This window comes from Episyrphus balteatus, chromosome 4 (assembly GCF_945859705.1).
Source record: "Episyrphus balteatus chromosome 4, idEpiBalt1.1, whole genome shotgun sequence".
Taxonomy (NCBI): domain Eukaryota; kingdom Metazoa; phylum Arthropoda; class Insecta; order Diptera; family Syrphidae; genus Episyrphus; species Episyrphus balteatus.
The window spans coordinates 37,977,679-38,090,692 of record NC_079137.1 but is presented as its reverse complement, the minus strand read 5'-3'; the positions used below and the strand labels follow the sequence as shown (position 1 = coordinate 38,090,692).

The window sequence follows — 113,014 nt, the reverse complement described above, 5'->3', positions numbered from 1 at the left end:
TCTAAAGCTAAGTAAATTTTTTCTACCTACTACAACACCTACCTATGTTATGACTTGTGATATTAGGTATTATTTAACAGTTTATAAAAAGATATTTAAAAGAACCTATATTACAGGATTACATACATTTATATCATAATAAAGATAAGTACAAGAACATTAATATTTGTATGTGTATACATGTATTTAAAATGAAAGTTTTTACATACCGGAAAGCTATAGAATTGAGATTTTAAACAAACTTTTGCTATCAAATTGTTAGTAATTTGTTTTTTGGAGTTAATGTAATAAAATTCGCAAAATTCGTCCTTTTTGAGCATTTAACAAGCATTTGTGTAGAAAATTATCGATTTATCGGCTATATAATACACACTATACATACATGCTTATAAGTTGTAGAAAATTAGAGATTTTTTTTTTTTTTTTTTTTTTGACGGGAGGAAATCTTCAAAAGACACTTGGCAGTATTCGACACCAAGTAGTGTGGGACTCTTAACCACTAAAACCACCTCTTTATCATTACCAATCTTGAGAGATCCACATCAGATTTTTCTTTCTTAACTTTGTAAAATCACTTTGGGGGAAGTTTAAACTTTTAATACTTTCCCATGTTTTTTTAGACCATAAGCTCATGAGGCTTGGTTCTTCTTAATCTCCGAACATGGTTTCTAGTATTCAAGACGGACACCATTTCAGAATTGGTATGACATTGCAGTCTCTGATTATGGGATACAGCGTATTTTTTAACAACTTCTGTAACCGTTTCTATTTGTAAGTCACGATGTAGATCGCTATTTCTTATGTACCAAGGTGCATTTATTATTAGAGATTTTAAAAACAAATCAAAGTCGAACTAAAAATTCGACTGGGCATCACAATGATAGTGAACACGACAAAAACGATTCAAATTGAACATTTAAAGTTTTAGGCGATTCCCTAGAAGGCAAATTGAATTTTATTTAAGACCAAAACTAAACTTACCAATACTTTTTTTCCTGAAATAACGACGATATATGTATAATCCGACTGGTGGTCTCTGTATTGTTTCATCTCTATCTGTAAATCGAACGATATATGTAGGTACTACAGGGCATGTTAAGAATTCAAAAAAATAAATCTCGAGATAACAACATGACATTATGGTGATAGAGAATGCGAAAAACTGGGTCTCGAAATTTTGCCTTTCCACATCCCAAGGCGCATTCCATTTATCATTAAAATGCATCACCAGCAGAGATGCTAATGACATGTTTCCACATTTACAAACATTAGGTACACTGGTAAACAAGGGTTCTGTTGCCGGAACCAAAATATACTTTTCTGAAGGTTTTCGGTGTGCTGAGCTCGAATCCGAAGTCAAAAAAATTCTAGCAGCTCCCGTTTTTGAAATATTACCGTTAGAAAACGCCAAAAAAACGTTTTTTTGACTACTTCGGACGTTTTTTTTTTCATGTAAGAAAATTTTTTAAAATTAAAATTCTAACGGTTTCTAAAAGACCTCTTTTTATTCTTTCAAAATCTGTTTAAATTTTTCCGATATCTTTCGTATAGGTATAGATTAGGGTGGGACAAAAAAATCGAAATTCTTTTTTTTGATTTGGTACTCCGAAAAATCGATTGCTAGACACCTCTAGAATATACACACCAAATATGAGCTCTTTATATTAATGGGAAGGTCCTCCGCTTTTAAATTTTCCATTTTTGCATCAAGCTTCTACAAAAAAAAATTATTTTTTTTATAAATCGACTTTTTTGCAAATTTCTTTGCTTATTCTTGTAGGAAATTGAACGCTCTACAAAAAAGACTTCATACTCTTTTTTCGTTTATCTAACCGTTTAGTAGATATTTGAGGTCCAAAAATCGAGAAAATCTTTAAAAATTCGTTTTTTGTTCTTAATTTTGTAACAAATTGAAAAATTATAATAATCAAATGCGCATAACATATTCTTGTAGGAAACAGATTGCTCCACAAAAAAGGTCTTAATAATTTTTTTCAATAATCTAACCATTCTAAAGATATTCGAGGTCAAAGTTAAAAAAAAATATGAAAACATTTTTTACTTTTCAAAATTTTCTAATTCACTGAAAATTCAATGTTTTCAAATTAGCAAGATGTTTTCTTGTAGGGACTTAAACGTTCTATAAAAAGTTTCTTGGCAGCAAAATAATTGCTTTAACCGTTAAGAAGATATTCGTATCCAAACCAATGCCCACTGATTTCAATAGTTTTCTTATGACAAGTATGCATTGCGATTTGAATACGATTATCTTCTACACGGTTAAAGCAATTAATTTGCTGCCAAGGAACTTTTTATAGAACGTTTAAGTCCCTACAAGAAAACATCTTGCTAATTTGAAAATATTGAATTTTCAGTGAATTAGAACATTTTGAAAAATAAAAAATGTTTTCATATTTTTTTTTAACTTTGACCTCGAATATCTTTAGAATGGTTAGATTATTGAAAAAAATTATTAAGACCTTTCTTGTGGAACAATCTGTTTCCTACAAGAATATGTCATGCGCATTTGATTATTATAATTTTTCAATTTGTTACAAAATTAAGAATAAAAAACGAATTTTTAATGATTTTCTCGATTTTTGGACCTCAAATATCTACTAAACGGTTAGATAATTCAAAAAAGTGTATTTAACCTTTTTTGTAGAGCGTTCAATTTTCTACAAGAATATGTAAAAAAAATTGGCTAAAATGTCAATTAATAAAAAAATTATTTTTTTTTGGTAGAAGCTTGATGTAAAAATGGAAAATTGAAAAGCGGAGGACCTTCCCATTAAGCAATCGAGTTTTCGAAGTACCAAATCAAAAAAACGAATTTCCATTTTTTTGACCCACCCTAGTATAGAAATCTTAAGATGAACTAAGTGTGTTTTGCTCAAAAATCATAGAGGATGTAATAACTTTATAATACATTGGTAAGCCAAGCAGCACATGTGTTGTCGAACATATTTTAGCTGTTACTGACTACATATTTAATACCCTTTTCAAAAATGTAATTAAAAGACTTTCATCAGCTCTAGTTTCTTAGTTTCAGCAAAGTACATACAGTGGTACTTAGAAACACGCTCTTTCTTTTCAAAATGTTTGTATGTTCTTAATATGAATAAAAAATATTAGAAATATTTTTTAACAGAGGTATTTGAAGAGCTTGATGTTTTACTAAGGATCTCCTCTTTATTGCACCTTCTTTTTCTAAAAAAATAAGGGGTTGGTGTGTCAGGAATATTGTTAAGGACGTTTTATTATTTTTTTGGAACATGTGGCATTTTTCGAGGACTGCAACCACATTAACCAACTAATAGAAATTAGTTGGTGATAGTCCTTCTTATTATTCGTACGTTTAATTAATTGACCAAGTTTGGCAAGTGTAAATGCTAAAAATCAAAAACAGGATATTTCTTAGTAATTTTTCCTCAGTGTTTCTAATTATATTTCCACACAAAATTGGACTATATTTTAGATTTTTTTGCAATATTTTTCTTTTGTTGGATAAATTCTAAAATTTTTTTCTTAAAATGTTACAAGCATTATATCATCACTTGTGTTTGCTAAAAATTTGTTAAATATTTTGTATTTATAGTAAGAAAAAAATAACATTTTGTAAACAAAGCAGGATGTTTCTAATTATTTTGCCACCACTGTACATATAAAACAGAAAAAAACATGTATTTACTTAGAAAAACTTTATTTAAAAAAATAAATTAACCATTAGTTTCTAAAAAAACTTCGTTTTAAGGCTCTCCTCTGGTGTGCTGACTTTGGAAAATGACATCCAACAATAGTCGGACATCATATTCGTATCCCAGAAACCCTGGTATAAAGTTATTACATCCTCTATGATTTTTGAGCAAAACACACTTACTTCATCTTAAGATATATCGAGCTATACGAAAGATATCAAAAAGATTTAAACAGATTTTGAAAGAAGAAAAATAGGTCTTTTAGAAACCGTTACAATTTTAATTTAAAAAAAATTTCTTTCATGAAAAAAAATCGTCCAAAGTAGTCAAAAAAAACGTTTTTTGCATTTTCTAACGGTAATATTTCAAAAACGGGAGCTGCTAGAATTTTTTTGACTTCGGATTCGAGTTCAGCACACCGAAAACCTTCAGAAAAAAAGTATATTTTGGTTCCGGCAACAAAGAAAAAGTTTAATTTTGTAAACCAGTGTTAGTATCCATTACAGATATTATTGCTACCAAATTACAAGCAAATCCGTACAGCCTTTTAAGATTCAGCTCTATCTTAAGACGCAATGGTTACACCAATAACTTATTTTCCTGAGAAATTAATCCAATTCCATAACACTTCTTAATTTACATTCTGTGACTGTTTTAAGCAAAATTCAGCTTTTGGAAGTAAATTTCTGAAAGTATAAATCCTTTGAGAAACTCTATCTGTCTAGTATGCGCATGCGTACTCACTTCCAACCTTTATTTAAAATGATACTCTGGATTTTACTGTTAAAAGTCATAAATATTTTTACTCATATTGGAAAGATATGTATAATGTACAGGATTGTAAAAAATCATTTTGTTATTAATGCATTTGCTCTCCATTGCAAATTTTTAAAAAAATATTTAGGTATTGCAAATAAAAAAAATTTCCATTGAAAAACAATAATTTATTGTAACTGAAAAATATTTGCTTAAAAAAAATATTGTATTGCAACTGAAAAATATTTGCATTGAAAAAAAATATTTATTGGAACAAAAAATATTTTGCATTACAACAAATTTTATGAAAATGAACAAAATTTGCAATGAAAATAAAATTTTTATTGCAAATAAAAATTCAATGCAATGCAAAAGTGTTAGCATTAAATATTTTTTTTTTAATATTTGTCATATTTGTCGAATTTCCTACAATTTTTAATATTTCACCATACATTAGGTTCAAAGTTACCGTTGAAATAGCTAATATATGGTCAAATAGTCAAAATTGTAAGAAATTCGAGGAATATTGAAAAAAAAAATACATTTAATGCACACACTTTGCATTGAATTTTTTTTTCAATGCAGACAATTTTTTATTTGCAATACCTACAATTTTTTTTCAATGCAAACTATTTTATTTTTAATGCAAATTTGTTCATTTGCAATAAATTTTTTTTAATGCAAAATATTTTTAGTTGCAATAAATATTTTTTTTTCAATGCAAATATTTTTCAGTTGCAATTAATTTTATATTTAATGCAAATTTTTTATTTGCAATAAATATTTTTTTTTTAAATTTCAAATGCATTGTATTACGCAGATTATGAAACAAACATTAGTACCTAGATTTAAAAAAAGTACTTCGTCGTAGTTTTATGGATAAGGGTTCCTCTTTCGGTTTAGAAACGTTATGCAAAATTACGCAACAGAAATAGATCTTGGTAAAAATATTTAACAACGTCTATAAATCGATGAAAATTGGCTACATTCACCTAAAAGCATGACACATCCACACATTCCGCAATTTCCTCTTAAAGACCAAGTCAAATGTGGCAGCAATTATAATTTGACATACAAAAAAAATCTTGATTTCACATTTTATTAATTATATTTTTTGTTTATTATAATAAACTACATCAATATCATGTACATATATAACATTACATCAATTTATTTTTTTTTTATTCAAAAGTACGTATAAGTTAATATTCTCTTTCACACTAAATTGAGAAAACCATACAAAAATATTTTATAAGTTGAGTTTGTAATGTTTTACATATATAATAATTCCTTTTGAACATTCACTCATATTCTTAAATACACTTACATCCTTTTAGGTACTTTTTTTCTGAGTTGTACAAAAGTAACTGCCTTTCTTGTATTTTTATAAAAAGTAAAACAAATAAGTCGCACAAAAACTTTTTTTTGAGCAAAATAAAAAAAAATTTAAGGTAGGTTTTTTTTGAAAATTTTGAGATGCTTTTATAAGCTTAAGAAATATGAGATTGAAGATATTTTTATTAGGGACTTCAGTGTCCTAATGATAGCCATTCACAGTTACTTTTTGGCTGTGATTATTTTCTCCTTTAGCATGACCATTCTGATGACCATTTTCAAGTTTCTTAGCCTCGATTGAGGTCTTGAGCTTCTTTAGTGGTGGTTCAATTGTGGAGATGCTTGCAAAATCAAACTGAAAAAAAATATACTCATACATTCAAAGTTTTTTTTTTTTGGAAATCAAACAATCCGACTTACTCTTTGCTCCAAAGCCATGTGAGAAATTGGAGGAAGCCCAACACAAGCTCTTAAAATATTTTCAATTGCTGCCCTCTGACTAAAGAGAGAATTCACAACAGGAGTTCCCTTCGGGACAAGAGGAGCCTTGCACAAGTAGCTTAGAATTGACAAGACAGGCTTGAAAGCAACCCATTGAGAACTTGTTTCCTTGTTGCTTTTCAGGTGAATCCTTGAACAAAGCTCTCCTAAAATTACCAAATCCAAAATCAATGGAGATGCCAAAAGTGAATCTTCACAGGTGTTATGAATAACCAAAGTGTTGTGGCCACCCATCATAATTTCACTGGTATACTCGTCCATGGCCCTTTTGCTGTCTCCAACATAGGGAACGTATTTTATGACTACCACATGATCAGGGTGTTCGTTTGGCTTATACAGAATACTGTTTGATTCGACCATATCGTCAACAACGTTACTCTTAGAAATCTTTGGAGAAAATACAAAGAATAGAAATTTATAACAGATTTAAGAAATTCCAAAAAATATCTGTACCTCTTTGGACCGGAACTGTTTAGGTGCAGATAAGTTTTTGCCATCGTTATTGCCCAAATGATTATAGCTGACAATAGAGGTGGGTTTGATACCGGCTCCAACTAAGAAATCTACCAACACTGACTTTAACTTGGTCTGACCAGATTTAAAATCATCTCCGGCTATAAAAACTCCATGATGTTCGGCCATTTCAATAAGTCCAGGAACAAATGTATTTTGAGGAGATCCATTGATGTAAGTACACTATGAAGGGAAATTTTGTGTTCAAAATTTTAGTTTCTTAAAATATTTTTTCAACAACTTACACCTTCAGTAATACTAGCCATAGCAAAAATTGTCGATGGTGATATTTCCGACTTATTTGCTTTGACTGATGCCTGTAGCTCACTCATAGTGGTGTTCAAACCCTCTTCAATCTCACAAAAACGTTCCGTATTAGCGGTCCATAAAACTATTATCTTTTCAACTCCTGAAGTTGCTTTAAAATCTTGAATATCCTTGCGAATCTGTTCAAATTGTTGATATTTGGTCCCTTGTATAACGTTGTCAGCACGAGTCGATTGATTGGCAGCTATAAAATCCGGATCATAGATCGATGGGCGAGGTTGCATTTTAGATAGCTCCTTATACAATTGATCTTGTAATTCAACATCTAGAACTTGAGCCCGACGCATGGAATCTCCAATGTTCAATGTACTGATATCCCAACCATCGACAACTATCAAATGAAAAAATCTTTAAAATTGTTGCTAAGGAATAGTTATAAAGATTCTTACCAATATCATTAGGATTAACCATAGGAACAAGATCCTTCATTGGTATATAAACATCTTTGCCATTATCATCATTTCCCAAATAAACTGTCGATGCTTGGGTTATTGATCCATACCAATTGGCTTTTTGTATGCCAGTTTTCTTTCTCCATTCCAACTGACGACGATTGGCTTCGAGAGCAGCACTCAATGTTGAACCATTATTGCCACCCCAACCAACCAGCATCAGACCCAATTTTGGCACATTTTTTTCAGTTCGAATTTTTAGAGATAATTTTTCGGGCTTCACCTTTAAATAAATAAATCATAGTTTTAAATATTTTTCTTTTTTAACTTTAATCATCAATTAAAATTAATAAAGGGATTCTGTTAAGTATAAATTTTAGAACTCAAAAACACCTTTAAATTAATTTTTTTTACGTTGTAATATACTGTCTTGGATAAAGTAACGTATCGAGACAATCTAGACTAGAAGGTCTAGCACTATGTGCATGCATTTGCATAAGCGAACCTTCCGTACGACACGTTGGTTGTGCCGAATAGGCCTGATCCTTCAGGAAAGAGGATGATCTATATTCTAAAACACATCGATTGTCAACCTGTGGTCCGGGGGACCCCTGGGCGTCAGCTTAAAATTTCGGAGGGTCCGCTACAGCTTTTTCATAAATCATCAGAAATATGTACGTCTTTAACATAATTCTAATGTGACGCTCAACAAACTTTGTACCTACTTTTTATCTGTTTTACTAATTTCCTCACTCCATTTTATTGCATTTTCTTACCCCTCTCAATAATAGATAGGTATTAGAATCTAGTTTAAATTACCAAAAAAAAACAACGAAGTGCTTTCTATGTATTAATATGGGCAATAGGCCGGAGCAAAATTTTATTTTCTGAAAATTCAAAATTCTACCCCAAGTAAAAGTTGCATAAAGTCCTAAAACTAGTTTAATGATTTTAAATTTTTTTTTCCCACCGCTAGGGGTCGCGCATCGCAATGCAAAAAATTTATGTTTTCTTGTATTGTATTTTTTTTAGTTCAGAATTAAGGAACTAAATTTTTTAAAAATAAACAAAACCAAAGTTATAAACTGAAAAAGAAGAATGTTTTTGCTCCGTAAGCCCTGATCTATCGGCTTTTTCTAGGCTCATTTTCAGGTTTCAATTGCAATGAGAAATTAAATTAATTAAGAAAAAAAAAATTTAATAAAAATGCATAAAATTAAAAAAAAAAAAATGCAAGACTATGTGTTTAATAAGCCTATTTTGTTCTTTGTATAACGGCCGACGTTAATTTAAAGATTCTTATACATAATATTAAACTAAATTTATTTTTGAAAAGGGTCCGCCAACTGACAATTTTTTTGTTAATTGAACTTTAATTCACCTGTTGTGAAAATCTTAAATTGCAAGCGGTTTCCGTTTCCTTACTAGTTAAACCCGTTGGAGCTTTTTATAAAGTGAGATGTACATATGGGTCAAAATCATGGAGGTGGAAAATTTGATATCCAGGCATTTTTTAAAATCAAAATAACATTTATTTAAATTTTTTTTCTTATTTAAGTACCAATTAAAATAGAAGGCACGCATCTACGAATATATTTGTTTCGGTTAGAAAAGTTTAAATTTCTTTTTTATTGCATCTTATATACCCAAAAACAGCGTTCCCGGACATGTCCATAATTCAAAAACTGATATTCAAATGACTTAAAAACACATTAAAGTCAATTATTTTTAAGTATTTCTTTTCTAAATACTACATATACCTACACAATATTTTTTATAAATTGGTACCTACATCTCTTACAAAAAAATTAAGTTTTGTTATTTTTTATACATTAATAAAAGTTGTCCCAAGAAAAATAACGCATAAAACCAACATTTTTTAATGTATCAATATTTTAATCATCTAACGTACAAATTGTGCTGCAAGCAGTTTTTAAAGTTGATTTTATTTAGATTTATATCATTCCACGCTTATTTTTATGGATAAATATATAAAATGTAAGTAAGAAGCTAGTTTTAGTTTCATTTTTAAGTAGCGTACATCAATTAACCGTCATTCCGGGAACGCTTGTTTTGGGGTATAGTTAGATTAAAATTTTAATTTTTTTGTGATATTATGATCAAAAATCGAGTCCACTACAATATAATCTCAAAAATATTTCGTTTTACTTTGTTACATAAAAAATAAAAATAAATTAAGGTCAAAACGTCATTTCCGGCAACGCCATTTCCGGAAACGCCATTTCCGGGAACGCTCTTAGAATCTGAATAAATAATGTAGTCTTACACTCATAATTTTGCATTTTTTAGATTTTTTTTACTAAGTATCCTTTCTGAGTATACACTTTTATCAAAAAAGTTACAAAAAAATAAAAGGAAAAATTACTTATGCCCTAAGTGTTTCGGACGTGCATATAAGCATTTTTTTTTTTGTAGAAATCGGTCTCTGCCCCAGGAAATAAAGTTATATTTGATTTATTTAAAACCTACTATCTTAGTATAATAATATATCATTCACATTGAAACTATTTCTAGACTCCTAAAGTCGTTTTGAAGAGATCACCACCATTTCGAGGAACGTTTTTCTAGTACTAATTTTTGGGGTTTTGCGGTAAATTGAAAAATTTACATTTTTGTGCTCTGCCCGTTCATGAACCGACAAATGATGGCTAAAGCGCACATTTGAGCATGAAATTTTTATCATAAAACAAAGTTGATTTTTTAAGAATTCGGTCATCGAAATTTCCCACCTCCATGATTTTGACCCATATGTTAGGAAGGATAACCTGGAATCTATGTAAGTCAGCTTCACCTCCTTCTCCTTAACAAAAATTCACACTGGTTTAGCCATTTTTTTTTCGATACGTACATATATCCTAATAGACGTTTTTATTGGGTGAAAAAATTTCAATCACTACTTCGTTAATAAATTATATAAATAATAAAGGTGCACATGCACAGTGATGCACTACTAATATGTAGTTGAATGTGAAGCAAAAAATCTCATACCAATAAAAAATATATCTAAATCAATTTATCATCCGATGAAGTTATTTTTATTTAGAAACAAAATAATTGTTTAAAATCCACTTATAGAGAAAAAATAATTAATAAATCATTATTGGCAGGTTAACCATACAAAATTGTTTACTGGCTATATTTTGCATCTATATCTGTGAAATTATTTATAACTCTAGAAAAGGGTGTATTTTTAAATGCAAACTGTGCATTTCTCACGCTATTCCCAAAATAATGCATTCAAATTACGTAACTGCACTTATTAATTTATTTCCTTCTATATAATGTAGGTATCTACTTCGGAAAATATTATTTCTCATTTGAATATAAAACATCTGCTTTGTAACTGAGGAAAATATTTTTTTTATATATACTATAACAATTTATAGCCCGAAATGATTTACTAACGATAAACTTAGTTGAATACGAACATTTATGTAGGTATTGTATATTGTATATATCAGAATAGCAGTTATTTTGTTCGCTATATTTCATATAGTAACTGAGATTTCCTATATAAACGTCCGTAAATTAAATGGTATGGAATGTATTATTAGAGTTCAATGCATACATTATGTATAAAATATGTACAAATATTATAAATATATAAACTTGTATTTTGGTTTATAAACGCCGGTTTCATATCTAATTGATAAAACATGTTCATCAAATTCAAAGCAATGGACCTTTATATTAAAATGTATGATAAATTGATAAATATCATAAATTATAAAATATCTCTTTTTTATCATTCAACATCAATTAACTTTATTGAATTAGGTTTTGCAATTTTCGTTTATTAATATTTTTGCTCGGGGTGATGACAGTTTATTTATTTTTAATATGCACATACATACAAACATCACATTAGCATACTTTTATACGTGAGAAAATAATAAAATTTAAAACTTTTATATGTTCTATTGATATGTATGTTTATATTTTAACCGAATATTGAATCTTAAGGCACGAAAACGAAATTGGCAACCATTCCTTGTAAAAAGTAGGTTGCAATTTGGGGATTTTTTTTTTTCAAATTAAAAAGAACAACTTTATTCTTTGAGACGACTTTGCATTAAGAAAATGACAAAATTATAAGAAAGTTATTGGAATTGCAAAATTTCTGTTGTTGTTTTGAAAGCTTCAAAGTTCAAACCTAAGTTAAATTCAATGAACAAAGACAAATTAGATATCATTATGACAACCGTAATATACAGTGACAAGCGAAATTGGTCCAATGTTTTGCCTTTTTTTTAAGTTGTTTAAATTAAGTGCTGCTTAAAAATGTAAATGAAATTGTTTAATTTTGTTTTCCTCATTTAAATTAAAAAAAAAAAATGCTTTATTGTAGGAAAAAAGAGAGTGTGGTGTTAGAACTTGACCAATTCTGTCCGTTTTGGAATAAGGCTTTCGTTTCTATTTCTAATTAAGTTAGGTATATAGAATTCATTTTTACTACTTCCTCCAATGCCTTGCCTTGACAAACTATCAAATTGTGAATAAGTATGTATATTCGGAAATTCGGGCACATTTCAGCTTTATACAATCCAAAAGCTCCTCACACTGTTGATTTGTTTTGTTCTCATACTATACCCTAACAATAATTGCTTCAATATTTTGAACAGATTATCAGTCAAATTGGGGCCTTGTGATGACCATTCACCACGTCTAAAATTTTGGATTTCCGACGCAATATTTGACAGTTTAAGAGGTTCTTCTAAGTTCTCATCTAGTTGAAACATTATATCAGACAACATGCAACTTTTAGAAACTGTTGTCTGAAACTTTGGACTTCTGCCACCGACCGACCACCACTGTAAAACTGAAACGATTTTCAAAAAAAAAAAGGATTGGTCTCAAAGTCTCGAAATTCGACAAAATTTCGATACGCCATTTTTTTTTATTTGATGTTAGAAGTTTCTCATAAATAGAGTCAAAAAGGCGCTGAAAACCGATTTTTTTTTTCAAAGGTCTAAATCGGGCAAGTTTGAAAGCTGTAATTACGTTCAGTGTTTTCACAAATAAATCAATCTTCCATGCTTACTGATATTTTGGCCTGTCTATTGTTTATATACTGATTTAATCAACATAAAAATTAATCAACAAATGTGTAAATATTTAAATTTCTTGTTTAAATTAAGTAACGTTGCAGAAGGAAACATTTTTAAATTTCTTGTTTAAATTAAGTAACGTTACAGAAGGAAATGACCTTTAAAAATCCGACTTATTTTATCGCTTTGGTTGAAAAAAAAAAATAACAATATTATCTAGAGTTATTTCAAAGCCAGATTCTATTTGAGAATCCCTTCTGTCATGTTCAATTATTCGCCAATTATCATATTGCTGCTACACGTGCATCTGTCTCTATATACTTACACACTTATCAATCATATGCATCATGCGATATGACAACCAATTCCATTCATGCCATAAAAGTGCAAACATGTTAATAAAGGCAACAACATATTATTTATCCTATAGGTTGTGTATCCACATAATGTAGCAAATAAATTTAATTTCCATTCCTTCTAAATCCAAAGCCGTAACCAAAGGGTAATACTTCAGGAAAGTAATTTTGAAAATTCTTCATTTCTATGATAATCTAATATACCTACACCCGTATTTATAAACGTTGTATAACTTTATAAAACTGTTTAATTTTGGAAAATGTGATCAAACACCTTGTTTATTATTGTCTCATAGCTGTCAAACTTACCTACACAAAAGAGTAGATTATCTTAACGCCAATAATGTGATTATTATTTTCCTCAAATGAAGCATATTTCCAACAATTTGAAAATGTTATACAGTGTATAAGTAGACAAAAATCTAATAAATACAACTGCTTATGTACACGAACAATGTAAAGGAGTTTAGTTTGAGACTTAATAGTGTTAGAATACATTTTTTTACCAACATTAAAAACCTGTCACCAACTACTAAAAAGTTCATTCAACTTGTTGCTTTAATTTCAGTTGAAAAAGTTCATCTTTTTTCGAAATTAATGATTTAATTTTCAAAATCGAGTTCCAAATTTCAAAAATCTTCCTTGTACTTTATGGAAACTCCAACAAGTGGTAATGTCTAAGCTGTTGAGTCAAATCAACAATTTAGAGGCTATTGGAATTGATATTTGTCTATTCAACAAGTCTATTATCATTTAACGCGCAAGTATCAGAGAAATTCCTGCTTATTGAAAGATTCTAAAACAATTGTTATAGAGTCCGTAGAATACTACTTGTTAATGCATACATACCTTATAATCAGTTTTTAACTTTCACTAATAAGTAGCTGTTTGAATATATTTTCGGAATAGCCACGTTTTTAAATGAAGAAAGTACTTTTGTACTCACCCCGAACGTTTCGCATCAAGTTTGATTGAGCGTGCTCACCGGGAAACAAAAGTACTTTTTTCATTTAAAAACGCGGCTAATCCGAAAATATATTTAAGTTATGTCTGTAAGAAACCGCAAAAGCCTTTAAAGTTATAAGTAGTTGTTTGTTATAATAATTAACCAGAAAGAAGACTACCCCTTTAAAAAGCATTTTTGGCTACGACCTTATTTCTACAGTAATTCTACATGTGCGTTAAAAAATTCTGAATGGATTGTTCTAGAATACCGGCCAACAACAACAGCAATATGCATTCACACCCTCATTTTATTCAAGGTCATGAAGAAAATATCGATTTTATATAGCCTGACAATAATAAATTGTGAAAAAAAGGCATTTGCGCCCTGCCCTATTTCTGTAGAAAATGACGTAACTCTTGAAAAAAATAATCTTCAGACACAACATGGAAGTAAATTGCTTACCTGAATTTTACCACCATCCCGCTTAACTGAAGAAGTTTGATACTCATAATCAACTTCAATATAATTTTCATCAATTTGTACATTTGGTGATAAAACTTCCAAGTTTGATGCACTCATTTTTAAATTGATTTTTTTTAAATTAAACTTAATTAAACGTTATAACTTTTGTATACAAAAAAAAAATAAACAGTCTTTAGATTTCACAAGTAAGTAGAATTGAGTCCTTTTTTCTTTGTTGCACAATCAATAAATTATTTTTTATTGAATTCCTTTTGATGGATTTTACAAATCAAATTATATCAAACCAGTTCTTGGAAAGATTGGTTGAATTCTATCGAAATATTATGTCTTTGATCTTGATTCTTGAAAGCAAAAATGAAAAAATAAGTATATTCTTTGAAGAAGAGTTAAATGCGTTTCGCGTTGCAGTCGGTGGAACAGCCTCTGAATATCGGTCTTTACCACTTGAGCTATCTCAAACTTATGAGCTTTCCTCTCGAATTGCCGGATCTATTTATTGTGCTCTCAGTAAGGGCGCATGTCTTTCTTTTACATTATGTATTATGGATGGAATCAGCTGAGTGTGAGCTGTTGTTGAGTCCAATTCTAATAAGGCACGAGAAAAAAATATCAATTGGACAGAATGTCTTTCATCAGAATAAAAAAAAATAAACAAAATTGTATATGATAAAAATTCATCTTCAGAGAATAATAATTGTGTGCCGGGCGGCACATCGACATCATTCAAAAGCTTTTTTTTGGCTTCTCGAAATTAAAGAAAAATAGCATAGTTACATTTGTTTTTATTTTTGTTTTCAGAATTTCTTATACCAAATTGATGCATTAATTTTCCTATTAAGAGGCATTAGCACCGGCCGGCCGTCTTCCTTTAATTGGTGCTAACTGTTGATTTTATGATTGTGTATAATATTTTGTAGGTATAAAACAGGGTGTTTTAAAATATTGAGTACAGTTTAAGGCTCAAAATCATGAAAATGAAAGATTAGAGTTCCAGCCATTTTTACTTGCGATATACATAGGTACTAAATATCAAGTTATGCATTCGTACAAAAAAATACATAAAAGAATAATTTTTATTTAATTTTATTATTAATTTTATTTAAAAAAAGTAAATAAATTTGGTATAAAAAGTTGTTTTTTTAATTTATTTCTTTCGTAACAAAGAATTTTTGTAACATTTTTTGTACAACAAACGTTTTCACGAAATGAAGTTTTTTGAGTTGTCGCTCTTTTGAACTGCGGTTGCGCTATATACCTACAAAAAAATTATAAAAAAATGTTTCAAAAAAAGTTGATTTGCCATTCTGAAGACATATTAGTCCATTAAAAAAATCAAGAAAATTTATTATTCCGTTTTAAAATAAAATGCACGACTGTGTCACACGAACTTGCTCGAAAGTTCAAATTGCTAAAATATTAAAGAATTTTTAAATAAAAATTTGATCAATGTTAATGAAAAAAAAAAAAAAATTGAAAAACATACAATTCGTATTTTATATAAAAAAAATCAAAATTATTTTTCTTGCAAAAATAAAAATCGAAATAAGGAGACTGGGCACTTTTGTATGGGACGTGGCCCATCGGTGTAACACATTTACACATTGTGACATATTTCAAATGAAAGGTCTCGATGAGTGTATTATTTTTGTATATGGGCAAAAGTTTGTATCTCGTGCAGGGGAAGTCAGTGGTGCATTTTATGCTCAATAATAAATAATAAATGTAACACATTGTGCAGTGGTGCATTTTATGCTCAATAATAAATGTAACACATTGAAACTTAGGTACATCAAATGAAAGGTACTGATGAGCGCATTATTTCTTTGAATGGCCACAAAACTCTGTGTCGTGGAAGGTGCAGTGGTGCATTTAATGTTCAAAAATAAAATTCAACGTTTTTTTTTTTACATATTTGTGTTTTTAGAACAAAAAAAGGTGGAGAAAAGACTAAATCAAAACCGTATGGTTTCTAGTTTAAATTCATAATATCTACCAACATTTTATTAGAAATATAACTCATAGTTTAAGTTGAATTTTTAAAAAAATTAGTCACAACCTTCGCGCATTTCATAAATCCATAAAAACCGATGAATGCATTTTTTTGAAAATGAAAGCAGTTGAGGGATTAGTCCAATAGAACCCCGTTATTATAATGTTATTGAATCAAGTCAATCGACCATCTAGACAAAATGTATGCTTTTCTCAATTTTATTAGAACTTTCCCTGCACGAGATACAGACTTTTTCCCATATAAGAAAATAATACACTCATCGAGACTTTTCATAATAATAAAGATAATATTATCAGCAAGCGTATTAAACTTATGTAAATAAAATTGTCATGTGCCCTAGATCAAAAGATATAACGTGTTTAGAAAAAGAATATCTTTTTGCCGTTATAGGATTTTGAATATTAAATTAAATGAAATTTTGCACAATAATAGTTTATTTAATTACCTATCTATTAAAATTTATCTATAAGTTATAATCAATTGTCGCTTTTTCTAAAGAAGTTTTCACTTCACTAAAGAAGTTTTCACTTCAAAAAATTACACCATTGAAAAGCTTATAAAATTTCCTGAAGAATAAAGCCATACTTAAATTTTTATAATGCACAAAAAGTATAAAAATAATTTATTGAAAACAATCATTTTCATCAAAAAAAAAAGAGAAAAAACACGTAATTTTATCTTCTCACGCTATTAAATGCAACCTATAAAAAATTTTGTACCATCTGAAAGCTTATTGTTCAAGCTCAAAATATGTACATATATCGATCAAGTCTATGAGACATCTACAAAGAGAGCTAGAATTTTTTGAACTCGATCAATTTCCATTAAAAAAAGGAAAAAAACACGTATTTTTATCTTCTCACGCTATTAAATCCATTTTTTTCCCTAAACAACCTATAAACATTTTTACACCATCTGAAAGTTAATTGTCTTAGCTCAAAATATATATATCGATCAGGTCTATGAGACATCTTGACAACCTATAAATGTGAAAGCTTATTGTTTCACCTTTCATATGACGTATCAATCTCATTTCAAAGATGCCAACAAGAGAAGTTAGAATTTTTTAAAGTCAACTATGTCGAATTTCCAGACTGAGATTACGGTACTTCCTACACTGGTGGCTGGTCATCGGCAACAGATCTCTACAGGTGTTTTGAGGTATTTTTCAATTTTTTCAATTTAAGATTGTGTAACTTGTAGAGCACGTACCGTTATGTGTGATATATCAAATAAAAGGTTATGTTATCAGCATGCGTATTAAAGTTAAATCACAAACTTGATGGGCACTAGATCAAAAGATATAACGTGTGCAGAAAAAGAACATCTTTTTACCGTTATCTCAGAATTTTGAATATAAAATTAATTGAAATTTTGAACAATTATAATTTTTTTTTAATTACCTATCTACAGTACAAATAAGTACAAAAAAAGTTATAACAAGTTGAATGTTCGTGTCGCGTTTTCGTTTCATCTTGTTTCAAATCACTACGATACTAAAGAAGTTTTCACTTCAAAAAACATCATCTTACATCAAGTTTAGCTACAAAACAAGTATGCAATTTGATTTCTTTTATTAAGATGTATTTATAAATATTTTTTTGAAAAAAAAATTAAATAAAATTGGTATGCCATTTTGTAGTAATTATATTCATCAACACCTTATACCATAATTTCACGTGCCACGTATTAGAAAATTTTTTAAAAACCGTTCTTTGGCAGGTACCATTAATAATGATTTTCCAAAAAAAATTGTCTAAGCATGTCTAAAAACTAACATTTGAATTTTGTAAACAAAATCGTTGGACCTGTTTTGGTTTTTGAGAAAGCTAAATTTTTTCCAGAATCGATATACATATGACTGGTTCCGTTATTTTTGGTCCAAAAATATTAATTCCAAAAACCCCGCTGGAGAGTAGCCAAAAATTGCTACATACCAAATTTTATGGTAATTGGTCTATCCATACAAGCTCAGTGTATTAAATTTTTAACCTGCCTATTTCAACGGCGCACTGCGACCGTTCAAGCTATTGATAGTATATCGTGCAAATGCACTTATCATTCATCTACCAGGATCTAGTTCAGTAAATGGTTTCATTATTTAATCGCCGCCATATATTTAATTTTTCTTATATTATTTTTTACGGCAAAACTTAGTGGGTCACTGCGGTGTATGTGTAACTTTTTTTTAAATGAAAAATCTTAACTTTTAATGCAAATTGTTATATTTCTGAGAAATTAATCCGACTGGTTAAACTTTATTAATCGTTCTTTGTATCTCCAAATATTTTATAGTTATTGGAATTTTACATAAGCGATACAGCTATTAACGCGAGCTTAGAGTTCGTGAAAATTGGCTATTGGCACAACGAAAGGCCTCTAGACAAATAACTCTAGACTGTCGTCAACAAAAAAATCAAGATTCTCAATCCTTCAGATATAATAACTAAGTTCCATTAAGTTTCACCACAAAGGCATCACCCAATTAATTAAATCAATCCCATAACCAAGACCCCACATTAAGCGTTTGAATGAAAAAATCCAAAACTTTCCAGTTGGGGCTTGACCATATTAAATTTTTCTCACTTAACCAGGTTCAACATGCAAAAATGTTTTATTTTTTTATTTTGTTTGTTTTGTCAGTGATTTTCCATTGACATCCATGGAACAATAGAATTATTATTCAGGAGGAAAATTGCGAGTACATTTGCTATTGTATGGAATGGTATGATGGTGACGTGACCACTTATAGTTTAAGTTGTTTATGTTGCACATACATTGTTCTCTAAGTCGATCTACACTCTATACACATTCATTGAGTCATTTCATCAATTGACCATTCATATTTGCTCTATGGATGCGTAAGAAGAAATAAAGAAGTGGAAAATTTCTTCTAGAATTTCAAACTATCTTAGAGCATTCCATTTAGAAAAATGTAGAAAAAAAAAAATAACTCGCTTCATTTATAATCATTTTGGCATATGAGAGACAAAATTTGCAAGCCGGCTTTTGCCTTTTGTCGTCTGAAAAAAAATTCTATCATGTGCAAGGTTATCAACGCCAGATGCAGCCGGTATATGACGATGCGTGGATGAAATATGAATATGATGATTGTGATTAGGATCATATTTATAATATAACGTTTCCCTCGTTTCAAACATGGTAACGAAAATAATCATAAAAAGTTTCCCTAGGAATTTATTGGCATCAACAATCAATTTTTTATTTATAGGTAACGATTCGTAAAAACTTCGAACTGCAGCATACAATCAGATTTGATTTTATGATGATAGAGAATGCCCAAAAACTGAGTCTTTCTGACTGTCTCCATCTCAAGCTCTATCCCAAACCAAACTTGGTTTTTATGTGAATTGGGAGATTAAAGAAAGGGATAATTGAAATTTTATTTTTAGTACTAAAATTAACGGTTAATGGACTTGCCATTATTTATAAAAAAAAAACTATTGAAAAAAGCAGTGCTTCGAAAAATATTTTAAGTAAAAAATTAAACAAGGACACAAAAAGTTCAATTTATCGGTAATTTATTTTACAAAAGCCAGTAGGTAGGTAGCTATTTTTAGCTCCCATGATAGTAACTTTTAATTTCAGCTTCGCTACGATTTTTTTTTTTTTTTTTTAGGTGTTATAGGGTAGAGTTGCCTAGTTGCGGCCGTCTCCAGTTTCCGGCCACCTTGCGGAAAATCGTTATAACTAGTGATTTCGTAGGGTTTATTCCAAATTTTTGCTCTTATACTATACTCTTAAAAATTAGAATTAGAAAGCGAAAACATGGAATAAACCCTACGAAATCATTAGCTATAATGATTTTCCGCAAGGTGGCCGGAAACTGGAGACGGCCGAAAATAGGCAACTCTACCCTAGATCGCCAAGCCTGCATAACAACGGCCCATAACTCCCGTTACTATAGGTTTGGCTTTAGAAACTCCTCCTTTTATATCCAAAGATTCTAGAAAAGATTGAGGTCAGTTAGAAGATTGAGATGAGCAGCCCACTGCATGTTATCAATATTAATGTCGTTGCTTGGCTGCTCTGCTGGTGTGTTTTGGGTTATAATCCTGTTGAGTCCTGGTTAATTATAGTTTTAATCCAATACTGGCCCAACTCCATAGTAAAACGTTATCGTTTAGGCATGTATACTAATCTCGTTAAAAACTGAATTAATTTTAGTCAAAATTTACAAAAAGATATTTTTTTTCTTATATACCTATAGATAAAGTTCAATGTGCAGTCAAGCATTTGGAAAACAAAACAAATTTAAATACAAAATGCTTAAAGATTGGTTAAAAAATTTGCCAAGGCCTATGATGATATTCGGACACAAACTGCATAACGGCCTCCGTGGCGCAATTGGCTAGCGCGTTCGGCTGTTAACCGAAAGGTTGGTGGTTCGAGCCCACCCGGGGGCGGTTAATTTTTTTTAATTTATTGAAGTTAATACAAAAATAATATTCGCCTAATAAAAAAATCATGAAGAGATACATAATATATTATTCTTGGATTTACATTAATTTTAAATTTTCTATGATTTTGCGGCAAATGATATTCTGTCCTATGAGCGCATAAATAAATAAATAAATAAAAACCAATCCAAAAATCATCATGCCATGGATTCGGGAGACAAAAGTGCATTAGGTACTCATAAATTACTCTTTTCTTTTGAATTTCTACTAAATTAATTCATATACTCTGCGATTTTAATTCTGAATTAATATAAATCTAAAATGGCGCTTTCCATTGTAACGTATATGAAATGTTTGCATGTGTGTTGGTGTTTGAAATAGATTTTAAGTGCCGTAACAGTTTTTAGATCGATTTGAACACTTAGAAATAATTTTATATTATTCCTTCTATGTAATGAAGCGTCCACAAGTCGCAATTTAACAAATATAGTTACCATAAATTAGATACATATCTTGCGACATTAAGTCCACAACGTTTAAGCGTTTATTTTAACTTAAAACTTGATGAAAAGTTTGGCTAGGTGAATATCGATTTAGGAGTTAAGTTCGCAAACACTTGTTAACTCTTGATAAAGAGTTTTCTGCCTCTAAAGAAGTTTTTCATTGCAATAAATCCCATGTATTACTCTTTTTCCTAATTATAAAAAGTTACCATTTTTCATGGAATGCCCCAAATATGTATTTTGATCTGAATGACTAATAACCAATATTATTCATGTAATAAGAGCCACTTCTCTAAAAAACATGTCTTATCAAATTGGAAAATGATTTCCTCTTTTTTGTTATGGCGTTTTCGATTGGCAGTCCGGAAGCGTCCGGAATCATTCTGAAAGCGTTTTATTCGTACAAAACTGACAGTTTTGTGTGAATAAAATTTCTGATATTCTGTCCTATGAGCGCATAAATAAATAAATAAATAAAAACCAATCCAAAAATCATCATGCCAAGGATTCGGGAGACAAAAGTGCATTAGGTACTCATAAATTACTCTTTTCAAAACTATGAATTTCTACTAAATTAATTCATATACTCTGCGATTTTAATTCTGAATTAATATAAATCTAAAATGGCGCTTTCCATTGTAACGTATATGAAATGTTTGCATGTGTGTTGGTGTTTGAAATAGATTTTAAGTGCCGTAACAGTTTTTAGATCGATTTGAACACTTAGAAATAATTTTATATTATTCCTTCTATGTAATGAAGCGTCCACAAGTCGCAATTTAACAAATATAGTTACCATAAATTAGATACATATCTTGCGACATTAAGTCCACAACGTTTAAGCGTTTATTTTAACTTAAAACTTGATGAAAAGTTTGGCTAGGTGAATATCGATTTAGGAGTTAAGTTCGCAAACACTTGTTAACTCTTGATAAAGAGTTTTCTGCCTCTAAAGAAGTTTTTCATTGCAATAAATCCCATGTATTACTCTTTTTCCTAATTATAAAAAGTTACCATTTTTCATGGAATGCCCCAAATATGTATTTTGATCTGAATGACTAATAACCAATATTATTCATGTAATAAGAGCCACTTCTCTAAAAAACATGTCTTATCAAATTGGAAAATGATTTCCTCTTTTTTGTTATGGCGTTTTCGATTGGCAGTCCGGAAGCGTCCGGAATCATTCTGAAAGCGTTTTATTCGTACAAAACTGACAGTTTTGTGTGAATAAAATTTTTTCAGAATGATTCCGGACGCTTCCGGACTGCCAATCGAAAACGCCATTAGATTAACAATTTACGTTTTGAACTCTTTTAATAATTTTTTTTTGTCTTTTGTTTTTGGAACTCTTAAAAAAAAACAAAAATATTTTTACTTAACACTTAACTGTGCTACTTTATTAATTATATACAGGGTGTCCCACAGTCACCGCCCCAAATAAAAACCATGGATTCCTGAGGTCATTTTAAGTCGAAAAACTTAAGAGGTAATTTTCTCGTTTTCGTCCCGTTTTCGAGTTACCACGGTTTTTATGATTTTTGCTCTCTTGTCCTTTAACTGGCCTTATCTTTGCCAAACTACGTTTGATTTGAAAGATTTTTTTTACGACCAATCAAGAATTTATTACAGTTTTAGTTTGTCTCAAAACTTTTTTTCCTGCGGACAACCGTTTCTCCACAATTTTGCATCAAACACAATTTTCTTCGTTTTTTAAGTTGTTTTTTACACTTTCATATCATTTAAGTCAAAAAAACACGTTAATGAGTATTAATTTTTTGTGCTTTTTATTAAAGCCCCGTTTATTTTCATAAAGAAAATAAGTTTTATTTCATAAAAATTAAATTCATTCATTTAAATTAATTTTTTATTTAAAAATTATTATTTTTTTTAATTCACTCAGTTTGTTTTTTTTTTTTTTAATTACTTTCAGTAGCCTTTTTTATGAAATAAAACTTATTTTCTTTATGAAAATAAACGGGGCTTTAATAAAAAGCACAAAAAATTAATACTCATTAACGTGTTTTTTTGACTTAAATGATATGAAAGTGTAAAAAACAACTTAAAAAACGAAGAAAATTGTGTTTGATGCAAAATTGTGGAGAAACGGTTGTCCGCAGGAAAAAAAGTTTTGAGACAAACTAAAACTGTAATAAATTCTTGATTGGTCGTAAAAAAAATCTTTCAAATCAAACGTAGTTTGGCAAAGATAAGGCCAGTTAAAGGACAAGAGAGCAAAAATCATAAAAACCTTGGTAACTCGAAAACGGGACGAAAACGAGAAAATTACCTCTTAAGTTTTTCGACTTAAAATGACCTCAGGAATCCATGGTTTTTATTTGGGGCGGTGACTGTGGGACACCCTGTATATATTTTTTTTAATTTAGAATTTTCGATTTTTGTGATTTTTTTTTTTGTTTGTTTTTGTTTTGTAAATGTAAACGACAAAAATACCAATCTTAAATAAGAAATTCGTTAAAAATAAACATGAAAAATAATGAATGCACAAAAACCGACACATTTGTCTTCCACCTTTTGAACATTACACCAAATTAAATTAAAAAACAAATAAAAAAGTTTTGATTTTCCAATGCTAAATTTAAATGGAAATCTAGTTTACGAGGGGAGTAATTTCTTGATCAGTCAGAGATGGATTAGCAATCACCCCACTAATCATTTGGGGAGCTATCGCAAAATCATTAACTCCTAGTCCCGGTAATTGAGGATGTGGATCCAGTATAGCTGAAGGAATACTGTTGTCTGTGGGTATTGTTGAAGGTATAGGCTGCCGCATCTGTGATGGTGTTTTAAGGTAGTTGATTGGAATTAGACCAGATGATTGGCCATCTATTGTAGCCAGACCCCAGCCGGTGCTCAAGAGGTGATGAGTATTTTGTATTTCTTTGGGTGCTACTACAATACGTTGTCCTGCTTGGAATGACAATTCTGATGGATTTCTCGCTTCGAAATCATATGAAGCAGTGGCTTCAATGGGGTTTACCCATTTTTCGGGATTGCGAGCTGAAATAAAAAATAAATGAAATTTATTATTGAATTATTTATTAAATATGTATTTTTTTAAGGCATTTTTAGAACATTTTCAATCGTCAGTTAGACTATCAGAAGAATAAATGTCAATATAAAAAAAACTTTTATTCCTAGGAATAAGCTCTATCTGAGGTTTATCTGACTATTGAAAAATTGGCCCTTAGGGCAATTTTTTTAATAGCCAGATAAACCTCAGTTAGAACTTATTCCAAGGAATATCTATTTTTCTTATATTGACATTATTCGTCTGGTAGTCTAACTGATGATTGAAAAATCAGGGCTTAAAGATACACACAATTAGCTGACTCGGCAGATGTTTGTTTTTTCTTTCCCGCTACAGGGCAAAATGATATTGAAATTTAACCTACATTTAGAACTTCATCTAAGAATAGTTAAAAGTAAAATAATCGTTTGTCTAGTTAGTTAATTAATAATTTTTTTTAATTAAAAAAAAGATGTCAATAGATTCATTGCTGAATTTCTTTGCCCAAGTTCCATACCTAATACCTTCCTACCTTCTTTGCACAGCGTAACCTCTTCTTACTTTTGGAACAATCCAATCTTAATTTTTTGTAATCTGTGCATATATTAACTTTGTCTTTCGGATTCACTTGCTAATTTAACGAAAGCTCAATAACTAATGACTAGTTTTTAGCCAAACTTGGTATTACTTTTTTCTAATGAATGCCCAAACAATACGAAGTAAAAAATTTCCTCTATGGCTTTTCTAACTATCATCACGCTTCCTGAGAAGACTTCAAATTTGAAAATGTTTCCTTTGTACACACTGCCAGATTTACCATTGTACCAAATTTCAAGACTGCAATACTCAAAAGTGATCCATAATGTTTGGTATTCTGAATGAAAAATTTCAAATTTTCGATGTCTTCCTTTTAATGCAACATAGCCCAATCAATGTGTAAAATATCAAGTTTCTACGAAAACAGGAAGTCCTCCATAGTGATAAAGTCAGTTACAGTTTTTGTGATTTTTGAACCTGAGGAACTACTCATGCTAAGGAGCTGAAATTTTACAAAAGTGATTGCTTTAAACTAGCTCAACAAACTAGCTAATCCTTACAGCGTCAATCAATGAATGAAATCGAAATAATACAAGTATTACATTTGTATTATTATACAGCCAACAAAGAAAATTGTTAAACACACATGGGCCAAAATACTATTTAGTGCCTTAAAAAATGTCCCTTTTTTTTAATTTTATTTTTCTTGAAGAAAAAGTACAAATTACTAGAAAAACTATATTGAGTTATAAAATTAACATTATTTACTTTTACAAGTTTGAAACCCAAATTTGGATCGAATTTTTTACAAATCACGGTAACATTGTAGTTTATCTTGGTAACGCAGTGGTATTTAAAGTTTTAAAACTGATTTTTGGTAATAAACTATTAAGAATATTTAATTGAAATTAATTTATCTGTGATTTAACTTCATAGGAGACTTACGTTGTTCCTATATTTTTAAAAAAGGAATATCAGGAGAGCTTAATTATATGATTTTACAAATAAAACTGAAATTTGCAGTTGTTTGGTTTTGATGACTTTCTGTTTAAACTGTCATAAATATAGAAATATCATTCCAAACATACAGGTGCAAATGTTATTTTATAATAGATTAAAGACTAAAATATATGAAAATATATTGATAAAAATGTCCATATTTTTTTTTTTCAAAATTCACTGTCCAAAGGGACAACTTTTTGGGCACTAAAAAAATAATATAGATTATTTTTGCATTCAAACTTCATAATTGATTGGCACTAAGGTAAACTGATCTTACATTCAAAAATTCAATTGAATTAAAAATCAAAACATAGGAAACGTTAGCAAAAAATTTAAATTTAAATCACGTTCTATGAAATATATTAAGATTTTTCGAAGACACAAATGAGACAACCTTCAAAAAACACCATGAATACAAAACAAAGAAATATGCTATTAAATTTATCAAAAAGCAGCAATTCAATGAACTTGAACGAATTTATTATGGAGTGTAGGAGTCGTTTAGATATAATCAGCTTCTCAATTAAATTCTACAATTCCTACTCTAACCTCAATACAAAACTTTAGCTAGACTTTGTATAGAATTAATACAAGACGAGTTCAAAAAATTATAAAGTAATAAAATAAACAAACTAACAACTGTGTATACACATAACTATCGTGCATAAAAGTACGGAAAGAAACCCTCATGCACATGCCCAACGAACGAAATCTTATCATATAAGCTTATCGCAGATTAGCACATCAACCTTATATGAATATAAAAAGCAAAAAATAATAATAATCATAATCGGAAATTTTATACCTATACAAGATTTCTGAAATCCGACACAATTAGATAACAATATGAATAAAGAAACAACAAAAAAATAAAATTCAACTTACTTTCTTCGAGAGCAGTCTCTGAAACGGTCCCTATCAACTTCATAATCAGATATGGCGCCGTAAATATAAAACTTATGAATGCTAATACTGGCCAAGGTGATGCTCCTCTATTAGGTAAAGCTGGCCCTGGTTTTGCTGTCGACGATTGTTTCATAGCGGCAGCAAATGCTTCCTTGAAGGCCATCGAAGAGGGGTCAAGATTTGATATTCTCAACCAATAAAGTATTCTGTAATAAAGAAATTTTGATTAAATGAGTCATAGTCTGAGGGTCTTTTGTTGACTTACTTCCTGTAAATCCAATTTAAACCCCGAAATATAGCAAATGTTTGCCAAAACTGAGCAAACACTGTTCTCAATCGACCAAAGTTTGCTGCCACCCCTAAGATCGCTCGAAATGAGCTAGTTAAAGCAAAGAATGTTGAATCCAACATTTGAGCAATGTTGCCAATTGCCGAAACCAGAGATTCTATACTCTGGAAGGCCGGTCGAGAACTGTTTTCAGCTAATTGAATGAATCTCTGCTCGGGATCAGCAGAATTCATTCCAAATCTTCCATATGCACCATTGTAACCCCCAAAACCAGTAGCCCCTCCATAACCCCCTCCCCCAAAAGCATTAAACCCTCCACCATACCCTCCATAGCCTCCCCCACTTGCCATAAAGGGATTACTCATATAACCGAATGAGTTCTGTTGTAAATAACCTCCTGTTTGTCCACCATAGGAAGGTCTCATGGGTGGAGGTGGAATTGATGGAGGCAACTGGGGTCCCAGAGCTCTGACGTTTCCAAAAGGAGTGCGCATAACACCTCCCGAAGTAGTGACACCAGTGCCACTTGTAATTATGGGCTCATTTAGAATAGCACTTCGGAAATTTTCACCATTTTCACTCATTTTTTTGTGTGTCTTTTTGTCAGTCGTGTTTTTCAGAAAAAATGTTGATGAACTTTTTTTTCTCGTGATGTTTCGTTTAGAAACACACTGGAAAAAAACTTTGACCTTGTTGATTAGTGCACAAGATTATTATAATTATGATGAAATTTAATTTTAGTATAATTTGAGAATAATTATCTTTATTTTTTAAACGAAAACAAAATTTCACTTTGTTATTCACTCTTTTTTTTTTATTCTGAAAAATTATCGCCTGCTTTGGGGGTCGGCCGTTTGTCGTCATACGATTTTTTTTATTATAAAAAAAAATCTGTTTGATTTTGTTTTGCGTTTTGATTCTTTTTTGACATTTTGTTATAGGGTGCTCTGTACATAGTTTGTCAGAGGTACAACTTGAGCAATTTGATGAGTGCGTTCCATTGGGCCTTGCAAGTATAGCGGAGTACGAGACACAAAAATTAATAGGGGGGTTCACATCGACTAACTTACCGGACAGACCAGCCCCCGTTGGTCTGATCTGATGCTGTTTTGATAGTGTGAACACCCATCCGACAACCTGTCCGGTTTGCCGGATGGTTTTCAAAAAATTTTGATTTTTTGGTGGTCGGACGGACATGTTAGTCAATTGAACGACATGTCTGTCCGGCAGACAGTGATAATCCATTCTCTTGAATTTGAGAGCAGAATAGGTGAAAGATACATTAAAAATAAGATGAAAAATGGGTTTTGATGAAAATTGTCTGATGAGTGTGAACGAAAAATATAATTCAGCCATCAGGCCAAATGACAATGGGTCTGTCCGGTAAGTTGGTCAATGTGAACCCCCCTAATCATAAAAAGAAAAAAATATAATAACCCACAGTACACATAAAAAGGTAATATCTTCCAAACTGACCAATGTCAGCTATCGTAATTCTTAATTGTTTTAAATTACCGACGAAAAACGCACAAAAACCGAAAAAACACGGACACCATTATTGAACATTTTCATCGAAGAAGCACGAAGAAAATTTGTTATTTTTGTCAAAAATAATGTACAAAACTACACTCCAGAGTACCCAAACAGGAGTTGGGTTAAAAATGTTGAAAAAAGTAGAAATATTTCTGTTTTAGGCAGTACCTAAACAGACCTTATTGTGTACTGTGATAATAGCCTAGGGTCGAATTATGCATACGTTCGTTTGTCAGCTATTACATGAAGCCTCAAGAGGCTTGACTCTTTTTTCGAATTTTCTTTTGATAATCATTCTGTGAGGCGCGTACTATTAAAGGCTTGGCCACACCGGAGGGTACGCGGTAGAGGTACAGGTAACGGTACGGGTATTTGTATGGAAAAAATTCCAAACTGACACATCAACGTTCGGGTGTGGAATTTTTTTAATACAAATATCGTTGCCGCTACCCGTACCGCTACCGCGTACCCTTCGGTGTGGCCAAGCCTTAAGGCTTGGCCACACCGAAGGGTACATGCGGTAGCGGTACGGGTACTTGTATGAAAAAAATTCCAAACTGACACATCAACGTTCAGATGTGGAATTTTTGTGTGAGTCCGCCTTTAAGGCTTGGCCACACTGGAGGGTATGCGGTAGCGGTACGGGTAGCGGTGAGGGTACTTGTATGAAAAAAATTCCAAACTGACACATCAACGTTCAGGTGTGGAATTTTTTTAGTACAAATATCGTTACCGCTATACCGCATACCCTCCGGTGTGGCCAAGCCTTTACACGATGCCTCTTGAGTCAAGGACTCAAATTTGACATTTCTCTCTTGATTTAAAATTTGTTTTAGTTATATTGCACCAAGAAGCAAAAAGAAATGAGAGGGAATGTTGAAAAAAGAAAAAGTGGAGAAAGAAACGTTAAAAAAGAGTCTCGGACTCACGACCCACGACTCTCCGGTCGGATAATTTTTTCTTTCATCTTTTTTCTCTTTTGCACTCATTATGTTTAAAAAGAGTCGCGCCTCTTGAGCCGTAATTCGACCCCTGTTTTTCTAGAGCCCAAATGAGATAATTTCGCAAATTAGGTCAGTTCAATTTAAATTTTTTTTTTTTCTATACGATTTTACATTCAAAATGAGATAATTACTTGCATAATTATCTTATTTGAGCTCTAGTGAAAATTTGTGAGCAGCACCTGCAAGCTCGGAGAAAATGGTGAACAAAAAATAGAAGATATGATTTATGTAGCCTATTTTTACCAAAATGCCAAATGAGATAATTTCGCATAATTATCCCATTTCGAATATCAAATCGTAAAAAACATTTAATTTAACCTGACCTAATTTGCGAAATTACCTCATTTGGTTTCTAGTGAAAACAGGGGTCGAATTACGGCATACGTTCGTTAACATTCGCTGACGTTAACGTATGATCGTATCCGTGTGCTGTGATTCTACCGCGTATTAAGGCTTGGCCACACCGGAGGGTATGCGGTAGAGGTACGGGTAGCGGTAACGATATTTGTATTAAAAAAATTCTACATCTGAAAGTTTATGTGTCAGTTTGTATTTTTTTCATACAAGTACCCGTACCGCTACTGCATATACCCTCCAGTGTGGTCTAGCCTTTGTCCGTACCGCTACCGCATAACTTTCCGGTGTGTTGATGCCGGAAATGTACCGTTGTATTTGTACAGCTACCGTACCTTTTTGGTTTAGGTTTACAAAAAAAAAAAACGAAGTATAAACATACCCTAATATAAAAATTTCATGAAAGAAATTACTGAACGCATTCATATCTCATTAAACGTCATTTTTTTTATATGTCTCTTTTGACATTTCGTGTTGACGTATACCACATGTTTTGATTTTATTTCCTAAAAACGTAATAACAAAAATTATTAAATTTTTCTTTAAATTATACAAATAAAAACAATTAAAACATGGTAATAACTAATCTATTAAACTCTACTCACATTTATTAATCATTTAAAATCCCCTTAGGGTAAAGGAAAAAAAGCATTTATCGACCGAAAGAAGTCCGTCACTTTTCATCTTGTCCATAGAAGTCAACACGATCCTCTGGTCGCCGATGAAAATGCTCCTCAGCGTGTTCTCCTCGAAGCTACACCATCCAATAAACAACAAGATGTCGATCCAAAGAAACGCCAAGAAGAACAAAAGAAATATGGTATTCAATTTGATGATGATTATGATTATTTACAGCATTTAAAGAAACCCGGACAAGAAATTGTCTGGGAATATGTCGAGAATGCAAATCAAGTCAAAAAGAACAAGAATATTGAACCTAAATTACAACTGCCATCGTCTGTGTTTGCCAGTGAGTTCGAAGAGGATGAAGGTATGCTTAACAAAGCAGCTCCACGTCCTGGACCTAGACCAGACCTCGATCCCGATGTTGTAGCTGCTTTAGATGATGATTTTGATTTCGACAATGCTGACAATCAAATGGAAGATGACTTTGTTGTCCAAGCTATGGGCGATGAAGATGATGAAGACGATGATGATGATTACTACGATGAAGAGGACGAAGAAGACTTTGATTCGGATGATTTGATGTCAAGTGGAGACGAGAACGAGGAAGAAATAAGAGATCGATTGGCTCCTCTGATGAGGGAACGTCGTTTCGACGATGAAGAAACCAAATCTCGTTTTACCGAATATTCCATGTCCAGTAGTGTCATTCGACGTAATGAACAGTTGACTTTGTTGGATGATAGATTCGACAAGTTCTACGCAACCTATGATGACCCGGAAATGGGTCCACTGGACATGGAAGAAATCGAAGGTACTTGGGGCCAAAAGCATCCTTATGTCCTCGGTTGTTATAAGCTCATGAAGAAGTCTAATTTGGAAGAAGAATACAAAAAGGAATGGGATAAGGAGCGTTTGGAAAAGTACAGAAATGTAGCTGAAGACAATGCTGACGATGAAATGGTTGAACTTGAAGTTGAAGATCCAAAAGAAAAGAAATGGGATTGCGAGAGTATTCTATCGACTTACTCAAATATCTACAATCATCCGAAACTAATCGATGAACCTCGAAAAAGTAGGAAAATTCAAATTGATCCAAAAACAGGCTTACCTATCAATACCCTTCGTGGTAGTGATAATGACAAACTTACAGCAAAAGCTTTGGCCAAATTGGATAGTGATGATGTGCCAAGTGGTGGACCTAAATCTCTTTGTGCTAAATCTGTTCTATCGACCTTGAGTGTTTTGTCGATTAGACCGAAAGATGAGACTGCTGAGGAAAAGAAGGAAAGAAAAAGGTTGCTTAAAGAATACAGATTGGAGAGACGTATTGAGCGAAAGGCAAATACGGAAGCATTTAAAGAAGAAAAGAAACGACAAACTCATATTAAAATTAATAACCAGAATAATCTCCAAGGAAAGAGGATAGTTTAAAAGAGATGAAATGGTGATGAAGTTAACTATATTCTGCCTTTTTTTAGAGTTTCTTATTATTTTTTTCTTTATTTTAAGTCTTTTTCTTTTGTAGCATTAACGATTTCATGAATTAATAAACATTTCCAACACAAAAATTGTACATATCTTTTTTTTTCAAGAAAGCAAACTAAATTGGCTGTTGCACAAAATTAATGTGGAAATTAAATGGAGTTGTTTGGCTATCTAAATTATCGTAAGATTGGCTTAAGATAGTTTTCTACTACCACTTGATTACCAGCACTGAGCACAGCAAAGAGTTTGATATTTATTTTTTTAATTCTTAAATAGACTCTCAGTAGGAGGAAGGCATTTTTAAAACAAGTCGGAGAAAACAGGCGACATTGGTTTCCATCCACAGGTCGGGTCTTTTCTTGTCCTGCTGTCTTTCAAAGACCTTGTGACTTGTGGGTGGTGCCACATGATGTCTACTCCAAATGTATACTTTATATTATTCGTAATTGAATATTTTATACTCCATCTAGGACAATAAAGTACCATGATGATGAGCAAGAAAATTGCTAATGAATTCCAAAAAAAAACAAAAATGAAGTTTTTCAAATTGTTATAAGGAAAGAATTTTGGATTGTTTTTTTTTCGGTATTCTTAGCAAACTCTCGCACAAATGGAGTTCATGACAAGGCTTAGTAATGGAGTCGTCGTAATGGTAACTATTTATTTCTTTAAGTATAGGGCAGTACCAGAGTCGTATTAAATCTATTCTGGTTTTTCGACGTGGTGCTTTTGTTTTATCAATGTTTGACTATGAAGGATCTGAGTTTTTTTAAGTAGGTTTGCAAATTAATGTCGTTTTCGATTGGACGTCCAGAAGCGTCCGGAAGCATTCAGAAGCTTTCTGATACAGTTTTATTGGCATTAAAATGACAGCCAGAAAGCTTCTCAGAAGAGAAATTCTCTTCTCGATTTCAAAACAGAATTAAACAAGAAGCACTAATACATTTATGTCGTTTTCGATTGGACGTCCAGAAGCGTCCGGAAGCGTTCATAAGCCTTCTGAAACCATTTTATTGGCATGAAAATGACAGCTAGAACGATTCTGAGAAGAGAAATTCTCTTCTCGATTTCAAATCAGAATCCACTCAAGAAGTACTAATACATGAATTTTCAAATGCCAAAAAAAAAACTCAATCAGTGTGTTTTTTTTTAATTCAAGAATTAATTGTTTTCTGAAATTGAAATTAATAAAAAAAATAGAAATATGTGCATAAAAGCGATGGAACTATTTATTATGATTATCTTCTTTGTCGTCGTCCTCATTATTACAATTTTTCAACCTTAATACCATGTCATTCGTTAGCCAGAAAAAAAAATTAATTCAAATTTTTGACATTTAGAATTTTCAAAAACGCAAAAAAAACAGAATTGAGTGGAAGTGATTCAAACCGTTTTATTGGATTTCAGAACGAGTTAATCCTCGAGTGAAACCAATCGAAAACGACATTACACTTACATGTCAAAGAAACACTCAATCATTGTTTTTTCTGTTTTCCATTCATTTTTTTTTTTTGTTTTCTGCAATTAATTTGTTAATTTATTTTCAAACAAATAAATTATGCTTTCAAAATATTTTCCAAGACGAATTCCCCTTAAGGCTTGGCCACACCGGAGGGTACGCGGTAGAGGTACAGGTAACGGTACGGGTATTTGTATGGAAAAAATTCCAAACTGACACATCAACGTTCGGGTGTGGAATTTTTTTAATACAAATATCGTTGCCGCTACCCGTACCGCTACCGCGTACCCTCCGGTGTGGCCAAGCCTTTAATTGGTTAAAAATTAGGTACAATTTTCTTTAAATATTAAATATTTTTCAAGTTTGACATTTTAAATTTCAAAGAAAAACAAACACAACAAAACAAAAAACAGAATTGAGTGGGAGCGATTCAAACTGTTTTATTGGATTTCAGAATGAGTGAATCCTTGAGTGATTCCAATCGAAAACGACATAAGTCAAATCCTCCCAACTTTCTTTACTCTCTGATGTCGTTTTCGATTGGACGTCCAGTAGCGTCCTGAAGCATTCAGAAGCCTTCTGAAACCATTTTATTGGCATAAAAATGACAGCTAGAACGATTCTGAAAAGAGAAATTCTCTTCTCGATTTCAAATCAGAATCCACTCAAAATGTACTAATACATAAATATTCAAATGCCAAAAAAAAACTCAATCAGTGTGTTTTTTTTTTAATTCAAGAATTAATTGTTTTCTGAAATTGAAATTCATTAAAAAATAGAAATGAATGCATTAAAGCGTTGGAATAATTTATTACCATCATCTCCTTCGTCGTCGTCCTCATAATTATAGTTTTACAACTTTAATACCATGTCATTAGTTTGCCAGAAAAAAAAAAATTAGTTAAAATTTTTGACATTTAAAATTTTACACAAACGCAATATAACAGAATTGAGTGGAAGCGTTTCAAACCGTTTTATTGGATTTCAGAACGAGTGAATCCTCGAGTGAAACCAATCGAAAACGACATGAGTATTCAAGACAAAAGACTCAATAGCTGTGTTTTCATTTGGTTTCCTCAATTTATGGAAAATCTAGCCTTATTTTAGTTGTATTCCATCAAATCCACTCTTTTCTGGTGACTAATTTTCTCGGCTCCACAGTTGAAAATAATTATGGCCAAACGATCTTGAGAAAAGCTGTGTTCTTTAAAAAGACGGTTAGTAACTACTATTGATTTTCAATTCAAAGAAATCAATCCCACTCCTATTCGTAATTAGTAGTATATGTGAAATATTTTGGCAACGTTATTATGCAAAAGTTTTACATAAGAGAGAGCAATCAAAATGCATTCTACGTAGTCGGACTATAAATTAATAAATAAATTTAAAATTGATCGTGAGATTCCATTCATGGGGAATACGGAATTGCGGGTGGCAATGGTGCAGTGGATGTAGTACTTGACTGCTAACCTGGAGGTGTGGGTTCGAGCCCTACTTCAGGCAGCATTCTTTTCTTTATCCCCCAGCTTGGAAGCCACCCGTGGGATTATATGAGATAACAATCATCTTATTCTTAATCACTGTACCAACAAACAAATTGTTTCCTTTCTTTCTATTCGGCCTCTGGACAGTCTTGGGGACGGCTCAGTAGAGGAGACCTAATCTTAGAGGTGCTGACCGGAAGTGATAGGGGTACCTCAACCAATTTGGTGTTCGAAACTTGAATCAGCTGGCTGAGGATAAAGCTAGCTGGAAAAGCTTGTTGGTTGACGCCCTTATCCACAATATATTGAAGCGCCATAAGTAAACCTTGAGCCGCAAGCTGAACATCAGCTCTGCATTATATTCCAGTACACCTTTATTACGTTGTTTTAATAAAGATGTGAAAAATCGACATTGATATAGTGCTGGCTTAAAAAGTTAGAAAAGTTTTTCGCAAATATCTCGCAACCTATTGATCGGATGTCATCAGAGGTCTTGATAAAAATTTTTCATCGTGAAATTATCTACAACATATGCTTGTAATGTCGTTTTCTATTGACTTTTGAGATTTTTGTGTAAAATTCTCAGAATTTCCAGTGCAAATAGAATATGAAATCTAGTTTTGTAATTGTGTGCGAAATCTGTGCGTATAAAAAAAATAAAACAACAACAAATGTTCAGACAAATGTCAAACAGAGGAGTGTGTGGTAAAGTGCGTGTGTTTGTATGCGTGAATCTTGATAAAAATCCAGAATCAGATTCTTGAATCTCAGATTCATTTTTTTGTCATTTTTTTGAATCTCAAGACGCAAATAGATCATGAAATCTGAGATTTGTCCACTATTTCCCCTCTTCACCCCCCCTTTCAGCTGTCAAATTCACAAATCTCATTCTGAGATTCGTCAATAGAAAACGACATAAGTTTTTTCTTGTAAAATAAACCGTTTCGGGAGTAGAGCGCAGAGAATGTGCCTTAGATTGCACTCACATACGAAAAAATGCATATTTTTGGTTTATTTTGCTCGATTTTTACATTTTTTTGGTCTTATCTAATTATCTAACCACATTTTTTCTGATGACCTCCGATCAATAGGTCGTGAGATTTTTGCGAAAAACCTTTCGTGATTTTTTGACCCTTATAACTTTTTAAGCCGGCACGATATCAATGTCGATTTTTCACATCCTCATAACAAGACCGTTATAAAGGTGTATACCAAAACTCAGCCCATTAGGAATTTTTCCGCAGATTGGGCCCTTTCTTTCTTCCTCAAGCTCAAACATAAAAAAAAAATCATCCCATAACAAAATCATGGTCGCTATCTGTCCCTATCTTTTTTCTATTGATTAAACAGAGATGGCAATATCCAAAACGTTAACGAATTATCGTAATCGTGTGCCGTGATTCGACCCCTGGCTTTTCTTTAAACTTTATAGGTCTGTTTGGGTACTGCCTAAAACAGAAATATTTCAACTTTTTTCAACTTTTTTAACCCAATTCCTGTTTGGGTACTCTGAAATTGTACATTTTTTCACAAAAAAGATGGCCGCGAGAGAGAAAAAAATTTCCCCTTCTTGCGAATTTCTGCCCAAAAAATTTCATCGAACAAAAATCTGAAATCTGTCAAAAGGTAGTGCTTTCTCTGTTTTTCTTTATTTGTTCTTGTCGCACAACATAAAGAAAACAAACTACAAACATGGTGGCGTTGATTTTTTTCTGTTTTTTTTATTTATTTCGTTTTAGTGATGTAATGCTCAAAACAAATTAATATTTTATGGATAAAATAATAAAAAAAATGTTTCAAAAATAAAACAAAGTGTTTTTAATATTATTCATTTCTTTTTTTTTAATTTGTGTTTACATTTTTTAATGAACAAAACAAAGTACAAACATGGCGACGTGGCTATGTTTTGTGCTTTTATTTTTATTTTTTGTGTTTTAATGGTTAAGAAGTGCTTTATTTTATAAATGATTTATGAAAAAATGAATAAAAAAAAGTGTTTGTAAAACAAAACAAAATGTTTTGATATTTTTCCTTTCTTTATTTTTTTTTTTCAATTGGTGTTGTTGTTTACATTTTTGTTGTTGTAGAAAAAGTAGCAGAAAATTTTGTGCCAAAAGCGTTTGGGTACTTTTACACAATTTTTCTTTCTCTGAGAGAATTTCATCCCCACTCCTTAAAATTTGACAGGTTTCATATTTTTGTGCAAAAAGAACCCAAACAGACCTTATATTGAAGCTACATAGTCTGACAACTTTTCCTTTTCATGTCGCTCTAATCACTTTATAAATCCAACAATTTTTGAACACATCCCCAGCAGCTGGTTCTTTTTTATTTATCTTTTTTTGTTGTTGTTGAGCCGCGTCAAATGTCATTCTGCTTCTGCTGCGAACCGAAGAAACAAGTAGACGAGAGAAAATTGCAAAAAATCTATTTATAAATAAAAAAAAACAAAAATAAATAAATAAAAAATACACTTGAACTTGTTTTAAATTTGTTTTTTTAATCATTTGCCGCACAAGATAACAATAATTCAACAAAACAGTGGGTTTTTTGTCTTAATATTTTTTTGTTTAACTTTCCTTCAAACTCGAATCAACTCCGCATATCGATGGAAAAAAACCATGAAATTTATTCGTTGCGTGAATGGGCTCCCTTGACCGAAATAATCGAAAAAATTCCCCATCGCATACAAAAAGGTCTATTTCCTGTCGATTTGGGAATTACTTGCGTTGATGTTGTTCCCGAATTTATTGCACTCGGAAGCGATGCCGGTATTGTTTTTTGGTATAATCGATTTAATGGTGAAGTGCAAAAACTTCGTTCAGAGGTAATGCATGGTTAAGCATATTGGGCAGTAACCTTTTAAGAATTCTTTTTTTTTTGTTTGTTTTTTAGGTATCTTCTCCGATAACGTGTGTTAAGATTGTTTCATCGGTAGAATATATGGTGGCAGCTGGCAATGCCAGTGGTCAAGTTAGTGTCTTTCAGATTCAAAAGGAGCTACCCGCAGATTTAGATTTGGTGGCTCCTTTTACTAAAGCCAAACCAGTCGAACGTTATACAATTCGTGATTTGCATAATTGCACGATAACTTGCTGCGAATGGTCCAAAAATGGAATGAAACTTTATTCGGGAAATAAACATGGAGTCATTGTTCTTACAGAATTTGATTATCAAAATGTAAGTTTTTGTTATTAGTGGAGTGCCGTAAAGCATAAAATTATGTAAAATCTAGGAAGCCAGGGAAAGTCAATGAATCTGTATAACGAGTGTTGGACTGCATTACTATAAGTTCAAATAGATAAGTTTAAAAAAAAAATCGATAACAACAATTTTTAACCACAATTTACTTAAGTCATTCCATATTGAAAACGTCCAATCGGAATTGCTGTCTGATTTTAGATTTTACTCAAACTTTGTGAGGATGCTTTCTAGGACTGTAAGGAAGAATATATATGGTGATTTAATTTTAAATTGTGTCGCTTCCCCGCTACCCGCATTCGAACTTTTGAAAAATTTCATTTTTATCGAATTTTTATTTAATTGAATCGTCAGTTTTAAGAACGGAATAAGTCCATTTTGCAAAATTGTTAAGAAAACGGAAAAAACTGAATAGCTTCTATATTTTACTGTTTTCAGATGTTTGGGCTCCAGATAAAATAAAAATTATGTGGATTCGAGTCGAATTAGATACAAATTTTATTTCTATTGGTTTCAGGTAGACAGGTATAACGGTTTAAAAACGTTGGACTCATTCCGTTCTTAAAAAAAAATACCTTTAAAAAAGCAAAAAAAAAAAACTCAAAAAATCGCTTTTCTTGACTTTTTTCATGTTTTTTTGGACTGTTGGTATGGATATTTTTCTTTTCAATTTAAAAAAAAAAACATATTTTCGATATTAAATTTGATTCTCTTCAACAAATTTTAAATTGAATTTATCAAAATTATGCTTTGTTTACGAGATATATTGAAAAAAAAAACAAAAAAGGGGCTTTTGCACCCCTATCTTCAATTTCGACCCTCTGATTTAATAGCACTCCGCGGTTTTATCTTCTCTTATAACCCATTCAACGTTCTATGCAATAAAAACCCGTGAACGTTTTACTTAAGACATAATCAGTAGCCTGAAATACTGGATTTATTCGGTTCTTCAAACTTATAAAATTTTTCAAGCTCTGTAACTTCGACACCCAAAATATTTTTTTTATTTTTTCATTTTAGAAGATTTGTCTACGCCTAAAGATAACATTTGCATCAAAAAGTCAATTTCGAAAAAAAGTGGACTTATTCCGTTCTTAAAACTGCCGATTCAATTTCGCTTCTGAAAACTTTTCTATTGAAGATATTTTTTTGTTTGAAATGACATTTTAAAGCTTTAGTTCTGTTTAATGAAAAAATCTAAAACAGAACAGATCAGCAGCAGCACAAGTGTGTAAATACTGTCAGCACAAGAAAGAACAGAAAAGTTCAACTTCGTATTTAACAAGATTGACAGTTGTCCAAATTAGTTTCAAAATTTTAAATTCAATCACAATCAAACAATAAGCTGACAATAAACACTTTTCACTCACTTCCTCTACCTCAAAAGTAGGAGCAGAAAAACTTTTCTGTGCTGAACAACATGAAACATAAAATGAAAGATTGTAGAACAAGTTGGGCGGGATTTTTTTTCATGAAACACAAAAACTTGTACTTTTCGGATCTTTTCTGTTCTCCCCTGTGCAGATCAGATTCATTAAACAGATATCAATTTAGACGACTCACATTAATTAGAAAACTCACGATATTAAATCTCCCAAAAAACCATACAAGGCTGAGATTTAAAGCTGACAGACAAACAATTTTTGAAAATCTGGTAATTTCACTGAATTTTTGTGGTTTTTGACTGACTCCAAAACTTCGGCTATTATGTGTACGTGGCAGATTAAATTTACACAGTATTCAATAAAATAAACTTTAAATTAATGCGATAGATTTACTCCTTATGCAAAAGTTTTAAGCTCAAGGTATTGAGTTTTTGAAATTTACAGTGTATTTAGTTCTAATCTTAAACTATCAGTCCTGAGAATAAAAGTTGTATTCTTAGTTTACCGCTTGTTTAAAAAACACGAAAAACGCTGAAATGGTCAAATTTACCTGTATTTAAGGCAATGGTTTACTATCTTAGACTTCAGGTAGAAGCAAGAAATTCACAGTAAACTTAGGTAAATATAAATCCTTTCGTTTTGTTATTCATTTGTATTCTTTGTCTAACGCTTGTTTTAAAAAACAACTAAAACACCAAAAACACTAACACCATTAAAAAAAATATCCGAACTTTATATAAAGATTCATTTACTTTCCCTTGATGCCGAGGTAACTTACGGAACTCCACTATATGGTTTTTATCTTATTTCTACATAAATCTATTTTTTAGCATTTAAGTAAATCAGTAGAAATCCTAAATGAAGCTTATGAAATCGTCCAACTCAGTATCCATCAGTCATATTTGCTTGTTTCGACTCTCTACCGATCGATTATTTGCCAGAGAAATCCAAAAACAAATCAATGGCAACTGTCACAAGTTGGCAAAAAAGACCGAAAAACTCTTGCCGACATTGGTGGGACGATATTTAGAAAAGACTCAACTCACACACAATTAATATGTGGCCGACCTGGCTTAAGACTTTGGTTGGCCGATGTCGATGGAAATGTAGAGAAAACTCTTTTATTTAGAGATGCATTGAGCAAAGTTAATGCAGCATGGGAAATTCCTATTCTAAATCCATGTCGCAGTGTGACTAGTTCAATTACTAATTTTCGATCAATCGATATATATTTGAACAAATATGTTGTGACTCATGATGAGACAATGTTGTATGTGTTGAATTTGGATCAGTTGAAAGTTGAAGCTGTCGCTACGGGATTTAGAAAGATAATTGACTTTTGTGTTAGCAATAAGGAGATATTTGTATTGGAGGGACCGAGGAGTTTGTTGAGATTGGCACCGTGTCCAGAGCCGCCAAATAAAACAGGTAAATACTCAAATATTTTTTTTTAAGTATAATTTTTATATTTTAAAGATTTTATAACCTATAAAAGTGACTACTATTATATTACAAACACGTTTTGGTTTCGCGTTGAGAAACATTGTGATCAGATTCAAAATAAAAAAAATAAAAAAATGAAAAATAGTACGCATACACCACAGTGACCCATTTCTATTATGATTATTAAACATCTCTGCTTCGCTTTATGTTGAATAATTTTCGTAAAGAAGTATTGTTGTCCATGCGCTCAATTTTACCTAGAAATCTCGTTTAAATATGTTAGTGGCTTTGTAAGACCCGCAAAGATTGTTGTTGTATCTTGGAAATGTAAACTTCTATTCAAAATTAAGAATAATACTTTACTAGCTGGTAGATCTTAGTTTAGAAGTAAATACCGCTTTTTATATAATGAAGATTTAGAAGAATTATTTGAATTATTGCGGAATAGCTTTAACCGATAAGATTCATATAGAAAAACATCTACTTTAAAAAATAAAATATTTCTAAATGTTCAAGTATCCAAATCCAAAACAATATAAGGTTATTGTTTGGAGTCTATACTACTAAAAATACTTTTATACTCGATAAGATTTGAAAGGCTTTTGTATTTTTAATTAATTTTTCGCAGTTAGCTATTATTTTTCCGACGATTTGTTTTATTTGAATATTAGAACTCTATATACCTAAGAGTATTCGCCATTAATAAAAATGGAATAAGTGGGCTTATTATAAAAGAAAACATGGTTTGAATACTTGAAGTTAACCATCAAGGCCTATGGCTTGAGTAATGATGGGATTTTCACTTTTTAAATAATTGTAACTCCAGCAACAAGAATGGTGGCTTTATCAAGACTCTGTTGTTAAATGAAAAAAATTCTTAAAATCTCAATTACTACCTCTACACTAAGGGTGATTCTATCATACGCACTAACCATTACACCAAAAGAAACTCTTTGAGAAAAATCAACATTTTCCTTTGGTGACTCATCAAATTTTCTATTTGTTAACAAGTCATTATGTAAAATAACAGCTAATCTTGCGATGATTAAGTTAGTATATGTGCATGAAGGTTGATATTCAGTTAAGTTTTTAGAAGACTTTTGTCATATAGCTTGTTTTTTTTTCAACCCCCAAATCCAATGAAAATTTTTTAATCCAGCTAGAATTGCAAGAGAAATACTCTTTCGAACGAAAACTTTTTCTTTACTGTTTGTTTTTTTTTTTTTTGTATTATGTTTTGCTATCCTTTTCTATTTTTAATCCTTGTCTGCATATTTTCTGTTAATGCACCTTCCTAAACAACCCTCTTTAAAAATATTAACCCAAAAAACTTGATATTCTTATTAACTTCGAACACGCTAAGGCAAAAAAGAGTGTAATGTAAACCACACCTTCTTTGCACATATTTAAACTTTAAGTCGAAAGCAAAAAATATTGATTAATAATACGAAACAATATTCTTGAAGAACTTTAATATGATCCAATATAACTTTAATATGATTCGTTTAAAATGAAGAGAGTAGTGAGAATAGTTTTCGGTTTTTATCGATGTTGTATTCAAGATATTCGATATTTTTGAAGATATTAAAAAAATAAATTTGTTTTTTTTTTTTTGGTGAATGCATATCTGCTTCCGAATAAAAAAAAAACATTTCGATTGCAAATAATTCAGCAACCCGAACTCCTACAAACTATTGGTTTTCAGTTATGAATAAAGTTTAAAAAGCCTTTTCTTTCGATGGAATTTGGAGAACATTTTTTTAAAATTCCTTTTTTTAGACAAGGGGTATCCCCTTGGATAATTTTAGAAAATCTTAAAAAAATAAGTTTGGATTTTTTTAGCTGTTATCTCATATCTGTAAACCAAAAATTGGTTCGGGACTTTGATCCGAAAATATCTGCTTCCGAAAAAAAAAAATATTTCGGTTGCAAATTATTCAGCAACCCGAACTCCTGCAAACTTTTGGTTTTCAGTTATGAATAGAGTCTAAAGATCCCTTTCTTTTGATGTCTCATTCGATGGATTTGGAGAACATTTTTGAAAATTCCGTTTTTTTTAGACAAGGGGTACCCCTTGGATAATTTTCGAAAATCTTTAAATAATTTGTAATTTTTTAGCTGAATGCATAGGCCTGTTCACTGTGATCTCATATCTGTAAACCAAAACTTGTTTCGGGACTTTGATCCGAAAATATCTGCTTCCGAATGAAAAAAAAATATTTCTATTGCAAATAATTCAGCAACCCGAACTCATACAAACTTTTGGATTTCACCTTTCTTCTGATGTCTGATTCGATGGATTTGGAAAACATTTTTGAAAATTCCTTTTGTACTTTTTTAAGCTGGATTTGGAGAACATTTTTGAAAATTCCTTTTTCTCCAATCCAAGGGGAAAATCTTAAAAAATAAATTTGTAATTTTCTTAGCTGAATGCATTAGCCTGTTAATTTTAAAAATGTATAATTTTAAAAATAATTCCTTTAGCGATTTATTACTAAAAGATGATTGTTTTTTTTTCTATTTCAGCAAAAATAATTTTCAATCCACTACTTCCTCCGCCCGTCCCAGTACTAGGTGCTTCACTCTTTGAATCTCCAGTTGAATACGAAGCTGAAGAAGAAGCCGTAATCAATGCCGAAGAATGCTTCGAATTGCCACCAATCGAAGAAATAAACTTAGATATTCCTATTGAATTGGCTGTTGAATCACCACGTGCCGAACAATCACGTCGCATGGAGATCCTAAGTCAAATTGGTGAAAAAGAATTCGAAGAATCCATACTACATCATCGTGGCGCAAACACATCTAAAAAAGAGGAACGACCGAAGAAGAAAAAGAAACAAAAACCCGAAGGAATTGTCGAAATAGGCCAAGCTATAGCTGAAAATACAGAAAAACCAGAAAAACCCAAAACATTGGAATTCACAGCGAAGCCAACTGTAATGGATGCCAGTTTTTGCACAGATCCAAGGTGAGCCGTCTCTCAACCAATGAGAATGGTTCTTTTCAAACAAAAACAAATATATAAAAATGGCTTAACTTTATATTTTTTACGTATCTTCAAGTTCTTCTTCTTGCGTTCCTTCCTCGTCGAAACCATATTCCTCTTTACCGACATCCATTAAAAATTTCCTTCCCGAAGCCCTAACACCCAATTCTCTACAGCAAGCAATCGAAGTTAAAGGCAAAGCTCTCGCAGAAAAACTCCAGCTGGAACCCGTTGAATTATCCGAAATCTCCGAAGAAGAAATCAAGCAGTCACAGTCTGAGCTTCAATCGCAAATGCAATCACAAATACAATCTACAACGTGGCAATATCCTATAAATCAGTATCCAATTACGCAACTTGAAGATGCTGAAGTCCAAACAACACCACGTAAAAAAATACATTTCATTAATGACGAAGATCTAGATGAGTGTGATTCAGTTATGACTTTGCAACATCATCAGCAGCAGCAAGAGCAGCAGCAACAACAACATAAACCATTACAATTCATTCCAACACAGCCAATTGGTGACATTGAGCCAAGTGAAATGATGCCAACTGTTGTCAAAATGCCTGATAGTATGCAAATTCCTTCGTTATGGAATATTACTGTAGAACATATTACTGGTGGTGGTCGTTCGAGTCCTGGTACAGCCAGTTCAAATACATCTAGCGAGTGGGAGTTTTTAGATAATTAATCTTCTATAATATACCATAAAATACTAGATTTTATTCTTCCCTCTCTCCTTCTTACGTAAATTTGTTTATATTGGTTTTGTCGATAAAGCGAATACATAGGAAAGGAGAAGATTGATAAAAAGAGAGACGAATCGATGTACATCTGCCTTGTAGAATTTTTTTATAGATATCAGGATATCGCATTGGGTTAGATGCCTTCTGATCAGTGTTTCATTTCGAATGGTTATATTTTTGTAGTGATTTTTGTTTCCAAATTTAAAATCCTTGTACAGGTTAAATGTTTTTATAAGTAAAATTCAAAATCCTTGTTTAAGTTAACAAGTTTTGGAAGGTTAATAGAATAATGAATATAATTTTATACTAAAAATTATTAAGTCGTTTTGGAAATTATTTTTGATATTATTGTATAATTTATTATTTAGTATTTTGTATGCATTTGTTTTAAGCATTGGAGAAACTAATATCGACTTATTATCCAATTGTAAATTTAAACTTAAACATTCGAATCGCAGATATTTTATACAACATCTTCTCCCATTGCGATGTCATCATTTTGGCTTTTTAGCAAAAATTTAAAAAAAAGGGAACTTTTCAATATTGTGATGCACCTATGTATAATTCTAATATGTATTTAATTTTTTTATATATGTATAATTCTAGTTTTATTTAAGTATTCTTTTGAATTTATTTAATTTTATTTAACAACACTGTGTGCTACGTGTAATTATGTATTACGCACCAATCCAGTCAATAAAGGATGTGTCGTTAGAAATTATCTGATTGACACTATTTTTTACTTCACCTTTACATAAACTACTGTTACTGCACTAAAGTATAGATGGTTGGTCAAATTATATTGTTCGGGCACTCATTTCCATCCTGCTTATCTAAAAACATTCCATCTCGTTACAACTTTTAAGTTTAAGCACCGACCAGTCCATATAAAAGCATGTTAGAAATACGATTATTGTCAGAAGCTCTTTCAGACGAGGAGTTTTTTTTTTTTTTTTGTGAACTTCTTTTTTTGGGAGATATGGTACAAAACACTTATACCTCTCTCTTCATAATCACAAAAAAAAAAATAAAACAATTTTTCGTTTGAAAGCAACGAAAATTCAAAAGCTTTTAAAAACAGTAAATTTATAACTTGACTGGATTAATACTTATAATTATTTATATTTCGAATTTATTTCTTTTTAAAAATCTATTTTATCGAACAAATTATTATTTATAAAAAAATATAAAAATAAATTTATTATTATTTCAAATAAATATAATATTAAACTTTGGAAAAAACGCTTATATTTTGATATTTTGGTGTTTTATGTATGTGGTCTAAAATGTTGAAGAGATTTTACTCACAATTGATAGCTTTGAATTCTGAAACAATATCGCAACTCCGGTACAGCATGGGCGTAACTGTAGTTTTTTTAAAATGTTCAGAAATCATATGTTATAAGTTTTATTTTACGAATATGTAATTGTTATTATAAGAGCAAGTACGTGCGACGCAGTCGTGTATTTTATTTGTTTTCAAAGGCGAAAACTAATAATTATTTTGCAATCATTTTTTGAAATACATTTTTGTATTGAGTTTCTATGCATGTAAGCGTACAAAAAAAAAACAGATTCAGTTTATACATACATGCATACTTTGATCCTTTAAAAATGAATGTTTGTTTTTTTTTGGTTTTCGGAATTTCATTGTCATGGACTAAAAATTTGGGTTTCCAGAAAAAAAACCAGAACTGTTTGTATTTCACTGGACTCGAAAATATTCTATTCTAAATTTATACCTTAATATTGGACTATATCGGTTTTCTCTTTTTTCCCTAAAAATATGTATATTTAATGAATGTTTAAAAAAAAAAACGGAAAAAAGCTCAAAAATGTGCCAAAATGAGAACAAAAATTTTAATTTTTTCACTAAGCCTACACCATACACAAGAATATACAAATTTAGTGCCAGCAGAACAGATCGAATGTCCTTGTTTTTCTTGTAGGTAGAATGTTCTGTCGAAGTTTCGAAAATATTGATTAAAAAAAAATTGAAACTGTTTTCGGTTGAGTTCCGAAGTAACTACATATGTAATTTGGTTTAGTTTCTCCAGTAGAGAGGGATGTATGGGAAGGTTAGATAGTGAGACCTTATTATAATTCTTAGTATGTACAAATAAAAATCATTATTTATACATATATAAACATATATTATTAATTATATTAAAAACACATGCTCCAAAAAAATTAAATTTAAATGTTTCCTTGGTAAAATTATTATTCTTTTCTTTCAATTCCGATTCTCTATATAAATCGTCCAAATACTGATACAATTACTGCGATCGATGTTACCATAATTAGACTCATTACAGTTGTTGTTTTGCTAACTCCTATAAAATAAAAAAAGAATTCAATTAAATACTTAAAACAAAATTGAGATGATGATCAAATTACCATTTGCTGGTGTGATATCATCACCATATTTAACTAGTAACTCAATAATAACTCCATTACTCCAACCAAATCCTAATTGAGTTTCATATTCACCACCACCTCCAGTTCCTCCAAAAACTGAAGCATCATACTAAATGAGAAAAAAAAAAATTAAGAATGCGTTTTTAAACTGAAATTTATCAATATTAACCTTTTCATGCATAGCATTTGTTGAAAGATAAGCTTGATAATTCGATTGAACCCATTTATAACCAAATAATTTGGACATTTCTGTAGCTTCTGTTGTTCGCAAATTAGCTAAACCTTCTACAACAATATATTGCATTAATGGCCAAGCATTTGGCCAATCCCATTGTTCACCAGAATGTTGCAAAGTATTTGGAATTCCACCAGGATAACTATCAATTTTTAAATCTTTCAAATACTTGATAACAGATTTTGAAATCTTTTCACTATCTGCTCTGTTGTATGCTTTTGTCCATAATGGCGATAGATTTGTTGGTACAAAGTAGTTTCTTGGTTTTTTGTTAATTAAATCGTAATCTAACCAAACGCCGGCTTCTTCATTCCAAAGGACTGCTTGAATAGCCTGTAAAAGAACAAAGTCGATAAAAGTCTACTCATTTTTTCCTGACTTTGTGTTGTGGCCAATTTGATAATCAGTTCCTAAAAACCTCATCCCAACCCAAACCAAATATCGAACTTTTAAAGCTTACCTCTAAAATACGAGCAGCTTTTCCCTCATATTCAGCAGATTTTTCACCATTATTATCCAACAAGTAAAATTCAGCAATAATCTTTGCATTCCAATACAATATAGCATTTAATTCAACTGCAACAATAGATCGAGTCTTAATATCCGTCAGATTACCATCATTTGTTCCATTAATGCTATTTATAAACCAACGACTGGTAAAATCCATTCCTGATTCAGCGCCAGCTGCAATTTCCGAATAGAAATCTTGTTTCTTCTCTGCTGTATCGAAAAACTTGGCATTTTCGTAATCTTCTCGATAAGATTCTGGTCTTGGACCAGTAGATGAATCACGATAAACAAACAATTGATGACCATTTACCTCAACTGCATGGTTATTCATGAAAAATTCAAATTCAGCTACCAAAATTGGGATAGAATCCACAGCAAATTGTTCATCTTTGGTAAATTCAACATAAGATTTAATCATAGCTGGCAACAATGGTGGTTGGGATCGTTTTAAATAATACACACGTCCTCCATTAGGGATTAAACCAAATCGCTGAATCATTGACATGAAATTCAACAACATTCCACGCACGGTATTGTGCATTTGTGAGTAAAGTAATCCTCTCATAATCCAATAGGAATCCCAGTAGTAAAATTCAATAAATCTACCTCCGGGAACAATGACTGGATTATTGACAGGAATTATGGAATATAATTCGGGATGTTCATAAACATCGGGAATCATTTTACGTCCGAGAATTTTCCAAATTCCATTCAAATCGTTGGCCCATTTTCTCAATTTTTCATTGCGAATCATATTTAAAAATCTTGGATTTTCTTTCCAATCTTCTGGAACCCATGAAACGAATTCTTTGCCTTTTTCTTCGAAGTTTTCCTTTGAATTAAAAAAATTGTTGTTTTAATTTGAAATAGAGGTATCAAAAAGAGTTCTAACTTACGTTAACAAAAGCTTCGATTTCTTCTGGTTTGGGTGCATTATTTTTACTTTGCATGAATTTTTTAAATATTTCCATTGTAACATTTGGTGGTTGTTTGAGTTTCATGTCTACGAATGTTTTTGAATCCTTGTATATATGAGCCATTTCAACTGTATGGAGGAGGTCTCCACGGCAGAAAATTTCACTGAAAAGATAAATACATGATTATACGGAAATTTTCAACCAAAAGATTTTTAATAGGGGTACCTATATAAAAAAAAAAAAAACATAGAAAACATCCAGAGAATAGATATCTTCAAAAGCACCAGATTCAGTTCTAACATCAGTTTCACGTGAACATAGTATTCACCCGGAAGAATTGAATTTTCCCCTATTATGAGTTCCTGGTGAAAAGTTATTCATGTTCGGAAAACTCAACGTATATTGAATTTTATTCAGGTAATAAGCAAGGTAGTAGACAGCTGCTTTGTAACTTAAATTTTGGTCGGAAATAAGAAAAAGTAATTTAAGTGAATCTCTAAATTTCTTTGGGGGGAAACATACAATAGCATTAAAATTCGGGACGAACAAAATTATTTCTGGTGTAAAAGTTTCCACGTGAACTAAGGATACGGCTTGACGACTTGGAGAATACTTTCACTTGAGACTTGACCTAGAAAATCAGAAATAGTGAAGAACTTATATAAAGGGGGGAACATTTTAAACCTCAAATTCCTCATGGAACCTACTAAAAGATGCATACAGAACCTGAATAACCACTCGGACCCACTAATAGGAAGAGTTATAACTATAAGCCAACCAAAACCAAAAGCCAAGTTATTCTGATCAGCTGTAACTTGAAACTAAATGACTTCTGTAAAGGAATTGATAGAAATCAATAATGAAGAGAACATTCTCCTTAACCGCTGCCTAAATTGGAAGGATTTTTTAATACCTTGCTACAATCGAAGACATGAAACTCAAACTTGACTATATTTTTAGTCCCTAACGTTTCTAAGCCTGTCCAATTTAAAAAATGTTGGGTCTCTTAAGTATCAATATATTACTAATGTCGAATTCCTTTCAATTGAAAAATCGAATTTTCGGCGATCTCGAAGCGAATTTTTTCTGAAAATCATGTTCCATTGAAAAAAAATTCGCCTCAAATGAAGCAGAATTCGAATTTTTTTTAATCCCTCTTTTTTGAGAGATTTACACGGATTTGCACACACACTTGGAACATTTGACATTTCTCAAACGTCAAGCTGACAGTTTTCTTCGTGTTGTTTGTTTATTTGAGAATTTGAATATCGTATTTTTATTTATTTTTTCTTGGCATAGTTCTTGTGAAAAAGTCAAATTACTGTGACTTTTCTTCTCGTAATTGTCATCAGAAAATTTTTTCTCTGTAAAACCATAGCATACGGCCAAAATAATAACCTTCTACTTCATCTTCACTCAGATCTTAATAATAACTGCAATTTCCCTTTGATTTTGATTAAAATAACTTTATATTACCGAAGAAAATAAACAAAATTATTGATCTAAGGAATCTCTGGTTTTATTTTGTAGAAATTGTTTTGGTTTCAGCTTGACGTTCGTGTAAAAATTGTTGTCAAATGACACACATACAATCGCAAAAAGAATTCGGTCTGTTTTCATGTTCCTTTTTAACACCAAAAATTCGATTCTTTTGAGGCGATTCAAAAAATTGAAAGGAATTCGACATAAGGCTCTTATTGCGAGTGTCGTTTGTCTATCTATAGTAGACGACTTTTGTCGATAGTCGATCATCGAAAATGACTTTTGGTATTGTAAATCTCTATCGATAGACGATTTTTTTTCGAAAATCGATAATCGAAAATGAATTTTCATGTTGTGAAATTCTGTTGAAACGTCATTTTTCATTTTATCGTTCGATCTTTTTCGTTTGCAACTTTGCTTTCGACTCAAATCGAGTTCATAGTTGACAATAGCAAATATTTTTGTCGGAAGATATACACAATACCAAAACACAAATTAATCGATTCGACCGACTTTTATCGCATCGATAGCTGAACGACACTCGCAATAAGGGCCTAAGACAATTTGACAAATTTTTAATTAATTTAATCTCAGTATTGGAAAATTACTGTAAATAGTTGTTCATAACTTATGAACTTTTTGGCACCTACGATAAATTGGCGGGAAGGGTTCGATTGTGGCTGTTTTTGAGGTTTGAAAATCTATGTCGAACTCCTTAAAAAAAAAAAAAAACAAATCGAATTAAAAGCGTTCTTGAGGCGATTTATTTGTCAAAACTCATCATAAGCAATGTGCCGAACATGATTTATTGAATAAAAAATCACTTAAAAATCGATTTTTTTTAAAGGAATTCGACACTAGTTTACTCTCACTGATATAGCTTATTCTTTCTAAAATGTCTCCTTTTTTTAGAGTCTAGTATAATAGTATGAACTTGGCTCTAAATTTTAACTCACATAAAAAATATTAATCCAGAATGTTAGCTCTGGAGAATTTTTTGTATAAGAGCTTGTAGTAAAATTTGTCCTGTTCTGAATTCTAGGCTCCGCCGGTCATAAATATGTATGTATAATATGAAGTTGTTTTCACAAGAATTACTGAAGTTAAATGTTTTTCGTCGGTGGGAAATAGTTTTTCTATTAGTTTTTCTATTAGTGAAATAAGTTCTAACAGTCAGTAGGTAAGTCAGTTTATACATAAATTTCAGAAAAACCCGAGTGCGAATGCACTTTTCTTCAATTTTCTGAATTAGTTGTTCAACCGTGATGGAATATTTAGCAATATAATTTCGAAAATAGTTCCTGACATGTAACTTTGCTGTCTTTTCATTTCCTATTATTATTTCTAGGTCATATTTATAAGAATCGGTTAAAAAGAAGTTTTATAATCTTGCATCTCTCAAGGTTAAATTTTTTAAGTAAATTAAAAAAATTGTGATTTTTTTCGATAAGAACCACTTTAATAAAAAAAAATGTTCTAGCAAAATCTTATCTTTAATTCATTAACAAATCAATTTGCATTGAATGAAAAAACAAAAAAAAAAAAAAAAAAACACTCAAAACGGAGGCTTTTGTTTAATCAGATTTATTTGTTTTTGACTATAACTAGAATACTTGATAACTACCCTTACCTACCTTTTGTCTAACAGTTTTTTGAGTGTCTTGTACCATTTTCCACATGTATGATTTGATAACAATCTTTGTAATTAAGTAGGCAAAGATAGGTAAGATATTTACGTACTTCAAATTGTCTAATCTTCAAAAAAGCTCTTCATTCAATTGTTTCTTGAAATATTAAGTAAGGGTGATTCGTTTTTTAAGTTATATAATATACTTATTTGGTTTTTAATTGAACAGGATTAAAAACAAAATACAAAAACCGTATAAAAATACAAGAACATAATAGTTCCTGTGATGTACTGTGTACTGATGAATCCGAATCTGCAAACAGAATATTTTAGCTTAAAAAACTGGTACATCATTGTAGGTACTACAAATTTCATATTGGTGATTTTGTGTTGAAATGTTAAAATAGTTGAAAATGGCAACCCAATACAAAAAGAAGTTATTGAATGAAAAATGAACGAACCTCTTTTTCGAGATTGTTCCTCCTAACACCAAATTGTTTTTCAAACTGAGCTAGTGTACCCAACAACATTACATTTCTTCAATATATTGACTGAGTTTTTATTACATAAAAGATATCCAACACAATTCCTAACAACAAACATGACAAAGAGAAAATTACAAAAACGTACATATGTCTTATACCAATTTATTTATACGACTTATGACTTTCGCTCAAAAGAGTATTAAAAAATTAGTTGTTGGTTATTCAAAAATTTACAAAAAACAATCAACATTTTTAAAAATCTTGCATGAATTCAAAAATTTTGTTGGCTGTTTTCGACTTCAAAAAATATAAAAGTTCTGACTTCCATTTTTTCCATCCAAATATTTTCGATTTTAGTTTTGGAGCCGACTACTTATTTATGGCTAAGTCTATAAGTAAACCTATCCTAGTACCGGATTTTAAAATCTGGAAGTTTTTATTTATCAGAAGCTGAGTGTCAAGGACAAATTGACTCTATTAACTTTCTTTCCCTGAGTCTGAAGACCTCAATCTTGAACATCCGACCATTAGAACTCTAAATATTTCCCACACAACATACTTTTTTAATCAAACAATAATCTTAACAAAAACAAAAGAATTCGGTGGCGTTCAATACGAAATATCAGTACACGAAATTTTCCATTTGCATTGAAATCAGAGGAAAGATAAATAAAAAAACAATATTAAAACACAAACTACAAAGCATACCATGATGGTAAATCATCAGTCCGTTGCTGATTTTTTTCCAATGAATTTGAAGTGGATTGCCTTACTTCAAAAGCTTCAATTGCTTGAGGTTTTGAAATTAGCATAAACTGAAAAACACACAACAGTCCCACTTGGAGAAAAGATTTCATTTTGATTTTTTGTTTTGTTTTCGTTGCACTGTTTCGTTTGAGAAAGTTGTTAAAATAACGTCACAAAATACTGTTTTATCAACATAAATTATGTTGATAAATTCTTAATAAATGTTTTAGATAAACAAAAAAACCGTTCACAAAACTTTTGTCTACTCTGACTAACAGTCAGAACAGAAATGTATATGTTTTAAAAATTGTAAACGATTTTATAACTTTTTATTGTGCCAATCAAAACGGGACAACCTTCTTGATCGGTTTGACGCGACCAATTGCAAAGATAAAGCTTTAAGAGGATTGTTAAAAACTGCTTATTAATCAGTTATTTTTGGTGTAAATATAAAATGCTTTTGGCATATCAGTTAGCCAAAGGGGTTAGAGATTAAATATTTATATTTTTTCTTATCTTAAAGTTGGTACCCCTTGAGAATACTAGAGCTTTACAATACTTTACAAAAGTCAATGTCTGAATTTGTCTGTTAATTATTGGGTAAAAAAAAATCGTTACAATTTTTGACGTGACCATTTTTTTATAAGACATCAACCACTTAAACTAATCTAAAATTGTCAAAACCAGTGATAACTAATAAAGAAGCACCGTCATTTTTAGCGCCAAGCAATTAATTCTAAGAAACTTATCTGATTATCAACAAAAAAAAAAATCACAAGGGGACATATTTGAAGCTAATAAACAATTATTTTAATTAGTTTTTACCTACATTTAGAAATGAACTTATCTAAAAATTGCACATTCTTTAAAAAAAAAAACACTTCACTTTAGGGTAAAAATCTGAAATTGATAATTAATTTTATCTCATCGGGAGATTTTATCAATTTCCTGATATTTTTATAAATTTGTTTTTGTTTAGAATTTGTCAAATGCATGGATAAAGATAAGGCTTACTTATTCCAATTTCAATTCGCACGTTACCTGCGTAAGAAGAGTTATCGTATAGCTCCAATTAAACAAAATTGGTATTCTTAACCGAATAAAATGAAAAATGAGTAGCTACTGAGTATTAGAAAAAACACGCCTAATAAGTGAACAAAATTAATACTCATTTATGTACGTTTTTTTTTTTTGAATAAAATGATATGAAAGTGAAAAAACAACTTAAAAAACGAAGAAAATTGGGTTTGTTGCAAAGTTGCGGAGAAACGGTTGTCCGTAAAAAAAGTTTTGGTACAAACTTAAACTGTAACAAATTCTTTCAAAACAGACGTATTGTGGCAATGATAAAGCTATTTAAGGAAATGGAAAGCAAAAATCATAAAAACCGTCATAACTCGAAAACGGGACAAAAACGAGAAAATTACCTCTTAAGTTTTTCGACTTAAAATGACCTCAGAAATCCATGGTTTTCGTTTGGGGCGGTGACTGTGGGACGACACCCTGTATATTATATGTATATATCTCAAAAGTTCCAACAATTTCTTTGTATGGTGTCCTCTCGAGAACAATTAAAACTTTCCAAGATAAATGTTGCAAAACTTTTTTTTTTTGACATTTGCTTTTTATTTTTTTGTTTTGAAGTGAAAACTTCTTTAGTATCGTAGTGATTTGAAACAAGATGAAACGAAAACGCGACACGAACATTCAATTTGTTATAACTTTTGTTTTAATAGGTAGATGAATGAAATTTGTACTGTAGATAGGTAATTAAATAAACTATAACAGCCATATTTATAAAAGAATTTAAAGGTTGTTTAACGTTAAACAACCTCTAAATAGGTTTTAAGTGCAAAATGTGTATTTATAAAGAATTTACACATTTAAGAAACGTTGCTTAACGATTGCTTAACTTAAACGCCATTCACCGCGTTTAGAGCTTGCTTAGAGCCATTTTAAGATTGATTTGACCACATATGAATTATTACTAAAAGGAGCTTGAATTTTAAATTCAAATCAAAGAATTAAAGAATGTTAAAAAAAATTAAAATGGTTAGTACAAATGAAAAAAATCAATGCTCTCTGGCTTTGATCTGTGCATTTTATTAAGGAATCCGACGAAAGTAAACTCATCGTCAACGACCTAATCTGTTTTTTTTTTGCGCAGTCAAGGTTAAGAATTTTTGTTTACAAAAATACATACCCTCAAGTTGTCAAAAACCACGTGATGTTTCTAAAATGCAATAGTATTTTGTACTAGATTAGTCAATTCCCCTTCATTTTTTGACACAACTATCGTTTAGTTAATCATCTGTGGAAATTCGATTATAAATACAAATTTATGCAACGTTGCTTAAAGGCGAATTAAATATTTAAGCAAGCTTAACTAAACAACCTTTGAGAACCAATTTAAGCAAATCTAATAAATACGGCTGTAAATGTACACAATTTCAATTAATTTCATATTCAAAATTCTGAGATAACGGTAAAAAGATGTTCTTTTTCTAAACACGTTATATCTAGTGCACATACAAATTTGATTTAACTTTAATACGCATGCTGATAACATAACCTATTATTTGATATATCAAAATTAACTGTACGAGCTCTACAAGTTACACAATCTTAAGTTGACGATGACCAGTGTAGGAAGTACCGTAATCTCAGCTTGAAATTTCGAAATAGTTGGCTTTAAAAATTCTTATTTTTTTTCTAGGCACGGTAGAAATATGATTCATACGTCATATAAAAGGTGAAATAACCTTTTAGATGATATAAAATTTGCTATAGGTTGTCATTTAAAAAAATATATTTAATGGTGTTAAAAGAGAAAAAAGATTGATTTTTTTGCTTTTTTGATGAAAAGTGATTTGGTTTGAAAAAAATAAGCTCTTTTTGTAGATGTTGTATAGACATGGACGATATAAATATTTTGAGCTGGAACAATAAGCTTTCAGATCATATAAAATTAATATAGGTTGTCATATAAAAAACATGTATTTAAAGGAGATAGAATAAAAAATAGGTAGATTTTTTCTTTTTTTGTTACAAGAAATTTTTTTCTTTTAAGGTTTCACTTCTACCACGTGTAAATTGCACACATGACTTTTTTTAATTTTGGGGCCATACTTTGTACAAGAAAGAGCGAAAAATCTCAATGTTTCTCTTTTGATCTATTCGTTATCGTCACAAATAGGGATAGGAGTAGTCAAAATTATTTTTTTTTTGTTATTTTAAAATAAAAAGTGTTCTTAACCACAGCCACTGCAGAAATTAATGAACTTAAGTTTTTTGTTTGTGTTGTTCGACGAGTTGAGGAATATTTTTGATATAAAATCAAAGGTAAAACTAAGCGCCTTTCAACATATAAGTATTTTATGAATATTATTGGTTGATAGAGGTGTGCTGCAAACTTTTATAATAATGGAACAAAAGAATAAATGGTGTCAAAATAAAGGAATTAACATCTTTCATTTAGAGGTCTTCTGGATCAAAGCATAGCGACTCGCCCGAGGTCTGTGTATGAACGGTAGAAACGGTGAAAACGATCTCCACCTTAAAACAGGCTGCATAACAAAATGTCCAAGTTTTTACCGACTTCCAAAAAGGAGGAGGTATTCAATTCGTCTGTATTTTTTTTTTTTTTTTTTTTTATGTTTGTTACCGCATAACTTTGGACAGAGTGAATCAATTTTGATAATTCTTTTTGTATTGGAAACCTAGTGGCTGCAATATGGTCCCATTTCAATTTCGTTCAGTTTAAGCCATAGGAACTATTAGAAAAACCATAAAACCCCGTTTTGAATCATGGAAGTCGGTTTTGTTTTTTTTGATAAAATTGATTATTATTATTAGTCGGAAGACTTCTGAAGTAAAGGTCTAAAGTATACATTATTTCCTATAATTTGATACTGAATTTGAATTATTCTTAGTTTCGCATTATATGTACCTACTTTTGATATTTCTTCATGAGCTTTCAAGTTTTTCCCAAAAGATTATTATTTTATATCTAAATGGGAATGACCGTCATTTTATTTTTTTAAGAAGGTGCCGCGTCTCATGGCTAGAGTTATAGCTATTTCACGGGTGCCCATTGGTATTATCACACTTCTTTTTCCTATTTATTATTGTATATTTATATAAAAAAATTTTAATAAACAAAAGTTACTCATACACCACAGTGACCCCTGAGGGTATAATAAACGGAAGTCCCAATATCAGAAAACCATGACAAGAGATCTTAAATTTTTGATAAATATTTTCTTTTATAGCTCCTCAAACAGAGTATTCTTAAATTTAAATTTTTGACAATTTTTGGAGCAAAATGATCGTTTTTTGAATGTCAACTATTGCGTTAGCCGCTTCTACCCCAGCCTTTTTAGTTTAAATAAAAGGATGTGTTGAGTATTTTGTTGTCTATTATAATTAGCTAAGCATCGAATTGTAATAAACTTACAAAAGACCAGTAATCAGTTTCTGGCTTTTTGAAAGTCCTCTTCTTATGTTCTGTATTTAATGATCCAGAGTTTTTTCAGTCAAATTGAATTGAAAATTGAAATTTATAGCCTTTGGAGGTATGTTATAGAATGGTAAAAAAAAGATTTTGAGCAAAAAATCTTTCTATTAGCATTCATTTTGAGGTTGATCCTTTATTTGGAGTATTCAACGATATGTATGTAGATTTAACAGTGGGGACTAATACTAAAACTATTATGATGATTTTATGAAAACATAAAAATAAATTCATTTTTATTTTAAAGCTATAAATTATATTTAAATTTTATAAACTACAAAACAAGAAGGTATATATTCTTTATTTTAAAAATTTCGTTTATTTTCAAAACACACTTCCGGTTTTACAATGACATGTTTGTAGTTTTAAAAAAATGTTCAAAAATCATGTTCAAAGTTTTTTACCTTAGACTTTATGTATTGTGTTTAAGCAACGAAAATCATTTAAAAATTGATGAAGTCATAGAATTTTGATGCAATAGTGAATTGGATATTTAGAAAATTTTAACAATCTTAACAAAGTTTAAAATATAATGCAAATACGACATCATTCAGGTACAATTTTTATTTTATTCTGGTTAAGGTACCCTTTTTCTTATAACAATCTTATGGAAAAAAGGTTACACCAGCTACTGGGTTTTCAATGTTTTCTTACGTGTATTTCCTATAAATTTTTCAGGTTATGTCGTTATGTGCATAAGTTTTCAATGCGATTTCATTCCGCACTTTTCGCATTTCAGTTGAAAGAACTGATTTTCAAACCAGATCCGGGCAGTCCATGCAGAATTTTGGGATAGGGAATGGTAAAATAAAATTTTCAGATAAATAACAACATTGGGATATAAATTCTGAACAACCACACCCATAAATCCTAAATGACCTTCATGACGTGTATTAAAGTTTTAATAAACAAACAATGATATAAGAAACTAAAATGCAAAACATTTGATCGGTAACGTTCATTTATGTATACCTAAATAAAAACTTCAGATAATTTTATAGCAATTCAATCTAATAAATAAGTTATCTAAGTTTAAATGCTATTGATAAACACCAATTTATGGTATTTAGCTTCATATTGCAATTTAATAACTTTTATATCATTTTTGTGCTGGGGTTATATCGTTTCCATATTTTGTTAAAAATTCAACGATAACGCCATTTGTCCAACCAAAACCAGTTTGAATATCATATTCCCCACCACCTCCATGTCCACCAAAAACTTCAGAGTCATACTGAAATCAAAGTAAAAATAAATTATCACTGTTAAAATGAGACAGTATACATTTACCTTTTCGAACATTGAATTATTAGAATTTCTATAAGCTTCGTAATTTGATTTTACCCATCGATGACCCCAGAGTTTAGATAATTTTGAAGCTTTTGTTGTTTTTAAATTTTCAAGACCTTGAACAAGAATATACTGCATTGGTGGCCAGACATTTGGATAATCCCATTGTTCTCCGCTATGTACCAAAGTGTTTGGAACACCACCAGGATGATTATTCAGTCCCAACTTTTCAAGATAATCAAGTACGGTTTTTGAGATTATCTCCGAATTGGCGATGTTGAATGCATTCGTCCATAACGGAGCCAGATTAGTTGGTACAAAATATTTTCTTGGTTTCTTATTGATAAGATCATAATCAAACCAAACACCAGCTTTTTTATTCCATAAAACTGCCTCAATTGCCTGAAAAGTTAAAGGTTTGATATTTACCTTAGTATATCATCTTGAAAGAAAGTTTATCTTACTTCTAATATCTCTTCAGCATATAGCGTGTATTCTATAGCTTTTTCCTCATTGTTAGACATTGCATGAAACTTGGCAATGATCTTTGCATTCCAATATAAAATTGCGTTCAATTCCACTGGAACAATTGACCTGCATTTAATGTCCTTGAGAGTACCCTGATTCGTTCCATTTTTGCTAATAAACCAACGGCTACTGAAATCCATTCCAGATTCAGCACCTGCTGCAATATTCGAATAAAACTCTTGCTTAAGCTCTGGTGTGGGAAATTCTTCAGCATTTTTCACATCTTCACGATATGATTCTGGCCTTGGACCAGTCGACGAATCTCGATAAACAGCCAAGGCATGCCCATTTACAAAAACCGTATGATTTTTCTTCCAAAAATGAAATTCATCTTCCAAAAGTCCAACAGCCTCTATGGCGAAATTTGTATCATTTGTAAAATCAACATAAGAATCAATCATTGCTGCCAATAATGGTGGTTGAGATCGTTTAGCATAATAGATTCGGCCACCATTCGGGACAAAACCAAAACGTTTAATCATCGATAGAAAATTCGATAACATTCCTCGAGCAGTTTCATACATTTGTGAATATAAAAGTCCACGAATAATCCAATAGGAATCCCAGTAATAGAATTCAATAAAACGACCACCTGGAACAATTACTCCATTACTAACGGGAATAATGGAATAGTAGTCTGGATTTTTGTGAACATCATCGATCATTTTGCGTCCAAGAGTCTTCCAAATGCGATTGAGATCTTTTCCCCATTGCTTCATTGAAGGATTTTTAATTGAATTTAGAAATTTTGGGTTATTTTTCCAATCATTTGGAGTCCATTTGGAAAATTCCTTACCACTTGGTTCGAAATTTGTCTAGAAAAAAGGTAAATACTTTCATTGAAAGAAGTTAACATTTTTTGTCTCAAAAAGTGAAAACAGAGAATTATATGAAATAAATTAAGATAGCAGAAAGAGTTGATTAATACTTGCATAGCCATCTTATATATATCTTATATTTAATTTAATTTTTTTTAAAATGGTTTATTACAAAAAATGCATACATATAGTTGCCACTTTTAAACGCCATAATAACAAATAAAAACAGAAAAATATGGTACGTATACGCCATAGTGAATATTTTTTAACTTTTTGAATTTATACTAATTTCACTTTTTGAACGCACTTGCTTTTAGAATTAAAATTACTAAAATTTTTAAGACTTTTTATACAAAAAATGTATGTATATGAAAAAAAAAAAAAAAATTAAATTCGTTCTTAAAAAAAAAAACAAAATCTAAAATCAAACTGCGCTTCAAAAAAAGTATGCAGTTTAATTTCTTTTATAAAAAATTCATTTTTAGAAAAAAAATCTAAAATCGTTAGAGCCATTTTTTATCTATTTTTTTATAAATTATATACAAAAAATTAAATAAAAATGGCATCCCATTCTATAGCAATTATTTATTTATACACCTAAAATAAAAATTTAAAAAAAATCAACGTTCCGTTTTCTAAAATTCGATTTTTCAAAAAAAAAAAAAAAATTAATATTTTTCAAAAAACCAAAAAATTATTTTTTTTTCAAAATTTTATGTTTTATTTATAGAAAAAATTTATATAAAAGTGCTTTTATTAAAAAAATCGTTGAAATTAAGCAAATCGTGTGGGAAAAAAATCAGATTTAAAAAATCGAAAGCTAAAAAGTGGGTCTCGAAAGTCCGTCTGTCCGTCTATTTGTCAGTCTGTCTGTCATTCTGCCATGATATCTGTTGGTCTATATAACGAGCTACAGCCTAAACGGATGAACCGATTCACTTCAAACTTGGTATCTAGTAGATTTTAGATCTTGTACCGAAGGGTTTTTGGAATTAATTTTGGAACAAAAAAAAAAACGGTACCCAATTTTGGAAAAGTTAAATTTTCTCAAAAACTACCTCGGTTTTTTAAATTTCTGACTATCTGCCAAATAACTTGTTCAATTTTAAAGAAATTTTGTATATTGTCTCAAAATAAATCAAAAACAAAATTTTGAAAAAAAAAATAACTTTTGGATTGAAAACAAAATTTAAAATTTTTTTATTTTTTGAAAAATCAAGTTTTTGAAAATTTTACATTGAAATTTTTTAAATTCTAGTTTCAAGTATCAATGTGATTGATTATATTAAGCTTTTAAATATAACAACTAATTTTTAAGACTCAAAGTGCGGAAAAAGATTTTTTGTTTAGGAATACTTTAGAAAAAATTTTAAAAATGTCCACCACCTTATCATCTACACAACTTACGTTAACAAAACACTTCAAATCATCGATGGTTGGCTTGTCGTTTTTGCTCCTCATAAATTCTTTAAAGTTTTTGATTGTTTCATTTGGCAAGTGTTTCAGTTTTAAATCCACAAACGTCTTTGAGTCCTTGAAAAGATGACTCATCTGAATTGTATCAAGAAGTTCACCATGACAAAAAACATCACTTTATTGATAAAAATAAAACTGTTTTAATAATTTCAATTAAAAAATAAAACTACTGTATAAATACTTACCATGCTGGAAAATTGATTGAAGTATCTTTTTCTGCTTTAGACAATCTTATATAATACGATTGAAAGACCAGTAAAAGTCCAAAACCAAAAATTAATCGAGTAGTCATGTTTCTATTTTTTTTGTGCAAAAAACAAGGTGTAAATAATTACAACAACTGAGAACAGTGGTTCAAAACATGGGTAATAAAACTAAAATGATTGAAATCAAATTATAACTTGAATCAGAGTGACCAAAGTTGAAGTTGAAAAACATGAGGAAACGCTCAAAATTTTCTTGAATCATATGAAGTAAGCAGGATCTTTAAAAAATCAAACCGATACCGAATAAGGTATACTTACATTTTTTTTTTAATTGAACAGTTGACTCAAATCGGTAAAATTTCACTATGCGAAAATAAACTCAAGTCAAGATTTTGTTCTACTGATATGACAGCTATATTTTCACTTTTTAAAGAAATTTATATTAAAATAATTTTTGATAGATAACCGCTCCCAAGAGTGAACTAGTAAACTTAAAATATTATTAAATATATTAACTTTAAATACTCAACTTATAAACGATTTAATTTATGAATGTGAATGGGTACTTAATCTATAAATTGAAGTTTGCACGAAATTTTCAGTACATGTTGAAATAATTAATAATAGCAGAGACTAAAATAAATAATAATTTAATGTATAAAAATGTTGCGTAGTGGAATTTTTAGGAAAGAAAGCGATGCAATTATAAATAAAACGCTCATCTATAATTACAGGGTGATTTGCATAAGATGCTACAGTAAGCTTGAGCGTGTAGGTTAAGTTGAACCAATTTTAACATAAAATTGTCCGCCTTTTGTACGGGGGAAATAGATTCTGCACCCCGCACTTTTAAAATAAATGTATTAATAATTATTTTTATCAAAAAAAAAAAAACAAAACCTACTTCCTTGGATCAAAACTGGGTTTTATGGTTTTCCTCATACATTCCAAAGCAATAACTGGACGAAATTGAAATGGGACCACACTGCAGTCACCAGCTTTCCAATACAAAAGAATTATCAAAATTTGGTTCACTCAGTCCAAAGTTATGAGGTTCCAAATACATATAAAAAAAAACGTGCGATTCACTCGTGGTAGAAGTGAAACCTTAAAAATCTTGCAAAAAAAAAAAAAAAATCGAAAAAATATAACCTACAATAAATTTTATACCATCTGAAAGCTTATTGTTTCAGCTCAAAATATTTATATCGACCATGTCTATACAACATCTACAAAAAGAGCTAGAAATTTTTTACCCAATTAGTTTTCATAAAAATAGCAAAACAATCAATCTCTTTTCTCTTCTAAAGCCATTAAATCCATTTTTTAAAAGACAACCTATAATAAATTTTATATCATTATTATTTCACCTTTTATATGACGATTTAATCATATTTCTACCATGCCTACAGAAAAAGTAAGAATTTTTTAAAGCCGACCATGTCGAAATTTCAAACTGAGATTACGGTACTTCCTACACTGGTGGCTGGTCATCGGCAATAGATCTCACAGGTGTTTTGAGGTATTTTTCAATTTTTTCATTTTAAGATTGTGTAACTTGTAGAGCACGTACTGTTATGTGTGATATATCAAATAAAAGGTTATGCTATTAGCATGCGTATTAAAGTTAAATCAAATTTGTATGTGCACTAGATCAAAAGATATAACGTGTGTAACAAAAGAACATCTTTTTACCGTTATATGAAATTAATTGAAATTTTGAACAATTATAATTTATTTAATTACCTATCTACAGTACAAATTTCATTTATCTATCTATTAAAACAAAAAAGTTATAAAAAGTTGAATGTTAGTGTCGCGTTTTCGTTTCATCTTGTTTCAAATCACTACGATACTAAAGAAGTTTTCACTTCAAAAAAAAAACACACGAAAAGAATTTGTCCTCCTTTTTCGAAGTCAGTAAAAATAGAAAAAAATATCAAAGCGAAACGGGTTGGAGTTGAAATCTCAAAAATCCAAATACCGAAAATCCAAAATCCTGAAAACCTAGAATCCCGAAAATTCAGAATCTCGAAATCACAAAATCCCGAATACTCATAATCCCCAATATACAAAATCCCTAAACCCCCAAAATCTCCCGAAAATGTATATAAAATTAACAAATCACCCTGTAATTTATTAAAAAAAAAATGTATCTGCACTTCAAAAGTAGTAATAACATGTATACAAAATTAATATAGAAAGTTGATAATCTTTTTAAGAAATATTGTTACATATTAACTTTTAAGTTTTTTGAACTTTCGGTAAAGTTGATGTAGAAATTTAAAAGTTTTCCATAAATTGCACATACAAACGGAAAATTTTGTTTCGAATTTTATGAATGCAGGATGTATAATATACTCTTATTGGTTCATATAACTTTCATAGGGAAACATTTTGTTATTATTTTTAAATTCTGTTTTTTTTTTTTTATATTTTTATTATTTCGAAAACACAACAAATCAATCATACCTAACAAAAACACGCACATAAAAAAAAAAAAAAAAAAAACAATCTAAGCCGGCAAAAGTTCAACACACAACTAAACTTTTTTGTTCAGTTCAATTTCATTATCAAAACAACAGTAATTCAAAAGAAAATTCTCCAGATAAGAGTGATTCATAAAAATAAAAACATAAGATTAGAACATGAGTTTAAAATAATGTGAGCTTAAGAATCTCATTTTAATCACAAATGCACAATTTCTCACAGTTAATATAGTTTTCAAAGCTTGCCAACTATAGAATTTGAGTAAGTGGCTTTTTTTTTAAATTACCTACTCGTATTTTTATCAAAAATTTAAAGGTCACATACACAATAATTGATAAGAAAATTCAAAAACGTCTAAGAAAATCGGGCAACCAGTTCAGATAGGTAACTCCACGGTTGGTTGAGAATGATTTGTGACTTGCGGGTTAGTAAAATTTGAAATTTCCTAGTAGAACGTTATTTGTTAAATAAAAAAAAAAAAAACAAAATTCAAATTCTGGAATCAAATACCTACATATAAAGAGTGTAGGGAACACAATATGCACCATTGGCATAATTAATTAGCTAGGTTTCTTTTTAAGTTATCATACATACAAACATCTAGCCAATTGAGCTCAGGTTGCTTTGCTTCACTCTCTGTTAATGGCAGATTAAATGTGACTATTTCAGATGTTTTTAATCTGAGTTTAATCATTAAATAGCTTTACCTGTCCCCACGTGGGGCATTTCCAGAGTAAAGTTGAAATTTCTCAAAAACGGCTCCAATGATTTTGTTAGAAAAATTCAAATGTAAGTTTAAGACAAAGTCTATCTTTTAATGAAAAAAACTTTTTTTTTGTTTTTTTCTTAAAATTTTGGATAAGTTGTTAAATAGTGATTTCTACAAAATTGCATACCTACCAATTTTATTTTTAAACTTTCAAAAACACATTTTTGGATTTTAAAAAAATTTTCCAAATTTTTTTTGGAAAAATGGTTTTTTTGAAAATGGGTCAGTGAAATATTTTGTTCTTAAGTGTAAATTAATTTATTTCTTCAAAATGGCATACTAACTTTTTTTTTGAAAAATTTTAGAAAATTTGTATACTACATAATATACAGGGTGTCCGGCAGAAAATGGATAAACCTAAAATGACTGATAGGTGCACTTTTGACTGTTCTGAAACCGAATAGAAAAAGTTTCTATCGCAACCAGTTTAGAAAATATTAGCTTTTTTTCGTTCAGTGTACTTTAAATTTCATCATCTTACTTTTTCTTTAACCACAACCACGAATGAATGAATTTTATAAATTTCTTATTTTTATAATTTTCTACAATAATTGGCTCACACTTAAAAGTTTTTAGAACTGTTGAATCTTTTCTTTAAAAAAATTTTTGAAATTTGTTTTTCGATGCAAAATGTGAAAAAAAAAAATTTCATGAAAATTTTCCAACACCTGTGGTATAAAAAAATCCATAGGAACGTAGGTGGCCAACTTTTTTTAAAAATATGCGCGTCCAAATTGGATTTCAAAAGGGTAAAAGTTTTTATCAAATCTAGAGTTACTAGGAAGTTATTGGTACCAAAGTGCAAAAAAAGTCTATTAATTTAATAAATTATTTTAACTGTAAAATCTTAAATTTTTCACATTGCTGCCACAAATGCATGGATTCCATCATTTTTTTTAATCAGTCATATTTTACAATAATTCTTTTTACACATAGCTATTAAAAAAGCGTTATAACCGTTGAACAATGGCTATACAAAAAACAATTTAACTTTTTTTTTTAATGCAAAGTAGAAAAAAATATTTGTTTGCTAAATTGCTAATAACCAGTTTAAAAGATAAAATAAGAAGTGGCTCACAATATTAACTTTTAATTAAATTGCATCTAACAAATATTGGATGTTTTTCGTAGCCCAATAAGATTGGAAATTGAACACAAATTCGAAAACATTGCAACATTTTTGATGAGGTTGCATTGGACCAACGGGACCGAAAATCTCAATTTTTCTTTAAAACGAGATCATTAAGAAGTCAAAACTCAAAACAAGCTGTCCCGATGCACAATTGTATGCCCATGCTTAAACTGAGCAAACAAATATTTTTTTTTTCTACTTTGCATTAAAAAAAAAATCAAATTATTTTTTTTTATAGCCATTGCTCAGCGGTTATAAAGCTTTTTTAATAGCTATGTGTAAGAAGAATTATTGTAAAATATGACTGATTAAAAAAACTGATGGAATCCATGCATTTGTGGCAGCAATGTGAAAAATTTAAGATTTTACAGTTAAAATAATTTATTAAATTAATAGGCTTTTTTTGCACTTTGATACCAATAACTTCCTAGTAACTCTAGATTTGATAAAAACTTTTACCATTTTGAAATCCAATTTGGATGCGCATATTTTTAAAAAAGTTGGCCACCTACGTTCCTATGGATTTTTTTTATACCACAGGTGTTGGAAAATTTTTTGATGAAAATTTTTTTGTCACATTTTGCATCGAAAAACAAATTTAAAAATTTTTTAAAGAAAAGATTCAACAGTTCTAAAAACTTTTAACATCTTATGTAGTGAGCCAATTATTGTAGAAAATTATAAAAATAAGAAATTTATAAAATTCATTCATTCGTGGTTGTGGTTAAAGAAAAAGTAAGATGATGAAATTTAAAGTACACTGAACGAAAAAAAGCTAATATTTTCTAAACTTCACTTTTCAAAAGTGCACCTATCAGCCATTTCAGGATTATCCATTTTCTATCGGACACCCTGTATATACTTGTATATATAAAAAAATTCCTTCCTCATACAAGAAATCGGGTGGCATACTTCTTAAAAACCGTGTTTTATAAATTATAAAATAAGATTTAATGTATTTTTTTACATTATCAGAAATAGGTATTATCTAATACAATAAAATTATAATTTAAATTTTTATCAAAAGTAGAGATGATTTAAATATTATAAGCATGTTCATTTCCATCTGCTATTTTTATTCAAGGTAGAAACGTATCTATTTTTTACGTTAAGAAAAATATTTCAATATGTGCCTTGTGGCCTTACTGCAAGGTAAACAATTTTCTCGGGCATGTCTGTCGGACTTATCCAAAATGGTAGCATTTTGTTTTAATCTTCTGGTTCATTTATAGTTGACATTAGCATTTGGTTATAAGTTATTGCACAATGTATATTAGTTAGTTATTTATAATTCAATATGACTAAAATAAAAGAATAACTAAAAATGATATGCAGAGAAGTTTTTTTTTAAACATTTTATTAATCAAACAGATAACAATTAAGGCTACATTTTTTTACTTGATACAAACATTTACTTTTTCTTAAATAAAAATCTTAATAAGACAATTTTCTTGTGTAAGACCTCAGTTACAAAGCCAATCATACTTAAACCAATTCCAATCAACCAAATAATAAAAACATTCTCAAAAAATTCCAAACTCAAAGGGTTAATAACAGTTGACTTGTCAACTAACATTCTCGAATACTTCATTGTGATAGCCATTCCAAATGATTGATCTTTCCACGCCACATCCAGTCCACCTTCTTTAACTCTCAATATAAAATCATCCAAATGTGGCTTTAAATGCGAATCACTCTGCAATGGAAACATAGTAAAATGTCTACCATAGCAAATTTTCGAAAAACGAAATAATGGTTTCTTCAACTTGCTTTGTTGCTTATCCAAATGAATCCAATCACTTTCGGAAATAGAGTAAGCAAAATTGTTATTAAAACTATTTCTATGAGTTACCACATCATAGTACGGCATAGGATAGAGCAGCTGAAAGAATTTCTCATCGTAATTTGCTTGCAATCGAATGGCTGATGTTTCATAATCGATTATCATTATTCGAAGGTTTTCATTTATAAGATCTTCAACGGTATCAATTGTGTTCCGAAAAACTAGAGTGGTGCAAAATCGTGCCAAAAAACTTGTATAGAATGAATAAAGAATGAATCCTAAGCAAAACACAAAGGCGTACAATACACACTTCAGAGCCGAGGGCACTGGTATCCGCTTTACTTGGTTCGAACTGTACATCATTATGGACAAGCTTTTCAGAAGGTTTTTGCCAAGACAACCCGTAGTAGTTGGTGGATCGATAAATCGCAGAACAAAAGCAATAAAAACTACACCTAATCCAATAGCAAGCCAAGTTGTCCCATCGAAGGCTTTAAAAACAAGTTTCTTTTTCGGTAATTCATTCCGAAATGGTACCATAATACACCAACGTTCAAAGTCAACGGGATAACTTCTTCCAGATTGTAACAAATAGTGCATCGAAAATGAGTGAACACTAAGCTCCAAGTTATTAAAACTGATGATGCGAAAAATTTTCTCCAGATCCATGTTCGGTAGGAATATGGGAATAAGATTGATGTTCATGTGTTTCGCAAATTCTCCAATGATACTAGCATCGTTTCCAACAAGAAAATTCCTTCCATGTTTTTTGAATATAAAAGTCTTTGGAATATCTTCCAAAAATGGTGTTTCTATTCGATATTTCTTCATGTCCTTGGTAATTTCAGGAAATAATTTTCCAACATTCTTGAAATTTGTTTTATCTACCCACTGTGTAATAGGATAAGGATCAAATGACCAAATTCGAAGCTGATGCATTTCCAAGTCTTCGAAGATGATTACAACATTTTTAAATTTTGCATTCCATAGCCATTTCTTCAAGTTATTCAAATATGAAAGAAGAACTAATTTTCTAAGGACTATTAGAACTTTTGAATGATGCATTCCACGAAGCCTTATTTCAACAATGTTTTGAAAAGCTGGCAATAGCCGATCTCCATTGAAAATTACTAGACTTCTATCATCGTTTACAATTAATTTCAATCTTTCAAGTTCTAATATGTTGAAATTTACTTGAGGTAATTGATTAGATTTCAGAAGTGGTTCAGAAAGATCATCTTGATTTTTAGAATCCAAGCAGTCTTCGGTGAAAATTATTAAAGTTTCAATTTTATAAACATTACAAAGGCTATTAATAGTTTTAATAATAAAACTATTATTTATTTTTGAGGTTGAGAAAGGCAGAATTATCAAAACTAATAGTAACCAATGCATACTGCAGACCAATTATAGCAGACGAACTGAAAGTATTCGCTGACCTGTCCAACGAAAGCACTTCAATTTGAATAATAAAAATGTTGACAAAAACACTAAGTGCACCATTATGGGTTTTATATTGTCTGAAATGATAAACAATTCTTTAACTATCATTTAGTAAATTAAGCTTATGAAAATTTTCATGACCATTACCAAACTCATTTGTTTTTCATTAGCATTTCAGGCTTTCATCTTTTAATGGTGTTTTATATGGTGGATATTGAAAAAGTTGTAACAACTGTTTTACTTAGTTTTGGTAGAGCTATTTTCTTACAAATAAGTTCAAATTAAATTAATTTGAGGTAACAATTAATAATTTCAAAAACTATTCTACCGTTGAATCCTATATGACCAAATACTGCGTAATAAGTTTATAATTTTCTGTATGCAATGTATGCGTGAAGAAATAAGCGATTTTGAGGTGTAAAAAAAAATTCGTCCGAATTCAAAATTTTACTGAGATTTTCACTGAATTTTCTTGTATACTTTTCTTGTGATTTTCTTCAACCTTGGGAGTTAAGTGATTTTGGTGATTCCCTAAATCGAAAATTGAATTTTTTTTAAAGACCCAAATAAACGGTACTTCCCATATGATCAAAATGGAAACTACTCGAACAAATTTTCATTAAAAACAAAAAAAAATACGTGTAATGTTGCAAATAAGGTCGTACTTTTGAAATAATCAAAAATTTTTGTACCGTTAACGGTATTTGCTTTAGAGCCGTTTTCTTGATTTCTATCTTTCTCCTAAATGACACCAACGATTTCAATCAAAATTTGTTATGAAAAGATTTAAGCAAAGTTAATGTTAAAATTTAAAAAAAAAATTAAAAAAAAAAAATCATTTTTATTTTTTTTTTAAGCTCAACTTTTTTTTTCAAAAATCAATTTTTTGAAAACGGATCAATGCATTTTATTAAAACTTCGTTTTATATGTCGATTGTTACGGTCTTTTAAATGGCATATAATTTTTTTTTTGGTGAACAATGTTTGAATTTTTTTATAAAAAAAAATATTAAAATAAAAACGGCTCTAAAGATTTTCAAAAATGTTTTTCTAAAAATTCTTTCCTATACAAAAATTTAAATGGCGTATTTGTTTGAAGGTCAAAACCATTTAAAGGGATGATTTTGTAACTTTAAACCAAATTTTATATTAATTTCTAGTATTTTTTATTTTTAAGTTTCTTTAAAAAATTCTTTATTTTATTAAAATCTTTATTTACGCACGTACTAAAGCAACTTTTGAGCTTTAGTACGTGCGACTCAGTCGTGTATTTTATTTTAATTAACGAATCACCTCATATTAACACACATTTTTTTTTAAGTGGACGTATAAGATTACGTTTAATTCAGCAGTCTAAAATACTTTAAAATAATGTGTAGGTAATATTGCCATATTACATGAAAATAAAATTTTCTGGCTTGATTAATGTCTTCTCATCCCCCGCTTTTTCAAAAAAAGAGCACGTATACCGACATACACTGTGTCGTATACAGTGTATGTCGACAGTCGACTATATGTAAATAATGTGAATTACAACTTTGTGCCAACACACCCAAATCCATATTAAATATGTAACACTTACACTTCTTAAAAGATGAACAACATCTTCAAAATAATAAACAAATTCAAAACAAAAATCAAATACCGACAAACAAAATATATGCAGATAGAATTTTTTACTATAGTTTTGGTTACTTCTTGTTTTTAATCCTTTAAAAGGATTTTTTTTAACAAATTCCTAAGGACCCAAGTTGTCTTGCTTAGAATTGAAATTTAATACTCGTCTTCATTTATTTTTACTATAGCTTACTTCTTTCTATTTGTCAAAATATGTTGTCACTTTTGGGTTTTATTGAATCTTCAAGATTTTCTGTGTTGATTGAGCTTTTTTATTGGCACCTTTAAAAAAATTAATGATCCCAGTAAAAAACCTTCTCTCATCAGCGAAACTTATTCAGAACGTTTTCGACAAAAATGCTCATAGTGACCGGAATAGTGACGGGGAATGTGTTTCTTTTGCTGGAATTAGATTTTTTTCCATGAAAGCTTCCTTAAGGGTATGTTTCAGGGCCAAAAAATGATTAAGACTTTGCGCGAAGCTCTGTAGAATCCACATTTTTGAATATATTTTATTGAAATAAACGATTTTGAATTAAGAATATATTTGGTGACATATATTAGTGGCTTAAAAAAAAAATAAAAATTTTTCAAAATCATTAAAAACTATGAAAAATCGTCAAATTTAGATGTGTGTTTTTAAGAACCGCTGGGAAATTCATCAAATGTTATTTTTTTATTTGTGAATATTTTTTTTTTACATAACAAAAAATACCTTCAAGTCTTCACTGAATCGTTTTTTTGAAATTTGGTATAATTTGTCTGAAAAAAAATATTGCCAAACCCCGAAAAAAAGGGCAAATTTCCAAAAAAACATCAATGCTAGATTTCGCATAACTTTTAAAGTTCAAAAGTTATAGAAACAAAATAAACTGTTTTTTAAAGCCTGAAAATGTATTAACATTACTGTATTTTTTTTTTTTTTATAAAAAAAATATGAGTTTTTGGAACAAAAAATCTGAGAAAATTCTAGGTTTGGTGTCTTTTTTTTTTGTTTTGCCTGGCGGGGTAATCCATAAATAATTTTTTTTAAATTTTTTTATTATTTTAATATGATAAAATATATTTCAGAGCTGGGATCTGTTGATTTTTTTTTTAATTTTTTGGACCTAACATACTTATAAACGCAGTTGAATATGTCAATATGTATAATGTCGTTGTGAAAGAAGCGAAACCTTGACAATATCAATTTATTTTTTTTATTTTTTTTTTGTTATTTTGTCAATAAAAAATATTTTTTCATGCATGGTATATTTAATTTTAATTTTTAAAATTGTGTCTATTTTGCGTTTTTCACCTAAAAAAATTCTTTGCTCACGCACACAAATAACTTTAGTTCAACAAAATTCCACTGCCAAATCAGCGCTAAAACATTCTCTTTTCGCTGCATTCTCTTTTTTTTTTAATAAATCCGCTCTCATTTTTTCTCACTTCTTTGTTTGACTCTCGTCTCGTCTGTTTTTTTTGTCTTATTTTTTATTTGTCTCATTTTTTTTCAATGCTAGACTTTGTGGAAGGTCAGATTTTTTTTTGTTGCAAGATATTTGCTTGATTTTTGTTTATGGGTGACAGTAATTGTATATTTTTCGTTTTTGTTTTCAGAGAAGTAAGTTAGGTATGTACTGTTTTTTTTTTTTTGTGCATGGTCATGATTGCAATATTTTTTTTATCGTTGATGAACGAATATTACTTTTATTGAACATTGAAACTTTTCATTATATCATGTTTTCTTTATTTACTTAAAAATATAGTTGACAACCATATAACCCCAATATTTTCAATTTTCTTATAAAACATAATTAGAAGAGATCTCAAAATTGTGAAAAGTGAAAAAGAAAATACATGAAATAACGTATTTAGAGGTCTTAAAGTGTGTTTTACTAAATTGGTATTTCTTGGACTTTGTTTTCAAATTTTTTGATTTTTTTGTAAAGAATATGAATCTATGAATCCTAAATATTTAATCTAACACCTTTTTGACATGAATTAAGCCCAATTTCTAGCTTATATACTGTTTTGAAAATGAAAATTCTATTTTAAAGCTCATTCTTCCCGCCATTTTGAATAAACAAAAGTTGGCAGCCTTTTTGTATTCTCCATACTATTATCATTCAGTGTACCAAATTTCATGAGTTTTCGCCCAGAAATGGCCGTGCAAATGAATTTTGACGCCAAAAACGAAGAATGGCACCACTGTGCGGCGGCGCGTCGGCGTGCGCCGGCCATTAGCATACCTACGTAGATATTGTTGTTAAAAATTTGTAAACACTTTTGGGTAGGATACAATCTATCTACTTCTATTTCTTTCAGAGTCAAGATACTTGTAAATAAAATCTATCTTGAACATTGGTTGGGTTGAAGAGTAGGTATTTTAAAGGACATTTAGAATTTACTAAATCATAAGATCAAATGGTGAGCGAAATTCTGCAATAATTAATTCTGCAAAATTAAAGTATATATTTTTCTAATGGTTTTTTGTGCGTTGATCTTGAATCCGAATTCAGAAAAATTCTATCACATCACGTTTTTGACATATAAACATGCCAAAACATCACAAAAATAGTGTTTTGGACGTTCAAAATTCAATATCTCATAAACTTTGCACATTCGTCAAAAATCCAAAAATTTGCTTTTTGCTCAAGAAACATTTTAAGTAGATATAACACATAACAAAATAATTTTTTACCAAGTTTGGTTAAAATCTAACTATTTTTGTAAAAGATAAAAATAAAAAATTGTATTTTGCATTTTTTTGAGGTTTTATAAAAAAAATGGTTTTTGTAAAAGTTGTAGACATTTATACCTACTGTCTACAATTTTTGCGTTTAACTTTTTTCGATATTAGGTCTACTTTTGACAAAAATCTTAAAAAACCACGATTTTTGACACCCACCCCACTTTTTCGCCCACCCACCACCCCCTTTCCCCCAATTTGTTGGTGTGCAATTTATTTTTCCCCTTTCATATACTTACCATTTATTCTAAATTTTCTCACCACCCATATGCTGCTAATAATTTTTTTTATTTTCAAAAACTATTGGCACTGGTCTAACACAACTGGCAGTCTTGTAAAAAGAAGTGCCACAAAAATATCGGACACAGATTTGAAATTGAAAACAATAAAAAAGAAAGCCATAAATGACCAGTACATACCTAGTCGGTGCGACGTTTTTCCTCGCTTTGTCCTCATACCCACAGTAATTCATAACAACAACTAATAGATACCTGCCTAAATATATACCTACCTAAATATATACCTACCATATATTTACAGTGACGAGCAAAAGTGGTCAAATGTTTTGCCTTTTTTGAAAAAGTTGTTTAAAACTTAATGTTCTTTACATAAATTAAATCGTTTTTATTTTATTATTTTTCTATATTATGCCACCATTCATTTTCCTGATTAAAATTTAAAAAAATGCTTCATTGTCCAAAAATGGAGAGTATCATATTGGTATTTGGACTTGACCAATTCTGCTCGTTTTGGAAAAAGGCTTTTGTTTCAATATATTGAGTGTACTAGAATAATTTTTAACCACTTTTAACAATGCCGCGAGATAGGATCTATCAATCTGTGAAGAAATAATTTTAAAATGCGGTCGTATTTCAGCTTAATGGAAAGCTCAAAGCTCATCACTATTAGGCTTGCGTTCTTTTACTGCCCTTACAATTTCTTCAAAATTTTCAACAGATTTTCAGCCAAAATGGGTCAGGGCCTTGTGCTGGCTACGCAACTGTCTTAAATTTCTGATTTCCGAAGCAATATTTGACAATTTTAAAGGTTTTCGTGGGGTCTTCATGTAGTTGAAAAATTATATCACACGACACGGAGTCTTCTTTTGCCAAAAAAAACTTGTTAAATTGTACCGTTTTATATCAAGATAGATTCTCCTCCTCATCATATCTTCAAATTTTATCAAAGGTCGGGAACTCCCCCTAAAAACTCAAACAGAACATCACCAAACCTTTTTTTAAGTCAAAAATCGTTAGGTTAGATGAATTTTTACTAAAACTTTTACTAAAACTTTAACTATAACCACAAAAAAGAATCAATAACCAATGGGAAAAGTAGATTGAATTGACGAGAACTCAGAAGAAATAGAATGCAAATCTAGTTACTATCCAAAACTGGAAAAAACATTTCAGCAGTATCAAGTTTATAGAACGGACATAAATTATTATGGACTCAAGAATATTTTCCGGTGTTATCTGTGGATTGCTAGCTAATTTTGAAAAAATAATGAACAAGCGAACCTATCCTGATATAAAACGAAACAATTTACCAAGTTTTTTGGCAAAAGAAGACTCCGTGTTGTCTGATATAATTTTTCAACTAGATGAAGACCCCACCAAAACCTTTAAAATTGTCAAATATTGCTTCAGAAATAAAAAATTTTAGACAGTTTCGTAGTCAGCATAAGACCCCGACATAATCTGGCTGAAAATCTGTTGAAATTTTTGAAGAAATTGTAAGCGCAGTAAAAAAACACAAGTCTAAAAGCGATGAGCTTTGAGCTTTCCATTAAGCTGAAATACGACCGCATTTTAAAATTATTTCTTCACAGATTGATAGATCCTATCTCGCGGCATTGTTAAAAGTGGTTAAAAGTGGTAAAAATTAATTCTAGTACACTCAATATATTGAAACAAAAGCCTTTTTCCAAAACGAGCAGAATTGGTCAAGTCCAAATACCAATATGATACTCTCCATTTTTGAACAATGAAGAATTTTTTAAAATTTTAATCAGGAAAACAAATGCTGGCATAATATAGAAAAATAATAAAATAAAAACGATTTAATTCATGTAAAGAACACTAAGTTTTAAACAACTTTCTCAAAAAAGGCAAAACATTTGACCACTTTTGCTCGTCACTGTATGTAGCGCTCTTACAACCCTTTCAAAAAATTATTACTTTTAGTAGGTAGCTATTGTAGAGATGAGCTAAGTCGTGATTTTTCAATCACAGGTATACCTGTGACTGTGATTTTTAATTCACGGTGATTCTAACCTGTGATTTTTAACCGTGATTTCAATTTTTTTTTATGAAAATCCCAAAAAAAAACGTAGCATTTTTAACGTTTTTATTTTCGTACGATACTTACGTAGGAAGTACTATTGAAGCTCAAATACGAGTATATTTGAAACAATGGAGCTGATTTTACAAGGAAAACTGGTTTAAGCAAACAGATCCGCGATTTACCAAAGCCATTAGTGATTATACTGGGGAAAACATTATTTTGTCTAGGCGACTCTTGATTTTACGGAAGAAATTTATTATTTCACGGGAAAAGTAACTTTTAAACCCCTTATTCTAATCAGGGCAACCTGCGATTTCACAGCAAATATTCGGGTGCAAACCGTGATTCTTCTGGAGCCATACGTTATTGTAAGGGGTTAACAAAACAATTATTTTACCGAACGTGCGTGAATTTCGGTAAAAACAATTCACGTTGCAAAAAATTGTTTTATCCAAAATCACAGGTTAAAAGTAATTTTCAATGCATCTGCGTGAATTCCGGCTAAAATAATTCACTTTTACACTGTTGCAAATAGTTGTTTTGGCCAAAATAAAAGTCATTTTCAATGCATTTTCGAACTCTGCTTAAAATAATTCACCTATACACTTGACCTGTTGCAAAAGTTGTTTTGGGAAAAATCACAGGTTTGAAATAATTTCAAAGCATTTGTGAAGTGAATTCCTGTCAAACCAATTCACGTTTACAAAAGAACTATTGCAAAAGTTGTTTTGGGAAAAATCACAGGTTAAAAATAATTCCAAAGCATTTGTGAAGTGAATTCCTGTCAAACCAATTCACGTTTACATAAGAACTATTGAAAAGTTGTTTTGGTAAAAATCACAGGTTATAATTTCCAATGAACTTGTGTAAATTCCGATAAAAACAGTTCACGTTTACACAAGAACTGTTGCAAAAGTTATTTTTTCCAATCAAAGGTCAAAAGTAATTTTCAATGCATTTTCGTGAATTCCGCTTTAAATAACTAACGTTTACATAAGAATTGGTGCAAAAATTATTTTGAACAAAATCACGGGTTTAAAAAAATCCTAAACATTTGCGTGAATTCCGGTCAAAACATTCACGTTCACAAAAGAACTATTGCAAAAGTTGTTTTGGGAAAATCACAGGTTAAAAATAATTCCAAAGCATTTGTGAAGTGAATTCACGTTTACACAAGAACAAGAACTGTTTAAAAGTTGTTTTGGGAAAAATCACAGGTTATAATTGCCAATGCACTTGTGTAAATTCCGGTAAAAACAATTCACGTTTACACAGTAACTGTTGCGAAAACGCATTGAAAATGACTTTTGACCTGTAATTTTGGAAAAAATACCTTTTTGCTACAGGTCAAGTGTAAACGTGAATTATTTTCCGCGGAATTCACGAAAACGCATTGAAAATGACTTTTGACCTGTGATTTTGAAAAAAATAACTTTTTGCTACAGGTCAAGTGTAAACGTGAATTATTTTCCGCGGAATTCACGAAAACGTATTAAAAATGACTTTTGACCTGTGATTTTGGAAAAAATACCTTTTTGCTACAGGTCAAGTGTAAACGTGAATTATTTTCCGCGGAATTCACGAAAACGCATTGAAAATGACTTTTGACCTGTGATTTTGAAAAAAATAACTTTTTGCTACAGGTCAAGTGTAAACGTGAATTATTTTCCGCGGAATTCACGAAAACGTATTAAAAATGACTTTTGACCTGTGATTTTGGAAAAAATAACTTTTTGCTACAGGTCAAGTGTAAACGTGAATTATTTTCCGCGGAATTCACGAAAACGCATTGAAAATGACTTTTGACCTGTGACATTTACTTTTGACAAACATTTTTGCCTCACTTCTAGTGTAAAGTGTAAACTTAAAACATAGAGATCTTTTTTATGATTGATCTATGAGATCACGCCATATCCTAAACGAACTTGTCGAAAATGACATTCGGGGTAAATGCTCTATTTGAGCGAAATGCGAACTGTAAAGTGAAAAGTAAATACCCAATTCACGGTTAAGGTAATCACAGTTTATTTGAGAACTGTTCACAGGTAGTGATTGTGATTTGTCAATCACAGGTTAAAAATCACAGGTCATGATTTTTTGCTCATCTCTAAGCTATTGTAGTTATGTCTTATGTGGGTGCCTAGCGCCATGTTCCGCGAAATGACTGAGATGATAAATCTATTATTCCATTGTTCATCATCACCTAAATGATCAAAAAACATTTATTACTTTGCCACCGCATGACGCAGCGCACTGATAGAAAGCACCAACAAATATTTTTCAATATGTAGGCAGGTACCTACCAGCCTACATATTACTTTGTAACACTACTCAGTGTTGCCACAAGCTAAAATGAAAAGTCGCTAGGCCAACCCCTAAAAGTCGCTAGATTGGCTGAAATTCTGGAGACAAAAAGTCGCTAGAAGTCGCTAGAAAAAAATTGTAAAATAAAGCTCAACAAAAATTTATTTTTGAATAACTTTATTTTTTTCAGTCTCATTCAGTCTCATTGTTAATAAGTATTTAGATATATAGATAATTCTTAAATCTTTTGGAATAAAATACTCAGTATTTATTCTGAATCACATACAAAAAGATCACTATCGATTTCTTCACTATACTCAGTTGCAAGAACTTCAACAGCATTATTTTTAAATACATTTGTTTTTAAAACGATTTCTGGCAGTTCATAGGTATGACAGTTTTTGTAAAGTAATTTAAGCTGATTTCGAATAAGAATAATAGAATTTAATGGCGTTTTCGATTGGCTCTCCGGAAGCGTCCGGAATGATTCAGAAGCCTTCTGAAAGTGTTTTATTCGCACAAAACTGACAGACAGAACGCTTCTCAGAAGAGAAATTCTCTTCTCGATTTAAAATCAAAAGCACTAATACATGAAAACTAAAATGTCAACAAAAAAATACTCAATCATTCTTTTTTTGTTGTCATTCAAAAATTTAAATTAAATTAAAATTAAAATTAATAATAACATTTAAATGGGTACCTTAATGCAGTGGAATAATTTTTTATACCATTTTCTTCTCCCGTGTCGTCTTCAGATTTATAATTTTTATAATTTTTTCGTTTGAAAAAAAAAATAATATCAATATTTGACATTTGAAATTTCACAAACACAAAACAAAAAAACAGAATTGAGTGGAAGGGACTTGACCTGTTCCATTCGATTTCAGAATGAGTGAATTCTTAAGTGAAACCAATCGAAAACGACATAAGTTTTTGTTGACAATTTATTTCTGGTTTTATTTTTCACAAGGTTTTGACCAGTGCTGTTATATAATAAAAATAGTATTTACGTTTCACAACTCAGAAATGCTTGGCTTCAAAAGTCGGTAGAAAAGTCGCTAAAAATCGACAAATGTCTATCGGCAAATGTCTATTGACAAATGTCTATCGACAAATGTCTATCGACAAATGTCTATCGACAAATGTCTATCGACAAATGTCTATCGACAAATGTCTATCGACAAATGTCTATCGACAAATGTCTATCGACAAATGTCTATCGACAAATGTCTATCGACAAATGTCTATCGACAAATGTCTATCGACAAATGTCTATCGACAAATGTCTATCGACAAATGTCTATCGACAAATGTCTATCGACAAATGTCTATCGACAAATGTCTATCGACAAATGTCTATCGACAAATGTCTATCGACAAATGTCTATCGACAAATGTCTATCGACAAATGTCTATCGACAAATGTCTATCGACAAATGTCTCACGACAAATGTCTCATAACAAATGTCTCACGACAAATGTCTATCGAAAAATGTCTATCCACAAATATCTATCGACAAATGTTTATCGACAAATGTCTATCGACAAATGTCTATCGACAAATGTCTATCGACAAATGTCTATCGACAAATGTCTATCCACAAATGTCTATCGACAAATGTCTATCGACAAATGTCTATCGACAAATGTCTATCCACAAATGTCTATCCACAAATGTCTATCCACAAATGTCTATCGACAAATGTCTATCGACAAATGTCTATCGACAAATGTCTATCGACAAATGTCTATCGACAAATGTCTATCGACAAATGTCTATCGACAAATGTCTATTGACAAATGTCTATCGACAAATGTCTATCGACAAATGTCTATCGTTAAATGTCTATCGACAAATGTCTATCGACAAATGTCTATCCACAAATGTCTATCCACAAATGTCTATCCACAAATGTCTATCCAAAAATGTCTATCCAAAAATGTCTATCCACAAATGTCTATCGACAAATGTCTATCGACAAATGTCTGTCGTTAAATGTCTATCGACAAATGTCTATCCACAAATGTCTATCCACAAATGTCTATCTAAAAATGTCTATCCAAAAATGTCTATCCACAAATGTCTATCCACAAATGTCTATCCACAAATGTCTATCCAAAAATGTCTATCCACAAATGTCTATCCACAAATGTCTATCCACAAATGTCTATCGACAAATGTCTATCGACAAATCGCTGGCCGAGAATTATAAGGTTGTATGTTTTATGGAAACCCCTGCAGACATACAACCCTATAGTTCTCAGTCAGCGAAATGTCTATCCACAAATGTCTATCCACAAATGTCTATCCACAAATGTCTATCCACAAATGTCTATCCACAAATGTCTATCTAAAAATGTCTATCCAAAAATGTCTATCCAAAAATGTCTATCCACAAATGTCTATCCACAAATGTCTATCGACAAAAAATGTCTATCGACAAATGTCTATCAACTAATGTCTATCGACAAATGTCTATCCACAAATGTCTATCCACAAATGTCTATCGACAAATGTCTATCGACAAATGTCTATCGACAAATGTCTATCGACAAATGTCTATCGACAAATGTCTCATGACAAATGTCTATCGACAAAAGTCTATCAACAAATGTCTATCGACAAATGTCTATCGACAAATGTCTATCGATAAATGTCTATCGACAAATGTCTATCGACAAATGTCTATCGACAAATGTCTATCGACAAATGTCTCATGACAAATGTCTCACGACAAATGTCTCATGACAAATGTCTCACGACAAATGTCTCACGACAAAGTCTATCGACAAATGTCTACCCACAAATGTCTATCGACAAATGTCTATCGACAAATGTCTATCCACAAATGTCTCACGACAAATGTGTCATGACAAATGTCTCATGACAAATGTCTCACGACAAATGTCTCACGACAAATGTCTCACGACAAATGTCTATCGACAAATGTCTATCGACCAATGTCTATCGACAAATGTCTATCAACAAATGTCTATCGACAAATGTCTATCGATAAATGTCTATCCACAAATGTCTATCGACAAATGTCTATCGACAAATGTCTATCGACAAATGTCTATCCACAAATGTCTATCGACAAATGTCTATCAACAAATGTCTAACGACAAATGTCTCATGACAAATGTCTCACGACAAATGTCTCACGACAAATGTCTATCGACAAATGTCTATCCACAAATGTCTATCGACAAATGTCTATCGACAAATGTCTATCGTTAAATGTCTATCGACAAATGTCTATCGACAAATGTCTATCGACAAATGTCTATCCACAAATGTCTATCCACAAATGTCTATCCAAAAATGTCTATCCAAAAATGTCTATCCACAAATGTCTATCGACAAATGTCTATCGACAAATGTCTGTCGTTAAATGTCTATCGACAAATGTCTATCCACAAATGTCTATCCACAAATGTCTATCTAAAAATGTCTATCCAAAAATGTCTATCCACAAATGTCTATCCACAAATGTCTATCCACAAATGTCTATCTAAAAATGTCTATCCAAAAATGTCTATCCACAAATGTCTATCCACAAATGTCTATCCACAAATGTCTATCGACAAATGTCTATCGACAAATGTCTATCGACAAATGTCTATCCACAAATGTCTATCCACAAATGTCTATCCACAAATGTCTATCTAAAAATGTCTATCCAAAAATGTCTATCCAAAAATGTCTATCCAAAAATGTCTATCCACAAATGTCTATCCACAAATGTCTATCGACAAAAAATGTCTATCGACAAATGTCTATCAACTAATGTCTATCGACAAATGTCAATCAACAAATGTCTATCCACAAATGTCTATCGACAAATGTCTATCGACAAATGTCTATCGACAAATGTCTCATGACAAATGTCTATCCACAAATGTCTATCCACAAATGTCTCACGACAAATGTCTCATGACAAATATCTCACGACAAATGTCTATTGACAAATGTCTATCGACAAATGTCTATCCACAAATGTCTATCCAAAAATGTCTATCCACAAATGTCTATCGACAAATGTCTATCGACAAATGTCTATCGACAAATGTCTATCCACAAATGTCTATCGACAAATGTCTATCCACAAATGTCTCTCGACAAATGTCTCATGACAAATGTCTCACGACAAATGTCTCACGACAAATGTCTATCCACAAATGTCTATCGACAAATGTCTATCGACAAATGTCTATCGACAAATGTCTATCGACAAATGTCTATCGACAAATGTCTATCGACAAATGTCTATCGACAAATGTCTATCGACAAATGTCTATCCACAAATGTCTATCGACAAATGTCTATCCACAAATGTCTATCGACAAATGTCTATCGACAAATGTCTATCCACAAATGTCTATCGACAAATGTCTATCGACAAATGTCTATCGACAAATGTCTATCGACAAATGTCTATCCACAAATGTCTATCGACAAATATCTATCGACAAATGTCTATCCACAAATGTCTCACGACAAATGTCTCATGACAAATGTCTCACCACAAATGTCTATCGACAAATGTCTATCGACAAATGTCTATCGACAAATGTCTATCCACAAATGTCTATCGACAAATGTCTATCGACAAATGTCTATCGACAAATGTCTATCGACAAATGTCTATCCACAAATGTCTATCGACAAATGTCTATCGACAAATGTCTATCGACAAATGTCTATCGACAAATGTCTATCGACAAATGTCTATCGACCAATGTCTATCCACAAATGTCTATCGACAAATGTCTATCCACAAATGTCTATCCACAAATGTCTATCGACAAATGTCTATCGACAAATGTCTATCCACAAATGTCTCCCGACAAATGTCTCATGACAAATGTCTCACGACAAATGTCTCACGACAAATGTCTATCGACAAATGTCTATCGACAAATGTCTATCGACAAATGTCTATCGACAAATGTCTATCCACAAATGTCTATCGACAAATGTCTCATGACAAATGTCTATCGACAAATGTCTCATGACAAATGTCTCACGACAAATGTCTCACGAAAAATGTCTCACGACAAATGTCTCACGACAAATGTCTCACGACAAATGTCTATCGACAAATGTCTATCCACAAATGTCTATCGTTAAATGTCTATCGACAAATGTCTATCCACAAATGTCTATCCAAAAATGTCTATCGTTAAATGTCTATCGACAAATGTCTATCCACAAATGTCTCTCGACAAATGTCTCATGACAAATGTCTCACGACAAATGTCTCACGACAAATGTCTATCCACAAATGTCTATCCACAAATGTCTATCGACAAATGTCTATCGACAAATGTCTATCGACAAATGTCTATCGACAAATGTCTATCGACAAATGTCTATCCACAAATGTCTATCGACAAATGTCTATCCACAAATGTCTATCGACAAATGTCTATCGACAAATGTCTATCCACAAATGTCTATCGACAAATGTCTATCGACAAATGTCTATCGACAAATGTCTATCGACAAATGTCTATCCACAAATGTCTATCGACAAATATCTATCGACAAATGTCTATCCACAAATGTCTCACGACAAATGTCTCATGACAAATGTCTCACCACAAATGTCTCACGACAAATGTCTATCGACAAATGTCTATCGACAAATGTCTATCCACAAATGTCTCCCGACAAATGTCTCATGACAAATGTCTCACGACAAATGTCTCACGACAAATGTCTATCGACAAATGACTATCGGATAATGTCTATCGACAAATGTCTATCGACAAATGTCTCATGACAAATGTCTCACGACAAATGTCTCACGACAAATGTCTCACGACAAATGTCTATCGACAAATGTCTATCCACAAATGTCTATCGACAAATGTCTATCGACAAATGTCTATCGACAAATGTCTATCCACAAATGTCTCCCGACAAATGTCTCATGACAAATGTCTCACGACAAATGTCTCACGACAAATGTCTATCGACAAATGTCTATCGACAAATGTCTATCGACAAATGTCTATCGACAAATGTCTATCCACAAATGTCTATCGACAAATGTCTCATGACAAATGTCTATCGACAAATGTCTCATGACAAATGTCTCACGACAAATGTCTCACGACAAATGTCTCACGACAAATGTCTATCGACAAATGTCTATCGTTAAATGTCTATCGACAAATGTCTATCCACAAATGTCTATCCAAAAATGTCTATCGTTAAATGTCTATCGACAAATGTCTATCCACAAATGTCTATCCACAAATGTCTATCGACAAATGTCTATCGACAAATGTCTATCGACAAATGTCTATCCACAAATGTCTATCGACAAATGTCTATTGACAAATGTCTATCGACAAATGTCTATCGTTAAATGTCTATCCACAAATGTCTATCCACAAATGTCTATCCACAAATGTCTATCCAAAAATGTCTATCCAAAAATGTCTATCCACAAATGTCTATCGACAAATGTCTATCGACAAATGTCTGTCGTTAAATGTCTATCGACAAATGTCTATCCACAAATGTCTATCCAAAAATTTCTATCTAAAAATGTCTATCCAAAAATGTCTATCCACAAATGTCTATCCACAAATGTCTATCTAAAAATGTCTATCCAAAAATGTCTATCCACAAATGTCTATCCACAAATGTCTCACGACAAATGTCTATCGACAAATGTCTATCGTTAAATGTCTATCGTTAAATGTCTATCCACAAATGTCTATCCACAAATGTCTATCCAAAAATGTCTATCCAAAAATGTCTATCCACAAATGTCTATATACAAATGTCTATCCACAAATGTCTATCGACAAATGTCTATCGACAAATGTCTATCCACAAATGTCTATCCACAAATGTCTATCCACAAATGTCTATCGACAAATGTCTATTCACATATGTCTATCCACAAATGTCTATCCACAAATGTCTCACGACAAATGTCTATCCACAAATGTCTATCCACAAATGTCTATCGACAAATGTCTATCGACAAATGTCTATCCACAAATGTCTCTCGACAAATGTCTCATGACAAATGTCTCACGACAAATGTCTCATGACAAATGTCTCACCACAAATGTCTCACGACAAATGTCTATCGACAAATGTCTATCGACAAATGTCTATCCACAAATGTCTATCGACAAATGTCTATCCACAAATGTCTATCCACAAATGTCTATCGACAAATGTCTATTGACAAATGTCTATCCACAAATGTCTCCCGACAAATGTCTCATGACAAATGTCTCACGACAAATGTCTCACGACAAATGTCTATCGACAAATGACTATCGGATAATGTCTATCGACAAATGTCTATCGACAAATGTCTCATGACAAATGTCTCACGACAAATGTCTCACGACAAATGTCTCACGACAAATGTCTATCGACAAATGTCTATCCACAAATGTCTATCGACAAATGTCTATCGACAAATGTCTATCGACAAATGTCTATCCACAAATGTCTCCCGACAAATGTCTCATGACAAATGTCTCACGACAAATGTCTCACGACAAATGTCTATCGACAAATGTCTATCGACAAATGTCTATCGACAAATGTCTATCGACAAATGTCTATCCACAAATGTCTATCGACAAATGTCTCATGACAAATGTCTCACGACAAATGTCTCACGACAAATGTCTCACGACAAATGTCTATCGACAAATGTCTATCGTTAAATGTCTATCGACAAATGTCTATCCACAAATGTCTATCCAAAAATGTCTATCGTTAAATGTCTATCGACAAATGTCTATCCACAAATGTCTATCCACAAATGTCTATCGACAAATGTCTATCCACAAATGTCTATCGACAAATGTCTATCCACAAATGTCTATCGACAAATGTCTATTGACAAATGTCTATCGACAAATGTCTATCGTTAAATGTCTATCGACAAATGTCTATCCACAAATGTCTATCCACAAATGTCTATCCACAAATGTCTATCCAAAAATGTCTATCCAAAAATGTCTATCCACAAATGTCTATCGACAAATGTCTATCGACAAATGTCTGTCGTTAAATGTCTATCGACAAATGTCTATCCACAAATGTCTATCCAAAAATTTCTATCTAAAAATGTCTATCCAAAAATGTCTATCCACAAATGTCTATCCACAAATGTCTATCTAAAAATGTCTATCCAAAAATGTCTATCCACAAATGTCTATCCACAAATGTCTCACGACAAATGTCTATCGACAAATGTCTATCGTTAAATGTCTATCGTTAAATGTCTATCCACAAATGTCTATCCACAAATGTCTATCCAAAAATGTCTATCCAAAAATGTCTATCCACAAATGTCTATATACAAATGTCTATCCACAAATGTCTATCGACAAATGTCTATCGACAAATGTCTATCCACAAATGTCTATCCACAAATGTCTATCCACAAATGTCTATCGACAAATGTCTATTCACATATGTCTATCCACAAATGTCTATCCACAAATGTCTATCCACAAATGTCTATCCACAAATGTCTATCCACAAATGTCTATCCACAAATGTCTATCCACAAATGTCTCACGACAAATGTCTCATGATAAATGTCTATCGACAAATGTCTATCCACAAATGTCTATCGACAAATGTCTATCGACAAATGTCTATCCACAAATGTCTATCCACAAATGTCTCACGACAAATGTCTCACGACAAATGTCTATCGACAAATGTCTATCCACAAATGTCTATCGACAAATGTCTATCCACAAATGTCTATCCACAAATGTCTATCGACAAATGTCTATTGACAAATGTCTATCCACAAATGTCTCCCGACAAATGTCTCATGACAAATGTCTCACGACAAATGTCTCACGACAAATGTCTATCGACAAATGACTATCGGATAATGTCTATCGACAAATGTCTATCGACAAATGTCTCATGACAAATGTCTCACGACAAATGTCTCACGACAAATGTCTCACGACAAATGTCTATCGACAAATGTCTATCCACAAATGTCTATCGACAAATGTCTATCGACAAATGTCTATCGACAAATGTCTATCCACAAATGTCTCCCGACAAATGTCTCATGACAAATGTCTCACGACAAATGTCTCACGACAAATGTCTATCGACAAATGTCTATCGACAAATGTCTATCGACAAATGTCTATCGACAAATGTCTATCCACAAATGTCTATCGACAAATGTCTCATGACAAATGTCTCACGACAAATGTCTCACGACAAATGTCTCACGACAAATGTCTATCGACAAATGTCTATCGTTAAATGTCTATCGACAAATGTCTATCCACAAATGTCTATCCAAAAATGTCTATCGTTAAATGTCTATCGACAAATGTCTATCCACAAATGTCTATCCACAAATGTCTATCGACAAATGTCTATCCACAAATGTCTATCGACAAATGTCTATCCACAAATGTCTATCGACAAATGTCTATTGACAAATGTCTATCGACAAATGTCTATCGTTAAATGTCTATCGACAAATGTCTATCCACAAATGTCTATCCACAAATGTCTATCCACAAATGTCTATCCAAAAATGTCTATCCAAAAATGTCTATCCACAAATGTCTATCGACAAATGTCTATCGACAAATGTCTGTCGTTAAATGTCTATCGACAAATGTCTATCCACAAATGTCTATCCAAAAATTTCTATCTAAAAATGTCTATCCAAAAATGTCTATCCACAAATGTCTATCCACAAATGTCTATCTAAAAATGTCTATCCAAAAATGTCTATCCACAAATGTCTATCCACAAATGTCTCACGACAAATGTCTATCGACAAATGTCTATCGTTAAATGTCTATCGTTAAATGTCTATCCACAAATGTCTATCCACAAATGTCTATCCAAAAATGTCTATCCAAAAATGTCTATCCACAAATGTCTATATACAAATGTCTATCCACAAATGTCTATCGACAAATGTCTATCGACAAATGTCTATCCACAAATGTCTATCCACAAATGTCTATCCACAAATGTCTATCGACAAATGTCTATTCACATATGTCTATCCACAAATGTCTATCCACAAATGTCTATCCACAAATGTCTATCCACAAATGTCTATCCACAAATGTCTATCCACAAATGTCTATCCACAAATGTCTCACGACAAATGTCTCATGATAAATGTCTATCGACAAATGTCTATCCACAAATGTCTATCGACAAATGTCTATCGACAAATGTCTATCCACAAATGTCTATCCACAAATGTCTCACGACAAATGTCTCACGACAAATGTCTATCGACAAATGTCTATCCACAAATGTCTATCCACAAATGTCTATCGACAAATGTCTATCCACAAATGTCTATCCACAAATGTCTATCGACAAATGTCTATCGACAAATGTCTATCCACAAATGTCTATCCACAAATGTCTATCCACAAATGTCTATCCACAAATGTCTATCGACAAATGTCTATCCACAAATGTCTATCCACAAATGTCTATCCACAAATGTCTATCCACAAATGTCTATCGACAAATGTCTATCCACAAATGTCTATCCACAAATGTCTATCAACAAATGTCTATCGACAAATGTCTATCCACAAATGTCTATCCACAAATGTCTCACGACAAATGTCTCACGACAAATGTCTATCGACAAATGTCTATCGACAAATGTCTATCCACAAATGTCTATCGACAAATGTCTATCGACAAATGTCTATCGACAAATGTCTATCCACAAATGTCTATCAACAAATGTCTATCGACAAATGTCTATCCACAAATGTCTATCCAGAAATGTCTATCCACAAATGTCTATCCACAAATGTCTATCGACAAATGTCTATCCACAAATGTCTATCCACAAATGTCTATCCACAAATGTCTATCCACAAATGTCTATCCACAAATGTCTATCCACAAATGTCTATCCACAAATGTCTATCGACAAATGTCTATCCACAAATGTCTATCCACAAATGTCTATCCACAAATTTCGATCGACAAATGTCTATCCACAAATGTCTATCCACAAATGTCTCACGACAAATGTCTCACGACAAATGTCTATCGACAAATGTCGGATAGACATGTCTATCCACAAATGTCTATCGACAAATGTCTATCCACAAATGTCTATCCACAAATGTCTATCCACAAATGTCTATCCACAAATGTCTATCCACAAATGTCTATCCACAAATGTCTATCCACAAATGTCTATCCACAAATGTCTATCCACAAATGTCTATCCACAAATGTCTATCGACAAATGTCTATCGACAAATGTCTATCCACAAATGTCTCACGACAAATGTCTCATGACAAATGTCTCACGACCAAATGTCTCACGACAAATGTCTATCCACAAATGTCTATCCACAAATGTCTATCCACAAATGTCTCACGACAAATGTCTCATGATAAATGTCTATCGACAAATGTCTCACGACAAATGTCTATCGACAAATGTCTATCCACAAATGTCTATCCACAAATGTCTATCGACAAATGTCTATCCACAAATGTCTATCCACAAATGTCTATCGACAAATGTCTATCGACAAATGTCTATCCACAAATGTCTATCAACAAATGTCTATCGACAAATGTCTATCCACAAATGTCTATCCACAAATGTCTCACGACAAATGTCTCACGACAAATGTCTATCGACAAATTCTATCCACAAATGTCTATCCACAAATGTCTATCCACAAATGTCTCACGACAAATGTCTATCCACAAATGTCTATCCACAAATGTCTATCCACAAATGTCTATCCACAAATGTCTCACGACAAATGTCTCATGATAAATGTCTATCGACAAATGTCTCACGACAAATGTCTATCGACAAATGTCTATCGACAAATGTCTATCCACAAATATCTCACGACAAATGTCTCACGACAAATGTCTATCCACAAATGTCTATCCACAAATGTCTATCCACAAATGTCTATCGACAAATGTCTATCCACAAATGTCTAACCACAAATGTCTATCGACAAATGTCTATCCACAAATATCTATCCAAAAATGTCTATCCACAAATGTCTATCGACAAATGTCTATCCACAAATGTCTATCCACAATTGTCTATCGACAAATGTCTATCGACAAATGTCTATCGTTAAATGTCTATCCACAAATGTCTATCCACAAATGTCTATCCACAAATGTCTATCCAAAAATGTCTATCCAAAAATGTCTATCCACAAATGTCTATCCACAAATGTCTATCGACAAATGTCTATCGACAAATGTCTATCGACAAATGTCTATCGACAAATGTCTATCGACAAATGTCTATCCACAAATGTCTATCCACAAATGTCTATCCACAAATGTCTATCGAGAAATGTCTATTCACATATGTCTATCCACAAATGTCTATCCACAAATGTCTCACGACAAATGTCTATCCACAAATGTCTATCCACAAATGTCTATCCACAAATGTCTCACGACAAATGTCTCATGACAAATGTCTCACGACAAATGTCTATCGACAAATGTCTATCGACAAATGTCTATCCACAAATGTCTATCCACAAATGTCTCACGACAAATGTCTCACGACAAATGTCTATCGACAAATGTCTATCCACAAATGTCTATCCACAAATGTCTATCCACAAATGTCTATCGACAAATGTCTATCCACAAATGTCTATCCACAAATGTCTATCCACAAATGTCTATCCACAAATGTCTATTGACAAATGTCTATCGACAAATGTCTATCCACAAATGTCTATCAACAAATGTCTATCGACAAATGTCTATCCACAAATGTCTATCCACAAATGTCTCACGACAAATGTCTCACGACAAATGTCTATCGACAAATGTCTATCCACAAATGTCTATCCACAAATGTCTATCCACAAATTGCGATCGACAAATGTCTATCGACAAATGTCTATCCACAAATGTCTATCCACAAATGTCTATCCACAAATGTCTATCGACAAATGTCTATCCACAAATATCTATCCACAAATGTCTATCCACAAATGTCTATCGACAAATGTCTATCCACAAATGTCTCACGACAAATGTCTCATGACAAATGTCTCACGACCAAATGTCTCACGACAAATGTCTATCCACAAATGTCTATCCACAAATGTCTATCCACAAATGTCTCACGACAAATGTCTCATGACAAATGTCTCACGACAAATGTCTCATGACAAATGTCTCACGACCAAATGTCTCATGACAAATGTCTATCGACAAATGTCTATCGACAAATGTCTATCGACAAATGTCTATCCACAAATGTCTATCCACAAATTTCTATCCACAAATGTCTATCCACAAATGTCTATCCACAAATGTCTATCCACAAATGTCTATTCACATATGTCTATCCACAAATGTCTATCCACAAATGTCTATCCACAAATGTCTCACGACAAATGTCTATCCACAAATGTCTATCGACAAATGTCTATCCACAAATGTCTATCCACAAATGTCTCACGACAAATGTCTCATGACAAATGTCTCACGACCAAATGTCTCATGACAAATGTCTATCGACAAATGTCTATCGACAAATGTCTATCCACAAATGTCTATCCACAAATGTCTCACGACAAATGTCTATCCACAAATGTCTATCCACAAATGTCTATCCACAAATGTCTATCCACAAATGTCTATCCACAAATGTCTATTCACATATGTCTATCCACAAATGTCTATCCACAAATGTCTCACGACAAATGTCTATCCACAAATGTCTATCCACAAATGTCTATCCACAAATGTCTATCCACAAATGTCTATCCACAAATGTCTATCCACAAATGTCTATTCACATATGTCTATCCACAAATGTCTATCCACAAATGTCTCACGACAAATGTCTATCCACAAATGTCTATCGACAAATGTCTATCCACAAATGTCTATCCACAAATGTCTCACGACAAATGTCTCATGACAAATGTCTCACGACCAAATGTCTCACGACAAATGTCTATCCACAAATGTCTATCCACAAATGTCTATCCACAAATGTCTCACGACAAATGTCTCATGACAAATGTCTCACGACAAATGTCTCATGACAAATGTCTCACGACCAAATGTCTCATGACAAATGTCTATCGACAAATGTCTATCGACAAATGTCTATCGACAAATGTCTATCCACAAATGTCTATCCACAAATGTCTATCCACAAATGTCTATCCACAAATGTCTATCCACAAATGTCTATCCACAAATGTCTATTCACATATGTCTATCCACAAATGTCTATCCACAAATGTCTCACGACAAATGTCTATCCACAAATGTCTATCCACAAATGTCTATCGACAAATGTCTATCGACAAATGTCTATCCACAAATGTCTATCCACAAATGTCTATCCACAAATGTCTATCCACAAATGTCTATCCACAAATGTCTATCCACAAATGTCTATCCACAAATGTCTATTCACATATGTCTATCCACAAATGTCTATCCACAAATGTCTCACGACAAATGTCTATCCACAAATGTCTATCGACAAATGTCTATCCACAAATGTCTATCCACAAATGTCTCACGACAAATGTCTCATGATAAATGTCTATCGACAAATGTCTCACGACAAATGTCTATCCACAAATGTCTATCCACAAATGTCTATCCACAAATGTCTATCCACAAATGTCTATCCACAAATGTCTATCCACAAATGTCTATCCACAAATGTCTATCCACAAATGTCTATCCACAAATGTCTATCCACAAATGTCTATCGACAAATGTCTATCCACAAATGTCTATCCACAAATGTCTATCCACAAATGTCTATCCACAAATGTCTATCCACAAATGTCTATCCACAAATGTCTAGACAAATGTCTATCCACAAATGTCTCACGACAAATGTCTTATGATAAATGTCTATCGACAAATGTCTATCGACAAATGTCTATCGACAAATGTCTATCCACAAATGTCTATCCACAAATGTCTATCCACAAATGTCTATCCACAAATGTCTATCCAGAAATGTCTATCGACAAATGTCTATCCACAAATGTCTATCGACAAATGTCTATCCACAAATGTCTATACACAAATGTCTATCGACAAATGTCTATCCACAAATGTCTATCCACAAATGTCTATCGACAAATGTCTATGGACAAATGTCTATCCACAAATGTCTATCCACAAATGTCTATCCACAAATGTCTCACGACAAATGTCTCACGACAAATGTCTATTTACAAATGTCTATCCACAAATGTCTATCCACAAATGTCTATCGACAAATGTCTATCCACAAATGTCTATCCACAAATGTCTATCCACAAATGTCTATCCACAAATGTCTCACGACAAATGTCTATCTACAAATGTCTATCCACAAATGTCTATCCACAAATGTCTATCGACAAATGTCTATCCACAAATGTCTATCCACAAATGTCTATCCACAAATGTCTCACGACAAATGTCTCACGACAAATGTCTCACGACAAATGTCTCACGACAAATGTCTCACGACAAATGTCTCACGACAAATGTCTCACGACAAATGTCTATCCACAAATGTCTATCCACAAATGTCTATCCACAAATGTCTATCGACAAATGTCTATCCACAAATGTCTATCCACAAATGTCTATCCACAAATGTCTATCCACAAATGTCTATCGACAAATGTCTATCCACAAATGTCTATCCACAAATGTCTATCGACAAATGTCTATCCACAAATGTCTATCCACAAATGTCTATCGACAAATGTCTATCGACAAATGTCTATCCACAAATGTCTATCCACAAATGTCTCACGACAAATGTCTCATGATAAATGTCTCACGACAAATGTCTCACGACAAATGTCTATCGACAAATGTCTATCCACAAATGTCTATCCACAAATGTCTATCGACAAATGTCTATCCACAAATGTCTATCGACAAATGTCTATCCACAAATGTCTATCCACAAATGTCTATCCACAAATGTCTATCCACAAATGTCTATCCACAAATGTCTCACGACAAATGTCTCATGATAAATGTCTATCGACAAATGTCTCACGACAAATGTCTATCGACAAATGTCTATCCACAAATGTCTATCCACAAATGTCTCACGACAAATGTCTATCCACAAATGTCTATCCACAAATGTCTATCCACAAATGTCTATCCACAAATGTCTATCCACAAATGTCTATCCACAAATGTCTATCCACAAATGTCTATCGACAAATGTCTATCCACAAATGTCTATCCACAAATGTCTATCCACAAATGTCTATCCACAAATGTCTATCCACAAATGTCTCACGACAAATGTCTCACGACAAATGTCTATCCACAAATGTCTATCCACAAATGTCTCACGACAAATGTCTATCGACAAATGTCTATCCACAAATGTCTATCCACAAATGTCTCACGACAAATGTCTCACGACAAATGTCTATCCACAAATGTCTATCCACAAATGTCTATCGACAAATGTCTATCCACAAATGTCTATCCACAAATGTCTATCGACAAATGTCTATCGACAAATGTCTATCCACAAATGTCTATCCACAAATGTCTATCGACAAATGTCTATCCACAAATGTCTATCCACAAATGTCTATCCACAAATGTCTATCCACAAATGTCTATCGACAAATGTCTATCGACAAATGTCTATCGACAAATGTCTATCGACAAATGTCTATCGACAAATGTCTATCGACAAATGTCTATCGACAAATGTCTATCCACAAATGTCTCACGACAAATGTCTCACGACAAATGTCTATCCACAAATGTCTATCCACAAATGTCTATCCACAAATGTCTATCGACAAATGTCTATCCACAAATGTCTATCCACAAATGTCTATCCACAAATGTCTATCGACAAATGTCTATCCACAAATGTCTATCGACAAATGTCTATCCACAAATGTCTATCCACAAATGTCTATCGACAAATGTCTATCCACAAATGGCTATCCACAAATGTCTATCCACAAATGTCTCACGACAAATGTCTCATGATAAATGTCTCACGACAAATGTCTCACGACAAATGTCTATCGACAAATGTCTATCCACAAATGTCTATCCACAAATGTCTCACGACAAATGTCTCACGACAAATGTCTCACGACAAATGTCTATCCACAAATGTCTATCCACAAATGTCTATCCACAAATGTCTCACGACAAATGTCTCACGACAAATGTCTATCCACAAATGTCTATCCACAAATGTCTATCCACTATTGTTTTGACAAAAACAAGAAATTTTGGCATTTACGTCAAATTTTTCATGCAATGCAAGAAAATTTTGAGAATTGTTTTGACGTACGTTATGTTTTTTTTTTGACGTACGTGTAGGTATATGAATAAAAGAAACTTCTGATTTTCATGGCGTATACGGCAAACTCACAAAAATTTAAATATTTTGAAAACTAAACGAATTGCAGATGTCCAATAACATGTATATAAATGACACATTTTAATTATATATCATACTAAAAAATCAAAAAATACTAGCGGTTAGTTCTTTCGCAATTATCTTCCGAAAATTTAATTGCGATTTCCCAAAAATGTAAAAATGGCGTATACGGCACTTCAATACTAGGGCGACGAAATGTCTACTCACAAATGTCTATCCACAAATGTCTATCGACAAATGTCTATCCACAAATGTCTATCTACAAATGTCTATCCCTAAATGTCTATCGACAAATGTCTATCCACAAATGTCTAAGAATAATAGAATTTAAGTTTTTGTTGACAATTTATTTCTGATTTTATTTTTCACAAGGTTTTGACCAGAACTGTTATATAATAAAAATAGTATTTACGTTCCACAACTCAGAAATGCTTGGCTTCAAAAGTCGCTAGAAAAGTCGCTAAAAATAATATAGCGACGTCAAAATATTTTTTGTCGCGGAAGAAGTTGAAATGTCGCTAGAAATGTCGCGACAAAGAATGGCATTTTTTTTCACACATCCCATGAATGAAACAACAAAAATGTAGGTATCTCCTTTGCCATCTGGTTTTTTGCGTCGTATTCTTGTCGTGCATAGAGGTATTTCTTTTCTCTATCTTCTTGTGTGGCTTTCCATTTGGTTTTTGTTTTTTTTTTTTGCTTCACTTTGAGGGAAAAAAGAGTCGAAGAGCAAAAATGTTATTCAAAGCTGTGAAATCATGGCAAAGAGAAGTGCACTAATACATTCAAATTCATTTACATGAGATTTAAGTTGGCTGCTTGGGTAGACCTGCCCTTAACACAATATTACACCTACGTGAAAAATTTTAACTTTTTAACAAAATTTTTTAATGTTTTAGTTAACTTATATTTTAAACAAATTAAATTGTGTGTCTTTGGACACAAAAAATCCCTTGTCGGAAAGTCTCGATTATTAAAGTCCAACTATGAGGTGGAGACAGCGATGCCAACTGAGGCATAATTATGCCTTTTAGGCATAATTTTATTAGCTTAGGCATTGAGGCTTATTTTTTGACAAAAAGGCATAATTTTTTCATTCCACTCTTGATTTATGTTTTAAAATTTTCTTATAATTTTTTGAATATTTTGATAAAAAAAACTTATAATTAATATATTACATATATTTTAAATACAAGTTGTTCGAAATTTTATTTACAGAATTCGTTTTTACCATTTAACTCTTGGTAGTGTTAAATTTTTCGAAGAATTTTGTGCACCTATAAAAAGGTCTAAAACGCTTGCAAATATGCTATTATTTCTTATTGGTGAAAAAAAACTGGTCGCTTATTTCTAAATTGTAAGAAAATTTCTAAGAAATCTAAATTGAGGCATAATTTATTTGAAAAGGCATAATTTTTTTCAAGTGAGGCATAATTTTGAGTGAATGGGTTGGCAACGCTGGGTGGAGATTCAAAAAATTATAACAAAAATATTTTGGCGTCTTTTAAACTTGTGTTATAATGTTTAATAGCCTAATTTCACTTTACTTCTTCAATTTTGAGCTTTTTATTATTCTAGAAGATTTTCAATTTTGTTTAATTAAATGAATAAAATTTATCACAAAAGACGAAAAAAAAAAAAAAATTATCACAAAATTTCCGCAAACAAATGCATCTTTTTCAAATAGCTGTGTACAATAATTATTTTTTTGTGAAATTATTATCAAATACAACTATAGGTAACAATTCATTAAATTTCATGTATTGATTTATTCTGCATCTCTTCGTTCTGAACATAATCTTCCAAGGCCTTAGCCCGTGCCAGGGCTCTACGAATAAAAAAGAACTTTTCATGTAACACTTCTACAATAAAAATCAATGTACTTATCCCAATCAATGACCAATAACCCGCATAAACATGTTTAAAATAATCCAATCGCAGGGGCTGCACCACGACAGTTTGCTCGACCAAAACCTTCGAGAACTTCATCGAAACAGCCATTCGAAATGCCTCTTCATCCCAAAATAAATCCAAACCAGCTTGCATAATAATCAGAATAAACATGTCCATATGCGTGCGAAGGTGCGAATCGAATTGCAACGGAAACATAGTGAAATGCCTGCCAAAACAAATTTTCGAAAGTCGAAAGAAAACCTTTTCCAAACCTCGTTGCTGCTTATTGAGGAAATTCCAACGGTCTTGACGAATGCTATACGCATAGTGTTCATCGAATTTTGCCCGCCGTTGATTAACTTCAATATAAGACACTGGATAGAGAAGTTTTAAGAATGTCTCTCCGTATATAGCCCTCGTTCGAATTGCCTCAAGTTCATAATCTATGACCATTACCCGAAGATTCTCTTTAACTAAATCTGCAACACTATCAATCGGGGGTTGGAACACCATATTTGTGCAGAAACTTGTCAGATAAGTAGAATAAATGCAGGATAAAACGAATCCAAGGAGAAACACCTGCGCAAAAAATAGGAACTGTCTTACAGTTGGCATTGTCATCCTTTCCGCCATATTTGGACTGTACATTAAAATGGCCAGACTCCGAAGAAAAAAGTACTTCTGAGGTGTCTCCGAAGATGGTGGATCAATAAAACGCAACAACAGAGCTATATAAATAACACTTAGCCCTGTCGCAATCCAAGTGGCTCTATCAAAGCTTATAATAACGTAGTCACTCTTTGGAACCTCACTTCGCAGCGGCACCATGATACACCAACGAACCGTTTCCAAAGGATAACTACTTCCAATTTCTTCCAAATCAAACATTGAATATGAATGAACACTTAGCTCCATATTCTGTGTATGGAACTCTCGCAGAATTTTCTCCAAATCCAAATTCGGCTGAAAATTGTAAACAAGCTTAATATTCATATGCTTGGCGAAAAGTTGTATAAGATTTGCATGGCGCCCAACGATTTTCTTCTTTCCATTTTCCTTCAAAATAAACACCCTTGGCACATCTTCCATGTAAAGAATTTCAACTGGATACTGCTTCATATCCTTGGTGTCTGGCATAAAAAGCCTAGTTGGATCAGTCAAACCTGTCCTATTGACCCATTTCAAGACCGGATAAGCATTAAGAGTAAAGATTTGATTTTGTTTGCTTAACTTATCCTGATAAAGTACCAAGGCGTTTGTGAATTGTTTCTCCCAAAGCCAATTTTGAAAAAATCTCAATTGATCCAAAAGAACTGGTTCCCTCAACACCAGCAGTAATTTTGCCAAGTGCATGCCTCGCAATCGGGTAGCGACAATTTTTAGAATTTCCATTGACATGTGATCGGTGAGAACAATGGAAAGTGTTGTATTGGCATCCAATAGGTATCGCAATTCCTGATTTGATGATTCGGTAAAATGCATTTGTGGAATTGGATATTTCTGGAAGAGTTGTTGGGAAATATTCGAAAACAAACTATCCGTAGGTTCGATGTAACGACTCCAAAAAATAGGCAACGTTTTCATGGGATAAGCATCGTATAGTCGCTCAATGATACCGATTACGAATGTACTATTAATAGCTGCAGTTGTAGGTTTTGAAATTGAAAAAGCTAATAGAGCTTGGAGTACAATTGGAATTTGCCACTTCATACTGTCCGCGGTGGACTTTCTGTTTGAAATTTAGCAGGACAATGGATTTATATAGTAGAACTGGCAGAAACTATGTACTGTCGATGATTTGCAAGTTCTCGTTGATGTATGTTTTTTGTATTTTAGTTTTTTGTTTTTGGGTACTGTTGAAGTAATTAACGTGGGCTGGTCTGGCTGAGACTTGAAGGGAATCGATTTACTGTTGGTCTTTTTTTTTTGGTTTATATAGATACAAGTACACTAGGCCAAGGCAATTAGCAACAGTTTTTTTTAGGTGAATAGCTGAACTTTACAAATGAAGTGCCACACAATTTCATCGTGTGGTGTGCTGTATAGGGAATGATTTTTAGAAGTGCGTTTATTTGTTTGGTTTTGTTGGCACAGACGACTTCGAAGTGTCAGAAATATGTTTACCAATTATTACAAGAGGAATGTTTATTTTGGGGAATTAAAGTAATGGTGTTTGGATTTGATATGAATGGAAGATAGCTTTTTGGTGTTGATATTTTTACATGCTTTGCTTATATTTGCAATTAAAATTCTAAAGGTCAGTTGTCAAGTAAGAATTTTTTTGGTTACTAAAGGCACTATGTTTTTGTATTTCCTTAAGGTAAACGGTAGAAGTATTTTATCAAACTATAAACTCTTTTATTCCTCAGTTAAAATATTTTCCGTTTTTGTATATTTTTGTTTTTTTAATTTTTGATAGAAAGCTGTTTAAAATGCACTTTTACAATTTACAATTTTTTTTTTATTTCTAATAGAAAACAATATAAAATGCACGGCTGGGTCGCATGTCCTTGTTCTTATAGTGAAATTTGCTTAGAATATTGATTTTTAGAAATTCATGAAACAATATTTTTAATTTAATTTTATAATAAATTTAATTAAACCAAAACCTATTAACTAAAGAAAACCGTGAGAGCCTTTTTCAAAAAAAAAAAGTTTTTTAAAAATAAAAATTTTCAAGCATTTCTCAAAGTAATTGATATGCATAAAGAAAATAATCAAGCATAAAAACAAAGCTTCTAAACGATTCATTGTTCCTTTTTTTTAAATTATCACTGGCCAACAATTTTCAACTTTTAAACAATTTCCAGAGAGATTTATATCAATATAGATTTGGATTCAGTAAGCTCAAAAATAATACTGGTTTCTTTCTAGCAGCTCTAGTTTTTGAAATATTTAATTTTTCACATTTGTGAAAATATTCATACCTACTCATTTTTAAGTTTTTCTTATTTTGAGGGTTTATTAAAGTTTTCCAGAAAAAAATAATATTAAACTCAATGTTTTTGGGGTCAGTTAACCTAAAAATTACATTCATTTTTTTCTAGGAGCTCTATTTTTTGAAATATTTTAGTTTTCCACATTTTGGGGGTAATTTCGTACTTATTTTAAAGTTATGCTTATTTTAACTGTTTGTTAACATTTTTCAGAAATTTTCTTATCGAACCTAATGCATTTGGGTTCACTAAGCCTAAAAATCACATTGGTTGCTTTCTAGGAGCTCTATTTTTTTTTTAGATATTTTAATTTTTCACATTTTTTTGGTAATTTAATACTATTTTTTTTTAGATTTCATTATTACAAGCGTTTTAAAAGTTTTGTTGGAAAAATTCGTTTCGAATGTAATGTATTTCGGTTTCGTAAGTAAAATAAAAATACAAAAAATTTTTTTCAATAAAAAAAAAAATTAACAAAAAAAAAAAAAATTGTATGAATTTCTATGAATTTTCATGTATGAATAATTTAAAAACTAGAGCTGCTAGAATAAAACTAATGTCATTTTTGGAATCAGCACCCTAAACTTAGTAAGAAATGATAAACAATGGTCTGGAAAATTTTTGTGTGTTGGGCAGTGTTATCTATTATTTTTTTTTATTTTTACAAAATCATCAACTTACCCGACAAACAATTTTGGTTCCATAAAGCTTTACAGATGCAATTGTTGCTTCTGTAAAGCATTATAGAAGCAAAATTGTTAGTAGGGTAGTCGTTCACGGGAAGGTCAAAAATCAAGAAAACGGTTCTATGACAGGTACATTAAAATAAGGGTCAAATGTATGATAAGTAAAATCCATAGAGTCGTTTTTGAGATAATTAAGTTTTTCATTTCTGTAAGGAGGTGCCTTTAATTTTGGCTTAATTTTTTGATTTTTATTAAAAATTACGAATTTCTGTTGTCAGTTTATTTTGTATTCATTACCAACAACCCCAATATGTAGCCGTGATCGTCTAGTGGTAAGGACCCCACGCTGTGAATCCGTTATAATTTAGGGGGATATTTATGTACGAATATAATTTCTTACTTAGTTTTTTTTTTTTTTTTTTTTTTTTTTTGTAATTTTTAAATAGTTTTAAAGTTACAAATTTTATTTTTGGAGAAAATAAGAATAAAAACAAAAAATAAAGAGCTACGTATACTCAAGCTTTCAAGTTTGGAAAACCCTTAAAGGATTAGGCTACTATAATATAGGTCCTGGAAAAAATGCATTTTGTATGATTTTTATTTGCGATATAGGTACTATATATGAAAGTTGAGATAACATTTTTCCACGACATTACGATTTTGCCAAAAAAGTGGGTCCCGGAAGTCCGTCTGTCTGTCTATCTGTCAGTCTGTCTGTCTGTCGGTCTGTCAGTCTGTCTGTATAAGAAGCTACAGCCTAAACGGATAGACCGATTAATGTCAAATTTGGTATGTAGCGTTATTTGGTGAATCTCCAGAGGGGTTTTTGGAATACATTTTTTTGGACCAAAAATAACGGTACTTTTCATATACCGATTTTAGTAAAATTGAAATACAGTAGTCCCTCGATAATGTGAATTACCGATAATGCGAATTTCTCTAAAATGTGAATCACCAAAAATTTTCATTGTCATCTCTGTAATGTGAATTTCGAAAATTTTTAGACTCTATAATGTGAATTTCCTTTGCAAAAGCTTGCATGTTTTTCTCGTTCGTGCACGCAATCTTTGTATAGGTCTGAAAAGTGGATAACTGTTATTTGTCTTGATATTTCTTAAGATATTGAAAGCAGCTGCAGGTCGGAGATTTTTGTGCTAACATTTTACATCTTTTTATACCAAGTTTTTTAACGTTTTTTTACTTGTACTTTATTGATTTTTTTCTTTATTCAGTACAGGCTTAAACTGAGCTAAAAATAACTGTAATATTCATTGGTTTTAAGAATGTTTTAATCAGTTATATGGCAATTGGAAAAAGTTCCAGTAATGTGAATCCCTCTAAAATCCGAAAACGCCTTGTTTTAATTAGTTCACATTATCGAGGGACTACTGTATCTCGAAAACGGCTGCAACGATTTTGTTTAAAAATTCAAATGTTAGTTCGAAGCTAAGGTCTATCTTTTAATGAAAAAATTTTTGTTCTAAAATCATTATTAACGGTACCTGCCATAGAACCTTTTTTTTCAAATACGATTATCTCAGAAACTGCTTATTCGATTTCAACGAAACTTTTTGTGAAGTAGTATTTCTATAATTTAAATATAAACCAAAAATAAAGTTTCCAAAAAAAAAAATAATTTTTGGATTTTTAAAAAAAATTTGAAAATTTTTTTTGAAAAATCAAATTTTCGAAGACGGGACATTTAAATTTTTTGAAATTTTGTTTTTAGATGTTGATTAGTGATTTCTACAAAATGGCATACCAATTTTATTTTAAAACTTTTTTTCCAAAAACTTACACTGGTTAACAAAATTAAACTTTTTTTTTGTTGCCTAAACAAAAATATACTTTTCTGAAGGTTTTCAGTGTGGTAAACTCGAATCCGAAGTAAAAAAAAAAAAATTAATCAGCTCCTGTTTTTGAAATATTATCGTTAGAAAATGCGGGACTTCGGGCCTTATTCTCTTATATAAGGAAAATTGTTTGAGCATATTTAGTAACTGTTTTTAAAAGAACTACTTTCCACCTTTCAAAACCTGTCATTATCTCCTTTATGATATATGAAACCAAACCCACTTACTTCATTTTAAGATATCTCGGGCAATACAAAAGATATTGAAAAGATTTAAACAGATATTGAAAGATGGAAAACTTTCTTATAGAAACAGTTACTAAATATACTTAAACAATTTTCCTTACATAAAAGAATATGGTCCGAAGTACTAAAAAAAAAAAACGTTATTTTATATTTTCTAACGGTTATATCTCAAAAACGGGAGCTGATTAGTTTTTCTGACTTCGGATTCGAGTTCAGCACATCGCAAACCTTTAGAAAAGTGTATTTTTGTTTCGGCAACAAAACCCTAGTAAACCAGTGTTATTAATAAAAAATTAGTTTTTTAAAAAACGGATCTAACGATTTAAAATTTTTTTTTCTAAAAATGCATCTTAATATATCATACTTCTTTTGCAGGGCAATTTGATTTCATTTATCTTATTTGATTTATCTTAATGTTAATAAAATATTGTCTTCACCAAGGGCTTTTCAGTATACTTTGCCGTGACCAGGATTCTAACCTGGGTTACCACGGCCACAACGTGGGGTCCTAACCACTAGACGATCACGGCTGTTGGATAGATGAAAAACGTTAAAGCGTTCCTTTCGTCAATAAAAATAAAACATATTAGGGTATAACGAAAGAAAAAATACATTTACTTTGTAACTTGTGCATTTTAATCATTAAAGCACTGAAACTGACAAGTATATGTCTATCATTGTGTCAATCAGTGCCACATGGCTAGTTCCGCTTTAAAATTCTGCTATCATCAGCCTACCATCAAACAAAATTGAAGTGTAAACACATTTTAAAATGGACTCTACAGCTATTCGTCTGGTTTTTAGTTTTTTTTTGTTTGGAATTTGTGACAAGGTTTCACCTTCAGCTGAACCAATAATCCCTCGCAGTTATTGCAAATTATCTTGCCAAAAGGATAATAATTTCTTAACATTTTACCTTTAAAAAACAGTTACTTTTAAAATTTTATTCCTCCCACTGATTATAGTCGAAAGTTTTATACTTACCTGAGTTTTGAGAACCAAATGAAAAAAAAAAAACTATACAATTTATCCTAGAGATTTAATTGCTTTGTCACCTTTTCGCATTTAACACATTGCATGCTATATTGATTGCGCGAAATTCTCACGAATAATTGAATTATAGGTTCGATTGAAGTACACGAAGACATGAAATTTGCTGGAATACATTTTAGGTATTTGGTCATTTTGTAGAATCTTAACTGTTACTACATATTTGGTTGTCAATTTTTTTAGTATAGGTATGTTCATTTAGGCCAAAGATTGTAATCAAATGGTATAGACTTAAATTTAAACTTCAATCTGACAAGTAAATGCATAATATTGCAAATCAGTGCAACAAGTTAGGCTGCTTAGATAATCAACTGACAAATTACCTTTCACCACTATCCCTTCTAACAAAATTGATGGATGTGCAAACAATTCCAAATGGCCCCGACCCATAGTATATAGTTTCGTATGTCATTCAGCTGAAACAACACCCACTATTTTTTGAGAGAAACTTTATTTCATAACCTAATAAGGGCCTCATTGTTCCATTCTGCCACATAGCTGTCTCATACCTTTTGAAAGCAGGAGGAATGGGGCAAGGTTTGGTGGTGCATGGAATGAATTTTAACATTTTATCTGGTATACTTCAGGTTACTTTTGTGTTTTTGATAACTTGCCTCAATGTTATCTTATCTTATAAAAACTGTTTTGTGCAGATGTGATTAGTAAGTTGCAAGCAATTGACCTACACTGATGAAAAAAATAAATTGAAGTTGAAACGTCTTTGTTTCAAAGATGAACTTCTTTGATTTATCTGACTTTAAGAGACGAAACCATCAAAATTCAACCTTTTTTTCACTTTTATTTTAAAATGTTCATCTTCAACGCAAAATCATTCCGAATAATAAGTTAAATCAATGTTGTTTTCATTGATTTTATGTTGTTTTATGGTGGCTTTTACCTCAGTGTACTCTCACCTATGAGGGAATAGGTATGAGAAAAAATCCCAAAACTGTTTTATATTGACCCAGATCGTTCTGTTTTCCTATTATTCGATCATCTTTATAAAACATTTCTGATAATAGTCGTGTTATATTTTCAGAGTTATCCAGATCAGATCCTTGTATTTACTAGCTTAGCTGTACAACAAAAGCAGTATTTTGCTTTGTTATTGTTACGCAAACAAATACAATGATCTGATTCGGATCACTGGGAATATATAAATATACAGGGTGTTCGATATAAAATGGAAAATGCTGAAATTATTGACAGTTACTGTTACATATGAAAGTTGTAGGCAGGTGTACCTTCGCGCCTCTAAAGAGGGTTTTTATCCTCTTTTTGTCATCCAATCCACTTTCCCTCCACTTTATAAAAATTGTCCAACCAAAGACGACAAAAAACTTTGCCGACAGCTTTTTTGTATGGAAAATGCCAACAAGAGTGCTTTTTGGTTTGGTATTACTAAAATTTTACACCTGAACGTCGACAACGTTAGTTTGGGAGAGCATTAGCTCTCCAATTCTTAAATGCAGATATCCAAATTGAATTTTGTTTCAGAATTTCTAGCGACTTTTTCTGAAATTTCGTGAGACTGTCATTTTTTAAAATTTTATTTAAACGCTTTTGACTTTGGTCTCTATTTTTTTTTTAAATCCTCTTTTTTTTGCCTCTTTTTTTTTTGATTTATGAAGGTAACCTTGGTTGCAGGGATGGTTGGCTTTTTAATGTGGAATGAAATAAATAATAATAACCCTCATCCAAAACCACTTTTTATCTTCGTTCCGCTAATTTTTCATTTGTTTTTTTTTTTTTTTTGTTTTCAGTGTAACCACACTGAGCCAAAAAACAACGTAAAATCAATGGAGACTACTTTGAATCAATGGAAAATCACTGCGTTTCAGTCTTAAGTGGAAAATTATTGAATCAAAGTAGCGCACTTTAAATCTAAGTAGTCCACACATTAAACAAAAAAATGTTTTTTTAAGTTGGCATCCGCTGGGGATTAAACCACGTCCCTTACTTTGGCGGACACTTTGTGGCGGAATCAAAAAAAATTATGTCATTAATTGTAAACTAATTAAATGCAAATTTGTTGCCCAAACCAAAAATTTGTAGCTCGCATAGTTTTTGAATTATTGAATTTTCCTCTAAAATAAGTCTGAAGCTAGCGGACAAAATCTGAAATGATTGAAATTAATGAGTTTAGTTGACCTCCAAATTTGTAGCTTTTTAAATGCTTTTCAATTACATAAACTTGGTTTTTTTAGCTTGAACAGTTTTTTTGTTATTCAAAATTCCGCTAAAATAAGACTGAAGTTAGCGGACGAAAGTAGGAAAATTAATATTTTTTTGATGCCCGAAATTGTAAATGCTAATTTGTTGCACAAAAATTAATTTTGTAGCTCCACAAAGTCATTTTTTATTTCAACTTAAAGTTTCAGAAGTGCACTTCCAGTTTGATGAGGCCAGGGGAGACTTTTTTAAAAAATCATTTTTTTAAGTTTTTTCTTTTTCCAATAATTAAAGCTTTGGAATACATTATTTTTGATACAAACTTCAATTTTGTAGCACAAACCGTTTTTGAAATATTCAAGATTTTGTTTTAAAAAGAAAGCTCAAAAGTGACCTTTCAAAATCCAAAAAAATGCGAAATTCAAAAATTTTTTTTTGCACAAATTTGAGTAACTTAGACTAAGACGAAATCCAAAAACCTCGATTTTGTAGCTCGTTTAGTTTTTTTGTTATTCAATATCCCGCTAAAATATGACTCAATTTCATGTAACGGTCAAAATTTTCAAAAAAGTTGAATTTTCAAAATTTTTTCTTTTCTAGAAATTGTATCTTTGCAAAACAAAATTTGTTGCACAAAAATTAATTTTGTAGCTTCTCTCTTTAAAAAAGACTTTTTTAAAGTGTCGTGCATTGGTACAGCGAACCGGAAGTGCACTTTTTAAACTTCAAATTCAAATAGAAAATGACTGAGAGAAGCTACAAAATTAATTTTTGCTCAACAAATTAGCATTTAATCAGATACAATTTTGGGCATCAAAAAATATTAATTTTCCTACTTTCGTCCGCTAACTTCAGTCTCTTTTTAGCGGAATTTTGAATAACAAAAAAACTGTTCAAGCTACAAAAACCAAGTTTATGTAATTGAAAAGCATTTAAAAAGCTACAAATTTGGAGGTCAACTAAACTCATTAATTTCAATCATTTCAGATTTTGTCCGCTAGCTTCAGACTTTTTTTAGATGAAAATTCAATAATTCAAAAACTATGCGAGCTACAAATTTTTGGTTTGCGCAACAAATTTGCATTTAATGAGATAAATTTTGTTTTGATTCCGCCTCAAAGTGTCCGCCAAAGTAAGGGACGTGATTAAACCGGCTATTAGTCCATTGAAATGTTACATTAACCTTGCATTTTGGGTAGGACAAGATTTTTTTGTTTTGATCTGTAGGGGAGGTTAATGTGAGTATACAATCCAGTTTTCGGGGTTCAAAACCCCCCCATTTGGCCACAATCTTGGAAAAAAGGGTGTAAACTGTTTTTTATCGATATCTTGCGAACCGTAAGTCCCACAAAAAAAATGTCTTAAGCGATTTTGTACATAATTTATTTCTCTACAATTTTGATTAAGGTACTTTTTTCTGTAAAATTGCAAATAAGAAAGTTATACTTGAAAATAGATGTACATTTTCAAGAAAAAATTCTTTGAAGGGCCATAGCTTTTTTTCTACAACTTTTATTGAAAAAATACTCATGACAGATTTTAAAGATCATTGAATTTCCAACAATTTGATGTGCTCATTTTGCAGATTTCGTTTAAATAAAGCTGCTGCAATGGTTTTACAGAAAAAAAGTAACAATTTATTTTCGTACTTTTATATGTTTATTTTATTTTTTTTTCTTCAATACAGACTGATTCAAAAGGATATGTAGGTTGGATTGAAACAAGAAAAAAATCAAAGTACGGGGGGTCCATTCCGTACCGTTTAGTCAGGAGGGCAATTTTCTAAAAAAAATGTCTTACTTTTGAAAAAAAAAAATACTAAAGCCGAAAACGTTTTCTTGTATATTATTTTTAATTAAAAAATTTTACGACGAAAATATTTTGAACTAATTTTTTTCAAAAATTTATATAATTAAGTTCTCAAAATTCAATGCTGTAATGTGTTTTCAAACAAAAACAGAAAACCGGATGCAAAAAAGTCTTGCCGTTTTCCAGAAATTAAAAATTGTGGAAAAAAAGCTACGCCCCTTCAAAGAATTTTTTCTTGAAAATGTACATCTATTTTCAAGTATAACTTTCTTATTTGCAATTTTACAGAAAAAAGTACCTTAATTAAAATTGGAGAGAAATAAATTATGTACAAAATCGCTTAAGACATTTTTTTTTGTGGAACTTACGGTTCGCAAGATATCGATAAAAAACAGTTTACACCCCTTTTTCCAAGATGGCGGGCAAAAGGGGCGGCTTTCAACCCCGAAAACTGGATTGTATACTCACATTAACCTCCCCTACAGATCAAAACAAAAAAATCTTGTCCTGCCCAAAATGCAAGGTTCGGTCAAATTTTTGTAACATTTCAATGGACTATATACCTAGGTTGACAGGCTTGCTTTTTAACACTGTGCCATCTCAATTATAAAAATTAATGTGACAAACTGCAACTTAAGCATACGACGATTTAAAGAAAATTAATGAATATGTTTTTCACCATTGATTCAATGGCGTTTTTTCTCTGGGTGCACTGAACTTCATTTTAAACTGAAGTACAATTTAGAAGAAATAATGAATTTCCCATTCAATAATTTCACCCAGTAAAAATTCTGTTAAATATTCTGTGGGATTTCTTATGAAAGTGGAAATAGACATCACTATAATGATTGTAAATGTAATTATGAACAATGATAGCCTATAGAATCACACCACATTTTTGTTTCATGCAATCAGAAGTAGCTATTAAGCTGTGTTTTATTAAATATCCGTGGGATTATGTTGAAATAATTATGACATCAATTATAACTGAACTGGAAGTTGTTAATGTGTTTTTAATCAGGAAATATGTAACTTAACTTAATGTGGATCCAAACTGTCGTTTAACAAAACATAATCAATTGTTAAAAGAACCATATATCAACAATACACACAAATTCTTCAAAATCTATCCTTAAAATTATTCAGACTTAAATGTCATCAGTCAAATCGTTGATTTCCCAAGGCAAACATTTTTATTTGAATAATTAGCAAATATAAATTTCTGACATCTCATTCATAAACTGCGTGTAAAACCAACAAGCTTAATTAAATAAATCCATAACCTTCAATGTCTTTAGTTCAGGGTATTTTATTTGTAAAGTTCAGCTATTCATATAAAATATTGCTTGTAATTGCCTTTCATTATGACTGTTGCTGAATGTAGACCAAAAAACTAAAGCCAACACTAAATCAATTCCTCCAAGTTCGCCGACAAGAGCAGCCGGCGCGGCGTTAATTGCTTAAACACCACCCAAAAAACGAGGACAAAAAGCAACACACGCGGTAATCATTAGGGGAAACCTGCAAATCATCGATACTTCTTCAACTAACTTCGACTCTTTGGTATAAAAAGTCATTCTTTGACTGCTATTCAATCAGAAACTTGGCGAACAGGATGAAGTGGCAAATCGCATTTGTACTTTTAGTTTTATCAATTTTAAAACCGACAATTGCAGCTATTAACAGCTCATTTGTAATCAGTGTCATTGAAAAACTGTACGATGTTTATCCCGTAAAAATAGTTCCATTTTTCTGGAGTCGTTTCATCGAAACCGAGGATAGTTTGTTAGTGAATCTCTCTCAGGAACTAACCCAGAAATATCAAATTCCCCAAATGCACTTTACGAAATATTCAAATCAGGAGCTGAGATATCTGCTAAATGCTAATTCAACACTTTCCATTGTTCTAACGGATCACTTGTCAAGGGAAATTCTTAAAATAGTCTCAGCTCGGCTACAAGGAATGCATTTGGCTAAATTGTTGGTTGTAATAGAGGAACCGGTTGTTCTTGAGCAATTGAGATACTTGCTGAATTGGCTCTGGAAGAAACAATTCATAAATGTCTTGGTGCTGTATCAGGACATTGTCAGCAAACAAAATCAAATCTTTGGTCTTAATATTTATCCAATACTTCATTGGACCAATAAAACAGATGTTTCTGATTCAACTAAGCTCTTTATGGAAAATACCAAGGACATGAAACAGTATCTAATTGAAATTTACTACATGGAAGATGTTCCGAGGGTTTTTATCCTCAAGAATCACGGAAAGAACAGAATCGTTGGGCGCCATGCAAATATCATACAATTATTCGCCAAACACATGAACATAAAGATTGTCTATAATTTTCAACCGAATTCGGATGAGGAGAAAATTCTCAGAGAATTCCGTAATGAAAACAGGGAGCTTAGTGTCAATTCGTATGCAATGTTCGATTTGGATCATATTGGACGCAGTTATCCTTTGGACATGGTTAGTTGGTGTATCATGGTGCCGTTGCGTAGCGAGGTGCCAAAAAGTGACTATGTTATCATAAGTTTCGATAGAGCCACTTGGATTGCAGCTGGGCTAAGTGTTATTTATATAGCTCTGTTGTTGCGATTTATTGATCCGCAATCTTCGGAGACCACGAGGAAGAACTTTTTCCTTCGGAGTTTGACAATTTTAATGTACAGTCCGAATATGGAGGGACCGATAACGATGCCAACTGTGAGGCAGTTTGTGTTTTTTGCTCAGGTCTTTCTTCTGGGATTCATATTGTCTTGCATTTATTCTACATATTTGACAAGTTTCTGTACGAATATGGTGTTCCAACCCCCGATTGATAGTGTGGAAGATTTAGTGAAGGAGAATCTACGAGTGATGGTTATAGACTACGAGCTCGAGGCGATTCGTACGCGAGCTAGTTGTACTTATGGCGAGACATTTTTAAAGCTTCTCTATCCAGTTTCATATCATGAGGTTAATCATAGGAGGCTTGATTTCGATGATGAATACGCATACACAATTCGTGAAGACCGGTGGGATTTTATCGACAAGCAACAGAGAGGTTTGAAAAAGGTTTTCTTTCGTCTTTCGAATATATGTTTTGGTAGTCATTTTACTATGTTTCCATTGCAAATTGATTCGCATCTTCGTCCTCATCTGGACCAGTTTATTTTGCTAACGCAACAAGCTGGTTTGAATTTATTTTGGGATGAGGAGGCATTTCGAATGGCGGTTGCAATGAGATTATCAAAAGTTCTAGTTGAACAGACAGTTGTGGTGCAACCATTGCAATTGGATTATTTTAAACATGTGTATGCTGGATTTTGGTCATTGATTGGTATAAGTATTTTGATATTTGCTGTTGAAGTTTTGCATGATAAGTTCTTTTTTATTCGAAGAGCTTTAGAACGAGCTAAGATGTTGGAGGAATATGTACAAGGAAGTAATAGAACGAAGGATAATGTAATAATCAATAAAAGAAATTTTATTCATTGAAAGCTTTTGTGTTCGTTTTTTTTTTTTTAAGTTTGCCCAACAGGGTAAATGATTTTTATGGATGATTATGATTTAATTTAAAAGTTTCAAGCTTCTTCCTAGGTAAGTTAATGGAAACGGATTGCTGCAGTTTCTTTGTGTGTTGTGATTGTTGTTTTTTACAATATGGTACCAAAAATCTGCTTCGTCACCTTACGAAAGAGCTTATCGCTTTGTTTTATTTAATTTACGAGCAGTGTAAAGTTATTTTGGATAAAAAAAAATAATTGTGAACACAAATAAAATGCACTACTGGGTCGCACGAACTTGCTCTTAGGGTTAAAGTTGCTTAAATTTGTAAGACTTTTTATATAGAAATTTGGTAAAAAAAAAATAAAATTCGTTTAAAAAAAAAATAAAATAAAATCTAAAATCAAATTGCCCTCCAAAACAAGTATGCAGTTTTGATTAATAAATCAAGATGCATTTTTAGAAAAAAAAATTCAAAATCGTTAGAGCCGTTTTTTAAAAAAACTAATTTTTTATACATAATTTTTTGGAAAAAAAATTTTAAAATAAAATTTATACTCCATTTTGTAGAAATTACTAATCAACATCTAAAAACAAAATTTAAAAAAAACTCAATGTCCCGTTTTCGAATATTTGATTTTTCAAAAAAATCCAAAAATTATTTTTTTGGAAATTTTATTTTTGATTTATATTTAAATCATATAAATGCTTCTTCACAAAAAGTGTCGTTGAAATCGAATAAATAGTTTCGGAGATAAACGGATTTGAAAAAAAAAACGGTTCTATAACAGGTACCGTTAATAATGATTTTCAAAAGGAGGAAAGGT

General features: G+C 31.3%; 9 protein-coding genes, 2 long non-coding RNA genes and 2 other non-coding genes across 19 annotated transcripts; 6 read left to right on the top strand and 7 right to left on the bottom strand.

The window, feature by feature from the left end:
- Positions 1-5,600: 5,600 nt before the first annotated feature.
- LOC129918831 (inositol-3-phosphate synthase) lies at positions 5,601-14,859 on the bottom strand. The gene is made up of 6 exons (XM_055999575.1): positions 14,356-14,859; positions 7,520-7,805; positions 7,049-7,461; positions 6,744-6,986; positions 6,210-6,677; positions 5,601-6,144 (listed from the first exon to the last, which is right to left on the bottom strand). The coding sequence occupies exons 1-6, from the start codon at positions 14,470-14,472 to the stop codon at positions 5,992-5,994; spliced, it is 1,680 nt and encodes a 559-aa protein (XP_055855550.1). The 5' UTR covers positions 14,473-14,859; the 3' UTR covers positions 5,601-5,991.
- Positions 14,860-19,321: 4,462 nt separating this feature from the next.
- LOC129919689 (uncharacterized) lies at positions 19,322-19,917 on the top strand. Its single transcript, XR_008773103.1, has 2 exons — positions 19,322-19,549; positions 19,620-19,917. It is a non-coding gene; the product is annotated as an uncharacterized LOC129919689 (long non-coding RNA).
- An 823-nt stretch (positions 19,918-20,740) lies between these two features.
- On the top strand, positions 20,741-20,814 carry Trnan-guu (transfer RNA asparagine (anticodon GUU)). The gene has a single exon. It is a non-coding gene; the product is annotated as a tRNA-Asn (tRNA).
- Positions 20,815-23,341: 2,527 nt separating this feature from the next.
- On the bottom strand, positions 23,342-27,937 carry LOC129918900 (peroxisomal membrane protein PEX13). Its single transcript, XM_055999652.1, has 3 exons — positions 27,053-27,937; positions 26,767-26,993; positions 23,342-24,332 (listed from the first exon to the last, which is right to left on the bottom strand). The coding sequence occupies exons 1-3, from the start codon at positions 27,658-27,660 to the stop codon at positions 23,923-23,925; spliced, it is 1,245 nt and encodes a 414-aa protein (XP_055855627.1). The 5' UTR covers positions 27,661-27,937; the 3' UTR covers positions 23,342-23,922.
- Positions 27,938-30,410: 2,473 nt separating this feature from the next.
- LOC129919522 (protein LTV1 homolog) lies at positions 30,411-32,149 on the top strand. The gene is made up of 2 exons (XM_056000428.1): positions 30,411-30,542; positions 30,601-32,149. The coding sequence occupies exons 1-2, from the start codon at positions 30,540-30,542 to the stop codon at positions 32,023-32,025; spliced, it is 1,428 nt and encodes a 475-aa protein (XP_055856403.1). The 5' UTR covers positions 30,411-30,539; the 3' UTR covers positions 32,026-32,149.
- Positions 32,150-37,410: 5,261 nt separating this feature from the next.
- On the top strand, positions 37,411-45,980 carry LOC129918305 (WD repeat-containing protein CG11141). Of its 2 annotated transcripts, none has more exons than XM_055998772.1 (5): positions 37,411-37,849; positions 37,918-38,202; positions 40,439-41,036; positions 43,578-44,022; positions 44,120-45,980. In XM_055998772.1, the coding sequence occupies exons 1-5, from the start codon at positions 37,631-37,633 to the stop codon at positions 44,733-44,735; spliced, it is 2,163 nt and encodes a 720-aa protein (XP_055854747.1). In that variant the 5' UTR covers positions 37,411-37,630; the 3' UTR covers positions 44,736-45,980. The 2 variants fall into 2 exon arrangements, with proteins under 2 accessions (XP_055854747.1, XP_055854746.1); XM_055998771.1 differs by having other exon boundaries at positions 44,117-45,976.
- A 939-nt stretch (positions 45,981-46,919) lies between these two features.
- Positions 46,920-53,604, bottom strand: LOC129918304 (trehalase-like). The gene is made up of 6 exons (XM_055998769.1): positions 53,173-53,604; positions 48,850-49,033; positions 47,904-48,785; positions 47,378-47,776; positions 47,188-47,317; positions 46,920-47,123 (listed from the first exon to the last, which is right to left on the bottom strand). The coding sequence occupies exons 1-6, from the start codon at positions 53,319-53,321 to the stop codon at positions 47,038-47,040; spliced, it is 1,830 nt and encodes a 609-aa protein (XP_055854744.1). The 5' UTR covers positions 53,322-53,604; the 3' UTR covers positions 46,920-47,037.
- Positions 53,605-58,667: 5,063 nt separating this feature from the next.
- On the bottom strand, positions 58,668-64,875 carry LOC129919402 (trehalase-like). 6 transcript variants are annotated; one of them, XM_056000264.1, is made up of 7 exons: positions 64,857-64,875; positions 62,361-62,465; positions 62,022-62,132; positions 61,768-61,951; positions 59,479-60,357; positions 59,015-59,416; positions 58,668-58,958 (listed from the first exon to the last, which is right to left on the bottom strand). In XM_056000264.1, the coding sequence occupies exons 3-7, from the start codon at positions 62,126-62,128 to the stop codon at positions 58,824-58,826; spliced, it is 1,707 nt and encodes a 568-aa protein (XP_055856239.1). In that variant the 5' UTR covers positions 62,129-62,132; positions 62,361-62,465; positions 64,857-64,875; the 3' UTR covers positions 58,668-58,823. The 6 variants fall into 6 exon arrangements, with proteins under 6 accessions (XP_055856239.1, XP_055856241.1, XP_055856237.1 ...); XM_056000266.1 differs by lacking the exon at positions 64,857-64,875 and adding an exon at positions 64,515-64,531; XM_056000262.1 differs by lacking the exon at positions 64,857-64,875 and adding an exon at positions 64,285-64,442.
- A 2,969-nt stretch (positions 64,876-67,844) lies between these two features.
- LOC129919199 (uncharacterized) lies at positions 67,845-69,155 on the bottom strand. The gene has a single exon (XM_056000050.1). The coding sequence runs from the start codon at positions 69,153-69,155 to the stop codon at positions 67,845-67,847; it is 1,311 nt and encodes a 436-aa protein (XP_055856025.1).
- A 7,212-nt stretch (positions 69,156-76,367) lies between these two features.
- Positions 76,368-77,481, top strand: LOC129919931 (uncharacterized). Its single transcript, XR_008773143.1, has 2 exons — positions 76,368-77,040; positions 77,424-77,481. It is a non-coding gene; the product is annotated as an uncharacterized LOC129919931 (long non-coding RNA).
- A 20,318-nt stretch (positions 77,482-97,799) lies between these two features.
- Positions 97,800-99,653, bottom strand: LOC129919198 (uncharacterized). Its single transcript, XM_056000049.1, has one exon. The coding sequence runs from the start codon at positions 99,651-99,653 to the stop codon at positions 97,800-97,802; it is 1,854 nt and encodes a 617-aa protein (XP_055856024.1).
- Positions 99,654-104,121: 4,468 nt separating this feature from the next.
- Positions 104,122-104,193, bottom strand: Trnah-gug (transfer RNA histidin (anticodon GUG)). The gene has a single exon. It is a non-coding gene; the product is annotated as a tRNA-His (tRNA).
- Positions 104,194-110,046: 5,853 nt separating this feature from the next.
- Positions 110,047-112,152, top strand: LOC129919711 (uncharacterized). The gene is made up of 2 exons (XM_056000685.1): positions 110,047-112,020; positions 112,082-112,152. Exons 1-2 carry the CDS (start codon positions 110,310-110,312, stop codon positions 112,087-112,089), a joined length of 1,719 nt encoding a protein of 572 aa, XP_055856660.1. The 5' UTR covers positions 110,047-110,309; the 3' UTR covers positions 112,090-112,152.
- Positions 112,153-113,014: the final 862 nt, after the last annotated feature.

What these genes read in the sequence shown, in the direction of transcription:
- LOC129919198 (XM_056000049.1), bottom strand. Translation starts at nt 99,653, where the DNA reads ATGAAGTGGCAAATTCCAATTGTACTCCAAGCTCTATTAGCTTTTTCA.
- LOC129919711 (XM_056000685.1), top strand. Translation starts at nt 110,310, where the DNA reads ATGAAGTGGCAAATCGCATTTGTACTTTTAGTTTTATCAATTTTAAAA.
- LOC129918304 (XM_055998769.1), bottom strand. Translation starts at nt 53,321, where the DNA reads ATGAAATCTTTTCTCCAAGTGGGACTGTTGTGTGTTTTTCAGTTTATG. An exon ending in AAGCTGCTCGTATTTTAGAG is followed by an intron (nt 47,777 to 47,903) that starts GTAAGCTTTAAA and finishes GTTCTTTTACAG; the next exon opens with GCTATTCAAGCAGTCCTTTG. An exon ending in CAAATGCTATGCATGAAAAG is followed by an intron (nt 47,318 to 47,377) that starts GTTAATATTGAT and finishes TTTCTCATTTAG; the next exon opens with TATGATGCTTCAGTTTTTGG.
- LOC129918900 (XM_055999652.1), bottom strand. Translation starts at nt 27,660, where the DNA reads ATGAGTGAAAATGGTGAAAATTTCCGAAGTGCTATTCTAAATGAGCCC. An exon ending in TTAAATTGGATTTACAGGAA is followed by an intron (nt 26,994 to 27,052) that starts GTAAGTCAACAA and finishes TCTTTATTACAG; the next exon opens with AATACTTTATTGGTTGAGAA. An exon ending in AGAGACTGCTCTCGAAGAAA is followed by an intron (nt 24,333 to 26,766) that starts GTAAGTTGAATT and finishes TTTTTATTTCAG; the next exon opens with CTCGCAATCCCGAAAAATGG.
- LOC129918831 (XM_055999575.1), bottom strand. Translation starts at nt 14,472, where the DNA reads ATGAGTGCATCAAACTTGGAAGTTTTATCACCAAATGTACAAATTGAT. An exon ending in GGGATGGTGGTAAAATTCAG is followed by an intron (nt 7,806 to 14,355) that starts GTAAGCAATTTA and finishes ATTTATTTAAAG; the next exon opens with GTGAAGCCCGAAAAATTATC. An exon ending in AACAGTTCCGGTCCAAAGAG is followed by an intron (nt 6,678 to 6,743) that starts GTACAGATATTT and finishes TTTTCTCCAAAG; the next exon opens with ATTTCTAAGAGTAACGTTGT.
- LOC129918305 (XM_055998771.1), top strand. Translation starts at nt 37,631, where the DNA reads ATGGAAAAAAACCATGAAATTTATTCGTTGCGTGAATGGGCTCCCTTG. An exon ending in AGAGCCGCCAAATAAAACAG is followed by an intron (nt 41,037 to 43,577) that starts GTAAATACTCAA and finishes TTTCTATTTCAG; the next exon opens with CAAAAATAATTTTCAATCCA. An exon ending in AGTTTTTGCACAGATCCAAG is followed by an intron (nt 44,023 to 44,116) that starts GTGAGCCGTCTC and finishes CGTATCTTCAAG; the next exon opens with TTCTTCTTCTTGCGTTCCTT.
- LOC129919402 (XM_056000264.1), bottom strand. Translation starts at nt 62,128, where the DNA reads ATGACTACTCGATTAATTTTTGGTTTTGGACTTTTACTGGTCTTTCAA. An exon ending in TCAATCAATTTTCCAGCATG is followed by an intron (nt 61,952 to 62,021) that starts GTAAGTATTTAT and finishes TTATCAATAAAG; the next exon opens with TGATGTTTTTTGTCATGGTG. An exon ending in ATAATTCAATGTTCGAAAAG is followed by an intron (nt 58,959 to 59,014) that starts GTAAATGTATAC and finishes CTTTGATTTCAG; the next exon opens with TATGACTCTGAAGTTTTTGG.
- LOC129919199 (XM_056000050.1), bottom strand. Translation starts at nt 69,155, where the DNA reads ATGCATCAGCTTCGAATTTGGTCATTTGATCCTTATCCTATTACACAG.